Here is a 130327-nt window from a genome sequence, read left to right as displayed (position 1 = left end):
CCCCTGGCTACACTCCCCCCTCCCCCCACCCTGCCGGGAATGCTTGGAGTCCAGAGGGGACATGGAGTCCCCGGGAGCAGTGAGTGTCACAAGCAGGCACGGAACCAGGGCCGAAGAAGAGGAAGGAAACGGGGCTCTGACAGGGGTGCAGGGAGAAGAGCAATAGGGGGGGTTGGGGGCTGCAGCAAAGGATGTGGGAGGGGGAGGTTCGGGCAGAGGGAGAGGCCAGGGCCCAAAGCAGGTTCAGCTTGCACCCGGGAAGAACAGGTCACCCGAACTGACCCCAGAACAGGGTCTTAGGGCATGTCAGGGAGTAGGTAGCAGCAGCGGCTGGGAAATTGGGTCCCCTGCAGCCTCGGAACGCCAGCGAGGGCTGCCGTCCTTCTCTGGGAGCCAACTGGGAGTCACAGAAGGTTTTTGAAGAAAAAAAATGTTTGGCGGGGGGCGCCTGGGTGGCTCCGTGGGTTGAGCGTCCGACTTCGGCTCAGGTCATGATCCCGCGGTCCGTGAGTTCGAGCCCCGCGTCGGGCTCTGTGCCGACAGCTCAGAGCCTGGCGCCTGCTTCGGATTCTGTGTCTCCTTCTCTCTCTGCCCCTCTCCTGCTCATGCTCTCTCTGTCTGTCAAAATAAATAAATGTTAAAAAAAAAAAAATTTTTTTTTAAAAATGTTTGATGTCTGCAGAGCAGCCTTGGCTTTGAATCCAGAAGGGCTGCCTGCCCGCCAAAGAGAGACAGAGGGGAGACGAAAGGGCAGAGCTAGTGTTTCCACGGTGGGCGGGGCCGGCTGGTGTTACTGGGGATGGAGAAAGAGGCAAAGGAGGGAGAGAGGGGGAGGGCGGCGGGGGAGGGGAAGGGAGGCAGAGCCGCCTCCGTGGGACCCCCTGGGTGTGGGCCCAGAGAGAAGCACGACGCAGAAATGAATTTGAAACTCCCTGTCCACATACAGAAAGGAAAGCCTGTGGATGTCAAAATCCTCACAGGTGCTCGTGTCTTCATTTCCTCTGCGAATCCACCATCTGTCATCTTCCTGTGCCCTTCCAGACACCCTTCCAGAGGGAGCCTGCCCTGGGAAAGTCAGAGGCAGAAAGCAGCTGGGCGGAACTTCGGAAAGCCCCTCGCGAGAGGACAGACACACTGGCTCGGGCTTCCCCCCCCCCCCCCCCCCCCCCCGTCTGTTCCTCAGGAAAGATGCTGTCTGCTAGAAACAGAAGGAGGGGCTGAGGGTCCGGAAGACTGAGTCTGCCTGTCACAGGAACACTTAAGGACACCCATCCCTTGGGGGGGGCGGGGGGAAGGGAGATGTTGGTGGCCAGGGTCTCTTAGGGTCATCGGCGGGTGTGCATTTGGGCCGCAGCAGCCCAGGGCACTCCAGAACCAGCCTGCCTGGGGGGGGGGTGGGGGGTGGGGGGAAATCCCAGCTCTGCTAATTACCGGTCGTGGCTACGCGATCTCAGCTAGTGATGCAAAGCTTCTTTGACTCCGTTTCCCCATCTGTAAAATGCGGATCCCGATCGTAGCTCTCCCACAGGGGTGTTGTGGGTATTCAGTGAAAGAAGGGTACGAGGGCCCGGCGCCTCGGAGGCACCCAGTAGAGGTGGGGTACTCTCCTTGGCCATGTCTGTGGCACCCCAGGGAGACCTGGCAAAGCCCAGGGGCCCGAGAACAAGATGGAGGTCGTGCAGCAGGCCTGGGCCCCAACGTGTGGAATGAGGGCACCTTCGACCTCTCCGGGGTAGATTGAACTGGGAAAGAGCGCTTTGGTTTCCGATAGAGTCCAGGTTCCGAGAGAGACCTGAGTACGTCGGAGGGTCAAAGGGACCTGCTGGCCAAGAACGGACGAGGTGTCCCACCAGGTCACGGGGACTGGGGTGCGGGGAGGGGGGATGCTACTTAGTGTGGGTAATGCAGAAGTGATTCTGCGTCCTCCGTCCCTGTGTGCAAAGGGGCGGAGCCAGGTTGGGAGGGCCACAGCCAGGGGACCACGATGGAGGAAGAAAACTTCAGGGTTGGGAGAACAAGCTTTCCTACCATCTAGCTACTCCCTGTCTCTCGTGTCTTCACCCACAGACATTCATATCACGCCCACAGGGGGATTTGCAATGCAGCGTGACGGTTATGTATTGACTTTGGGACTTGGGGCTGGACTGTTGGGTTCGAATCCCACCGCTGACTTCCTAGTTCTTAATGCCTCTCCCCCCAGCCCCGGGTTCTCACCTCGACCCCGGGGACTATATCCCAGTACCTCCCTCAGGGCATTGTCAGGAAGGTGAAGTGAGCTGTCTTTAAAACACTTAAAATACTGCCTGGCTTGGGGCGCCTGGGTGGCTCAGTCGGTTAAGTGTCCCACTTGGGCTCAGGTCCTGATCTTGTGGTTAGTGGGTTCGAGCCCTGCATTGGGCTCTGTGCTGTCAGCACAGAGCCCGCTTCAGAGCCTCCCCCCCCCCCCCACTCTTTCTCTCTTTCTCTCTCAAAATAAATAAACATTAAAAAAAGAAAAAGAAAAAAAAAAGGAAGCAAAAGCCCCTGCCCTCATGGGGCTGACAGTCCAGTTAGGAAGCCAGACAGACAACGCAGAGAGGATCACATAATTAGCAACCATCTCCTAGCATGTGTCAGAATTTTCTTCCCTTTGAAGGCTGAATAATACTCCGTTGTATGCGTTTACCGATTTTTATCTATCTATTCATCCATCAATGGACACTTGGGTTGTTTCTACCTTTGGATTATTGTGAACAAAGCTGCTATGAACGTGGGGGTATAAATCCAACCTTTTCCTTTAACAGGTGAAACAAAACAAAGTATAGTTAAGGAACTTGGACCCAGAAAAGGCATAAGGGAAAGACCTACACCAGCTGGGGGAGGGAGGAGTCGGGATGGTTTTTGCCTCAGGAAGTGATTTATTGGCTGGAACCTAGAGAATGAGGAGCTAGTCAGGTAAAAGGTAACTGAAGAAGAGTCTTGACCACATGTGACAGCCCTGGAGCAGAGAGAGCCTTGGGTTTTCCAGAAATGGAAAGGGGGCCGGTGTGGCAGGGGCACAGAGGTGAAGAGACAGAGAGGCACATGGGATGGGCCCTGGGGTCACATAGGACTAGGACTTAGGCTTCTTCCTAAGAGCTTCGGTATACAACGGATCCCCTCAAAGCAGAAGGGGGAAATGTCCAAATATAGAGTTTGGGGGGAAAAAATCACTCTGGTCACCCTGAGAGGAGAGAATTGGAAGCTGGAAGCAGGTGTGGGGCAGGAATGAATGGGGCCAATCAGGCACCAGTGTAGTTGCCCAAGCAGAAGATGCTGGTACCTTGGACTTAGCCGGTGGCAGGTGAAATAATAGTAGATTTTTAAAAATTTTTTATTTTTTCACGTCTATTTATTTATGGAGAGAGAGAGAGAGAGCACACATGCACATGCGCTCAAGTGGAGGAGGGGCAGAGAGAGAGAATCCCCAAGCAGGCTCTAGGCTCTGAGCTATCAGCATGGAGCCCCACGTGGGGCTCGAACTCACAAACCACAACATCGTGACCTGAGCTGAAGTCGGACACTTTGTCCACTGAGCCACCCAGGCGCCCCTGCCTTTGACATTTTCTAGCAAGTGTTTCTGGGACATTTTCTCCCTGGACCCATTGCAAGAACTCTGCTCTTTTTTTTTTTTTTTTTAATTTTTTTTTTTTACGTTTATTTTTGAGACAGAGAGAGACAGAGCATGAGCGGGGGAGGGGCAGAGAGAGAGGGAGACACAGAATCGGAAGCAGGCTCCAGACTCTGAGCCATCAGACCAGAGCCCGACGCAGGGCTCGAACCCACGGTCTGTGAGATCATGACCTGAGCTGAAGTCGGATGCTTAACCGACCAAGCCACCCAGGAGCCCCAAGAACTCTGCTCTTTAAGGTGGAAAGGATGGGGGCACCTGGGTGGCTCAGTCGGTTAAGCATCGACTTTGGCTCAGGTCATGACCTCACGGTTCATGAGTTCGAGTCCCGCGTCGGGCTCTGTGCTGTCAGATCGGAGCCTGGAGCCTGCTTTGTATTCTCTCTCTCTCTCTCTCTCTCTCTCTCTCTCTGCCCTTCCCCCACTCGCACTCTGTCTCTCTCTCTCAAAAATAAATAAAACATTAAAAAAATATGGAAAGGATGGGCCAGAGACAGTTCTGATTATAGGATGGCGTACTGGGGATGACTAGGAGGGCGTACTTAGGTCAGGTTATTCTGAGATCCCTTAAGTCCTGGCACCCACCCACGCCCCTCCCCCCCTCCGCCCCTCCCCACCTCACTTCCTCACCCACGTCACCTGGAAATGATGGAGGTGCAGGGAGGAGAGAGGAGATCCAGGCTTGCAGAATGAGACATCCTTTTATATGCAAGCTGAGCTGATCAATTCAGATGATCAGAAGTACTCCGATCAATTGTCTTGAAAGGAGGGTATGACCGAAGATATTTCACCACGCTGTTCTCCCTCTAGCAGGGATTGTGGACTAAAATAAAACATCGGTTCAAAATATCCCTTCAGGGGCGCCCGGGGGGCTCAGTCGGTTGACTGTCCAACTTCCGTTCAGGTCATGATCTCGCAGTTGGTGGGTTCGAGCCCCGCATCAGGCTCTGTGCTGACAGCTCGGAACCTGGAGCCTGCTTCGGATTCTGGGTCTTCCTCTCTCTGCCCCTCCCCTGCTCACACTGTCTCTCTCTGTCTCTCAAAACATGAATAAACGTTAAAAAATACATTTCGAACTATCACTTCAATAGAGTTACCTATCTTGAACACTGTTCAGATTGCTCATTTTTTCCTTTCTCCCCTCCTTTGTGCAGTTCATCAAGCCACCTCCTACTCACCATTCATATATTTTATTTATATCCCAAGTCATTTCAAAAACGGAGTTGTTGTGGCTTACCAAAAGAAAAAAGTCCAGACAATGAAACCAATAGCATACGAACTCAAATAGGAAAACAGAGGGGTGGGGGTGGGGGGGAATTAAAAAGTAAATGTTAATTCCTGTTGTCCCAAGGGAGGGTAATGCCAGATTGAGAGGCTTCTGCTGGCCAGGACCTCTCTTTTGATCAGGGAAAAGGAAACGTTGTGGATTTTTTGTTTGGGGGAGTTTTGGAGGGGGGGAAGACTACATTTTTTTGGTACTAAACTTTAAAAGAAATTTCTCCTCTGGTGCATGGTAGAGGGCATAGAAAGGACAATGTCTCGATACCAGTTTGGGGATCAAACTGTAATTTTTTTCAAAAAGAAATTCATGTGGCTAGCTCTTATGACTGAGGACAGGAGTTAGATGTCCTGACACTGATGTTTAGCCCCGAGATGCTGATTCAGCACGGGCATTTGATCACTTCTCGAAAGCATCCTGGATTAAGCTCAGACTGGTGAGAACTTCTGGATGCAGACGCTATTTTCTAATGTATTAGTCATTCTTTTGTATCTTTGTGTGAAAATGTAAACACATCAACGCTGTCATCGATCCAATCATTCTGACTTTTAAAACATTTTTTAGTGTTTATTTATTTTTGAGTCAGGGGTGGGGTGGGGGCAGAGCACAAGCAGGGGAAGGGGAGAGAGAGAGAGAGAGAGAGGGAGACACAGAATCTGAAGCAGGCTCCAGGCTCCGTGTTGTCTGCACAGAGTCCGACACGGGGCTCGAACTCACGAGCCGTGAGATCATGACCTGAGCTGAAGTCGGAGGCTTAACCCACTGAGCCACCCAGGGGCCCCTAAAGCTTTTATTTTTAAGTAATCTCTACACCCAATATGGGGCTCGAACTGAGGACCCGGAGATCAAGAATCGCACACTCTGCTGACTGGGCCACCCAGATGCCCCCGGTCATGCTGAGTTTTAAGGGGATGCACTGCTGTGTGACTCCTATGCCATGCCACTCGACAACTTAACCTCTATGGATTAAGGGGGATTTGGGGACATGGTCATTCAGACATGAATCCACTTGAGTTTGCCCTCTTCAATCTGTTTGTCTATTTATACCCTGTCTCTTTCCACACTTTGGTCGAAGCAGCATGTAGAAGATTCATATTATAAAATGGGTAAATTATAAATTAAAAATCAGGACAAAGAAAACAGATCGAATACGGAGCCGAGCCCAGGGTGCGTATAGGGTGAGGTTGGCCAGAATGAAGATATGATGGCAATAAAGTCCTACCATTGCCACCAATTGGCTGCACATTTGCTTTGCGCTTCCTGGAAGAGAGGAAGCAAAGTCCGCTTTTTCCCCTCTGGTCCACAAATGTCGGGCTGAAACACCACGACACCATGTCTACCTCCCTCTTGATCTGTAGCCGTTACCTCCGCTGAAAACTAAGGACTGATATCATTTGCTCTTTGTGACGCAAGAGTAGCCACCAGTGACCTCTGCTTCTGGTTCTAAGAGCTCTTGGGGCATCTCTGCACCTGCTCTGTGCTGCTTCTCTGTTCTCATCTCTATCCCAGGCTCCCACTCCCCGCCCCAAGTTTGTCTCCTTCATAACTTCAGCTCACCTGTAGCTTTCTGTTTGCCATGGGCCTGATTCTACCTTGGGGCTTCTCTTCAGATTTGGCCATGTCTACTAGCTGGCTCCCATGGCCATTGCCAAGAGTGAAAATCTGGTTTCCCAGGTAATCATCTTATATCTGGCCATGTTACAGGTGGTTGGGCAGTCTGTGGACTCGTGGCCTGGGTCAGGTACTCCAGGGTCGCTGGTCAGTGACCTATGGGTCAGATAACAAGGTCCAAAATACCAGCCAGGGATGGGGTGGGGGTATGGAGGGGCTGTGGGTGAAACCATTTTCCCTGCAGTGAGGATTAAGTACGACAAGCAATCCAAGACTTCATCTACTCATCTGGGAGAGGGATTGAACACAAGCATGGAAACACGGGTCGCCCTCTTAGCTCTGTTGCATCAGTTTATGAAATAAAGACCTTTGTCTTTATGAAAAATCTTTTCTTCCGAGTTGCTAAGGTCATTCTCTTTGGAAGTACGTTAAAGGCACTGCAGTAAACAATCCTTGAAAAATATATCGGGCAGATGGATTTCTGAACGTGTGTCACTATCATCCCTTCCTTGCTATTTTCAAAAAAGTCATGTTGATTTCCAGTCTGTGGAACACGTCTTTTTCGACCCTTGCTACCAGATGGGGGGCATGAACTGGAAGCCTGTTAGAAATGCAGAACTTCAACTTCACAGGAACCTACTGAATAAGAATCTACATTTAAACAAGATCCCCAGAGGACTGGCGTGTGCGTTGACATCTAAGAAGCACCTTGTAGAGCAAACTTTGGGAAGCGCTGAACGGACTCTGACTAGGAATTGAGGCTTGGAGAGATCATGTGCCTTGCCGGAAGTCCCCCAACGAGTCAGGAATAGATTTGTGATCAGAATACAGGTCCTGAGCTCTGGTCATATTCTCTTTCTGATGTCCCACGATGTCTCCCGCAGCTAGGAAATGAGGTGGCTTGATGAGATTATTGTTAGAGGAGTAAATTACCATGTGGTTAGGGTGACCATGTATTTTATCATCCAAACGTGGTCACTTTGAGGCCTCAAGAGGAACTATTTCAGGACAAGAGATGCCAAGTGACACAGGTGGTCATTCTATATACGTAATGGTTTTTTCTAGTTTACTGAGCCCGCTCATGTCTGTTAACTAACCTAAACAACATACATATCCATAAACTAGATGACCTTAAAGTTCTAACTTTTCAATAAAACCTGGTTGTCAAGTAAACACACACACACACACACACACACACACACAATCTCACTATAATAGACAAATCATGATATAAACTGACCAAGAAAAAAAGGGGCCCAAATCGACAGGAGAAACCATCACAGACATACACATATTTAAAATGATTCTGAAATCACTTCGCTTAACCCATTCCAATAAACTTGAAAACCTGGATGAAATGAGCTCTTTCCCTGCCGTTTGCCGGTGCAGCCCCACCGGTGCAGTGGCCTCGCCGGGCCTGGGAGCCGTAGCTCATGGCTTTTTGTCAAGTCGTGTCCCTGTGAGTCAACCAGACTTCAGAATTTGGTCTCTGAAAGCGTTTGTTTTCCAGCGCTCTGAGTCAGAGCTCAGATACGTGAGCAGCTTGGGAGGAACTTGGTTCTTCCGCCAGGATGAGAAGCAGATTATCCGAAGAGGTGTTTGCCGAGTGCCTTCTGGCTAATGCCCTCCTCCCGGCTTCTGACACCAGATTCATCTGCCACGCTCCGGCTGCCTAGCTCCAGAAATGAAACACGGGCATGTCCTTGGTCCTAAGAATCCCGAGTCTTAGACCTGGAAGGTGTCATGCTGTCAGAGTTTGGTTAGTTCTAGGCCCCTCCCTTCACAGATGAAGAAATTGAGAGCAAGAGGAAGGGAGTAACTGTCGACCTCGAGCCTATTTTCATTTCAAGTTTTGTGTTTTCTTTTTTTAATTTTTTTTATTTTTGGGACAGAGAGAGACAGAGCACGAACGGGGTGGGTCAGAGAGAGAGGGAGACACAGAATCGGAAACAGGCTCCAGGCTCTGAGCCATCAGCCCAGAGCCCGACGCGGGGCTCGAACTCACGGACCGCGAGATCGTGACCTGGCTGAAGTCGGACGCCTAACCGACTGCGCCACCCAGGCGCCCCAAGTTTTGTGTTTTCTATTACACTCTCTTTAATGACATAATGTTAATAGTAGTAACACCTGACATCGATTCGTCTGTTTACTTTGTTATCTCCCCTTAACAAGCCTGTGAGGGAGGCAATCATTGCACCATCCCCATTTTACAGAAACGGAAACACAGAGGGGTCAAGTAACTTGCCCAAAGACACACAGCTAGTTAGTAAATATCAGAGTTGAGATTTGACCCCAAGTAATCTGGTTCCAGAGTCTACATATACTTCTTACTTCCAGTTACTACTACAAGAGTTCTCACATTATTCTGGGATGATATTTATATCCCTGACTATATATATAAGGGAGACACTAGGCATGATAATTTTTAAGAAAGTGTTTCAAGAGACACGAGAGAAACTATGGTTTTACCTGATATTCACCATGTGTCAGTCACTGTTCTAAGTGCTTTTACATGCATTAGTTCGGTAAACTTAAAACCAAACTGCTCCCCACCCCCCCCACCTTCCCCCCCAAAAAAAACCGAGGAGGAGGGTGCACTGTCCTTGCTCATCAGAAGGGGAAAATGAAGTCCAGAAAGTTTCCATAACTTGCTTGAGATTCTAAAGCTCGGGGAAATCCAGCGTTCACAGCCAGCCCACCTGGCAGGTGGGCATCACACTTCTCCGCCAACCATATTCCGCTGCCAGTTAACTTCGCTATTCATTCCGTCCCCACAGCACTTGACACACAGGTGTCAGTTCTCACCACCCAGTCGCTTTTCTCCCGTTAGATGAGGAAACTGACGCTCAGGCAGTTGAAGCACCTCGCTAAGGGCCATACGGCGGGTCAGTGGCAGGCTAGCCAGGGATCCAAGACCCACGGGTATACTGTCATCACTTCCCCCCCAGGTTTCAGTGATGCGGTCCAAGGCGCACTCTCTGCGACAGATCCTCCCGGTGGCGGGTCCCGGACGCGCGGGTCTCACCTGAGGCTCCTCGGCGTCCCGCGGGGGCCGGACGCCGCCCCCTGGCGGCAGGTGGGCGCCGGCGCGGCGCATGCTAATGAGCCCGCGGCGCGGCGCGCTGATTGGCCGGCGCGCGTTCCAGCCGCTTTCCCGGGGCGGGAGCCGAGGCCGAGGAGAGGGGCGCCGCCGGCAGCAGCCGCCCCCGGCCCGCGCTCCGGGCCGCCCTCCTCCCCCCGGACGCCGCGGCGGGTGCGGGGCGCGCGGGCGCCTGCGCCGGGGGCTCTCCCCCTCACTCCCTGCGGGCCGCCGGTGTTCCGGTTCCGAATCCCCCCGGGGGCCAGGATGACGATCCGACACCAAGGCCAACAGTACAGGCCGAGGATGGCATTTCTCCAGAAGGTGAGCGCGGTCCGGTGCCCTGGGCCCCGGGAGGTGCGCAGGCTCCCAACTCTGGGAAGTGAGCGCGGGGATGCTGGGGAGGCTCGGAGCGTGTGGCCGGGAGCGGAGGGCACGCCTGCGGTCTTAGATGACTGGGATGTATTGTAATGACATTATCTGTTTAGGTGTCCCAGCCGCCCCCTGGGCCTGAAGCATCAGCCCTGCTTGGGCAGAATGTTGGAGGGTGGGGAGCTTCCTACCCGCCCAGGAAAAGCTGTGCTGAGAGTGTTCTTTCTACACCTTTTCTCCCAGCGGTTCCCGGCAGCTCGGGTGATCCACGGGGTAACCTGCCGGCGAATACCCCCTGTCTTGATGTCCTTCCTTTCCCTGGCTCACTTCCCCAGCCACCTAGGGCAGCTTCCCCGACGCTGCGAGACAGGTTCCATCATTGTCCCCATTTTGCAGGTAAGGACAGGGGCGGGTAAGGACCAAGACTGAAGAACTGGGGTGATTCAGCGACACAGTGACACAGTGAAGCTGGTCTCGCTACAACAGTAGAAGCATAAAGCACAGTCCGCAGTGGGTCCTAGCTCCCAAATCTGTGTGAGGAGTAGGGGCAGGAACCCCGAGGGCAGAGCCTTGAGGCTGAGATTGAAGGGGCTTCTGCTGTGGTGGGGGCGGCGTGTGCCAGGGCAGAGGCGTGCGCCAGCCTGGTGAGTACGGGGGGGACAGGCAGGCAAGGACGGGTCAGAAAGATCTCCTGTGCCTTTCAGAGGTGGTCTGATTTCCTCCCAAAAGAAGCCACTGAGGAATTTGGAGCAGGTGAGTGATGCGGTCAGATTCAAGCTCAAAATCAAGTTCAAAAGACCATTCCGATGCGAACGAGAGGAAGGTTGGGATGTCGTCTTCTCCCTGAGCTGAGAGACTTCACACTCGAGTCCTCCTGTGTTCACTGCAGCTGTCACCTAGGAAGTGACAGGCTTATCAAGGACTGGGAGAAAGGGACGGGTCAGAAGTTCCCTTCTTTCTCCTGGGGCGGCTTGGCCTCCGGCTCAGGCCCAGTGCCACTCTTGGGTAGACAGGCCCACTGGCCACACGGCTGCCACCTCTGATTTCTGTTGCCAGGCCTGGTGACTGGCACCCCACCAGGGAGGGGTCCGGGCTTGCTTAAGATGTGGCAAGAAGCGGTGGAAAGTCTACTATCCAAGAGGTTTGCCCCAGGGGGGAGTTGGCTGATGACACACAGCGGACACGAGAGCGTGGCTGGGCCGCCTTCCGTGTCCCACACACAGGGCGCTGCTCCCGTTCCAGCCTATCTCTGTGTCCGGGCAACTCTGACCAGCTAGGGGGTGAGGTGGACAAAACGTTCCTTCGGGCCTCTAAAATGTTTTTCTTTAAGACTTAGGGAGATCGTTGGGCCTGGTTGAGCACTGCAAGGAGTAGGAATCTTCAGAAGGCTCGGGCGGATTCAGAATTGCTTATGTCAGGGGCGCCTGGGCGGCTCAGTCCGTGAAGTGTGCAAGTCTTGACTCTGATGTCGGCTCAGGTCATGATCGCACGGTTTGGGCGCTGTGCTGACCGTGCGGAGCCTGCTTGGGATTCTCTCTCTGCCTCTTCTCAGCTCGCTCACGTGAGTGTGTGCGCTCGTGCGCGCGTGCTCTCTCTCTCAAAATAAGTAAATAAACCTAAACAAATAGAATTGCTTGTGTCATTTATACATTCATCCATGTCACAAACATGTGCTGAGCATCTGTTGTGTTTCAGACATCGTTAGATGCTGGGATAGCAGACAGTCGAGGCATGGTCCCTATCTGCAAGCAGCTTTTAGTCTAGAAGCCACATACGCCAATCACGGGTGCCACGACAGACACCTGCAGGGTAGAGGAAGTGCGTAAGTTCCAGCATTCGCTTTATCCTTGCTCAAGGTCACACGGGTGGAATCTCAGGAAAGGACTTTGGAAGACTGCGCGGTGGGTGGGCTGGATCTTGAAGGATGGGAAGGTGTTGTTGAGGCAGCTGGGGTGTTGGCGGAGTAGGAGAACTTGCATTTAGCTGCAGATCTAGTGCGTGTCCCTTGCTGACCAGAGCCAGGTGGTGAGGGCCAATAGTCAGTCCTATTTCTGAAGGGAGGTTCTGGAATACTTGAGAGAAGTTCTCGGTAGTTGTTGAGAATGTAACAAAAACGAGGACTTTCTGAGGCCGGACACAGCTAACAAGGCATGTGGGACGTGGGCATTTGGACTGCGACTGGCAGCCGTGTAGCTGGGACAAGAGTCTCCCTACTAGGGAAGAGAGTGCAGTGGCTTGGGATCCTATTCCACCTTTGAACAACAAAGGATATGATGCGGGTGTTCCCCAGGGAGCCCTCTCTGGCGGACAGGAACACTCTGCTCCCACAAATCTTAAGGACAGTGACAGCCACTTCACGTGAGAAGAAGCCAGAAGCATGGGTGGATGGATGAATGAGGCTGTTGCTTTTCGATGCCTTGTAGGGATGGTCTGGATTCTTTGAAATGGCTTGATGTCATACTTCAGTCAGCTGGACTCTGAGAGGGGGAAAATGCTAGGCCTGTTGTGGGGTCAGATAGGCCCAGGATGATCTCTTTGTTGTTTGTGGCCTCAGGAATTAGTTGTGGAGAGAAGTCAGGATTCTAGAGAGCCAGGGAACTGTGGTCTGGTCAACTGTGTGTGTGTGTGTGTGTGTGTGTGTGTGTGTGTGTGTGTGTGTGTTGGGGGTGACAGTGTGGGGAAGGGATAGGGGGTCTTCAATGTGTCTAATGAAAAAAGATAGCTCCGGAGGGCTGCACCCAGAACACGAAGATGAGGGGGGCCCAGAGATGCCCCAGCAACACCCCTTCTAGAGGGTTTTAAGAATCAACATGGACTGTCTCTTGTTGGTGTGCAGTGTTCATTTAAGACAGGGAGACGGCCAGGCTCCCCTCTCTGAGACCTTAGGAGTCAGTCCTACGTTTTGCACTTCATTCTTTTTCAGGGAACCCCTTCAGTGAACTTACATGGGAAAAGGTCAGAGGAAAATTATTCTGTACCCTAATGGGAAGTCTTAGCCCGTCCAGGCTGGTATCGCAAAATACCGCAGAGGGGCTGGCTTACAAACAACAGAAATTGATTGCTGACGGTTCTGGAGGCTGGGAGTCGGAGATGTCAGCATGGCCGGGGCTGGTGAGAACCCTCTTCCCAGCCACAGACTTCGCGCCGTGTCCTTGCAGGGCGGAAGGGGCGGGGAAGCTCTCTGGGGTCTCTGTGGTCAGGGTGGGAATCTCATTGACGGAGACTTTCAGGAGTAAAACTAACGAATCACCGAGGTAGTACTTAGTACAAGTTTATTACGCCTGCACCAAAAAGACAGTTTGCAAACTGGGAGCCCTCAAACCGAAGCACGAGAGGGAGGCTCAGGCGTGCATTGTTATAAAGCAGCTTAGACAGCGTGGAGGCAGTGACTGCTTATTCTTTACAGTGATGGGTTATAATACTAGAAGTTTCTTAAGTGACAAGGAAATGGGCAGTGCTTACCTCACATTATCCTGGGGAAACAGGTCACATGTTGCTTATAATTTCCAGAGGCAGAAGCAAGAAATGACCCAGGTCAAGCTAGCCTTGCAAAATAAGCTAAATCAGGCTTTATTGTATGACTAAACTGGGTTTTTTTTGTTTGTTTGTTTTTTGTTTTTTTTCCTGCTTGGGGAATTTTCAAGGCTGGTCTTGATGTGGTTTTTATTTTAACAGTTTCAACTTACAGGGGCACCTGGGGGGCTCAGGCAGTGAAGCGTCCGACTTCGGCTTGGGCCATGATCTCATGGTGTGTGGGTTTGAGCCCCGCGTCGGGCTCTGTGCTGACAGCTCGGAGCCTGGAGCCTGCTTCGGATTCCATGTCTCCCTCTCTCTCTGCCCCTCTCCCCTTCATGCTCTCTCTCTCAAAAATAATCACTAAAGGGGCGCCTGGGTGGCTCAGTCGGTTGGGCGGCCGACTTCAGCTCAGGTCACGATCTCACGGTCCGTGAGTTCGAGCCCCGCGTCGGGCTCTGGGCTGATGGCTCAGAGCCTGGAGCCTGCTTCCGATTCTGTGTCTCCCTCTCTCTCTGCCCCTCCCCCATTCATGCTCTGTCTCTCTCTGTCTCAAAAATAAATAAAACGTTAAAAAAAATTAAAAAAAAATAATCACTAAAAAACGTTTTTAACAGTTTCAACTTATAAATTTTGGGGAGACACAGATATTCAGACCACAGCAACTCCCTAAAAGTATACATGGCACACACACGTTCCCCTCTCCCCAGCAGAACCTCCCACTGTACGAAGTGGGACCTTCCTGCTGGCAAGAAATCTACCTCTTTTTCTTGGGTTTTTAAAAATCATTCTTCTTGATCCCTTTTGAAGGTGAGTTTCAAACTCTTCATAGATTTTTTTTTTTAAACACAAAGGGAAATAAAGGAGCCTGCTTATATTTTTATCAGAGAGGTTTATAACTTATTTTAATGTTTGCTTATTTATTTTGAGGGGGGGGGGAGAGGGGGAGAGAGAGAGAGAGAGAGAGAGAGAGAGAGAGAGAGAGAGAATCCCAAGCAGGCTCCGCACTATCAGCACAGAGCCCAATTAAGGGCTCCAACTCTTGAACCGGGAGATCATGACCTGAACTGAAATCAAGAGTTGGATGCTTAAGGGACTAAGCCACCCAGGCGCCCCTTTATCAGAGAAGTTTAAATATGTAATTGGTCAAGTGGATGAAACCCCTCCATCCAGTGCTTAGCACCACTAAGATGAGGGTTGTTCATCCAGTGAAATACAGTGTTTTCAGTAAGTTATACTCTGAAAAGTTAAGAGTGAAAAGAGGAAGTCTTAAGCTGTCATTAGCAACGAATGCTAGTTTAACAGGGTGTGTGTGTGTGTGTGTGTGTGTGTGTGTGTGTGTGTGTGTGTTGGGGCGGAAGGGACCTCTGGCTGCGTCTTCAAGGAGCGACCCCCGCAGCCCATGGCCCCTCGGTCCCGGTGTCCAGGAGAAGCGGCCTCCTCCAGCCCTTCCAACACCCTGCTGGGCTCGCCCCTTCGCTCCCCTGCTGCTGCGGGTGCCTGGCCGACCCAGTGACCCAGTGCTGCCACTGTTCCAGAGCAATCTGTGAGCCAAGGAAGTGTCCGTGCCGATGAAGCGTGCAGTCAGTCTTGCACGAGGAGCCCTGCGTGCCGCCTGGGCCCCAGCCGTCCTCGCAGGCTGGCTGAGTGGCGGGCACTGTGTCTGGAACGGTTTCGACTGGCCGTGCACCTGATCCCTGCCGTTGCGAGGGATGGTGATTTGACTTCAAGTACTGGTTTAGCGACAGAATGAACTAGGAATCCCAGCCCCACCGCATTGACTTAGGACACTGTCCCACACTCTTTTCGTCTCCAGGAAGGTGGGGCCTCCCAGCGTCAGGAGCAGGCTGGCTTCCAATTCAGGGCTCCCCTGCACGATTCTTTTCCTCCAATGCAGTCGGGTCGGTGTGCACCTCTTCCCTCTCTACCTGGCCACATCACAGGTTCCCTTCAAAGTCCACTTCCTCCAGGAAGCATTCCCGGATCATCCTATGTCTGCTCCCCTTGACATCCTGTGCAGCTTGGGTCTGACCCACGTGGGGACAGGCGCGCTTTATCCTGTGCTTTGTGTTGATCTCTGTCTGCATGCTGACATCCAGCTCCCAGAGGACAAAGATTACGTTGTTTATTTGTAGCAATCGTAGAGTCAGATCCATAAAGAAGCAATCAATTAAATGTCTCTCTGGATTAGGTCATCTAGCTAAGTTTTATTGACTGGTCCCTAAAGGGCATATTGTGACCATAACTTCCATCACTGTCACCCCCACCCCAGCTGCTACGGTTTCTTTATTGCCTTAGAGAGTATCTGTTTCACATTCAGTCTTTTCATTTGCTTTTCACGACTACCCTTTTTAAACAGGTGGGGACAGGTATTACATTTTTTTCCTCGGTGGAAAATACTGCGGTTCAGAGAGGTTAAATGCCTGGCCCAGTGTCACACAGCTGACAGTGAGACCAGGCAGGGAAGACCAGGGACAGGCACGTACAGGACTTTGTGAACTGAGGGCTCATGCAGTGTGGCACAGAGTTGGGATGAATCGCAGGAAAGCAGCTACTGCGGGATTGAAACCATTGAATAAAGAGGGAGCAGTGAGTGGCAGTGGAGAGCCAGCTGGCGGGGCCCAGGGTGTATGGGGAGGGTGAGGAGGGCCGTGTTAACGGCAAGGAGAGACCTTTGGTCTCACTGCAGGTATCCGCACAAACGCTGTTATTTGCTCCCTCGGTCCCTCTGCCTTGCCTCGCCCTCCCCCTGGGAAGCGTCCTCACGTCCCCCCCCCCCCCCCCCCGCCCTCCCCCCCCCCCCCAGGCTTGAGGCTGCATTTCCAGTTGTCTCCTGGACGCTTCTGTGTGTATGTTCCAGCAACACTGCACAAAACGAGGTCTGTCTTTGCCCAAACGGACTGCTGCTTTTGGGGATCCCGTTTTGGACACTGATACCCCCATCTGCTTGGCAGGGAGGCTGGAAACCCTGGAATCCTGTTCTCTTTCCCTCACTGAGTCGGACCCAGTCTCCAAGGGCAAGGTCCACACCTGCAGATCCTCCAGTCTCCATTCTGTCGTGTCCTCACTGCTTCCGTCCTGACCTCGGCCTGCACCTGCTCGCCGGGCCCCCACCTCTGCGCGCCCCGCCCCCGCCCCTGTTTCGTTACTGTATGTAAAACAAGGCAAACGTTGATGTTCCTCTGTGAGAGCTTCCACTTGTCTGTTGTTGTGGGCTGAATTGAGTCCCCCTGGCCCAGATTCACATGTTGAAGTCCTAACCACAATGACAGAATGTGACCGTATTCACAGGTTATCTTCGTCTGCTCAGGCTGCTGAAATAAAATCCCACAGACTGGGTGGTTTAAACAGCAGAGATTTATTGTCTCACAGTTCTTGAGGCTGGAGACCAAGGTGCTGGCAAAGTGGGTTTCATTCTGACGCATCTCTCCTTGGCTCTTTCGCAGCCGCCTCCTGGCTGTGTCCTCAGGAGACCCCTCTGTGCAAGCCCAGAGAGAGAGCGGGAGAGCTGACTTCCAGGTCTCTTTTTTTTTTTTTTTATTAAAAAAATATTTTTAAATGTTTATTTACTTTTGGGAGAGAGGCAGAGTGAAGGCAGGGGAGGGGCAGAGAGAGAGGGAGACACAGAATCCAAAGCAGGCCCCAGGCTGAGCTGGCAGCACAGATCCCGACACGGGACTCGAACTCACAAACTGTGAGATCGTGACCTGAGCCGAGATCAAGAGTCGGATGCTTAACCGACTGAGCCACCTAGGCACCCACTCCAGATCTCTTTTTTTTTTTTTTTTTTTTTCAACGTTTATTTATTTTGGGGACAGAGAGAGACAGAGCATGAACGGGGGAGGGGCAGAGAGAGAGGGAGACACAGAATCGGAAACAGGCTCCAGGCTCTGAGCCATCAGCCCAGAGCCTGATGCGGGGCTCGAACTCCCGGACCGCGAGATCCTGACCTGGCTGAAGTCGGACGCTTAACCGACTGCGACTGCGCCACCCAGGCGCCCCAAGATCTCTTAAGCACTAATCCTATTTGATCAAGGTCCCATCCTTATGATCTCATTTACCCTTAATTACTTCCTGAAAGGTCTCCTCTCTGAATACAGTCATACTGGGGATTATAGCTTCAATATATGAATGGGGAGGGGGGCATCACAAACATTTAGTTCAGAGACTAAACCTTTAAAGAGATGATGAAATTGAAATGAGGCTATTAGGGTGGGGTGTAATCCAATTTGACTGCTGTCCCTGCAAGAAGAGATCAAGACACAGAGAGAGAGAGAGAGAGAGAGACAGAGATTGAGAGAGAGAGACATCAGGGGACACTATGCAGAAGGACCACCATCTGCAAGCCAAGGACAGAGGCTTGAGAAGAAACCCACCTGCTGGCACCCTGATCTCGGACTTTCCAGCCTCCAGAACTGTGAGAAAATAAGTATCTGTTGTGTAAGCCACCCAATCTCTGGCATTTTGTAACGGCGGCCCCGGCAGACTTCCACACTTATGAAATGACATTCGTGGTCTTTTGGGTCCTGAATTCATTTACTCTTCCCTACGCATACCGTGCACTTTTATCCTCTCGCGCCTTTGTACATGTTCCCTCCTCGGGCTGGAATGCCCCTGTTCTCGTCTCTGTGGCGAGGCAATAGATTCTTACCGAACAGTCCATGTGCTTTCTCAGTTAGAACCAATGAAGTGATGATGTGCGTGGCTTCCGGGCTGAAAGCGTTGACAGGCAGGTGTGTGTTCTCCACATTTTTGTCTCTTTCCCTGCATTGGGATCAGGAAAGCAGGTGTTTGGAATGCACGACCATGAGTTGGGGGTGGGAGCAGCCTGGATCTCTGAGTCGTGACCCTGAGGGAATGCCCTAGATATTTGTTCACTTGAATTAACATTTGGTTAAGAGAAAGAAATCTTGGTTGGGTTAAACTTTCGATTCCACGGCATAGTCCAGTCTGTCTTGACCAATACACTCTCATTTTCTGCCAAAACCTGCATCTTTTAAGTCCTAGCTTAAATGTTCCCTTTTTCTTTGAAAGCCTTCCAGAACCAACTCACGCCCAGTCAGAATTAATCACTTTCCTTTGTACTTTGACGTCTATCTGACAGTGCTTAGTGTTCCGGTTGGTTTATGTACATGTAGAGTTAGGGACACAGAAGGATTAAGAGTGTGAATTCTGGGGGCACCTGGGTGGCTCGGTCAGTGAGCGTCTGACTTTGGCTCAGGTCGTGGTCTCACGGTTCATGAGTTCAAGCCCCGCGTCGGGCTCTGCACTGTCAGCTCAGAGCCTGGAGCCCGCTTCGGATTCTGTGACTCCCCTCTCTCTCTGCCCCTCCCCTGCTTGTATTCTGTCTCTCTCTGTCTCTCAAAAATGAATAAACATTAAAAAAAAAAAAAAGAGTGTGAATTGTGGAACCAGACTAACTGGGTTCACATCTCAGCCCTGCCCGGCCATTTATCAGCAGAGGGACCTTTGTTGAGTGACTTACTCCTCCAGGACCTCGGTTCATATTCGTCCCTCTGGTACCTACTGGAGTACCTGCTACAATAATTAATCATCCAATAGTATCTGCTTGCCAGCTTTCTTCTGTTCTGTCTTGCAGATTGAGGAATCGGCCAAAGACACACGGAACCAGAGATGGGGACCAGAGTGTAAAGCCAGAGGATCCTGTGATCACAGGATCAGGGGCCCTAGCGACACAACAGGTAGTATAGCCTATGGCTCAGGCCGGGACTACAAGAGACTACGGTTTTCAACTAATTCATTCACACTGAAGGGACAGAACTCAGAGGGAGGGAGGAAGGAAAGAGCTCACTTAAAAAACTTTTTAAAATGTTTATTTATTTTGAAAGAGCATGACAGAGAGAGCAGAGGAGGGACAGAGAGAAAGAGAGAGAGAGAGAGAGAGAGAGAGAGGAGAGAGAAAGGGAATCCTAAGCAGGCTCTGTGCTATATCTCACCAACTGTGAGATGATGACCTGAGCCGAAATCAAGAGTCGGATGCTTAACTGGCTGAAACACCCAGGCGACCCTCAGTGTCACTTTTTCAAATCACCTTCTCTGATGCCATCATTTTATGTATCTATCAGGAGACATGTTGGGGCTCCTGGGTGGTTCAGTCAGTTGAGCGTCCGACTCTTGGTTTTGGCTCACGTCATGACCTCACACTTTGTGAGATCGAGCCCCACATTGGGCTCCGTGCTGACAGTGTAGATCCTGCTTGGGATTCTCTCTCTCCCTACCTCTGCTTCTCCCCGGCTTGTGTGCTCGCTCGCTCTCTCTCTCTCTCTCAAAATAAATAAATAAAGAAAGAAAATTTCTCTCTCTTTTTTTAAGTGTATTTATTTGGAGGGAGAGAGAGTGTGGAGGAGGAGCAGAGAGAGAAAGGGAGAGAGAGAACCCCAAGCAGGCTCCGAGCTGTCAGTGCAGAGTCCGACGAGGGGTTCGAACTCACGAACTGGAAGATCATAACCTGACATGAAACCAAGAGTCAGATGCTTAACTGACTGAGCTACCCAGGTGCCCCAACAAATAAACATTAAAAAAAAAAAGACACGCATATCTGGGAGATATTGTAGGCTTGGTTCCTGACCACTGAGATAAAGCAAACATTGCAATAAAGCAGGTCAAATGAATTTTTGGTTTCCTAGTGCGTGTAAAAGTTATGTTTACTCTCTACTGTGGTCTATTAAATGTGCGATAACATTACGCCTGAAAATACAATGTACATACCTTAATTAAAAATACTTTACTTTAAAAAAGATTTTCTTGCCACAACATGCTGTCATCTGAGCTTGTGACGAGTGGTAATCATGATCGCGGATCACTGCAACAAATAGAATAATGAAGCTTGAAATACTGTGAGAATTATTACACAATGTGCTGCAAAGACACGAAGTGAGCAAATGCTGTTGGAAAAATGGTGCCCATAGGCTTGCTCGACCCGGGATTGCCAAAAACCTTCAGTTTGTAAAAAACATAGTATCTGTGCCCTGCAGTAAACTGAAGCACAATAAAACGAGGTACGTCTGCGATGTTATGGATTTTTTTCTACTGTGATGAATTACCTTTTTTTTTTTTTTCTTTTTTTTTTCAACGTTTATTTATTTTTGGGACAGAGAGAGACAGAGCATGAACGGGGGTGGAGCAGAGAGAGAGGGAGACACAGAATCGGAAACAGGCTCCAGGCTCTCAGCCATCAGCCCAGAGCCCGACGCGGGGCTCGAACTCACGGACCGCGAGATCGTGACCTGGCTGAAGTCGGACGCTTAACCGACTGCGCCACCCAGGCGCCCCTGTGATGAATTACCTTGATTGACTTTTTAGAATATTGAAATATTGAGTCACCCTCGCATTCCTGGATAAACCCTAGTTGGATGCCTGATTTTACTGGCTAATATTTTATTTAAGATTCCACATCTACATTCATGAATGAGGGTTTTGTTTTGTTTTGTTTCGTTTCCTGACACCAATCATTTCCCCAGGCTTCTGACACCAAGTGGGTGTCCAACAATTCCATTCAGTTCCGACATTACCTGGAGTTAGCGTCAGACTCCACACGTTTAAAGCTTCAGTCCCACAAGACCGTCCCCACTTTAGATGCCAGACAAAATCCCAGATCACCAGTGCTCCCGGTGACTGGCTATAAATCCGTAGCACCCCCTGGCCCCGGCTCTGATAATTCACTAGACCGACTCACAGGACTCACACAAGCACGTTGCTTACTGTTACCGGTTGACTTTAATGGGTCCGATTTAGGAACAGCCAAATGGCAGAGATGCACCGGGGCCCAGGACAGGACAGGAGGGTGGGTGCACCTGGAACTTCCAAGCTTTCTCAGGGCAAGGCACCTGCCCGGAACCTGGCTGTGCTCACCAACCCTGATGCCTTCTGAACCCATCGTGTAGGGGTTCTATGGATGTTTCGCTCTGTAGGCATGACTGATGAGATCAGTGGACGTTAGTAATTAACTCCAGGCCCTCTCGCCTCCTTAGAGGTCAGGGGAAAGGGCTGAAACATCCAGCCCTACGGGCAAGCCTTGGTCTTTCTGGGTATCAGCCCTAAGGGCCTCCAGCCACCAGCCATCTCTGCAGCATCCAAAAGACACTCTTATCACTCCTAAAACTCCAAGGGTTTAGGAACTGTGTGGCAGGAGCCTGGACAAAGCCAGGTCTTGACTAATTTCTGAAGGTGGTGAGTTGTAGGGCAAGTTCTGAGGGAGTCAGATCAGAGAGACCAGCATTCTCAGTCCAGCCTGGCAGAGACCTTTTCAGCCTCTCTTTCTCCCCCTCTAGGGACTGTTCACCTTGCTCTGGCTTGGTGGTCCCAGCCCTCTGCGTCCCCTTTCCCCAACTCTCCACGTGCTCACACCTCCTGCCTCTTACCCGCTATCCCGAACCTCCCCCAGAGCTTCCACAACAATGCCAGCTCTCTGCACTGGGTGGGTGACGTCCCCACAGGGGTCTGGCATCCTCTGGCAGAATCACCAGGAGCTGTGGTGGTGTGAGCGCCTCCTATCTGTCCCTTTCGCGTAAATGTCTGGGCTCCGCCTTTCGTGACACAGCTCTTGGAGTCTGCTCAAAGTCTCACAGGTGGTTGGCACCCCCTGGTATCAGCATTTTCTAGAGCACTGACACGAGATCTCTTTCCTGGCGGTCTTTTCTTGGCTGTGTTTCGGGGTCTTTCATTATTACTTCGTCCCAGATGGGTGCTGCTGAGCTCAAACTCCGAGAGCTAGCTCTCCAAATTCTTGGGAGGTTCCTCTTTAGGGCCCCTCTTCAAGCACAATAAATTAGTCCCAATGTAGATAAATGACAGCTGTTGTTGGGAGCACGTATAAAATATACGTACAGTGGGGTGCCTGGGTGCTCAGTCTGTTGGGCGTCCGACTTCGGCTCAGGTCACGATCTCGCAGTCTGTGAGCTTGAGCCCCATGTCAGGCTCTGTGCTGACAGCTCGGAGCCCGGAGCCTGTGTCGGATTCTGTGTCTCCGTCTCTCTCTGCCCCTCCCCCACTTGTGCTGTGTCTCTATCAAAAATAAATAAATGCAAAAATATATATATATATTTGTGAAGTCAGTCACTACCAGAATTTATAATTAGACATGGAGAAAATATCTAAGAGCTATCTAAATAATGATAGCTATACTGTCTCAACAGTGGGCAAATGCAATTTTGACTATGTGTCCTATGGAACAGACGGGTCCTCTTTGATTAGAAAATCACGGGCCGTTAGTCTTAACATCAAGTACAGTGTCAAAGAGGAAAGGAGCTCATTACATAGATTCATACAGGTTTCAGGGACGCCTGGGTGGCTCAGTCACTTAAGCATCTGACTTTGGCTCAGATCATGATCTTATGGTTTGTGAGTCTGAGCCCCGCGTCGGGCTCTGCACTGTCGGCGTGGAGCCTGCTTGGGATTCTCTCTCTCCTCTCTCTAGCCCTCCTCCCCCTCAAAATAAATAAATAGACTTAAAAAAAAACCAATTTAATACATGTTTCGGTTCTTGGATGGGTTAAGTGGGTGGTGGAGGAAGTCATCAAGAGGACACTGATTACCAGGTGACCCTCAGGCTGGACTGGAGAATCAGAGGCTTCTCATCCTCTTCCACCCTTGGCGTGTCTACTCTGCCTGCTGTTCCCGTGCTAGGATCCATTTTCAAGAAATAGCCTGGAGAGAGCAACGTGTGTTGAGGTAATCTGGACAGTACCCATGACTGACCCTGTCCAGGCTTCTACGTAAACTCTTAAGATTCTGGTGGGTGCGTGCGATTTACGACTTACGGCTACCCGTGACAAGCCTTGCTTATTAAACCCCCTACCTACCAATCTGGGGGTGTTTATCCTTTTCTTCAGTCTCTACTCACCCTCTTTGTATGGAGAACAATTTCAGATTTCACCCGCGAAGCTCCCAAGGTTTCAAACCAACAACGGGGCCAATGGATACTTAAATTTCAGAAAGAGAGCAAATATATAGAATGAAATCGGTCATCAACAGAAAGGACAAAGAGACCATCTAGAAAGCCCCCAAATCCAAATTTGGTGACCTGGGTGCACTTGCAGGGAGGCACAGCTGGTGACACGCTGGAAACAGAAAAACTTAAACCAAGTTCACCGTGTTGGATTGTAGCTTGAGAAAGAATGTGGTGGGGAGAGCATCTCTGAAAGTGATGTTCAAAAAGGCAAAATGATTTGTCTTGCCTCTAGCACCGTGGGACAGAGTGCCTTTTATTCATGAAAACATTTAGTCAATCCAACAGGTATTATCTGTAGAATTGAAAACGCCTGGTGCCTTTAAACTTGGGTATCATTCTCTCGGTTAATTCCATGCTATCTGTGTTCAATACGACCTACCATAGCGTAAGAATCTGGTCTCCCACGCAGATCTTCCTTCATGAAGGAACACCTTGTTGGCAAATAAAATTATCCAGATGGCTGAAAATTAAGTTTTTCACTAGAAAGTAGTTAATTCACATTCTAGGTTTATATATCAATCCCTTTTGAGTTTGGCTAGCATTAGTGTGTCCTCTGGAGCCTACTCACCTCTGGGCAAACTAACGAAACCAGGTTTCTGGCTCTATGCAACGGAACAAGGGCCCTCCGACGTATTCTTACCTCATCTTTAGGGAGGTTTTGCTTGAAGCTGCAAATTTAGTAACATACTAGGAAGTCACTTCAAAGCTCTCCAGGACAGAGGTTTGTGTCAGACATGTGAAACCACCTCATTAAGAGCTGCTGGTTGGGGCACCTGGGGGGGTTCAATTGGTTAAGCGTCATGATCCCGTGGTTCGTGAGTTCAAGCCTGCATCCATCTCTCTGTTGTCAGCGCAGAGGCTGCTTTGGATCCTCTGTCTCCCTTCCTCTCTGCCCTTCCCCGCTCTCTCAAAAATAAATAAACATTAAAAAAAATAATATAGATCTTTCTTGGAGTCTGTGAACAAATTTCCTAGGTTTGTCATTAAGAAGCCCTTAACTGTAGGGGTGCCTGGGTGGCTCGGTGGCTTTGGCTCAGGTCCTGATCTCTCGGTTTGTGAGTTCGAGCCCCGTGTCGGGCTCTGTGCTGACAGCTCAGAGCCTGGAACCTGCTTCAGATTCTGTGTCTCCCTTTTTCTGCCCCATCCCTGCTCACGCTGTCTCTCTCTGTCTCTCAAAAATAAACATTAAAAAAAGTAACAAAAATAAAAGAAACCCTTAACTGTAGTATTTTCACTTGGAACAATTCATGTCCCCCCCCCCCCCGTAATTTTTTCCACTGTTTTATAATTATACATTGAGAGCATTTGCTCAATAATATTGAGACATTATCTACTGTCCATGACGTACGTAGGAGGAAAGGCAAGGAGGGTTCGCTTCCTTTTCCAAACGTTACATGGCTTGTAGTACTTTGTTAACTTTGGACCATTTTCCTGAACACAACTATCCTTACTGAAATCCGGTCAGTTGCTTTTCAAAAAGGACTTCTGACATGTCTTTTGAGATGGGACAGTGTCGGCGCCCAGGTGAATGACTTCTCTGTCAGCATTTCCCAAAATGTGTTCTGGGAAAAACCGCACTGGAGAGATATTAATAGGGTGTTACTCAAACGTTTCTGTGGTCAAAATGCTTGAGAAACACCAGGCTAAACAGAGTGAGACAAGTTCCATTACTGCAGGGCTTCTCAGAACACTTTGGTGTTCTATTATTAGCTGTGCTAAGAGATCATAGTTCAAACCCAAAACTTATTTTTGTTCATTATGGTAAACACATTATGGTAAAAGCTTCGTATGAAATACTCCCTAACACAGTCTTGTAACACAGTGTCAGAGAAGGTAAATCCGGTTCACCAAAGAACCCTTGCTCCTGTACAATCACACACAGTAGAAGAGGGGACAGCAGACGTTGTCCTCACTTGAAAATCCCGAACTGAACAATCGAGTCGAAATGTGTAGGCAGTCAGAGCCTGTGGCAAGAACAGTCAAGAAGCCAGGCCAGTATTCTGCAGTTGGTTTGCAATGGCGAGCATCCCATTTACCCTTGGTAAGAGGACTTTCTTTATTCTAAGCCTTCACCCTCCTCTCCCACAGGCAAGGTATTGGGACTCCTTACACCTGGTACCTCCCGACCTCCTTCTAAATTACCTCTGCGCACTCCCCCCTTTACTCCATTCTTCCCCGGCCACAGTTCCTCATAGTTTGACCTGACACCTCTCTCCTGTATCCGGCCACAATAGATACTATGGCATATATTTTTGTTTCAGTTACTGGACTGTTTCTTACGTCATTAAAAAAATACATATGTATATTTATTTTGAGAGAGAGGGAAGGAATCCCAAGCAGGCCCCAAGCTGCCAGCGCAGAGCCTGAGGAGAAGCTCCAACCCGCAGTGAGATCTTGGCCTGAGCCGAAATCAAGTCGGAGGCTGTAACCCACTGGGCCACCCAGATGCCCCTGGGCTGTTTTTAAAATGGGTACGTAGACCGTCCTCTCAGATCTAAGGGAACGGACCCTAAACTACGCATTCTTAAGTGGGGGTACGGCCATTATTTTCTACACGCCAGTGGCCTCCGGAATTTATAAAAAGGAAACGAGTCCAAAGCGCTGGGGATTCAAGGAGTGAAGCCGGAGGCATCACTTCGGGGACAGGGGCCCCGGCTACAGGGTGGTCCCTCCAGGCAATCTCCCTGACCGTCCCCCCGACTCCGCAGCGTGCGGGTCCCTCCGAGCGGGCGCCCCGCCGGCTGGGACTGGCGCCCACCCCTGAGGCCCCTCGAGGGCTCCGGCCCGCACCCAGGCCCCAGGCCCCAGGCCCCAGCCCACGCCCTCCAACCCGTCGCCCTCGGCCGGGCAGGGCAGAACCGGAAGTGGCCCCGAGCGGAAGCCCGCCTCCCGGAGTCGCGTTTCCCTCTAGGAGTTTGGAGGTATCCTCGCCTCTATGGTCTGGGCCCTGGGGGCCGGGTGGTTGGGAGGAGAGGGCGCGCGGGGACCCTGGGGTGGAGAGCGGATCTGTCTTCAGCACACGCCACACGCGTGCCTCTGGCAGCACTGCTGGCAGAGAGCTGGGGGTTGCCCTCCTCATGATTTAGAAAAATGGAGATATAGGCTCACAAAGAGCCACCCCGCAATGTCTCAAGTTTTCTAGCTGCTTTTTTTTTTTTTTTTGAAAGAGAGCACTTTATTTTTATTTGCAGGATGTATGTATGTATGTAAGCTCTCCGTCCAATATGGGGCTTGAACTCACAACCCCGAGACCAAGAATCGCTCGTTCTTTTTTATTTTTATTTATTTATTTTTTTAATTTTTTTTTCAACGTTTTTATTTATTTTTGGGACAGAGCATGAACGGGGGAGGGGCAGAGAGAGAGGGAGACACAGAATCGGAAACAGGCTCCAGGCTCTCAGCCATCAGCCCAGAGCCCGACGCGGGGCTCGAACTCACGGACCGCAAGATCGTGACCTGGCTGAAGTCGGACGCTTAACCGACTGCGCCACCCAGGCGCCCCAAGAATCGCTCGTTCTACTGACTGAGCCAGCCAGGCACCCCCGTTAGCTGTTTTTTATTAGTGTCGGCACGCATTTTTTTTTTTTATTGGCATGAAGTCTAACTTTACTATAATAACACAACTGAAGTGACCATAAAGAAAAGAATTTTTAAAGGTGTACATTGGAAGCACCTTTTGAACTTGAACCCCAGGCTGCGGCTGGACCTGTTGCTTGTCTCTTCAGACCCAGACTTTTGGTCCCCAACGCTGCAGGGATGAATGGGCACACCTGTCCTTCCCCTCCCCCCAGGGCCCCAACTGGCTCATCCGTTGTTTCAGAGGCTAACCAACTTTTATATAGTCTCTTCTTTGGACTTTCCACTCTAAAAAGAGAAAGGGAAAACTATGCAACTAAAAATACAGAATCTAGTAAAATCAGAATTGTCTAGGTTTAAACCTAACAGCATCTCACACAGAGAAGAGTGTGGCAAAACTAGTTCATTCGGGGCAAACAATGTAAATACGCAATCCTGTTGAAAAACTGCTCGGCGTTCTCTATCAAGAGTCATTTAACGCGTTTTAGGTTCCGACCAATGAGATACCATCCGCGGAAAATTTATCCCAAGCACATAACTCAAGGGAAGAGAACAGCTGCAGTCCCGAATGGATTCTGCAGCGGACAACTGTTGATTTTGCTTGCCCCACCACCAGCTTGCTTTTTTTTTTTTGTTTGTTTGTTTCTGATTTTAACGCTACGATTTTTCTGTGGGAAACCACCTAACTCGCACTCTGCTTCCGGGGCGGGCACATGACCCAGGTACGGCCAATCAGGAGGCCCCGGCATGGCCCGCAGGTAAGATGTCCAGTGAAAATGTGGCTGCCAGGTTCCCAGCCCTGGTTCTGCAACTTAGTAGGTGCGTGGACTTCAGCCCCTTACTTATCTTCGCTGAGTCTCAGTTTACTCATTCGTTGAACGGGGTTGTTAATAGACGTCTGCATTACAGGGTTGTGGTGGGGACTAATGAATGGAGCAACTATTCTCATGCTTCTTATGTACTACCGTGATCATTTTCTACCTCCATGCCTCTGAGCAAGCTCTTACCACAGTTCCTTTTTTAATTTTCTTTTTGCCTTCCGCATACTGCAATATCATCTACTGCATGATCCCAGAATTATGTTAGGTCTTTCTTTCTCACTGGAAATACTCAAAGGGCAGGGCTGTATCTTATTCACTTTTGTATCACAGGCGCTTAAAGCAGTTCCCACCCTAGAAATGGTGGTCAATAAAGGCTTAGTTGGACAAAACTGAATATCCTCTACCACAGAGCAGAGAAAGTAGGAACAGTTAATGAAAATGTAATTAATCCTAGATGATGAAAAGAGAAGTGGAGAAAACCACATGAAGCTAGAAAAGTTTTCTCACAAAAAAAGGACCTGAGGGCACCTGGGTGGCTCAGTCTCTTGATTTCGGCTCAGGTCACAGATCCCAGGGTCATGGAATCAAGCCCCACGTCGGGCTCGTGCTGAGTGTGGAGGCTTGGGATTCTCTCTCCCTCTCTCTCTGCCCCTTCCCCGCTTGTGCTCCCTGGCTCTCTCTCAAAAATAAATAAATAAACATTTCAAACAATTGGCCTGATTCTTGAGGATTACAGATTCCATTTTTTTCTTGGCCAGGGACTTCTCATATAGTGGGCTGATGAGTTCCAGCAATAGACTGGTACCTAAGGCAGCCTTTGTGAATTATTGCTTCCTTTTCCTGATTTAGAACTCAGCTCTTCCCTTGGGAACCGGCAGGAAAAATGACCGTTGCCTTCTGAGAGATCAAATCCACCCTCAGGATATCAGATGCGGCCTGGCAAAACCCATATTCACGTGCAAAACTCACACATACAATGCAAAGTAGAGAGGGAGCTTAAGTGGGGAAGGCTATATTAGGTGCAGGGAGGGGTTGGATCAGGCCAGCCAGGAGACCTTGCTAGTGGGTGATTGCCTAACCTCTCATGGGGACACTGGGTGATTGACAGCAGCATCCGTTTCTCTGCCCTATGCCCTTGGAGCCATACCCAGTTGAGACTCCAAATTTCTTAGAGTTGGGAGAGATGGACAGGTTTATATAGTTTACCCCAGAGTGTAGCGTAGATCTCACCTTCAACATTTAGACCATGGCCACTTAAACTACGAACACTCCCCTGACCCCCGGTTCTCTGGTCCAGGAGACAACCCCTTTGGTTTATGGAACGTTCTAGTTGCTAGAAAGTTTCCCCACTCCGTCATAATGTTGTTGAAAAGTGACCTCTGGGTACCTGAGCTGAAATATAACATGAAGACTGAGCTGGGGGATCAAGAGAAACAATAGTGTTACTACTTTGCCAGACAAAGGAACCTTGGTACCACCATTCGAGTTTCATTACCAAGTATATACACTGAGGTCGGCGGAACATCCATATTGACACCGAGTTCTTGGAAGAACGGATTCTACGGAAAAAACAAATGAAGGGGTGCAGGATCCTTTAAGGACGAGGAAGAGAAAAATTTGTTCAGTTTCAAGTCAAGGCTTGCTGAAACATTAGCGTGCCCATCTTAATTTCCATCCACCTCTATGCTTCTATAGCAGTTTCACTAATCGCTCTTTAGGTAACTATGTCCCAATTCAGGTTTTGCTAATCCTTAGCAATCTCTGCGGCTACACCACGGATCTAACAGAGAAGGACTTCCAACTCCCAGCTAGTATCTCTGGGGTCACTGATGTCACCTTAGTGGGAGAATTTATACCACAGACACTGGCAAGGGCACATATCAGATCTACCTCTCGCCCAAAGCAAAGTCAGCCCAACCCAGAAACTGCTACTTACAAGCCCCTGGCTGCCCTTATCCTTGGTGAAATTCATTGGTTAGGAGGGGCCGTAAGCTACATACCAATTATCTACAACCCAAAGTTGTGAGTGGAAAGCGTGGACACAGACTCAGTGGAAGGAGTGGGGGAGGGAGGAAGGTAGTCCATGGCGCCCCCAGATAGTGCAACTCGATCTGGGTTCTGAAGCCGGGGCCAACGGGGAGCATTTCATTTGCCAAATATACACACGAGGGGATTATCAGCAAAACAACCGGCAAGAAAAGACATAAAGGTGAAGAAGTCCACCATGTGCTGGAGAAAGAGCAAATCTCGGGCCCGGCTGGAGAAGGAGCCTCGTGTTGACGAGCAATGAAACCAAGGCTGAAAAATCAGATTGGGCTCGACCCCGAAAGAATGAACTTTATGAGGGAGGAAGATGGGAGCCACTGGAAACTGTTTGATAAAGCGAGGGGCATTCTAAATGTCTGTCTGAAAGCAATCCTTTGGGGGGAATTAATTCTCTGAGTTTGCACTTTTGAAAACTGAGGGGTAATTCACATACCCTACAGGTCTCCCTCGTAGTGTGCCGTGCTCAGTGGTTTTAGTGGTGGTAGTATATTCACAGGGTCATACAACCATCACCGTTGTCCAGTTCCAGAACATTTTCATTACCCGAGAAGAAACTCTATACTTACTAGCAGCCACTCCCCACTCCCTCTTCTGAAGATTTGTACTTTTTACAAAACACCAAATCTCGGGGCGCCTGGGTGGCTCAGTTGGTTCATCGATCGACTTCAGCTCAGGTCATGATCTCACGGTTCGTGGGTTTGAGCCCCGCGTCGGGCTCTGTGCTGACAGCTCTGAGCCTGGAGCCTGTTTCGGATTCTGTCTCCATCTCTCCGCCCCTCTCCTGCTCAAGCTCTGTCTCTCTGACTCTAAAAAATAAATAAACATTAAACCAAATGAAAAAAACAAAACACCAGATCTTGTGTCTGTAAAGTGGCCCGAGGTCTGAACCCAGAAGGACTGGCTACCAAAGATAAACAGAAGAAGGGAAGCAGAATTGGCTTTTCCAAGGTTCAGGTGATGTATCCACACGTCTCTCTTATCTCTTCTCTCTTGCTTTCTAACTAGGGGGAAAGAAAGAAAGAAAGGAAGGAAGGAAGAAAGAAAGAAGGAAAGAAAGAAAGAAAGAAAGAAAGAAAGAAAGAAAGAAAAAAAGAAAGAGAAAGAAAGAGAAAGAAAAAGAGAAAGAAAGAGAAAGAAAGAAAGAAAGAAAGAAAGAAAGGAAAAGAAAGAAAGGAAGAAAGAAAGAAAGAAAAAAGAGAAAGCATTATTGGATGCACACATGGAAGTAAAGAGACATGAGCAGGGGTGAAGTAGGTCTTCAAATGCAACTTCTGAAAAAAGTGTAAGCTATAGATGTTAAAAAATATTCTTGCAGCGGTTAATGTTTTTTATTTTCTTTGCATCTCCTTTATGGGTCATCGTTTTATGCCCTTTCAGACATGGTCATTTCTGGGGAAACCAAGGGAAAAGAAGAAGGGGCAGGGACTTCCAGAAAATCCCTTGTTTTGTAAAGCATTAAGAAAGACCTTTGCTCGGGGGCCTGGGTGGCTCAGTCTGTTGAGCATAGGACTTCGGCTCAGGTCATGATCTCACGGTTCGTGAGTTTGAGCCCCGTGTGGGGCTCTGTCCTGACAGCTTGGAACCTGGAGCCTGCTTTGGATTTTGTGTCTCCCTCTCTCTCTGCTCTCCCCACACCCCCACTCTGTCTCTCTCAAAAGTAAATAAACCTTAAAAAAAAAAAAAAAAAAAGGAAGAAAAACCTTGGCTCTCTGCTGCCCTCTGGGCTCTTCACAAAAGGCAGCAATGGCTTCGGGAAGCAGGAAGATGGGCCTGGGACTCCACTGTGGTGCCTGAGCCACCCACACAAGCAGGGGGGCAGAGTCTGCGTGTCAGTAGAGGGCCCCAAGCTGGCGTGCATTTGTTTTTAGCATCCTCACAGGATAGGCATGGCATGTCTGACAAAAGAAGGGGACGTCAGGGGCGCCTGGGTGGCTCAGCGTCTGACTCTTGATGTCGTGACATGGAGCTGGGCAGAGGCTGCTTGGGACTCTCTCTCCCCCTCTCTCTCTGCCCCTCCCCCACACGCTCTCTCTCAAAATAAATAAATAAACTTAAAAAAAAAAGAAGGGGACTTCAGTGAGGCTCATACAGACTAGTACAACTGGGGTGCACCGAGTGGTACATTTTCCTGGGGTCTCTTCTCCTAAGGTGGGTCTTTCTTACCTGTCCCCACCCCCCCACCCCCCATCTTGATCACTTGCAGCAGGAAGGCTCGGGGTATGTAGGTAGATGGTTAGTACCCAGCACTTTTCGATGTCTGTCACGTGGAACCCCATTTTGGGGGCGGCTGGTTTAAGTTCAGAGGGGCCTCGCTTTTCAGGAAACACTAGATTGCACGCTCCTGCTTGTAGGCAGGTGGAGCTTTTTAGCTTTTTATTCCACTTAGAACACTGAAGTCATATGATGTGAAAATAGGAGAGGACTTTTGAGTTCATCAAGTCTGATACTCTCTTATTACGAATAAGAAACTAGTGACTCAGAGAGATCAGGTGACTTGATCCAACTAATCCATAGTGACAGTCAAGGGACCAGTGGTTGCCTAGGAACAGCAGGGGGAGGGATCACAAAGGAAACTTCTGGGGGTTATGGATATGTTCCCTATCTTGTTCATGGGTGTAGTCTCACATTTGACGTACGTATACGTACAACAAAACTTATCAAGTTGTACACCTTAAATGCGGTGTTTTTTGGTGGATGTCAATTACACCTCAATAAAGCTGTTTTAAAAAAGTCACACATCCTGTGAGAAGGTGAGGGAGGCCTAGGACACACATCTTGAGGCCTTCACACCCCTCCCCCCAGCCGCAGCGCTGTCTTAAAACCAAAGCCTACTTCGAGTTGTGAAAAATGCCTTTTCTCATAATGTCATTTTTAAAGACTCCAGAGTTCCAAATTGTCTGTGATGTGAAATAATAACACCCTTCACCACAAAGCAGCCGATGTCGTTCAACAGGTCCGGTGTGACCTAGTCCGTAAACAGACAGCACTGTACCCCACAGAGGGTGGGAGGAAGGTGGGGACAGAGCAAGACCTCATTTTGTTCTGTTTACCTATGATTATCTCTGGTGGTGCTTGTGGAGGGTATGACCTCTGGGATGCATGCCAAGGGTTTAATTTAGGGGGGAGAAAAGATAAGGATGGGCTTGTCCTAGGACTGTCCTTTGTGACATAGTTGATGGCCTCTAATGGGCCAAGGTAATTTCTGAGCAATCCCTGGTTGAGGAAGAGGCGGGGAACCTTCTGGAAAAACTCCGAGTCCTCTTTTTCTTCCGCTCTTCCTGATCAAACAGCCAGGGCCGCCAGGTGTGGCCAGCTTCCTGAGGTCTAGAATAGCTTCTTTGTGGAGAAGGAGACAGTAAGTGAGAAGGGAGTGGGTGCCTCACCCACACTTCCCTTTATTACTGACTGAGCCAGAGCGGGCCAATGGTGCATGGAGAGATTCTGTCCGGCCGCCCTGCTGTGCTGACTGTGGAGCAGGGGGTGGGGGGTGGGGGGGGTGGGGGGAACAAGGCCCTCTGGTTTCCCTACCAGAATCGATTTTCATGAGCTATTGCCTCTCTCTCCAGCAGGTGCTAGGAAGAAGAAACATTCATCGAAGGTGTTCCTTCTCTATATGATCTTGGTAGAATTGCAAAGGCAATACGCACTCGTAACACATTCAAACAAGACAGAATTCTGTGAAATGCAGACAAGGGATGGAATACGGCAGCGGTCCAGGAAGTCAGATAAGCTCAGTGTGATTTCTGTCCGAGTCAGGGAGATGTCCGCGCAGGTATGGGAGGCGCTGTTACCGAGCTGTTCAAAATGCCTGGCGACACAGGATCAACTCTGAGAAGGGCCCTCGGGGCTTCTGCGCCGTCGAAGACATTTAAGCCACCGTGCAGCTTCTTCATGGCTTACCTACCCCGCGTTCCTTCCCACCTCTGAATCCTTCACCTTCCTCTGTGTGGCTCTGTGCTCCAGGGAGCCGGCGCTAACAGGCTGCATCATTCAGGCTCCGCTGCCCTCTGGCTTCTGGTCCCACTGAGCAGTGGGAGAGCCCAGGAGGAGAGTGAGTCAGACTACTTCTTCCCCTGGTGTCCTATCTAGCAATGGCTCTGTCCCTCCAAGAGGACAGCTCTGCCAGGTACCTCTCCACCAGGGCCCTGGTCCCCCAGCCCTTTATGTCTGGATGATAGCAGCGGTTTCCATGGTTGCCATTCTCTGGGCGCTTCGACATCCCTTAGAGGTTCCCTTAACCCAGCCCCACCTCTAAGAAGTCCCTTCAGGAAGTCTCTCTGCCTGGAAGTGGCTTAAGGCATCCATCATGTGGGAATGAGCTGTTTAAGATGCTGTCTCCCTTCCAGTGTCTCCCGTCCCGCGTGTCCTTCTAAAGTTTTATCTCCTCGGCACTTAGCACAGTGGGCTCAACTAAACTGGGGAGTGGACCAGGGACATTTGACCCTAGACCTGGGTGTTAAAGGACACTGCCGTATGGATGACCACATCATTGCACCTGGGTGAGGTTTATCCTACAGGGGACAAGGGTCAGGCCCAGGTGGATCACGCTGGATAGTATCCAGGGCAACATGACCCCAATTTAGAGTCTGAAGGACACCCTTTTGTTAATGAAGAGGAGGACACTGAATGACAGCAGTGACAGTGATGACAATTGCTTACCTGCCTGAATCATGGAGGATGTCATTTTTGTCGCATGTCCCTCTGCCATGTTGCAGGATAATATTTTCTTCTGGGGGTCAGTCCTTTTATTTTGAGGTATAGTTTACAGACAACGTCAGGCTGCAATTTTAAGAGTGCAGTTGGATGAGTTTTGACAAGTTCATTTACCTGCGTAACCATCCTTCCTATCAAGATATAGACATTTCTATCACTCTAGCAAGTTCCCTCATACCCCTCTGCATTTAATCCCTGAGCCAAACTCTCTAGCTGCCCCCACTACCACCAAAGCCAATCACTGTCCCATTCCAGCCCACCATCCTCTTCCCAGTCTCCTGTCATCTTGCTTCCGGTAAATTCTTTGCCACTGCCCTCAGATTATGCTGAGCCTTGCCTCGGCACCTATCTTTCCCTGTTGTCTGATGTACCTGCGAGTGATCCCTTTTTCAACCCGGTTAACTCGGGGCGCCTGGGTGGCTCAGTCCGTTAAGCATCCGACTCTTGATTTCGGCTCAGGTCATGATCTCGCGGTTTGTGGGTTTGGGCCCCACGTTGGGCTCTGCACTGGCAATGCAGAGCCTGCTTGGGATTCTCTCTCTCCCTCTCTCTCTCTGCTCCTCCCCTGCTTTCTCTCTTTCTCTCTCAAAATAAAGAAATAAACTTAAAAAATTAAAAAAAAATTAAAAAAAAAACCTGGTTAACTCCCCATTTTCCTTTAAGACACCTCCTCCAGAAAGTCTCCCTGAATTTCTCTTCCACTCTGGCTGGATAGGGTATTGTTCTACAAAGTCTGTGTTGCACGGACTGGATCTTCATTATATATACATTCTGTTTATAACACATTTTTGTTCAAGTATTTTTCTCCCCCATTAACCTTTGATCCCCTTGAGACAGGGACTGGGTCACATTCTGCTTTGAATTCCTGACTCTAACACAATGCCTGGCATGCAATAGTTTGTTGTTTAAATGAATAGGTGAATTAAATCAATTATATTTTTCAGGACACTGTCATTAAACTTTGGACACCACCTTATGTGTTGAGCCCCTTTGTTTGCAAAAGAAACAGAGATTTGAGGTGCCCGGCTGGCTCAGTTAGTAGAGTATGTGACTCTCAATCTTGGGGTTGTGAGTTTGAGCCCCCCCTTGGGTGTAGAGATTACTTAAAAGAAAATCTTTTTTTTTTTTTTTTTAATTTTTTTTTTTCAATGTTTATTTATTTTTGGGACAGAGAGAGACAGAGCATGAACGGGGGAGGGGCAGAGAGAGAGGGAGACACAGAATCGGAAACAGGCTCCAGGCTCTGAGCCATCAGCCCAGAGCCTGACGCGGGGCTCGAACTCACGGACGGCGAGATCGTGACCTGGCTGAAGTCGGACGCTTAACCGACTGCACCACCCAGGCGCCCCTAAAATCTTTTTTTTAAAAACTTATTTTATTACTTTTTTTTTTTGAGATAGAGAGTGTGTGCACAGGGGGAAGGGGCAGAGGGGGAGAGAGAGAGAGAGAGAGAGAGAGAGAGAGAGACAGGATCTGCTTGATCCCATGACTCTGGGATCGTGACCTGAGCTGAAATCAAGATTTGGACACTCCACTGACTGAGCCACTCAGGTGCCCCTAAAATAAAATCTTTAAAAGAAAAAAAAAAGAAAGAAACAAAGACTTAACATATGTGAGAGGATTTGTGAAGATACATGTGCCCTTGGACAGAAACCCAGGGGCTTCTCTGTCGGCCTCACGCCCCTCCTGTGCATTTGCTGCATTTAGTTTCTTTGCTTCTCTTTTCCCACGAGCTGCCTCTGCGCACCTTTCATTTCTGTTTCCCTGTAACTTCACCTTGCCCTTGGCCTCAGATTCCTCTGGCCCTGACTTTGCCTCTGTTTGCCTCGAGTTGACGTTCGCGAAGGTGATAATCTAATAAGCTCATCTGAGCTTTTCAGATCCGTATCACGGCCACAGCCTGAGCAGGAGCTGATTGGCAGGTCCCATCCTCAGCATCCCTGGGCTGATGAGCTGAGGGCGCGTCCCACAGAGCAAGGTTGCTCAGCGAGCAGTGTGTGATAGAAGGGGTGCAGAAGAGCGTGGCAGGCATTCCGTAGTCTCTCCTGCCCTATCACTGAGCAAAATCCCTTGTATTTTTCCTGTTTTTGCTCCTGAATAATTTATGTTTTCTCATTCTCGATTGTAGGAAAACCACTTTTCTCCTTTTTGCTTAGGGTTTATAGAATTAAGGAACGTTCGGGGCGCCTGGGTGGCGCAGTCGGTTAAGCGTCCGACTTCAGCCAGGTCACGATCTCGCGGTCCGTGAGTTCGAGCCCCGCGTCAGGCTCTGGGCTGATGGCTCAGAGCCTGGAGCCTGTTTCCGATTCTGTGTCTCCCTCTCTCTCTGCCCCTCCCCCGTTCACGCTCTGTCTCTCTCTGTCCCAAAAATAAATAAAAAATAAACATTAAAAAAAAGAAAAAAAAAAGAATTAAGGAACGTTCAAGCTGGAAGGAACCTCACAGCTCGTCTGCTCCAGTATATCCTAGTGTGTGTTCCATACAAGTCCAGGCCCAAAAGACGCTCCATTAAAAAAAAAGTCATATTTGGGACGCCTGGGTGGTGTAGTCGGTGAAGCGTCTGACTTGGGACTCTCTCTCTCTCTGCCCCTCCCCTGCTCTCTTGCTCTCTCTCAAAATAAACAAACTTTTTTAAAAGGTCATATTTGGATATGAATATTCCAGCACTTTTCTTGGGTCCTTGTTCACACCAGGAACATACTTCCCAGTGGCCTAGTTTACTTAGTAGGATCTCTGGTCTTTTGGTGTAGATGGACCCCGGTTGGTTCCTGGATTCTCTAAAGCAAAAGGGAGCGGTGGACCAGCCATGAACCCCTTGAAATTGTTTGCAAAGTGGAGTCAGTGTTGTGTGAAGGTGTGTGCATGTGTGTGCACATGAACATGTTTCCAGAGAGAATGCCCACAGCTTGTATCTTATAGGTATGACCAAAGATATGGATAAGAACCAGAGCTTTAAAGGGATAGTCATTGATGTGCCTGCCTGAACCAAGCCCCTTATTGTTCTCTTCCAACTCAAACATTTTTTTTTTAATGTGTATTTATTTTTGAGACACAGAGAGAGAAACAGAGCAGGAGCAGGGGAGGAGTAGAGAGACAGGGAGACACAGAATCTAAAAGCAGGCTCCAGGCTCTGAGCTGTCAGCACAGAGCCGGACGCAGGGCTCGAACTCACGAACCATGAGATCACGACCTGAGCCGAAGTCAGACGCTTAACCGACTGAGCCACCACCCAGGTGCCCCTTACAACTCAAACATTTTATCTGCCCCAATCTGTCGCCATCCAGCTAATATGAAAATAATGATGCTTTATAGACTTGAAGACTCTTGCTGACTACATAGGAGGCTCATTTTTAATTTTCTAGATACGAAAACACTGAGGACCAGAGAAGGAAATTAGAACTTGCTTGGATCAGGCAGCTGACCCAGCAGCAACCACAGCTTTCCTGTTTTTCTCTGTTCTCCTTTCTTCCTCCCTCCCTCCCTTCCTACCTTCCTTTTATTACCCCCCCCCCCTTACCAATCCCCTTATGATTTGTTTTCCTAAACACTGCTAAACATACTGCTAAAACAGTGCTGAGGGCCAACCACCGTGTTACACATTTCCCCATTAAAGGATCCAACAACCGTCTGTTGGATACGACTATCCCATCACTCATTTTTCCTTTTCAGGTAAGGAAATTGAGGCTTAGAGTTTAAGAAACTTGCCCAACGTTGCTCCGGCCAGCGGCAAAACGGGGAGGCGAAAGACCGTTTATTCCACCGCGCTCATTAGTGAGGCTGCTTGCTCTCACTTCTGCACATACCTCACTTCTGCCCCGGGTGGAAAGGCGCACTCTCTGCGACAGATCCTCCCGGTGGCGGGTCCCGGACGCGCGGGTCTCACCTGAGGCTCCTCGGCGTCCCGCGGGGGCCGGACGCCGCCCCCTGGCGGCAGGTGGGCGCCGGCGCGGCGCATGCTAATGAGCCCGCGGCGCGGCGCGCTGATTGGCCGGCGCGCGTTCCAGCCGCTTTCCCGGGGCGGGAGCCGAGGCCGAGGAGAGGGGCGCCGCCGGCAGCAGCCGCCCCCGGCCCGCGCTCCGGGCCGCCCTCCTCCCCCCGGACGCCGCGGCGGGTGCGGGGCGCGCGGGCGCCTGGGCCGGGGGCTCTCCCACCCACCCCCTGCGGGCCGCCGGTGTTCCGGTTCCGAATCCCCCCGGGGGCCAGGATGACGATCCGACACCAAGGCCAACAGTACAGGCCGAGGATGGCATTTCTCCAGAAGGTGAGCGCGGTCCGGTGCCCTGGGCCCCGGGAGGTGCGCAGGCTCCCAACTCTGGGAAGTGAGCGCGGGGATGCTGGGGAGGCTCGGAGCGTGTGGCCGGGAGCGGAGGGCACGCCTGCGGTCCGTTAGTGCCGCTTGATGATATTAAATGACTTATTTGCTCTGTGTGGGTGTGTGTGCACGCTTGTGTTTTAATTAAGACTATAATGATTAGGTTTACGTATGACCTGTTTGTAGCGGAGAATCTGAAGCCAGGGCCGACGGTCGGTTGGAGGCTAGACAACAACCTGTTACTCTGGAGAGAAGGGTGCCAGAAGGCAGTCTAGCGGAGGCTGTGTCAGATTTGAGACAGAATCCCGATACTGTCCTAAGGTTCCTCACCCGAGTACGTGTATTTGTGGATCTTGGGTCTGTCTGTGCTGGCGGTGGAAGTCAGAACCTTTCCCCCTTCCTCTTCAAAGGCTTTCTCAGACCAAGTGGCCAGGCACAGGGGACCCGTCCTGAGGACACTTGGGATGTGGCATGTACCCCGTAGGGGGATGTGTTGGGGTGGAACTGGCTCCTTTTGCTCTGGGCTTTTGAGATAGCCAGTGTCAGAAGAGATAGGCAAAGGATTGGGTCCCAGGTCCCTTGCCCACCCTTCATCCCCACGTACAGCCATTTTTCGCAGTGCGTGTACGCCCTCTTAGGCTTATCTTGTTGAGTAGAATTAGCTCAATGCTTTGTGACAATGAGAACTCTGCCTTGAGCCCTTGGAGCTCAGCAGACTGGTGTAGGCAGGGACCAACTGTCCTGATTGGACCAGGACTTTCAACGCTAAAACCTGGATGGTCCCGGGCACACCGGGGACAGTTGGTCACACGTGGTCCACCTACTTCAAGAAGCGTGTGTGCATATTCCAGGAATTAGAGGTGCGAGGACCATCCATGAAACAGACAGACGCCAGTTTCTCAAAGCGTAAATTCCTAAGTCTGATCTCTGAGAGCCAGAAATCATCTTCCGGGATTTTCCCGAGACTGTCTTCTTCTTCCAGAAAGTAATTGTCTGGAGACATTCTGTTTTCTGAATCTCGGACACTCTTTTCCATCATGACTGTTATCTGGTAGATTTTCCTCTCTCTACCTGGCCTTCCGTCTGGTGTCTTGGTTTCCAGCTCCCCTGCTCCCCCTCAGTCTGTCTACCTCCACCCTGTGCTTCATAAGCACACTGATTTTCTTTCCTAAATCAACGCTGATCCCCTCAGCCCAAAACCCTCCGTTGGCTTCCCATGCACACAGGGTAAAGTACAATCTGCTCAGCCCAGCCCCTCGGGATCCTGCTCTGACCCACCTCTCTTTACCTCCCAGCCACCTTCTGCACCTGCCCTCCAGGGAAACAAAACAGAGTGGCCACGGTACTCAGTGGGGCTCCGGCGTCAATGACCCCCCGCCCCCCACCTTTCTAGGAACCCTGTGCCCTTTCAGACACGAGGCTCCTCTCCTGGGAAAGCCCTTTCTCCCCTTCTCACCTGCCAAATTCCCAGCCTTCCTCGGTGAAGGCCAGTTCTCCCCACCCCCCCTGGAGCAGAGGGACTTCCTTCTCTGTCCCCTAGACTCTGCCCACACCTCCAGTACCGATCTTTCCCTTTGCTTCGTGGAAGGGACCCTGTCTGTCTGTGTATCCTGAGGTCCTCAGTCAGGTCACAGAGCTCCTTAGAGCCAATTTCAAGAGCCCTGCCAGGGAGTCCCTAATGAGCCAGCTGAACTAGATGCCCAGTCTTCTGGAGAAAGACCCGGACCAAAGGAATGTGGACGTGGGCGTGGTGTCATTCACCCCTCAGTGAATATTCAATGAGATAGTCAATGAATATTTATGAAGGATGCTGTGTCCCATTATCCCATCTGGTCCACAAGACAGATGTTATCACCATTTGCAGAGAAGGAAACTGAAGGTCAGAGAGGTTTCTTGCCCCAGCCATACAGCCACTGGGTGGAGGAACCAGGAAAAATACGGGACTGACCATCATCTGTTCCCAAATGTGATATGATGCTATGAACTTTGGGCGGAGTGGAGGCTATGGGAAGGCCTGACCTAAGTGCATGGGGGACGTGGAGCTGAGAGCCAGAGGATAAATGGGAGTTCTAGAAAGAGAGAAAGACAAGGAAGGGTGTTCCAGGCAGAGGGAATGGCATATGCTAAGTGTGTGTGTGTGTGTGTGTGTGAGACACAGTGCACTGCTCCCCATGGTTGCAACACCCATGGGCTCCTGTTGTAATGTTGGCTCGTCCCCTCTGTGATCGCCGGATCGCCATCCCAAGCGAGTACCCGTGCTGCTGTCCTTGGGATAGACCATGGGATTGACTCTCCTGGTGCCACGTGGGAAGCCTCCTGTTAGACGCTATGCTTTCTGGTGTGGCTTCTGGCACTTGCTTTTGCTTGTGAAGGGAGTGAAGACACAGAAATATTAGAGGAGGTGTGGGTGGAACATGGTATGTTTTGCTTGTATCACTCTTTCACTCCACACACGCACACATAATCCTGTACTTATGTGCTACACTGTGCCAGGTGCTCGGGACTCTTGGGGGGATTAAGACTTGGCCCCTTCCTCCCGGAGCTTAGAGTCTCCCAGAGAAAGCCGGATGCGTAAATAAGAAGAGAAGTGCTCTCAAGGTCGTGGTAGACTTTGTTAGAGGAGATGTATCTCTATATCTGTCTACACAAAGAGAGGCACACACACACACACACACACACACACACACACACACACATCTCACACAATGTGAGGGATGGTCAGTTCTGCCCGGGGTGAGGGGAATCAGGCCAGGTTTCACAAAGGGGGTTGCAACCGAGCTGAGGTACAAGAAGTTAGTTTTCTTTGCCAGGAGGATGGGAAGATGAGTGAGTTTTTAGGCAGATACAAAACACGGATGTGTGAAGTGTCACATTGGCATGGGGGGGTCATCAGGGGTCGGGACAGCGGGAGGTCGACGGACGGTAAGGCTGGCAGGTAAGGAGGGCCCAGAACTGGGGGCTTTGTACTTGGCGTGAGGAGTTTGATGCTTTCTGCATTCAGCGAGAAGCTGTTTGCTGTTTTAAAACCACTCGGTTTATGTCTAGAAAGACGATTCTGATTTGAGGGTCTGAGTGCTTTTCTACTCCGGTTGCACTTAAAATATATTGATATTGGGGCGCTAAGGTGGCTCAGTTGGTTAAATGTTGACTCTTTTTTTTTTTATTTTTTTTTTATTAAAAAAAATTTTTTTTTCAACATTTATTTATTTTTGGGACAGAGAGAGACAGAGCATGAACGGGGGAGGGGCAGAGAGAGAGGGAGACACAGAATCGGAAACAGGCTCCAGGCTCTGAGCCATCAGCCCAGAGCCCGACGTGGGGCTTGAACTCACGGACGGCAAGATCGTGACCTGGCTGAAGTCGGACGCTTAACCGACTGCGCCACCCAGGCGCCCCGACTCTTTTTTTTTTAAATGTTTATTTATTTTTGAGACAGAGACAGAGCATGAATGGGGGAGGGGCAGAGAGAGAGAGGGAGACACAGAATCGGAAACAGGCTCCAGGCTCTGAGCCATCAGCCCAGAGCCCGACGTGGGGCTTGAACTCACGGACGGCGAGATCGTGACCTGGCTGAAGTCGGACGCTTAACCGACTGCGCCACCCAGGCGCCCCGACTCTTTTTTTTTTAAATGTTTATTTATTTTTGAGACAGAGACAGAGCATGAATGGGGGAGGGGCAGAGAGAGAGGGAGACACAGAATCCGAAACAGGCTCCGGGCTCTGAGCCATCAGCACAGAGCCTGATGCGGGGCTCGAACCCACGGACCGCGAGATCATGACCTGAGCCGAAGTCGGACACTTAACTGACTGAGCCCCCCAGGCGCCCCGCTTCCTGGGCTGTTGACCAGCGTGGGCAGAGCAGGATTTGAGTACCGATGAGGGTGTGGCGCTCGCAAGGGTGTGCGGGACCCCGCGTGAGAAGGCGGGGGTCAGCAGGCCTCTGTGTGGCCAGGCGTGTGAGCAGGAGCCCCTTCTTGTCTGTTAGCACAACAACCCCGTGGTTCTGGCTCATTTTGCCCGTCTTTGTAGAGACAAGGACTGATTATTATCATCCCCCTGGGAGCCTTCTCCGGCTTCAAGGAAAATTCCAGCCCCGGAGATCTTGCACAGTGAGTGACAGCTCCTTAATGTGAGGAGTGGCGTGGGCGTGCAGGGTGGGATGTCGGGGCGTCAAAGCCGTCGTGTCTGCTCCTCTGTGATGTCGGGGTTCCCTGGCACGCTGGCAGTCACAGTGCAGCACGACGGCTCCTGAGAGAAGAAACGTGGGGCCCACGCCCTCACCTCCCGCCCCCGACACTGTCCCCCGACATGGGGTCACGGGGCGGGGGGTGCCAGCGCGGCCTGGCTGTGCCGCCTTTGTCTGTGCCCGGGAACGGGATGTGGCGGAGTCTGGCTGGGCGTTGGCCTTGACATTTGCAGGTGGGGAGGGCTGGCCTGTGCCTCAGCCCCGGGGGACGCCCACGGGACACCAGGGGGAGGTGTGAGAGTTGGCAGCCGTTTGGAGCTGAAAGGCAAGGGCTTCTCGCCTGCTCTCTGGAGAACCTGGAAACGACTGGGATTCTCTCTCCTCCGCGATGCGCAAAGGGGTTTTTCTCTCGGGGTGGATGCTAGATCCCAGGGTCTGCTAGTTTGCTCGGGCTGCCGTGACAAAGTGCCATGGCTCTGTGGCAACGGAGATTTATTTCCTCACGGCTCTGGGGGCTAGAAATCCCAGACCAGGAGCGGACATGGTTGGTTTTCCTCTGAGGCCTCGCTCCTTGGCTTGCAGACGGCCGCCTTCTCCCCGTGTCCTCCCGTGGTCTTCCCTCCGGACGTGTCTGTGTCCTAATCTCCTCCTCTTCTTGTTTTTATTTATTTATTTAAAAAAAAATTTTTTTTTCAACGTTTATTTATTTTTGGGACAGAGAGAGACAGAGCACGAACGGGGGAGGGGCAGAGAGAGAGGGAGACACAGAATCGGAAACAGGCTCCAGGCTCTGAGCCATCAGCCCAGAGCCTGACGCGGGGCTCGAACTCACGGACTGCGAGATCGTGACCTGGCTGAAGTCGGACGCTTAACCGACTGCGCCACCCAGGCGCCCCTCTTCTTGTTTTTAAAAAAATTTTTTTTTTTTTTTTTGACAGAGAGTAGGGGGAGGGGGGCAGAGAGAGGAAGACAGAGCATCTGAAGCAGGCTCTGCCGTAACAGCAAGACAGCCTGATACGGGGCTGGAACTCACGAACCGCGAGATCGTGACCTGAGCCGAAGTCAGACACTTTACCGACTGAGCCACCCAGGTGCCCCTAAAGTTTAAATTTTAAAACATATTTAAAAAAAAAATTTTTTTTAATGTTTTACTTATTTTTGAGACAGAGACAGAGCATGAGCAGGGGAGGGGCAGAGAGAGAGGGAGACACAGAATCCGAAGCAGGCTCCAGGCTCTGAGCTGTCAGCACAGAGCCCGACGCGGGGCTTGAACTCATGAACTGCGAGATCATGACCTGAGCCGAAGTCGGCCGCTCAACCGACTGAGCCACCCAGGCGCCCCTGATTCCTCTTCTCATAAGGACACAGCCCTCTTGGATTAGGGCCTCCCTAACCACCTCATTTTACCTCACTTACCACTTCAAGACCCTGCCCCCCAAGGACACTCCCCTTCTGAGGTCCTCGGAGTCAGGGCTTCAACACGCAAATTTCGGGGTTCACAAATCAGCCCATAGCAGAGTCTCTCAAGAGTTTCCTTGGAGGACTGGGGAGACCCCTTGGAGGAATTTATATGAGGAAAAGTCTGAGGCAAATCGAGTGGAGTTTCAGCGGCCTGAACTCCCTCAGAATGTTCTCGAGGTTCACGTGCTGTGCCCTCCTCCCCCCAGCCCTTCTTTTCTGTGACGGGTGACATGCCTGCCTGAAAGAAATGTGACTCTCCTCATTGTGTTTTTAAAATAACTCTCATTATTCCTCCTCTGAAGATTATTTTCAAGCTCTTTATAACTAGCCTTTTTTTTTTTTAATGCGAAGAGAAGGAATCCAATCTGCTGACTTTCTATCCGATTTCTAACTCATAAGGCAATTTCTATTTCTTCTCCAATATCTCGACCCCCTGTTCCTATGAAACATTGTTGTCTCATACAAGAGTTTATTTTTATTTATTTATTTATTTATTTATATTAAAAAAAATTTTTTTTCAACGTTTATTTATTTTTGGGACAGAGCATGAACAGGGGAGGGGCAGAGAGAGAGGGAGACACAGAATCGGAAACAGGCTCCAGGCTCTGAGCCATCAGCCCAGAGCCTGACGCGGGGCTCGAACTCACGGACCACGAGATCGTGACCTGGCTGAAGTCGGACGCTTAACCGACTGTGCCACCCAGGCGCCCCAAGAGTTTTTTTTTTTTTTAAAAGTTTACTTATTTTCAGGGGCACCTGGATGGCTCAGTTGGTTAAGAGTGAGGTCTTAAGAGGTCTTAAGAGTTGGTTTTGGCTGAGGTCGTGAGCTCACGGTTCATGGGATCGGGCCCCATGTTGATCTGCACGGAGCCTGCTGGGGATTCTCTCTCTTCCTCTCTCTCTGCCCTTACCCCCCCTCAGGGCAAATAAATAAACTTAAAAAAAAGTTTATTTATTTTGCGAGAGAGAGAGAGAGAGAGAGAGAGAGAGAGAGAGAGTGCGCACACGCAGGAGTGAGAGACGAGCAGAGAAAGAGAGAATCCTGACGAGACTCTGTGGTGATGGTGCAGACATGGGCTCCAGCCCAGGAACCGTGAGATCGTGACCTGAGCTGAGATCAAGAGTTGGGACGCTTAACCAACTGTGCCACCCAGGTGCCCCGTCTAAGACTTTTTGTGAATAAATATGGGGTTTCATCTGGCAGTTAATGTGAGAGAGGGGAGGCCTGAGCCCTCACACCAGAAAATCAGGCATTTCTTGGAGTAGCATATAAATCTGAGGCTCACAGTGGGTTGAGAACTGCAGGAGTGACCCCCGCAGCGCACGGCTCCTGGGTCCCCCAAGTCCAGAAGAAGCGGCCTCGTCTCGGCCCCTCCAACACCCTGCTGGGTTCACCCCTTTGCTCCCTCACGACTGCAGGCTCTAGGCAGTGGCCAAGAGCCTGATGCTGCAGAAGGCCAAGGATGGAAGCTCAGACTGGAGTGGAAACGGATCGTTTCTGTTCTGGAACAATCCGTGAGCCGAGAAAGTGTCTGGGCAGATGGAGCTCGTACTCAGTCCTGCGTGTGACCCTTCACCTCCGATGCAGCTGGGTGCAATCTCTGTCTATCACTCTCCCTTTAAAATTTTTATTCTATTGTGGGAGCGCCTGGGGGGCTCAGTCGGCTAAGCGTCCGACCCTTGATCTCGGCTCAGGTCATGATCTCACGGGCGGTGAGTTCGAGCCCTGCGTTGGGCTCTGTGCTGACAGCGCGGAGCCTGCTTGGGATTCTCTCTCTCTCCGTCTTTTTCTACCCCTTCCCTCCCCCCACTAGATAAAGAAATAAACTTAAAAAAAATAAAAGTTTTACTTTATTATGGTAAGAACACTTACCGGGAGTACTCCCCTCTTAAAATTTGAGTGCACAAACAGCATAGTTAACAACCGTCTATTGTTAATAGACACGATACGGCAGAGCAGATCTCCAGAGCTTATGCACCTTGCTTGACTGAAACTTGATGGTTGTCGGCTGGCAACCCAGCTCCCATCTCCCTTCCCCCAGCCCCTGGCACCACCATTCCACTCTTTGATTCTATGAACTTGCCTGTTGGGTACCCCACGTAAGTGGGACCATGCCGTCTTTCTGTGACTGGCTCTTACTTCGCCTAGCGACGTGTTCTCCGGGCGCATCCTTATCGTGGGATACTGCGGGATGTCCTTCTTTGTCAAGGCTGACTAATGTCCCATTGTATGTCTGTGGCACCCTTTGCCTTGTTCACTTGCTGATGGACATTTAGGCCGTTGGCCCATCTTGGCCGTCGGGAACGATGCTGCAGCGAACCCGGCAGTGCTAATCTCTCTTCGAGATCCTGGCTTCGAGTCTTTTCAATGTGTACCGGGAAGCGGGGTTGCTGGGAATTCTAGTTTTAATTTTTGGAGGAACCTTCCTACTGTTTTCCACTGCAGCGGCACCATGTTGCATTCCCGCCAACTGTGCAAGAGGAGGCCAAGTTCAATCTCTTCGCTTCCCTGTGTAGAGAACCCTGGGGCCTTCTCAGGCCATCCCTCCCTTCCTATACGCCCTCTATGGTTTTTGTGTGTGTGTGTGTGGGGGGGGGGGATCTTCTCAGTTATCCTTTTCTTTTCCTGGCTATTTCTTTTCCTATTCCAGTTAGCACCTTGCCTTTTTTTTTGGTGCCTAATTCAGCCTCCAACTGCTGTCTACTGAACACTCTCTGCATAGCATGATACCAAGTGCTTTAAGCGCTTAATCTCATGTAATCTTTGCAACCTCCCTCTGATGATATAGGTACTTTTGTCGTCTCTGTATTATTGTCATCTCTAGGTTACAGAAAAATGAGTCTTAGTGAAATTTAGCAGTTGACCTGGCTTGTATATTGAGCAGGGATTTGCACCCAGATCTCTAGCATTTATCTTAGTTACCCTTTTATTTTTATACACGTGTCTTCCCAATCCTCCGCGGACTTGGAGTATGTTTTCTGCCTCGTTTTACCCCCCACAGTGCCGGGCGCTTAGTAATGCTCGATAAATACCAGCATTTGCGCGGTAAGTAGAGCAGGGTTTTTATTCCCAGGCATCTGAACACGGCCCTGCGTGCCGAGTTTCAAAGATCCATTAATTCTATGAAAGCTGCTGCTGTTACCGATTCAAACCATACCCACCAACACACACGTCTCCTGGTAAAGTATATATCTTCATGCTTATTGTACATCTTTACGAGTCTATAACATTTGTCTGGCCTCGTAAAGCATTTTTTGCATGGTTACTTAATGAGATGCTAAGAGATTACAAAACTGTGTCAATTACTGGGGCACATACTATCAGTGTCCCCATTTATGGTCCAGGAGGGACGTTCAGAGAGGTTAAGTGAAATCCTGCAGTTGGTAGAGAAATGAAACCCCACGAAGCTGCCAGAATCACGGGTTTCCCTTTGCCCTCACTGCAAGCACTGAGCAGAGTCTAAAAGGTAATTGTGAAGGGCTGCACAGAGTGGGGGAGTGTTATTTTATTGAAAAGCGGGAGGACGATGATGTAACCAAGTTAGTGAAATGGAGGGGAAGCGGGTGGACCAGTGACCTGTTTCGGTTTGGGTAGCGGTTGGGATGCAGACAGGTTGGGTTTGAGATGCAGCCCTTCATGAGGATACAGCAGGCTATATGCGGGGGGGAAGGCTTCTGGCCAGAGAAGGACAGGAAAGGTCTGTGTTCCCACCTTTGTTCCTTCCTTCGTATTTCATGCCCCTGTTCCTGCTGCTCCCGGAGCCTGGAATGCCGTGGCCCCCCATTTCCCCCACCCTCTCTGATCCTTGGTTCCTATCGTCTTTTGAAGACTCACTCCTAAAGTCCCCGCTGCTGATCCCTCCTGGCACTACTGTGTCCTCGTGATCCCAGGAACTCACCTTTGCCATCACACTTCCCATGTTGTCCTATGATCTCCTTGTGCCAGACAGTGCACTCCGTGGGCTCAGGGGCCACGTCGCCTTATCTTTGGTTTTCCTGAGTCCACCATGGCTGGTTGTTGAGCGACTGATGGACCCTTGCAGGCACCTGGCAGGCTTGGGGATACATGGTTTCTTCATGAGTAAGCGGTTTCCTGGGGGAACATGGAGCTCGAAACCTCTGCATGGGCTTCGTCAATTCCCATCGTAAACATTGACAAGAGAAACACCTGGGTTGTCTTTTTTTTTTTTCCTATAGCTCCACTTTATTCTTTTTTAATTTAAAAATTTTTCTAAATTTGCATCCAAGTTAGTTAGCACATAGTGCGATAATGATTTCAGGAGTAGAATTTAGTGATTCATTTACATATAACACCCAGTGCTCATCCCAGCAGGTGTCCTCTTTAATGCCCCTTGCCCAGTTAACCCATCCCTCCAGGTTGCCTTTTCTAAACTGTGCCAACCCATCCGGTTTGTTTTAAAATATCCTTCAGTTGACTTTACTTCCGTTTAATTTTTTCAAGTGGAAGACTATTTTTTTTTTTTTTTAATAACAGTTTAAAAAGTACTCTAAAGACCACCAGGGGTGTCCTTGTGTCTGTCTTCCTGCGGTTCACTCTTCCTCGGACAGTTCACTGTTTCTGTTTGTTTCAATCTCTCTTCGATAGTCACGACTGATTCTTATCTCTGACCTTTATCTCTTTCGAACTTGAGGTATTCATTTCCCATCCCCTGCCTGCACTCTGGCTAGCTCGGTCAGCGTTCCGAAGCAGAAGCGTTTGCTTCCAGAAGGTGCTCCTTCCTTTCCATTTTCTCCATTTTCTATTTAGGTAACTGGCAACTCTGATCACAGGAGTTACAGACTGTGCCCCCCTCACTGAACAAGTCAATCACTTGCAAGTACGGTTCATTCGAGTTAACTAGGGCTCTAAAAGCCACACCTTCCTATTATCTTTCCTGCCGCTGTCTTCATTTATTTATTAACTCATGCATCAGTCGCTTATGGAGTATCACCTATGTGTCAGGCTCTATGCCATGCAGTCATAATACAGCCTCAGACAGAAGACTGCCCTTGAAGAACTTACTTTCTAGGATCAAGGGAATCATGCAATAAACAATGTAATCACTAGGTAGATAGTTTCCTCGGTTAGAAGCTGAGTGCTATAGAAAAAGCGAGTAGGGGGTCAGGAATGCCAGGGGTGGAGTTCAAAGTCGTAGCATTAAGTAGGATGTTCTCAGGCCTCCCGAGAATGTTAGCTGAAGAAGGTGGTGAGCGAGTGAGCTACGTAGGTTCTTGGGAAGAGTGGTGTAAGCACAGGGACTAGCCAGAGCAAAGGCCCCGGGGCAGGAGGCTGGTATATTCTTGGCATGGCCAGAAAGCAGCAAGGTGGCCATTGTGGCTGGATGGGAGGCAGCCAGGTGGGAGGAGAAAAGTCAGGGGGGAAGGGGTCCCGGCCGCTAGAGCAGTAGGGGAACTTGGCCATTGCCTCTGAGTGGAATAGCCTTTGCAGGGTTTTGAGTGGAGGAGGGACATCTTCCAGAATAACTGATAGACTCACCCTGGCTGCTCTCCTGAGAGGAGACCACGGGGCGGAAGTGGCAAGCATGGGAGCCCCACCATTTCTTGCCTGGACCGTTGCAGTAGCTTCAAACGGATGTCCCCACTTGCGTCCACCCTGGCAAACTTCTTCATGCTTCAGTGTTCTTCTGTCCGCCGTGGACCACACTTCGCAAACGTGGGCTGGATGATGCTCCTCTCCAGCAGTCGCTGCTGGAGCAAAATGCACGCTCCGGGAATGGCATTCGAGGCCCGTTGTGATCTGGCTCCCACCTGTCGTTCCGGCTTCGTCTGCCCCTGTTTTCTGTCCCTCTCTCACCCCGGGCACGGTCGTCCTCCTGTGCCTCGGCTCCTCTTGTCCTGTCACTCTCTGTCCGTCACAATCCTCTTCTGCTAAGTGCCACCTTCTCTCTTAGGCCTGCGCAGCGTCTCCAGTCAGAACGCATTTCTCTGGGCTCCCCAACCCGGCGAGGGTGCTTGTGTCTGTGAGAAAAACGGTTCCGGTCAGCCAGCTTTTTGGGTTCTGTTTTGCAGATTGAAGCGCTGGTGAAGGACATGCAGAACCCAGAGACGGGGGTCAGGGTGCAGAACCAGAAGGTCCTGGTCACCAGTGTCCCTCACGCCATGACAGGTAATGTATCCTGTGACTTAGTCTTGGCCTCGAACCATCCACACGCAGGGAATGGTGGCCTAGAGCTCAAGGTCCCAGTTCAGCCCGTGGCCTGTGTTTACGCATAAAGTTTTATTGGGACGCAACCACGTCCCCACTTGTGTTTTACCTTTGGCTGTTTTTATGCCACAGTGACAGTTGCATAGTTGTGCAGAGACTGAATTATGGCCCCCCGAAGTGAAGCTATGTACAGCCCTTTAGAGGAAGTTTGCTGATTCCTGGACCACAGGCTCCTTCTGAGGAAGGGGTCGGAAAGGAAAGGAGAAAAAGAACCAATGGGGCACTTTGTGAAGCCGTCCCTCCCGGGAGGTCATTTAAAAAGCTTTTACTGTCGCTTTCTGTTTGCCTTGTTTTGATGAAATCAGGTCGCATGAGGAAGAAAAATACTATCTGGCAGAAATAAATTGGTCTTTGCTCCACCCTGGTCTGATTCACGCTGACACCTTTCTGTTTTTATTAATTAATTAATTTTTAAAAATTGGGCTCCAAATGAGTTAGCATACAGTGTAATAATGGTTTCAGCAGTGGAATTCAGTGACTCATATAACACCCAGTGCTCGGCCCAAGAAGTGTCCTCCTTTAATGCCCATCAGCCATTTAGCCCGTCCCCCCAGCCCCTCCCCTCCCGCACCCCTCAGTTTGTTCTCTGTAGTTAAGAGTCTCTTATGGTTGGCCTCTCTCTCTCTCTTTTTATCTTATTTTTCCTTCCCTTTCCCTATGTTCGTCTGTTTTGTTTCTTAAATTCCACACGTGAGTGAAATCATGTGATATTTATCTTTCTCTGACTTATTTCGCTTAGCATAATACACTCTAGTTCCATCCACATTGTTGCAAATGGCAAGATTTCATTCTTCTTGATTGCCAAGTAATATTCCATTGTGTGTGTGTGTGTGTGTGTGTGTGTGTGTGTGTGTGTGTGTGTATACATACCACATCTTCTTTATCCATTCAGCAGGCGATGGGCATTTGAGCTCCTTCCATAATCTGGCTATTGTTGATATCACTGCTATAAACATTGGGGGTGCACTTGCCCCTTCGAATCAACATCTTTGTACCCTTTAGATAAAGGATATAATAGTGCTATTGCTGGGTAGGGTAGTTCTATTTTTAATTTTTTGGGGAACCTCCATACTGTTTTCCAGAGTGGCCGCACCAGCCTGCACCCACCAGCAGTGTAAGAGGGTTCCCCTTTCTCCACATCCTTGCCAACATCTGTTGTTTCCTGAGTTTTTTTTTTAAAGTTTATTTATTTCTGACACAGAGAGAGAGAGAGAGAGAGTGAGTGAGCGTGAGCTAGGGAGGGGCAGAGAGAGAGGGAGACCCAGAATCCGAAGCAGGCTCCAGGCTCTGAGCTGTCAGCACAGAGCCCGACGCGGGGCTCGAACCCACGGACTGTGAGATCATGACCTGGGCTGAAGTCGGATGCTTAACCGACTGAGCCACCCAGGCGCCCCCTGAGTTGTTAATGTTCGCCACTCTGGTGTGAGGTGATACCTCATTGTGGTTTTGATTTGTATTTCCCTGATGATGAGTGATGATTCAGCATCTTTTCATGCACCCGTTAGCCATCTGAATATACTGGTGCCCTCCTTAACCACCCCACAGGATGCCGCCAGTGTCTCCTTTCTCTGGATGTGGGATAAAGGAGCATCATCTGCGGACATTGGCAGAAGGGACCGAACCGCAAAAGAGGAATGAATTTTGATTAATGGGTCGCATATGTCGTATGATTTTGGTTTTTCGGTCAAGAGCATGTTTCCTACCGAGACATAGTGTCTGCAGAAACAGATAGCTTCTCAAAGCACAAGCCTGGGACTCACCCCTCTGTTCTGCTCCTTGTGAACCCTCACTCTCTCCCCCCCACCACGACCTCACTGTTTTTCACTCAAGGTGCCCTGGTCTTGGCAGAGAGAAGCAGGCTGACACTGTCCTGTTTCCCTTTCTAGCTGCTTGGAAGAAAGAGTGCCCCCACCATCAGTGTATCATGCAGGATTCTGTGAGTGCAAGCCACAGAAGACCAACCTGGCTGGTTGGAGCAAAAGGGCAGTTGATGGGAACGGAACAGGGTAGCTCACAAAAGAAAAGGAAACTGACGAGCCACCCCTGGGAGAGGCTAGGAACCAGTGTAGCACAGGCGCCCAAAGAGCAGGAATAAATGGGCAGACTCCTCAGGGTGGTCCTGCTTCCTCCCAGCCTTTAAGACGTACGGGGGGGGGGGGGGGGTGAGGTGGGGGGGGGACCGGGACCATTCTTCCCGAAGGCATCCCTGCCCCGCCCCCCTCCGCTCCTGGTTGTCATTAATTGTGGCCTGGATTCTCCACTGGATTGGGAAGCCTTCACATCGCATCTTTCTCACCTGGGTAACCCCAGTGCTTAGCAGAGCTGCTGGTCAGGCAGGGGGGGAGGTTTAACAGAAGTTTGCTGAATGCGTGAGCCGGTGCTGGCCTAGTGTTGTGCAGAGAGCACTGGACGGCGAGGGGCACCTGGGATTGAATCTTTCAGGTGCCTTTTTCAAGCCGTGTAGCCCTTGCCTCAGTGTTTTTATTTTAAAAGCAGGAATAGTGGGGGGGCGCCTGGGTGGCTCAGTCGGTTAAGCATCTGACTTCGGCTCAGGTCATGATCTCAAAGCTCGTGAGTTTGAGCCCTGCGTCGGGCTCTCCGTTGACGGTGCAGCGTCTGCTTTGGATCATCTCTCTCCCTCTCTCTCTGCCCCTCACCCGCTTGTGCACTCTCTCTCTTTCTCTCTCTTAAAAATCAATAAATGAACATTAAAAAAACAGGATTCGCAATCCCTGTCTACGAGAATGATGGCGGGTGTTAGGTGAGATAGTACTGTGCATGTGGTCAGCAAGCATGGATGCTTGATGTGTGGTGACAGCAGGCGATTCCCCACACTGTGTCACTTAACACCCACAACAAAGTTAGGGATAGACACGACCATCCGCATTTTGCAGGTGGGGCCATGGAGAAGCAGAGAGGCTCAGCAACGTGTCCCCGTGTCACTACACTCACACACGTGGCTGAGCTTGGATCTGATCCCAGCTGTGTGACTCAAGCGTCCATACCCTTACCCACTGTCAGTGCGCATAAGCTGCTCTTTTTCCTTGCACACGGGGCGCCCGTGGTTCCTGGATTTGGCCGAGGCGGCCGACCCTGCCATGTGTTCTCTTGTTCCTCCTGTGTGGGTGAATTTCAGCTGCCGCTGGAACGGGTCTCAGGGAGAAGCCTTGGGTCCTGCATCAGCACGAATAAAAGCAAACCGGGTAATCAGTCTCTAACTCCTCAGATGGCAGGTGACCCAGGGCTTCTGGGGATGACGGTGGCTGACGCGGAGCCTGCCACGCCATTAGCACAGACCACGTGGTGCCGATGCCGGTGGCTCTGTAATCCCATTTGGTCTATTTCGGGAAGCAGTCAAGTGGATGAGAAAACCCTTGGCTCCTTGGTGGAGAGTGCTAATCAAACTGCTGTCTGTTTGGGTCTCTCTCTCTCTCTCTCTCTCTCTCTCTCTCGGTCTACATGCCTCCCGAGTAGCATTCAAGGAAACCTGGGGTGGAAAGTCTAAAACATCCAGTCCTAGGATTTTCAGGAGGAATTTAGATGAAGGCTTTTGCTTGAGAACAGCCAACCAGGGGTGAATAAAACTAAGAACAATAGACGAGAACCCACTGGAAGCGAGAACGGTGGGCATGTTACAAGGACAGAGATAATGTCTGAACGTTTGTGCCCCAGGGCATGGACAGGAAGGTAAGAATTACAGGTTGTCCATCCTAAGTCATGCTGCGGGCAAGTAATTAAGCCCAGAGAGTGTGTGAGTGGGTGTTAAGGGCCTTCCCTGGAAGGCCCCAGAAGAAATGCCCCTTCACTAGCTCTGAAGAGGCAAGTATCTATCACGTGCAACACTCCAGCCACAAGGACACGGGCAGTGGGGTCTCAGACCCGGATCCTCCTTCTTGGTGTGTGCTGTGGGCCAGTTCTCATGCAGGCAGGGGTCCAGGGTTGGCCTGTGAAGTTGCTGGAAAATGTGGTTATTGCTGTTTGCCAGATGGTGTCTGGTGAAGGGTGGTTCCTTCCAGGACATCTCATCTTTCTTTAGGGGAACTATTGCCTTCCTTGTACAAGGAGTCTGTTCCACTAAGGGGGTGCAGGGCCCAGGTTGAGGAGGAACCACACAGCTCCTTGGGGTCCTGCAACAGTTCTGGATTGCTTTTGGAACTTGGCTCGCTTTGGCCCTTAGATAAATCTGAATCCTTGGGAGAGGGGCGGGAGGGGGCGCTTCTTCTCTCCTGATCTCGCCTGATCTCATCCCTGTCTGCCTCACCTGCTTTTTTTTTTTTTTTTTCCCACACCAGTTTTCACTCTGCATTATTGTTCCCAGGCTGGCCCCTAAGACCTGCCGAGCCCAGGGCGTGACTGCAAGTGGTGCTCCCATTCCATTGTCTGAAGTTATAAATCAATCCACAGAGTGTTACTAGAATATGTCCCACCCTCCTGCTTCGACCAGAGTACTTTCACAATGACCTGAGAGGCCGGGTCTGAATTTCGAATTTTCGGACTCCTCAGAGTTCTGCCTGGGAACTTGGGAGCCGGGGAGAACCATCCCCTACCCTTAGCTCCTTCCCACTTTTCCTCCCATTCCTGGCTCTGATGTCCCTTCATGTGACCAGGCTCCATCTGGAGCCCCACAGGCAGCATGCCTTGGGTCTGCTTTTTTTCAGGGCTCAGACTTAGGCTCTTTACTTCCTACTTGACAAATACTAGTCCATGCACAAATTATTGTAAGGTAAGGAAATAAACACCACAAGAGAGGTGAAGAATTGCGGGTGTGGGGGGATGTTAAGCTGGAAATCTGGCCGGAGTCAGATCATGGATGACCCTGAATTATGGGTTGTGGGGTTTTGGGTTGAACATAGTGACAGGGGTGCGGTGGAGGGGAGGCCCTGAAAGTTTTGAGCCGATGAGGGATGAGATCACAGCTGAGCCTGGAGGAGACCCTGTGGGGTGACAGCGTGGAGGAGGGTGTGGAGGTCGGGGGCTGGGCTGGGAAACTGATGATGGCCAAATACCTCTGGTTTGCAGGCAGTGATATTCTCCAGTGGATCGCCCAGCGGCTTTGGATCTCCAATCTGGGTGAGAGCTCCTCAGGCACTCCGTTGACAAGGACCAAAGAATCTCTGGAGGCCAGAGACTAAATGGAGGCTTAGCCTCTGTCTCTGAGAAATTGACATTGGAGAGACAAGGCATTCATGTGAAAAACAACCAGAATCAAAAGCGAAGGCGTGACAGATAATTGGGGAAGAAAAATGGTTGTTTCATTCAAAATATTGGGAGCACATAAATAACAGGCAACCGGGGAAGAATCAGTCAAGACAGAAGTCTTGGAGGGGTGATGCACGCATACAGTTGGTCTCGAAAGAAGGGCCGCTAGCGGACTGTGGAGGGGAGTTCCGAGGGTCTGTCTTCCCAGAGGGGAAACTAGCAAGAGCAGTGGTGTAGAAATGGGCTGAATGAGACAGAGAGGGGGACGAGGGGGAAATTGGGAGAAATGACTTCAGCTGGGTATGGAGGGCAGGGGAGGGACAGGCGTGTAGCTGGCATATTTGCAGATTCCAAGTTTCGTCTGGGAGGCAGCCAATAGGAGGTCATGGGGGAGTTTTGAGCCATATGTGTGATAATCATATGTAAGCTAGGATGTTTGCAGCACTTTGAGGGATGGGTTGGAACAGAAGGAATCTGAGGCACAGACTTCCCACTAGGAAAAAAGGCTCTTGGTATCACACGGCATAGAAAATGAGACTTGTCTACGATGGCGGGGGGGGGAGTGAGACATGAAGAAGGAGGGATGGGGAGAAAGTCTCTCGAAGCGTTGGAGGCTGAGATACAGGAGGGGTTGTGGGTTGGGTCCTTGGGCCCGAGGACGGCAGGGGTAGAAAATTCTCTGGATGATGGCAAGACACCTGCTTCCTTGGTGACTCTGAGAAAGAGCCAGGAAGGTTTTCCTTTAATTGATGCAAATCCAGAAACAAGGCTATGTTTCCAAGCACATTGGAGGTGGGCTAGGTAATAAAGTGAGGTGGGGAGGAGCCGGGGGATCCATACCTAGGATGTGGGTAGAATGGAGCTAGGGGATAGAAGTTGACAGTAAACGTGGCCTCCTATTTCCTTTCCTTTTTGAAGGAGGAACTCACTGGTGGTCAGAGACATTCTCTCCCTGCTCCTGGGGACTTCTCCAGACCCAAAGGGCCCAAAGAAGCTTCTTCAAACATCTTCAGTGGACCACCTGTGATACCCATGAACATTTGGGTTCTCTGGTTCCCCCCAGACTTATGAGTTGTCATTCTTGGGGGTCGAGCTGGGGAAGTCTTCCTCTTACCATGCTCCCCAGCTGAAATTTGCCCATAGCCAAGTTCAGGAACCACTGTCCTCTCTCCTTAGATGAAGTGCTGTTTGGATGGGGCGCCTCTCCTGGAGTTTGGGGTGCTGTGTGGGGGATGGGCAATGAGCTTCTGCCTTCAGTGTCTGCTGTTAACTTCCATGTCTTAACTGTTTCTTCCCAGAGGCACAGAACTTGGGCAACTTTATTGTCAAATATGGCTACATTTACCCTCTGCAGGATCCCAGGAATCTTGTACTCAAGCCTGACAACAGCCTCTACCGGTTTCAGGTGGGTCTTGGCCTTGACCTTGACCTTGGTGTTAATATGGGATTAATCTTATCTGAGAAGGGAATTGCATGGCTTCATGTCCTCACAGATCAGAACTTTAGAAATGGTGGGGGAGGGGGCTGAGGTCGTTTCATCTCAAGCCGCAGGGCTGGGGGCCCAGGGGGACAGTCAACAGCGTGGGTTGTAAGCCCACGCTTACATGCTTTCCTGGTTTCTTTTATAGACGCCGTATTTCTGGCCCACCCAGCAGTGGCCGGCTGAAGATACAGACTATGGTAAAACTCCATCCCCCTATGCCTTTGGTAGTGCTCAACGTGCTGCTTATTTACTCGCTGCACCTTGGTGACATTTGTCTTACTGTCATCACGACCTTTATGTCCGTTCACATCTGTATTGGGTGTGTTCCCAGGGAAGGGAGCAAGGATCTGCTGAAACTTCTCCCTACCAAGCCAACCACAGCAGCCTCGTGCATATAATGGCGCAGATGCCGTTTTAAAATATGGTGATGATGGAAAATGTCATTGCTTTCTTTTGCAGCCATCTATCTAGCCAAGCGAAATATAAAGAAGAAAGGGATTTTAGAAGAATATGAAAAGGTACAGACATGCTTTCAAGTATAAGTTATTATAATTGGAATAAAGTCTTGAGCTGTTTTTTTTCCTCTTCCCCCTTGGTTATATCATGTGTACCCTCATCATCCATCCATCCATCCATCTATCATTCATCCATCCATCCACCCACCCATCATTTATTCATCTATCATCCATTCATCCATCCACAATCTAACCATCCGTCCATCCACCATCTATCCATTCATCCATTCACCGTCCATCCATGCACCATACATGTATCATCTGTCACCTGTCCATCCACCCACCCACCGTCTATCTGTCCATTACCCATCCATCCAACATCTATCACCCATCCATCCACCATCCATCCATCCACCATCCATCCATCCATCCACCCACCCACCCATCCATCATCCATCTATCCATCCATCCACCATCCATCCATCCACCCACCCACCCACCCACCCATCCATCATCCATCCATCCATCCATCCACCATCCATCCATCCACCCACCCACCCACCCATCCACCCATCCGTCATCCATCCATCCATCCATCCACCATCCATCCATCCACCCACCCACCCACCCATCCACCCATCCATCATCCATCCATCCATCCATCCATCCATCCATCATCCATCCATCATCCATCCATCCACCCATTCACCCACCATCCATCCATCCATCCATCCATCCATCACCCATCCATCTACCATCCACCATCCATCCATCCATCCACCCACCCACCCACCCATCCATCATCCATCCACCATCCATCCATCCACCCACCCATCCATCATCCATCCATCCATCATCCATCCATCCATCCATCCATCCATCCATCATCAATCCATCCACCCACCCACCCATCCATCATCCATCCATCATCCATCCATCCACCATCCATCCATCCATCCATCATCCATCCACCATCCATCCATCCATCCATCCATCCATCCATCACCCATCCATCCACCATCCACCATCCATCCATCCACCCACCCACCCACCCATCCATCATCCATCCATCCATCCATCCATCCATCCATCATCCATCCATCATCCATCCATCATCCATCCATCCACCCACCCACCCATCCACCCACCCATCCATCATCCATCCATCCATCCATCCATCCATCCATCCATCATCCATCCATCATCCATCCATCCACCCATCCACCATCCATCCATCCATCCATCCACCATCCATCTATCCATCCATCCATCCATCCATCCATCACCCATCCATCCACCATCCACCATCCATCCGTCCACCCACCCACCCACCCATCCATCATCCATCCATCCATCCATCCATCATCCATCCATCCATCCATCCATCATCCATCCATCCACCCATCATCCATCCATCTATGCATCCATCCATCATCCATCCATCATCCATCCATCTACCCATCCACCATCCATCCATCCATCCATCCACCATCCATCCACCATCCATTCATCCATCCATCCATCACCCATCCATCCACCATCCACCATCCATCCATCCACCCACCATCCATCATCCATCCATCACCCATCCATCCATCCATCCATCCACCCACCATCCATCCATCTACTATTCATCCGTCCATCTATTTGGAAGCAGCTTGCTGAAATAAATTCTTCCCCATGTCAAGCTTCAGTTTCTCCTGCTGTAATTTAAGCCCTTGCCTCAGTGCCTACTGGACACAAAGTAGCTACTCCCTTCCGTTCGCTGTCCTATTAATGAGACAATTAATATGCACGATAATGGACATTATGTGATAAACAGATGTGAACTTGAGTTTGTGATGGGAAAACAATAGTGTAGCTTTGGTTTCAGGCCGGATGAGTCAGATTTCTCAAAGAACACATGCATCCCTCAAAAGGCTAGATTCCTGTGCAGACAGCAACAATCTTGCCGTGTTTTTATTCTTTACAAATATGTATTTCGAAGGGCCCACATCATACCAATGTTAGGATTTGTCTTTGTGCATTTGTGATGCTCTGTTGTTGAATACTGAGTTTCTACATTTCCCCTCACACGGTTCCCCTCTTCCTAATCAGATTTGGGATACATTTATTAAAAAAAAAATCCAAGCCAGGGTGTGGCTTTTGTTGTGAAGGCTTTTTGAGAATTCAGTGCTACCTTTTGAGTGAATGCCTTCGCAAAGCTGGGATGGGAGATCATCTGGCTGCGTCTAAAGCCAGGGCACACCCTCATTGACTTAGAGCTTGCTTCCGTCTGCACACAGCCTGTGTTGTGGGGCTTAGTGTTCTTTTTGTTCTCCATTTCTAGGAAAATTACAACTTCTTGAACAAAAAAATTAACTACAAGTGGGACTTTGTCATTATGCAGGCCAAAGAACAGTACAAGTGAGTGGAAGATCACGTTTGTCTGTTGGTCCTTCCTCCCTCCTTTCCTTCTTTGTTTCCTTTTATCGTAACAAACCTTTATTGGGCTTTTACTGTCAAACGCTGGGCTCGGCATGGGGAATATGAAGGCACAGTCTGGGGTCAGGCGGACGAGCAAACAGGCTGTGATGCTACACTGAGGTGGGGTCTCACACAGGTGTCTGCAGGAGAGCTGGAGAAACAGCATTGAACCTGAAGCTGCCTAGGAGGTTGCCGGGGGGAAGGGTGGTGCTGGCGGATGGAGAAGAAGGGTGAGGTGAGAGGAAGGATCTTCAAAGTAGAGAGAACCAGAGTCTGGAATCGGGGGAATGCCCACTTGGTGCAGTTTTGTGTAGCTGGAGCAGAGAGCACAGAGCCTGGAACCAAGAGAAGTGAGACCCGACATGTTAGCAGGAGCAGATCGGGAGAGGGTTTAGCGCTAAGGGCCATGGGGAGCCATAAAAAGATCTAAAGCAGATTTGCACAGTAGAACCACCCACGACTGGTCTCATTTGCCTGCCGTCCACTTCAGAACTGGAGCCCGAAGTCCCCGTGAAGGCTCTGCCTTGTCTACGAGAGCCAGATGTCAATGTTGCAGAGAGTGAATCCGTCAGGACGATGTTAGGCTGTCGTAACAAACATCCCCCCAAGCCTCAGGAGCACGAAACCACGGGTTCATTTCTTGCCTGCGCTTCATGTCCACTGTGGCTTAGCTGGGGCCCTGACATGCTTTGTGCCCACTCCGGGACCCGTGCTGAAGAAGTGGCACCATCCAGACTTCGCCTGTTGCTGGAGTAGAGGGAGGCAGAGCCTGTATGGGTCACGAGCGATGCATGTCACTTGTGTTCACAATTCATTAGCCCAACAAAGCGGCTCCTATGGTTGTGCCCAACTTTAAACTCCTTTGGGTGGGGATGTACAATCCTACTGTGTGCCTGTGATGTGGGGAAGTCAAGAATACCTGGGGACCAATACCAGATATTACCAAAATGGGTGAGTCCAGTCAGCCTCACTTGCCCAGGCAGGTCCAGTTTCTGGAAGGTCTACCCTTGCTGGTGCGTGGCTGGGCTGAACAGTGGAATCTCATCCAAGAGCCTTGGGATCTGAGTAGTGGTGGATTGGTTAGGGCTCTCTACAGAAACAGAAATACTAGGATATGTATGTATGTATATCAGAGGTTTATGATAAGGAATTGGCCCATACAACTACAGAGGCTGCGAAGTGACATGACCTACGGCTGGCAGGCTGGGGATCCAGAAGCCCTGGTGTGATAGGTTCGTCTGGAGGCTAAGCAGCTGGAGGCCCGGACGCTGACGTTTCAGTTGAGCCTGAAGGCAAGGAAAGACTGATGTCCCAGCTCAAGGCCACCAGGCAGGAGGGATCCCCTCTCATTTAGGGGAGATCAGTCTTTTTGTTCCATTCAGGCCTTCAACTTTAAAATACCCTCAGCTGAAAACATCCTCAGGAATACATCCAGAATAAATTTGACCAACTCTCTGGGCACCCCATGGCCCAATCAAGTTGACACATAAAATTAACCGTCATGAGAGGGTGAGCGCTATTATGCAGAAGGGCCTGTTAGGGGCGGGGTGGCAGCGGGGGGGACATAAAAGTTCTAATGGCAGATGGCTTTATTGCTTCGGAGAGGGACTGTCTGCTCTGAGGCTTTAAATTCAGGTAGAGGAGCATTACTGAGAGACCTGGAGCGGGGTCTTTCTCCGCTGACATGTTTCTGCCTGGGTGTGCCTGAGGCAGAACAGCTGCGGGGAGTGCTCTAACCTCCCATCACTTGTGTTTGTTCATAAGGTTTCATTTGGTGAGTTCCCTGTACCGCCTCCGTTTATGATGGTGAGAGCAAGTGCTCACAGCAGGAACTCTTGTCACCCCTCACATCCACAAATGGGGAAATAGAGGCTTAGAGAGGTTAAAAAGTCCTTGGCAAAGTCGCTCTTGAGGTAATGGTCAAGGCTGGGCTAGTGTTACTTAGGTCTAGTCGATGCACCAGTTTTGAGTTTCTACTGGGTTCCACACTGGGCTGGAACCCCCTCATCCTCCTCCACCTCTCTGCTCTGAGCAGGATAGCCCAGCGACCCTGACATGCCTTCCAGGACGCCCTAGCTGTGTGTGCAACTCAGGGCTATTCTCAGTGGCTCCCCCAGGCCCTACCACTCAGACTTGGCCTTAGCCTGGACAGAGCTCTGCGTTGCCATGTCTTAGGGCATCCCCTCCTCCGTCGTTTCTAGCTGCTTTGGGATGAGCGATTCCGGAAAGACTCCATCCTTCTGAGATACTGGCTTTTCCCTACTAATTCCATTGCTTAACTCAAAGGCTGCCTCTGATTTCAGCTCTAGGATGTGCAGCGGCGAATTTTATGTGTTAACTTGGCTAGGCTGTGGTACCTAGACAGCAGGGCCACCACCAGTCTATGATGACACTGTGAAGGTATTTTTTAGATGAGGTTAACATTCACATCAGTAGACTTGGAGTAAAGCAGATTACCTCTGTAGTGTGGGTGGGCCTGATCTAATCAATTGAAGGCTTTAACTAAAAAGGCTGAGGGTTTTTTTTTTTAATTTTTATTTTTTATTTTTTTTACAATATTTAAAAAAAAATTTAACATTTGTTATTGAGAGACAGAGAGACACAGAGTGTGAGTAGGGGAGGAGCAGAGAGAGGGGGAGACACAGCATCTGAATTAGGCTCCAGGCTCTGAGCCGTTGGTACAGAGCCCACCGCGGGGCTCGAACTCAGATGGTGGGATCATGACCTGAGCCGAAGTCGGACGCTCAACCGACTGAGCCACCCAGGTGCCCCTTTAATCTTTCTTTTTAATTTTTATTTTTGAGAGAGAGTGAGAGACAGAGTGTGGGTGGGGAGGGGCAGAGAGAGAGAGAGAGAGAGAGAGAGACATAGAATCTGAAGCAGGCTCCAGGCTCCCAGCGGTTAGCGTAGAGCCCGACACGGGGCTCGAACCCACAAACCGTGAGATCGTGAGATTGGGAGCCGAAGTCGAACGCTTAACCGACTGAGCCACCCACGTGCCCCAAAGACTGAGGCTTTCTGAGGCAGAAGTAGTTCTGCCTTCAGATTGCCTTTGGACTCAAGTTTCAACATCAGTCATTTCCTGGGTCTCCAGCCTGCTGGCACGTCTTGTGGAATTTAGACTTGCCAGCTTCCTCAGTTGTGTGTTACTCAACAAATAAACTCTGCCTCTATCTATCTATCTATCTATCTATCTATCTATCTATCTAATCTCCTACCAGTTCTGTTTCTCTGCAGACCCCGATTAATACAAACACAGGGTCTCACCACAAAGTTAGGTTGGCTGTGTATGTGTCGGTGGCTCATGAGGTAGCCATTTGGTTATACTGAGCCTCTCAACACAAACCTCTATTCCGAATCCCAGACTCATTGCATGTTGATGTCGTATCTCAAACATAACTTGTTCATATTTGAATGTTTCGCTCCCTCGCACCCCAAACCTCTTCCTCTAGTGTTACCCCCATCAGTACAGGGAACCCCGTTTACCTCCTGCCCACAAGCCCTCACGCCCCCTGTGTAGTCATCCAGTCCTGTTGCCACTTCTGGCAAAATTCCTGCCACCCCACCTCCTCCCTTCTGTGTGCCCCCCTCTTCCCCTGAGTTGGTTGAACCAACCTCGCTGTCACCCAGGCCATGGCAGTATCCCCCCAGTTGGCCTCTTTGCTCCCATGTGCCCCTATTTTTAAAATATATTTATTTATTTTTGAGAGAGACATAGAGATGCACAGAGCGTGAGTGGGAGAGGGGCAGAGAGAGGGGGAGGCCCAGAATCCGAAGCAGGCTCCAGGCTCCGAGCTGTCAACACAGAGCCCGACGCGAGACTCGAACTCACGAGCCGCGAGATCATGACCTGAGCTGAAGTCGGACGCTTCGATGACTGAGCCCCCCAGGTGCCCCTGCCGCCATTTTTGAAACAAAAATAGAGCCCTGTCACCCTTCAGAGTGAGAGATCTCTCAGTTCAAATGCCACATGCTCAAAGAGGCTTTTCTGATTAGTCATTGTTATTGCACATAGATCATCCTAAAAGTGGTTCAAAACAGCAACAGTCACTTTATTATCTTTCAAGGTTTCTGTTGGTCTGGAATTTGGGAAGGGCTTGGCTGGGCAGTTCTGGATCTGAGTCTCTCACATGGTTGTGGTGGGAGGGCTGGAGCTGGGGGCCCTCAGCACCTGGCTGGGTATTTCCTGCCCTCGTCTTGTAGCCTCTGGACTGCTTGGGCTCCCTCACAACATGGTGGCATTGGGGCAGTCACATCGCTTGCAGGTGGTTGGAAGCTTCAAGGGCAGATATTCCAGTGAGGAGGATGGCAGCTGCCCCACCTTTTAGGGCCCAACCTCAAACATCGCAGTGTGCCATTTCTGACATATTAGATTGGGTTGAAAGAGCCACAAGAAACCCACCTGGGTCCCAGGAGGGGAGGACATAGACCCTCCTCTCGATGGGAGGAATGCCAAGGAATTGTAGACAGATTAACAAGCTCCACAGGGGCCGTCTGAGATTGTGCATTAGAGCACCTGATCTTTTCCTTAGAGCTCATAAAGCAGTATGTAATTGTATTTCTTTTTTTATTTTCTCTTTTTAATATCTTAAAATTTATTTATTTACTTCGCGATAGAGAGCACAAGAGGGGAAGGGGCCAACAGAGGGAAGAGAAATCCCAATCAGGCTCCGTGCTGTCAATGCAGAGCCTGATGCGGGCTTTGAACTCGTGAACCATGAGATCATGACCTGAGCTGAAATCAAGAGTCAGACGCTTAACTGACAGAGTCACTCATGTGCCCCTTTCTTCTTCTTCTTTTTTTTAATATTTATTTTATTTTATTTTTTTTTAAATTTTTTTTTTGAACATTTATTTATTTTTGGGACAGAGAGAGACAGAGCATGAATGGGGGAGGGGCAGAGAGAGAGGGAGACACAGAATCGGAAACAGGCTCCAGGCTCTGAGCAGTCAGCCCAGAGCCCGACGCGGGGCTCGAACTCACGGACCGCAAGATCGTGACCTGGCTGATGTCGGACGCTTAACCGACTGCGCCACCCAGGCGCCCCTTTAATATTTATTTTTGAGAGAGAGAGCAAGAGAGCACAAGCAGGGAAGGGGCAGAGAGAGGGACAGAGGATCCGAAGCGGGCTCTGCGCTGACAGCAGCCAGTCTGATGCTGGTCACAGAAGAGCCAGAGAAGAAGCCAGAAAGGACCATTACTGTAAATTAGCAATCGGCTGTATTCGTAAGACTCTCCAGCATTGTGGAAACTCCACAGTGCCTCGGGCCGCCTGTGGCCCATCCTCCTGAGGACGCGGGGTAGTTAACCTGGTGGAAAATCCAGTTAGGCCGGCACGGGGAAGGAGAAGGGATGGTGTTTATATTTAATTTCCAGAGGAAGTTGGCAAAACACCCTACTGGAATGGCACTCTCCACCCACCTGGCCCTCTAGATGAGATGATGTTATTGACGATGCATTCGCTGGCGGATAAGTCTGCTGTCTCTGTCTTCTGGAGGGCATGTACGTCATCCCACGTTGCCTGGAAAACCAGCATAGCCACGTGGGTGCAGGTCGCCGTGGAAATAGTGGCAAATGGGGCCCCTGGCACCGTAATTAATGTCGCCCGGCTTCCGTAGGAGGAGAGCACAGCATCATTTCCTATCCATAATGGGAGAAGAGGGAGAGAGAGATAAGAGGGAAGATAAATAGCCTTTCACCATAATCAGTTGGGTTTGGAAAAAACCCCGACTTGGCACGAACTCTGTGAAGTGACAGAGCGGGAATGACCGGGAGGGAGACACACACGACCCCCCCCCCCCCCGCCCCCACTCCCACCCGAGGCCAGCATCGTCCCTGGTAGCAAGCTCTGGCATTGCCTGCTGCCACTTGTCCGGGTGTTGACCACGGTGTTTATCGAAGCAGGGAAATGTTAACCCAGGTGGTCCGATGTCATCAACCCCGAATGTCGTCCACACTCGCTGTGGTGGTGAAGGTGGAGGGGATTCGATTCTGGGGCTGAGTCACGGTGGCGTGGCTGCGTCGCAGCGCAGGGCTGTCGGGTAGAGACGTGCTCTGCCCCTTGCTGCCACCGTGACCCTCCGCGGGGCGTTCAGTCTGTCTTTACTTCAGTCCGCCGAGCTGCGAGGTGAGACGAGGTCACTGGGGGGGATTACGTGAGTTCACACGCGTGAGAGGACCTAGCACGAGAGGGTGATATTAGTGTTTGCTGTCACTATTACGATTATGGGCAAACACAGATGACTTGGAGAGGCGGGGGGAGTGGTCTGGGGCTTTGGGGACGGGCTGCATCACTGAGCAAACGGAGCAAAATCTCACTGGCCTTGATGTGGCTTTTGGTTTTTCAGGACTGGGAAGGAAAGGAATAAAGCAGACAGGTATGCGTTGGATTGCCAGGAGAAGGCGTACTGGCTGGTCCACCGATGCCCTGTGAGTATTACCCTTCCTGGTCCCACCCATCTGTCACCCCGTCCTCACCATCCCTTTTGCTGGCTCATCTCCCTCTGGGGCTGGAACTGAATCAGCAAGAGCGGTGGCTTAGTGTTGGGTTAACATCCAGGTGCCTCTCGGTGGAAGAGGAAAGAGACGGCTTGGAAGGAATGAGCTTGTGGCTCATCTGTTGGTCTGTTGGTGTTGGGTCTAAGTGAAGCCAGCCGTGGGAGGAACCTGAATGAGCTTGCCTTTTATAAGAGGTGGAATTGTGTGTGTGTGTGTGTGTGTGTGTGTGTGTGTGTGTGCCATGATACCTTGGAAAAGGAACACGGGAAGAAAAAACTAGAACCCAGGCTCCATGTAAAATGCTGCAGGGAACTGGAAGCCATGCCTCGTGTCTCTTGCTCCCTCTCCGTTTGCTTTTCTAGATCCTTCCCCAGCAGCTGAGGCGGGAGGGGGCTAGAGGGAAGGAGTGTGTGCTGTGCCTCCCTGCTCAGAGCTCGGGGACTTTAAGTGGCCCAGAGAGACAAGCTGCGTATAAGTGACGTCACTTGTTACCGCTGGTTACCGGGAAGTGGTAGTCCCGCCCCCCCGGCAGAGAAGCGTGCTGTCACGGTCACCCACTGGGGTTAACTCTGCTGCCTCAGTTTACTCCAGTGTCAGACCCAGGTGCTGCCCACAGGTCGCTACAGGGATTCTGAAAAGCGAACGCAAATGTCATTCCCCTTCTTCCTCCACTTTTCCTGCCCGCCAGGTGGCCGAATTCTCAGAACCAGCACGTGAGCTGGGTCGGTCACAGTGCCAAAGCTTCTGGGGTTTTGAACTTGGAGCTCGTCAGATTTGGGCCATTTGGGCCATTTTCTTTCTACATTGAGAACCAGATATCGCATGCGGTGTGCCATCTGTGGGGGCATCGATTTGCACGCCTCGCTGCTGAGGTCAAGGTCCTGGGGTTGGTCCCCAAGAAGCTTGTTGGGTGTTGCTTTGTTTCAGGCTTCCTCCCCCTAGACAAACCAGTTAGCTGACGTCCGACACAGGTCCCCTGGGTGAAGGAGTGCCGACTGGGATGACAGGGTCCTGGAGAGACAGCCAAGCACGCCTTCCCCGCCCCTCCCCTTCGTAGCTCAGGAGTGACATCTTTGTTCAGCCTGCCTCCTGTCATCTGTTCCTAACCGGGGAGCCTTGGTGAGGATAAGGGCAAATGGCAGGTAAGCCACTCATCTGGCAAGATGTCCTGGTGCCCGTGGCACTCGTGATGGAGGGGACCCTGCTCCTTGCACGGTGGAGAATGGCTTCCGTGGTACATGCAGAGACTCCGTGGTGGGGAAATAGCCGGGTGACTGCATCGCTTGCAACGTGACATCGACGGGCTGTGCACAGGATCCGCCCCGGGTCTCTCTCCTCCCCTCTGACCTCGCAGCCACGAGGCCTGTAGGGAACAGAGTGAAAACCAGATGATCTGAGTTCTCCCCATGTCTTGGGGAAAGCTCTCAGCCCCCGCCCCAGGCAACTGGCCGAGTGGCTCCTCACGGTGTGATGCACAAGTCGCTGAATTTGACAAGGCGACTCTGTGATTACTGCTCCTTCCACCGTCACCTGTGCCGCCGCCAACCCACCACCACTGCCCCCGCTTCCTCCGCCTCCACCGGCACCATTGTGACTGTCGCCGCCGATCACAGCAGACCCAACTGAGCACAGAAGTGTGTGCCGGGCACTGTGCTAGCACCCTTCTGCATTCGTTCCCTCATCTCATCTTTGCAGCCCCGTGTAGAAGGTGGTATTATCAGTCCCGTTCTGCTGATAAGGATGCTGAGGCTCAGGGATGTTGCCAAAGTTGCACAGCTAGTGAGTGTCAGAGGAGCTCTCTCTCCGTTCCGTCTGCTCTCATGCCGCCCACGACAGTGTCCCGTGATGTCTTAGCGCATCCGAAGGCCTTTTTGTAACCCCCCCGGGCATTAGCGCATCGCATGAATCGCTGCTGCTCCAACGAACATGATGCCAGGGTTCCAAGGTACCCAGTCTCTCTTTGATAGCGCCAGGGAGCCAAGTTCGCCGTGACGTTCTGGTGTACCCAGGGCAGTCGTGAAACCCCGTGGGCGCAAAAATGTTCTCGCATCCAGTCTCCGTCAGTGCTGCCCCCCAAGCCAAAGCTGGACCAGAAGTCAAAGATGAGGCTGGGGAGCATCTGGGTCCTGCTCTCCCCAACTTTTTTTTTTTTAACTTTTTAAAACGCTTATTTATTTTTGAGAGAGAGAGAGAGTGTGTGAGTGGGGCGAGGGGCAGAGAGAGAGAGAGAGAGAGGGAGACACAGAATCCGAAGCAGGCTCCAGGCTCTGAGCCATCAGCACAGAGCCCGATGCAGGGCTCGAACTCATAAGCCATGAGACCTGAGTCGAAGTTGGACCTTTAGCCAACTGAGCCACACCCAGGCGCCCCCATCTCCCCGACTTTCTTAAAACACAGTCCGCCTCCTGGTGGAATGTTCCGTTTGAGGGGCGTCCTGCTTGAAGTCTGTCTCAGCCTAGGTAGAAATCGAGCAGTTGGACTGACAGACCCACGAAGCCCAGGGGCTTAGGGACTGTCAGACTGTCCCCAGGAGACCCAAACAAACTGTCACCTCAGTGGGAGAAAAGGCAGCCAGGCAAACAAAGCTTTTGGCTCCGTGGAGTCTAGAACCAACTGTGTGTGGACTGTCTGGAACCAACTGTCATAGCGTGGGACATGGCTTGCTGTTACCCAGCCGTCCCCTTGTCTGTTCAGTGATTCGTGAAACCTTCATGGGCCCTGACTCCGGGCCAGCTGAGGTGGGTTCTGGGCATAAAACAACTGCTAAAAGTCCTCAAGCCCCTGCCCATATTAAGCCCTTGGCGAGGATGATCCCACTTACCCGATGACAATGCCGCCCAATAGGGAGTCTCCCCATCGCTGTTATCCCGACGGGGCCGGCGATCAAGGCTCAGAGATGGTCAGTAGGTTGCACGGCACTGGGATGTGAATCCACATCTGTCTGACGAGCTCCTGCTCTGGAAGGTGCGCCCGCACGTGGTCCCCTCTCCCAGCTCGAGGGGTGCAAAATCCAAATCGTGGTAACGGGCTAGCAGCACTGCTCGGGAGGTAAGGCTTAAGTGCTGAGGGGGCACAGCGCGGGGTGATCGGTTAAGGGGGTGGTGGGAATGTGGTGTCAGATGCTGTAGCAGGGATATCAGCACAGACGGAGGCCAAGCCCACCCTCGAGATGTGGGATGGGAGGTGGTGGCTGAGGGATCCGGCCCAACCCCCATCCTGAGCCCAAACACTGCCCGTGACTCAGCATGGATGTGCTGGGGACTGGGTCTAGAAGGGGAGAATGATGAAGGAAAGTGATGTTCCCCTCCCATTTTTTAACCTGCTGCATCCGGGCAGGATGCCAACAAGAGTTACTTGTGTAAGGCAGCAGAGGGAGAACGAGGGAGAACGGTTCCTTCAGAGAAGTCACCTGGGGGCTTTCCGTGCGTCTTTGCTGCACCGGCTGTGACTTCTGGGTCTCTCGAGGATCTGGTCGCTGACGTCTGGACCATGGATACATGAAGGATATGGTCCAGGGATGCAGGTGGTGTGTGCTTTAAATCACGCGGTCGCTTGTCTGAGTCTCAAGCTGAATGGCCTTCGTGTCAACCGTGAACTCTGCCCGGTCGCCAGAGAAGAGAGTGGCTGCCTTCCGTTTCCTGTCAAGGTTGGGCTGAATGTCCAACAACAGCGAGATGGGAAAATAAATTTAAATAAATAAATGGCTTTAAATCTTTTAAAAATTTTTAACGTTTTATTTACTTTTGAGAGACAGAGACAGAGATAGAGACAGCGCACGAGTGGGGGAGGGGCAGAGAGAGAGGGAGACAGAATCCCAAGCAGGCTCCAGGCTCTGAGCTGTCAGCACAGAGACCAACGTGGGACTCAAACTCAGGAACTACGAGAACATGACCTGAGCCCAAATCGGATGCTTGACCGACTGAGCCACCCAGGCGCCTCAATAGATTTAAATCCTTAAGGGGCACCTGAGTGGCTCAGTCGGTTAAGCATCCAGGTTTTGATTTTGGCTCAGGTCGTGAGCTCACAGTTGTGGGATCGAGCCCTGTGTTGGGCTCCCCACTGAGCCTGGAGCCTGCTTAGGATTCTCTCTCTCTCTCTCTCTCTCTCTCTCTCTCTCTCTCTCTCTCTCCTTCTCTTGCTCTCTCTCAAAAAAAAAAACAAAACCAAAACCAAAAAACCTGTAAATATAAGATTATATCCATATGAAGGACCATTGCAATTAAATCATTAAATTACTAAAATAACATTTTCAAAGGCCATTTGTTGACCTGGGAAAATGGTCTGACATAGAGCGTTATGTCATAAAAACTGATGGAAAACTCCACATACTCTGATCCAGATGATCAGAAATGCCCTCTCTGGGCCAAGTGCCCCCTAGGCAATGGGGGTATTTGAATTCTAAGCCAGGACAGCCCTCACGGGGCTTGCGGTCTGGCAGGGGGACGAAGAAGGACAGCTTTGCACCATGGGTGTGTACCATACAGCACGCCAGCACAGCGCGAAAGAGGCCGGGGTCTCGAGGCAGATCAGGACCCGGGAGCACCTCTCTGTAGAAGTGATATTCCAGTCAGGACTCGTCCCCTGGTGCAGCCTCCTCTCTGTCTTCCCCCTGCTTTATTTTGTTTATGGAACCGTGTGGCATTTTGTTGTTTTCTGTTCCATGCGCCGGAAGGGTCTGAACCGATACGTTAGGGGAAAGAGAGATGATGAGGGAGAGGAGGACAAGGCACGGGAGGGACGTGTGGCGTGTCACCAAGAAGTGTCCGTCAGCTCCCAGCCTGGCTCTGCTCTGGAACGCCGATTCTGGGGATGTCGCCTCCTCGCGGAGCAGTCTTTGGGGGTGCAAGGGTCCTTTCCTCACCCGAATTGTGAGGCATTTAGCAAATCGCCTCTTTGGCCGACGCCCAAGAGATGTTCTTGGGGCGTCACTGCTGGCACTCACCGCAGGGGGACTGTCTCTGCGCACTTCCCGCATGTGGCAGTGGCCCTGGGCACATCTGCGCATCTCCTTATCTGCCGGCCGCCCGCCCACTGCAGGGATGTCTTCGCCCTGTTTCCTGTGAGCTGGCGGTCAGCTCTGGGTTGTCTTCGTCGAGCACCCTCTTGTGCGCCAAAAACGGCATCCGCGGTGGTGACCCCCGTGGAGAACGAGCACTTGGTGCTACCCGACGAGTAAAGGAACGAATGAGCGGAGGCTGGGAGCCTTCCAAACCAGCAGAGGGAGAAAGGCAGTCCCCTGGGTCGGGGTGTGTGACTAATTGCCAAGGGGCTGCCTCGCCCACAAGACTGGAAGTGCCTTGAGATGCCATCTGGGGATGCCTCGAGGTGTCACGTTGGCCAGGGGCTCTCTGGGCTGAGCGCAATGTCAGCCATGGGAAGTGCCTGATAAATATTTGTTGATGGAAGCCCACATGTGACAATTAGAGTAACGATGGCCGCTCCCTTCCCCTCTCTCTCTCCCCACCCAGCTTCTACTTCGTTCTTTTTTCTCTTCCTTGCCTAGTCCGTGTGCCCAGTATCTGCCCCCGTGGTAGCCCGCTGAGCTAAGCTGGCACATTTAGCAAGTGAAATAGAAGATGCCCAGTTCAACTGGAATTTCAGATAAACAGCAAATGATTTATGTCGCAAAATTTTTATGCTTATTGTATATTTACGTTAAAAACACGTGGAACGTATTTTTATGTAAATAACGAATCAGAATTCTTTGTTGTTTATCTGACATTCACCCTTAACTGAGCACCATATATGTTATTGGGCAATCGTGCCTCTGAGCGAAAAATGTGGCGAATCCCATTGGGGTTGAATCTGATGGGGACAAAGTTCGGCAGGCTCTGGCATCTGCATCAGTGTGGAAGGCCTGGTTAAGCACACATATGGAGAATTTGATGGTTGCCTGCACCAAACTAACAGAGAAGGAAGTGAAAGACCCAACTTGTTGGCCAAGGAATTGGGAGAGACCAAGCAAGATTGGCTGGAGGGTTGGCTGCCTGATGGAGAAGGGAACTGGTAAAGACTGAGGCCATTTGGGGCCAGGCCTTTACATACATGATCCTAAAATGGGTCCAAGCCCTTGCTCAGTAATAGCTACTGTCTGGTGAGAGCTTCACATGTCATGTTGCTAAATCCTCAACAAGAACTTGACAGGTAGGAGAGATCATCTCCAGTTCTTGGGAGGGGTAGCAAGTGTAGAGAGGAGAAATAGTTTCCAAAATCTTCCTTACAGCTAGGAAGTGGCAGATCCAGGGTTGGAACCCAAATGTGCCTGACGGAAGCCTGGACTCTTCAAAGTACTGCACTGTAGGTTGGGGAAGGAGCACTCCCAGAGGAGTCAGAGTCCTATGGACAAATCCCAGTGAACTCTTACTGAGTTTGAGTTTTATCCCTCCCTCCCTCCCTCCCTCTCTCCCTCCCTCCCTCTCTCCATCCGCCTGTTCATCCATCCATCCATCCATCCATCCATATTGCCTTTCATTCATCCATCCATCCATCCAGCCAACCATCCATTCATCCATCCATCCATCCATCCATCCATCCATCCATCCATCCATCCAACCATCCATTCATCCATCCATCCATCCATCCATCCATCCATCCATCCATATTGCCTTTCATCCATCCAACCATCCATCCATCCATCCATCCATCCATCCATCCATCCATCCATAAATCTATCCATCCATTCACCCCCCCCTCCCCCCCCCGCCACCAAACATACACCTATCCACCCATCCATCCTACTCTGTTGGGTTCTGGGATGCTCTGGTAGTGGAACAAACCCATGAAGCTTAACAGCTCACCTAGAGCATCTTACGGTAGCTTGTAGCACCCTGTGGGGTAAGCCATAAGCCCTTCTTAGCTCACTCTCATAACTGGCAGCTTGGTGAAGACCCAAAGTGAATCATAATAAAGTAGAGGCTTTTCCAGTCGTGGTTCTTATGTTGTTTTTATTCCATTCAGCCGGGAATGAACAATGTGCTGGACTATGGCCTGGACCGAGTGACGAATCCGAATGAAGTTCAGGTAAACCAGGTAGGTCTCTGCTGCATACTTTGGGCAGGGCCAAGGTCAGGTTCTTAGGCTGGGAAGGTGTCCGTATGTCTATTGCCTATTTTTGTCTGTTGGGGCAATGATATCTCCCCTTTAAGGCTACCAAGAGATATCTTATGATACCAGTGTTGGGAAGGGGGGAGGCCATGGGTCTCGCATGATGGGAGATGAGAGAATGTAGAGTGCAGGTCAGTGCAAATAGGATCTAGGTGGTTGGTCTTCAGACTTTTACGAGGCAGTTCCTTTGAAAATCTGATGAAAGTGGGGTGCCTGGGTGGCTCGGTTAAGTGTCTGACTTCGGCTCAGGTCATGATCTCACAGTTCGTGGGTTCGAGCCCTGCGTGGGGCTCTGTGCTGACAGCTCGGAGCCTGGAGCCTGCTTCAGATTCTGTGCCTCCCTTTCTCTCTGCCCCTCCCTGGCTCACTCTCTCTCTCTCTCTCTCTCTCTCTCTGTCTCTCAAAAATAAACATTAAAAAATATTAAAGAAAATCTGATGAAAGTTATGAACCCATTCTGCCCAAAGATGCCCAGACAGACATTTTGCACACAACTTCAGCCAGGTCCCAGACCCCCTGGAGACTAGAGGCCCCAGGCTCAAAACCGTTGAATCAACTTTGAATTTAAACCTTAATCCATGTGACCTAGAATGTCACTCTTTCTTTTGCATCTCAGTAGTAGGGTGGGGGCCTTTGCAAAGATTCTCTTATGCTGTTAATTTTGCAAGGACCCTTTTCCCAGATAGGCCACCATTTATGATGGATGGCCATTTTTCTATGACAATTATCTATCTATCTTTAAATTTCATTCATTCATTCATTCATTCATTCATGAGAGAGAGAGAGAGAGAAACAGTGAGCATGAGCAGGGGAGGGGCAGAGAGAGAGGGAAATGGAATTCGAAGCAGGCTCCAGGCTGAGCTGTCAGCACAGAGCCCAACACGGGGCTTGAACCCACAAACTGTGAGATCGTGACCTGAGCTGAAGTTGGACGCTCAACTGACTGAGCCACCCAGGCGCCCTGGCCATTTTTTATTTAAAGAAACGCAGGGCATAAGCTGTTGAAAGAGTGAGCATGAAGCATGGCACTATCTTTGGGGCCAGATAATTCCTTGAGGGATTGCCTACGTGTTGTAGGATGTTGAGTAGCATCCCTGGGTTCCAGTAACTCCATGCGTTTCCCTGCCAGACTCCCAGTCCTGATAATCACACGTATCTTCAGACATTGTCCAGGGTGCCCTGAGGGACAAGATGGCCCCGGTTGAGATCCATGGAGCCTGAAACCCACTTAAGCTCGTCTTAGACAGTTTCATTGCTCTCCTTCTAATGTCCTTGGGCAGCAAGGGGTTGTTTTAGCCTCGTATGTCACCTGTAAGCCTTGGTGGTGCCTAAAGTCTTGAGTTGGGAGGTGGGGGGAATGTGCCAGAAAGGAGGAAGAAGGGACCTGGAACTCAAGATGGCTGTGGGGACCACCAGTGTGTGAGACCGAGGTTTGAGTTTAGGGATGGGGTCCACATGGAGAGGGGGCATTGAGTTCCCAGAGGGCGGTGTCCCCTGGAGCATTGCTAGGTCCCTTGGTCAACAACTTAAAGTGACCCTTCCTTTGACACGTATATGGCACTGTCAGCCTTTACGGCTTTTTCCACATTCCCCTCATCAGACGACAGATAATTGCTGAGGCCTAGTAGGCTGGGTTGCTATGGAAACAGAATTATCAAGGAGAATACTGAACTGAGGTGGAAGATGTGCTTTTTTTTTTTTTTCTTTTTTAAATGGATAACTGGCAGTTCTAGAAACCTCTGTGGTGTGGAGGAGGGGAGGGCATGGGTGGAAAGTGCATCACTGTTCTCTGACCCTGGGCTGTTGGAAATTGGTTCACCTGTGTGTGTGTGTGTGTGTGTGTGTGTGTGTGTGTGTGTGTGTGTCTGTGATGTGGGAGGCCTTTAATTCCAGCTCTGGGAGGACAACAGAGGAGCCGAGGTCCTCTGTCCTCTGTGCTCCTTGGGGGTAACTTCAAGGAGCCTGGTCAGACCCCTCCTCGCTGAGGAAGCATCTTTCGGCTCACGGGCAGTCAGGCCAGGAGGAGAGCCTGCCTTCTGGCATTCACCACCCACTTCTAGCCAGACGCTGGCAATACTCTCAGCTCAGAGTCAGAGAGCCAGACGGTGTGTGAGGCTGAGGGCTGTCTTCACCATGGGCATGTTTGACACGGGGGCTCTTTCACTTTGTTTTTCCTTCATCTTGTCTCTCTCTCTCTCTCTCTCTCTCTCTCCCACCAGCTCTCTTTGTCCTGTCTGCACTCTGGCTGCTCTGGAATATTCAGAAGAATAAAAAACCATAATTCTCATGCGAGCGGGGCCTCTCCTGCTCAGCCAGCCTCGGCGTGTGTGAGGCCCGGCTGTGGCGGGGAATGGAGGCTGGCGCCATGTTGGATCTGTTGGCGACATTTCCCACCGTCTAACTGAACGTCCCCTGTTTTTCTGGGCTGATCTGCCCTGAGGGGGGAGGGTCACAAGAACGTGAAGTGTCTCCATGAGGCCTTGGGCTTTCAGAGTTGTGTCTCATTTCAGAGAAGAGCTCTCGTTGCTGGTTTGAAGAGAGAGAGGCCATTTCTGAGAATTAGTGGATTCTAGAAAAGATACCTGTTTTCCTTAAATGGAGGCAAATAACCCAAAAGAAATGAACAGCATCAGGCACAAGAAAGAAAACCGTTAGGTTGGCAGGTGTCTAGGGCTCTGGGTGCCCCACCTCCTTAGGCTGGTGGCCTCTGATTGGTGTGGCTGCCCAGCCCTGGGGGGAACTGGTTGTGGGCCAAGGGCTGCACCCAGAGAGCGTGTCTTCTCTCGGTTCCCATACCTTGTGGCACACTCGGCCCCCATCTTCCCTTTATTTCAGTGAGGAGACATCATGGCGACCGGGCAGTAGCCAGGCCGTGAACAGTGGTGTGCCCGGGGCTGGCCCTTCCTCCCCTGACCCCGACAGGGTGACGATGGTCATGTAGTGATGAGGACCGGTGTGCCGTGCTGAAGAGAGCTTTGACATCAGGGTGAATCCCAGCCCTGCCTCTCCCTGGACATGTGATCTCGGATAAGCTTTTGAGCCACTCAGAGCCTCAGTTTCCTTACCTATAAAATGGGGGTAACAAGAGCCCCTTCCTCGGAGGATCACGTGAGATCACTTACGTGAAGTGTCTAGAATGGTATTACCACGTAGAGGTCGCTGCACAGACAGTAGCTGTCATTATGGTAGCTGCCGCCATGCTGTGAGTGGACTAATCTATGGGTCCTCTAGACCCTAGACCCTGTTTTCGGGGGCTGTACTTAGCCAATTTCCTCTTCCACCCTTAACACCGTCTTCTGTTTCTACCGGTGGGAAGGGGAGGCCTCTCTTGTCTAGGCCACTGAACAGCACTGTTCACACTGGCGTGCCCACCAGTCTTGGGGTGAAAGACAGAAATGTGGCTCCATAGGGTTAAATACTCTGCGCTTCAGAGCCCTCAGCTTGGAGCCCTCAGTGAGAGAAAGCCCCCATTTGCTCCCACCGACTGGGGACAAACGACTTTCTTCTCATGGCCAGTGCCGGCTGGAAGGGACTGCTCCGGTGGCCAATGTTGGCGGACAGCTCCCGGTGGGCCAGGCAGCCTTAAAGTTCTTCATGCTTTCTTTGGACAAGGGGCCCCGCGTGTGCATTTTGCACCCGACCCTGCAAATTGTGTAATCTGCGCCTGGTCAGGAAGTCCGAGGCAGGGCAGGTGGCAACCTGGGATTCTTGTCTCCTTGGCCTCCTATCTCTAGTCTCGTCTGCTCTGCATTAACTGCGTCAGTCCCCAGACTTCCTGGTTGCTGACTTTTGACCCTGTCCCTGCTCTTAATGCCTGTGTTCCCCGATTCCTCACGGTTGTCCCCATCTTGTGTTTCACCCTGTGGCTTGCCAGACCCTCGCCTCTGTTTCTTCGTGTGTTCCTGCCTGGCTGCCTGATCCCAGGGTCCCTGCCGGCCCCTCCTCCCCCCTTTCCACCTCCCCGGTCTGCAGCGGCCCCAGGGTCTCTTCAGGGCATGGCCTGATAATTGTCTGCAGCCAAAACCCGGGTTTTGAGGCCAGCAAGCCGGCCACAGAGCTGTGTAAACAGGCTATAGATGTGTCCCTATTTGGGTAGCTCCACAGGAGAAAAATAACAAGTTAGAATTCCAAGAATGCATAACATTTGAAGATTCCTTAGGCAGAGTATCTTCCTGTAGGCAAATGTGTCACTCGGATGGGGAATCAAGAAGTGACTTCCCACCAGGAGGGCCAACTGTTGAGAAAGCAGGGGGTTTGTGCATGAATTACAGGGAGAAAAAAATGTTTATGTCTTATGTTGCCAGGAAGTGGGTTTCTTTGAATGGTTTAGAAATGTGTGTGTGTGTGTGTGTGTGTGTGTGTGTGTGTGTGTGTGTATTTAATAACTTCATTTTAATGTGAAAAACATTTTTTAATGTTTTATTTATTTTTGAGAGAGAGAGAGAGAGACAGAGCGTGAGTGGGGGAGAGGCAGAGAGAGAGGGAGACACAGAATCTGAAGCAGGCTCCAGGCTCTGAGCTGTCAGCACAGAGCCCAGAGCAGGGCTCGAACTGACAGACTGAGAGATCATGACCTGAGCTGAAGTCAGACGCTTGACCGACTGAGCCACCCCCGTGCCCCTTTAATGTTTTTTTTTTTTAATGGCCTTTGGCTAAGTAATAATGATATTGACCAGTTTATGAGATTTAGCAAATAAAAATACAGGGTGTTCAGCTGAATCTGAATTTCAGATAAACAACAGATAGCTTCTTTAGCGTAAGTATGTCCCAGGTATTGATGGGCACCCTGTCCTTTACCTTGTGATTGGGGTAACCCCATACCATGCCTGCTGTCAGTAGTGTGTGAACCCCAGTCAGGAGCCCCTGGATGTTGAGCCTCTCCTATATGCCAGTCACCTGTGTGTATTATCTCATTTAATCCCCTCCCCCCCCCCTTTAGTTCCCTTTTACAAGGGAGGAAAGAGGCTTTGAAGTGCTAAATAACTCATGCGAAGTCATATGGCCAATAAGTGACAGAACCTGTAATTGGACCTGGGCCTGATCTGAAAGTCCATACCATTTCCTAAGACTTACCCCTCTCCCCGAACTCTCTCTCTCTGTCTGTTAGAAAAGTTCAGAACCCTCTCCTGTACCATCCCAATGTAGACAGACCCTTAACAGGACAGGGGTACTCTTATATCCATCAAGAGGAAGCTGTTATTTATTTTGAGAGAAAGAGAGAGAGAGTGTGGGACAGCGGCAGAGAGAGAAAGGGAGAGAGAATCCCAAGCACGCTCCACACGGTCCGTGCAAAGCCCGACGGGGGGCTCGATCTCATGAACCACCAGATCGTGACCTGAGCTGAAGTCAGATGCTTAACCGACTGCCACCCAGGCGCCCCCGGAAAGCTATTTTTAAAGCTAGAAATAACCAGTAAAATCCATGTGGGAAACCCAAGGTAGAGGTGGAGAAGCCCCAGGTTTTGTGCTATTCCCAGAGGGTGGCTGGTGGTCCTGGAAAGCAGAAAACAAACAGCAGACTGAACCACCGAGGCAGGAGCCCTAATGGGGTAATTAAAACCAAATAAAGTGAATTCAAATATGAAATATTTTTAACACACCGAAGACTGAGAAAATGGGCTCAGATTGAGAGTGTGTGTGAAAAGGATTGACTTGCAGGGACGGCTCCTTGGGGAGCGGGGAGAACGGAGAACATCAGGCGGACTGAGAATCCGGCTCATGGAGTTTTGGTTGCTGTGTGTTCAGGAGACCCGCGCTTGCAGGGAGTTTGACCTTGGGCCTGGGGCACTTTGCAGGAGGCCGTTTATGACGCTGGCTGTTGAACACAGGCCTCGTATGATCGCGATCCTTACCGTCATTAGTGGTTTTCTCCCCTTTAGCTTTCGTGGGCATATGACGTATATGAATTTAAGGTGTACGATGCGATGCTTAGAAACAGGTATGAATTGCAAAACTGTGACCCCCATGAGGTTACTTAATACCTCCGTGCCTTCACGTAAGTATGGTTTTTTTTGAGTGTGTGGTGATAACATTTAGGATCTACTCTCTTTGGGATCGTGGAAGTATAGACTACGGTATTGTTAATTATAGTCCCCGTGCTGTGTGTTAGCTCCCCAGAGTTTATTTATCTTGTAGCTGGGAGTTGGTTTTACTGTCATTAGTGTTGATTGAAGAGTGTTTCCTGTCTTTCTGTTTCATCTTGTGATGGGGGCTTTAGCTCTCTTTTTGTTTGGTTTTAACTTAAATGGCCGGCCAGAGTCATTCCGTTGTGTAGCACCTGTCGCTTGAAGGCAAAGAAGGAACTGGTGAAGAGAGTAGGCTATCTATTTTCTGGTTCTCCAAGATCACTCCTCAGCTTTGCAAAGGGAAGATCTAGGTTTGAATCCCGGCTCAACCAATTACCGACCAGGAGATATTGAGACAGTTGCCCTATAGCATCTCATAGCCTCGGTTTCCTCAGCTGAAACTCAGAATGATGGAACCTCCCTCCCTTAAACTTTGTAAGGGATCAGGAAGATGTAAATTGCCTTGCATGAATTGCTACTTGGTTGCTATTATGCAAACATCCAGCTTCCCCTTTGAACACAGGGTGTTGGTAGACCAGTAGCTGTTATTCTTAGTCTACTTTAGCACACTTCTAACAAGAGATTCTGATTGTATCATGTTTGGATGCCAAGCCACTCTGACCCCAGGGTCCTTTTCTACCTGAAATGAGAGTCTTCTAAAACAATGCCTCCTGTTAGGAGACAATGGGAACAGATAATAGGTGTGGTTACCAAAATAGGGACCATTTGGGGAGTGTCTCAAACATGTTAGGTGGAAAAATACTGTATTCTAATTTAAGCTTAGAATACATCTCCATTTTTTCTGGGCCGCCAAGAACATGGAAGCCATCATTTTTCTGATTGTTTTTTTTAAAGTTTATTTATTTGGAGAGAGAGAAAGACTCAGGGGAGGGACAGAGAGAGAGAGAGGGAGAGAGAGAGAATGCCAAGCAGGTCCTGTGCCGTCAGCAGAGTCCAACTCGGGGCTCATTCTCACAAACCCTGAGATCATGACCTGAGCCAAGATCAAGAGTTGGCTGTTCAACAGACTGAACCACCCAGGCATCCGTGTCTGATGTTTTTGTGAACATCTACCGTGCACCAGAAATTATGTTAGAGGCAGACATGGTCCCCCTGCTCTTAATGGTGCCTGGCGGGTGATACATATGTGAAATAGAATCACACAAATAAATATTTAATTACAGTTGTGGTAAGTGCTATGAAGGAAGAAGTCAGGGTGCATGTGAGTCCAAAACGGAGAGACCTACCTTTAATTTTCTGAGATAACTCTCCCTACTCCCCCACCCAGGAAAAAGGATGTCCTGGGAAAGCTCATTACATAAAAGCAATCTAATGAAGCAGAATGGAACCCAGCATGGATTAGAAAGGAGAGACAAGGATGTGACATTCCAGATTAGACCTTCCTTCATTCCTTGTCAATGGGCTCATGGGCCAGTACTTATTTTGCTAACTGGCTAGTGGAAATAGTGTCCTCCTTGGACTTCTGATTCTGTTTCCAGTGAAGATCTGGTTGTGTTAAGTTGCTTGGATGACAGCAGCAAGAAATTAAGATGACCAATTTAAAGTATGGGTGTCAGCACCAAGCAGCCCCTGGACACAACCAAATCTCAAAAAACTGAGACTGGAATCATCAACTGTGCCCAGCTCCCAGGGGTTGCACCGAGCAGAAAAGTGATACTAAGGAAGCATGTCAGATTGTAGAGCATTTCAGTAGGAGACAGAACTGAATGGTAACAGTTTCCAGGAGCTTCTAAGACTCTATACACGGAGTCCCTTTTGGGAGCCAGGCTTTCTCTGCTCCATCTCAAAAAATCCAGAGAGAGGATGCCCTGCTCACCCCAGGCATGAGCTTGCTTTGGCAGCTTCAGTGAGAGGATGGGGCCCGACATGATCTTCCACGTTACAGCTCAACTCTGGGACTCACCTTCGTTGGATGCTGGTCTCAGGTTTTGTTACGTACTTTACGTTTGGCCATGTGGCTTGTTTCTTTTCCAATTTGTATTGGTCAGGTTGTTATGAATACCTGAGGAATGGAGGTCACCATTCATTCAGAGCAGTCTCCTGTGAGAAAAGAAATAAACATTCAAGCCACATACTTGCTTCACCGTCTTTGCGTCGCATTCTATTTAAGATGGCCCTGTAGGCGCTATGGTAGATTGGGTCGAATCCCTGAACTTAGTCTTGAATTCATCTTGGCTTTTGGGAGAACGGCGTACAGTTATAGTAGTATATCGGGCACCTGCATGGCTCAGTCGGTTGGGTGTCTGGCTCTTGACTTTAGCTCAGGTCATGATCTCAGAGTTTGTGGGTTCGAGCCCCATGTTGGGCTTTTGTGCCGATAGCGTGGAGCCTGCTTGGGACTCTCTCTCTCCCTCTCTCTCTCTGCCCCCCACCCCACCTCAAAATAAATAAACTTAAAAAAGAAAGTTATGGTAGTAAATCATACCTGTTCCCCCACCAAAGCCTTAGTTGAATGAATTCTCCAGTGGCTGTATAGAATAGGGTGGAGGTGTCAGTGATGGGGAAATTCTATCTTTTAAGGAAGGAGAGGTGAAACAATTTTCTCATGGGCAAGGATTTTTATTTTTCAAATGGGCGTTTGAACTATAATGACTTACTGGCAGCTGTTTAATGGTTTTTGCCTTTGTTTTACAGAAACAAACAATCACTGCTGTCAGAAAAGAGGTAATTAGTTTCCCAGTCCCGGGGAAGTTTGGTTTTTAAATCCTCTCACAAATTGTATGTACTTTGGCTTTATGTTCTGCCCTCAGTAATGAAATGAAAAACCATGTGTAATGTTCAAACAGTTGTCTCCAAATTAATGGGCAGCACAGAATGACAAAGATTCTTTTGTAAGATCTACATGGATTGGTGCTGACGCTTGGGATATGAGACACCCTCAGAAGGCACAGATCTGAGGGACGTGGGAGTGAATGCCACAGTGTCTGCCCCCCCACCCCGGCCCCTGCTCCTACAGTTAGGGGGACATTCAGAATCTGAACAGGCACACTACCCATTTTGGCAAATTTCATGACCAGGGCACAAGACAGAGCCCTGGGAAGCGTTGGCTGTTGAGGTTAGACCTGCTCTGTCAGCCAGGAGCACCTGAGGGAAAAGCCAAGCATCTGTCCCCATGTCTCGATTTAATGTTCCTTAGAACTTTTTGCTTTTTCAATTGGTGCCTTTTCCCGGACTGATACATGATGGGCTGCAGAGGCCCCTAGTTTGGAGCTTGGGGTCACCTGTCTACTGTGAGCCTGTGTCCTGTTAGTACCAAGGTGGGTGGCTTGAGGGGATGGAATCGGGGGCTGTGACAGATAAGTGGCTCCTGGTTCTGGAGGCCACATGGAAGTGCCAGTGTTAGTGACACTCAAGGTGGGGAAGTTGGACGTCTTCTAACCACTGTGTCTTTTCCAGATCATGTATTACCAACAGGCCTTAATGAGGTCCACGGTGAAGTCTTCGGTGTCCCTTGGAGGGTATGTCCCTAATTAGTTGGTCTTGCTGAGGTTTGAACAAGAGGTGGGCAAGAGGAGAACTTTCCACTTTCAGGCAAACTTGAGCAGTCATGGGTTGACATAAGAGCCTAAGGAACTCTGAGGGACAAAACCAGTCCCTTGAGGATTAAGTTCCTGGTTCCTCAGTGTGTGTAAGTGTCCAGGTCTCATCTTGGGTTAGGCAAGATCAGGGATGGGGTTTTTATACAAGTCTCGTCTTTCTTGGGATCCACTAAAGTGAGGATTTGAGAAGGAGGGAAGAGTTGAAAGTTCATGAACTGTTCCGTGGGGCTCCATAGTGGCCTGCATTCCTATCATTATTCACTCGAACTTATTAGAGATATTTGAGTTATGTTTACTGATTCAACGCACTATCAAATGTCCATTGTTAATCTTTGATTTAAAATCCAATGATGATAAATTGGAAATTTACATTTTATTTATTGAACATTCAGGGTACCTTGATCCAGTCCCTCATAGGATATTATTTGGGAGACACAAAAGGGTTTAGTGCCCCCCAGATGTAAGCACTTGTCCTTTTAAGATGTGGAATTCATTATAGGCCCACCTTGCTAACTCTAAGATTTTCCTGCACACATGAAAATGGACTTGGCTTACTTCTGGGGGGCGGGGGCACAGTGTGACTAATCATTTATTTTGGCCGTGTAAGATTTCAGTAACGGTACTATTCAAGATGGAAGGCGTTGTGTTTTGTCCAGTGCCTTCCTTCCAGTACTGTTAGGGGTTAGTCTCTTCGAAAAATCTTCAAATATCTTTTTTACTCCTTCCCCAAGTTTGCAAACATACCACCTGCCTGATAAAATGTGCCCTGACCTCACCCACATTTTCCAATGACTTCTGACTGCAGCTCCGTCACAGATGGGAGTGGGCCCCTATACTCAGTGGACATTCACCTTGGGGTATAATGATCATCTCTGTTTCATGACAAAGTAAAAACCATCTCCTCCGATGTTCCGGAGACCCGATCGAATGAAACCAAGCAGAAAGAACATTGAAGGAGACTCGAAGGCTGTTGGATACTTTAACCCCCACTTTCTAATTTTTATTTGTTTTAGTGCCTCGTTACCGTTGTACGACGTCATTTGTGTTTGGACCTGTGACATAGTTTTCTTTTTTCTTCCCTTGAGTGGCTCCACTGTAGGGGTCTTGCTGAGAAATAGGAGGGTCTGGGGAGAAATGAAAGCAAGGGGCTCGAGTTCTGCACAGAACTCTACACCTCATGCTTGGGTGTATCTCTAGGGCATGGATTCTGTTCTATCAAAATCTCGTGGCTGGGGGCAGACTTCACGGCAGGTGTCTCATGTACACCGTGGATACGATTCCCCGCCTAAGGGGTAGAGGCACAGCAGGCTTTCCCAGACTGCCCGAACACCGGGAAATGTGCTGGCTAAGAAGGTCTAACTCACATAGAAGGAATTAGTTCTTTTTTTTTTTTTTTTTTTTTTTTTAAACGTTTTTTATTTATTTTTGAGACAGAGAGAGACAGAGCATGAACGGGGGAGGGGCAGAGAGAGGGGGAGACACAGAATGGAAGCAGGCTCCAGGCTCTGAGCCATCAGCCCAGAGCCCGACGCGGGGCTCGAACTCACGGACCGCGAGATCGTGACCTGAGCTGAAGTCGGACGCTCAACCGACTGAGCCACCCAGGCGCCCCAGAAGGAATTAGTTCGTGCTCACATTTGCAAAATTGGGCTTCACACCTCAGTGAGCCCACAAGTTTTGGAGGATGAATGCATTATCCCGATAAAGGATAGAACCTGACGTGGCAGCAGAATCTCAGAGAGACCACGGCTGCCTCATGCTTCCAAGCAGGTGTCGAGACGCTGGTTCGAACACGGGCACACGGCGTCGGCTTTGAATACTGAAAACGCACGATAAAAGATAAAGAGCCTTTATTTTAATGAAATAGGTACAGGAGAGAGACTGCAAAGGGATTGGATGGGGAGACAGTGTTTCATCTCCCAAGTAGAGCCGGGACCAGATCCCGTCGAATACCTGCCATTCCCGAGGGCTATTAGAGCGTTTTTCTAAGAAGACAGTAATAAGTATGTAACTAAATCGATAAAGAGGAAGGAGGGCAGGCTGGTCAATCAACCTGAATATTGATTTTGTCTCTTGGGTGTTGAACTTCTAGGAAATCCTTTTCCGTTTGCTTTTCAGGATCGTCAAATACAGCGAGCAATTTCTGTCCAATGATGCCATCATGTCAGGCTGCCTCCCTAGCAATCCTTGGATAACAGATGACACCCAGTTCTGGGACTTGAATGCCAAATTGTATGTATTTGATACATTGGTGGTTTTTTTTTTTTAAATAGGTTTTTGAGTTACAATTCACATGCCATACAATTCACCCAATTAAAGCGTGCAGTTCGGTGGTTTCTACTGTATTCCTAGAGTCATGCAACCATCACCACAGTTAATTTTAAAACATTTTCATCACCCAAATAAGAACCCTTCCCCCCCTACCCCTCCCGCCCTAGGCAACCACAAAAGTATCTTCTGTCCCAGCGCAGATGCCCGCTTTGGACATTTCGTGTGAATGGAATCATATAACATGTGGTCTTTTTTTGCGTGATTAGCTTCTTTTCTACGGAGCATAATGCTTTCAGGTTTTATCTGTATTGTATAGTGTATAATACATCCTTATTTATGGATGAATATCATCCATCCAGGGATGATATTCACTGGAAAGACACACACTTTTGTATCCATTCATCGGTTGATGGACATTGGGTTATTTTGGTCTTTCAGCTATTATGAGTAATGCTGCTGTGAACACGCACGTACAGGGTTTTGTGTGGACGTATGTTTTCATTTCTCTTGGGTATGTACCTAGGAGTAGAATGGCCGGGTCAAATGGTAACTCTATATTAACAAGATACTGTTTTTGAAAAGAAAACGACCATCTCTATGGCTTTGCCTTTTCGACGTCTAATTAGAGAACAAGTTCCTGGAGGGCGGGGCCCTGCACCTGCCTTGGCAATGGTACCACTCACTCCGTGGCTCTGTTTGTGAGTTTTGAGCAGTTGTCGCTGCTGATTGTGCCCATGTGAGCCTGTTGTTTGCCAGACGGACAAAGGCAGAAATGCAGGAGAGCATCGGCCAATGAAGGAAGAAGAGAAGGTGTAACGGTCACGTCAGAGGGAGAGGTAGAGGAAGAGGGGAGGAAGGAAGGGGCTGTAGGAGTGGATGAGGCAGGTGGGGTGATGGGGAAGACAGACAGCATCAGGTGCGTACCACAGTTTAGGTCACCACCGAGGCCATTGCCACGTAAGGCATGAGGAACATTCAGGTAGCACAGATCCAGCCAGGGAAGCAGACATAGCTGGGAAATCCTTCCACCTCCTCCTCCTGGCCCTGCTGTGGGGGCCTGATGGGTTAAGGGGGGCACTCATCTGGAGTTCGGGGTGACTTGTTTACCAATATCAACCGCAGACCCGAAGACTCTAGAACCACCTTCCGGAGAGGCTTCCCTCCTCCTCTGGGGGCTCTAGTTTGTAGGGTGGTTTTCCGGAGCCTCCGCCCATCAACGGTGCCCGTTGAAAACAGGAAGCCTTGTTCTGAATGGTCTAGATCAGAAAGCCGTGTTAAAATCATCTTGGGAGGCTTGACAACCAAAAGGTAAACAAAGCCCGATGTCCAGCCCTTACCCCCCGCAGCCTCTTAATTGGCCGGGGCTACCCTCGTATCCTCACCGGTGGTTTTGAAAAGCTCCCACTCTTTTTCATGAACAGCCGGGATTCGTGATACTGGTCTAGAGCAGTGTGGCTCCCGGTGTGGTCCCGAGACCCGCAGCTGCAACACTAGCGGGGAGCTGGTTAGAAGTGCGAACTCTTGGGCCGGGTTCGTGGACTTGGAAGCCTTTGTTTCCAAGGGGCTGTGCCGGGTTCTGGAGAATTTCATAAGGAATGGGAAGAAAAGCCAACTCTTCCTGATTTTCTGGAATGTTAGGCCTCAGCCAGCTGTGCTCAGATGTCCCACCTGGGAGCTGGGAGACCCTTCCAAACACGGAGGGGGCGTGGGACTTGCATGTTGGAGGATGCTTTGGGAGAGGGCCCATCGGTGACCACAGGGTCTACCTGGGGCTCGGGGCCTGAGGGCAGGTAAAGGAGGAACCACAGACTCCGTCCCACCAGATGCCGGTGGTGAAGGGGTGTGGGGAGGGGTGGCAGTGACCACAGCTCGCGTCACCAGTGCTGCTCTGGAAATCCTTCCTCTCTGGTCTGGTGTGACAGCCTGACCGGCCCTCTGCTGGCCAGTCTCCACAAGCCTTGGAGGGCGCATCCGTGTTCCTTTGCCGGACTGTAAGGCTGTTGAATGTGGGCGTCCTTCTCGCCTCTGGGCCACCCACTCTCCATAAGAGCCCCAGGGGACTTGTCCGAGGCTGCATTTTCCTAGCGAGGGATCACTTGTATTGTACGTTCGTGCAGGGATTGAGGGGGGAGGATCAGGTTGAGCCCTGGGCGGAGGGACTCGTGAACTTAGGGGGGGCTAAAGCCCCTCTCCCCCAGCCGGGCCACCCCCTGGCACGGCCCCTGTCTTGCATTGTGTCTGGTGCATTTACAGATCGTCATCTTTGCAGGGTGGAAATCCCAACCAAGATGCGGGTGGAGCGATGGGCTTTCAACTTCAGTGAACTGATCCGAGACCCTAAGGGCCGACAGAGCTTCCAGTACTTTCTCAAGAAAGAATTCAGTGGTGGGTCTTTTGATTTCTTTCACACATTTTTTGTTTTACAATTTTTTACTTTCAGCAACACACCTGTTAGAACTGTCTGGCAAAGCTTTCGAGGCTTTCTCGGTAGGTGTCTTCACAGCTCTGCGCCCGCGCGCTCTTCAACAGGCTCTTCTTGGACGTGTCCTTTCCATCCCTTCCAAGGGGCTCCATAGTGGGGGGTAGGGATGAGGGGTGTTGAATCTGCTAATGAAATCCGTCCGCCTTAGCATTACTCTTCTCCAGAGGCTCCTTTTGTTTTGTTTTGTTTTGTTTTTGGTTTGGGGTGGGTTCTCTGCAGGTCTGAAAACCCCCCAGGTGATTCTAAGACATGGCTGAGCTCTAGAACCATCTCAGCTCCTGCCCTACTTCCTTCAGGGCCTTGGGAGTGTGCCGATTTTAGTGGGACGGGCGGGGCCCCGTTTTCTACTCCTGGTGTCTCAGAGACACACACGCTGGGTGTCCCCGCATGGTGGTAGGGAGGCACTGGTGACTTTTTCAAACACACTGCCCCGAGAAACACCTGGGAAAACGAAAGGCCAGATTAAAACCGGTTTCATCAGGCCAAACATTCAATTGGCTTCACCAGCTTTGGCTGAGATGTGTGCTTTTGTGGGATTCGTCATCTGCTTACTGAATCCCCCCAGCCCTGCAAAGCATCCCATTTGAACCTCGCTTCTCAGCTGCTGGCTCCCAGGACCCATTTGTCCAGGGGGGGGGGGGTTGCTCCTGAACTAATCCCAGGGGACAGGCCATTAGCCTCTTTGACCGCCTGATGCAGCGCATCACATTATAATGTGGATCCCTGACAATCGTCTCTAATCAAGCCTAATTGCCATGATGACGGTAAAACCCAGAACAGATGATGGGAAAGGCAAGTGCCTTTAGCTGGGGCCCCTGGAGCAACCGGAGAATAAGAGGATAGGCTGCCATCTAGTGGCAAAACGACAAACCACACCCCCGGGCTGATCCTGTCCATTACTTAGTGACAGCGAGATCACGTTGAAAAGACTTCCCTGTTAATTCTGATGGGGTACGTGGGTGGCTCAGTCAGTGAAGCATCCCTCCTGATTTCAGATCAGGTCATGATATCACTCTCATAGCTCATGGGTTCGACCCCCGTAGGACTCTCTCTACCCCCCCCACCCTGCAAACTAAAGAAATGTAAAAAAAAAAACCAACACAAACTTTGGTGATCCCTCATGAGATTCCCAAGGCTTCAGATATAAACAGGGAAGATGAATCATCGGTTTTCTTATTTAATTAAAATTAAAAAAAAATTGAGATAGACTTCACATACCATAAATACACAGACCGTGTAATTCACATGCCATAATCCTTTCAAAGTGTACAAAGCAGTGATTTTTAGTACATTTACAAAGTCGCACAACCATCAACACTATAGAATTATAGAATGTTTTCGCCACCTCCAAAACAAACCCCTTACTCGTTAAAAGTCGAGCCCTATTCCTCTCTCCTCCTCTGCCCCCCATTACTTTCTCCTCCACCCCCGTCCCCCCTCCCCCAGTCCTAGGCGACCACTCATTTATTTTCTATCTTCATGGGTCTGCCTGTTCTGGACATTTCCTATAAATGGAATTATACACTGTGTGGCTTTTTGTCTTTCACGCAGCAAAGCGTTTTCAGGGTTCATCTCTGCTATGGCGTTGGGCAGTGGTTCAGTTCTTTTCACGACCAAATAATACTCCACGGTGTGGATATACCGCATTTTGTCTATCCACTCATCACTGGGTGGCGCTTGGGGTGGTTAAGACTTTTTGGCTATCGCGAATAATGCTGCTCTGCACATTCATGTACACATTTTCGTGTGCTTGTTTAGTGTTTTATGGCCGTAAAATATTCATGACATGAAATGTATCATTTTAACCATCTTTACAGGTACAGTTTGGTTCAGTATCTCCAACGCTGCTGTTCCACCGTCTCCACCATCCGACTCCAGAACTTTTTTATCTTCCCCAATGGAAACTCTGTCCCCGTTAAACACTAACTCCCCAGCCTCCCTTCCCCCAGCTCCCAGCGACCGCCATTTTCCTTTCTCTGTGAATGTGACTGTTTTAGGTACCTCGTATAAGTAGAATCATATGTGTTTTTTTTGTCCATTTGAACTGGCTTATTTCAAGGTGCATCCCTGTTGTAGTCCATGTTAGAATTTTGTTCCTTGTGAAGGCTGAATCAGGCACCTGGGTGGCTCAGTCAGTTGAGCGTCTGACTTCAGCTCAGGTCATGATCTCAGGTTGGTGGGTCTGAGCCCCACGTGGGGCTCGCGGCTTTCAGTGCAGAGCTCGCTTCCGCTCCTCTGTTTCCCTCTCTCTCCGTCCATCTCCCATTCACACACACTCTCTCTCAAAACTCAATAAACATTAAGCAAAAGAGGCTGAAGGCGGAATCATATCCCATTGTAGGTATAGACCATGTTCTGGGTATCCATTCACCTGCTGGTGGACATTTTTGTTTCGCACCTTCGGCTGTTGTGAATAACCGCTCATTTAACCTAAAGCAATCAGCTATCTTGTGCCCTGGGTGAGGTGGTCTGCGTTGCACCCGATGTGAAACCGACGGCTGTCCCTTAAAAGCGTCGCTGGCCTGTTTATTCGTGCCTGTGATCTCAGTCCTCAGAACACCCTGAAGTTCATGCCGAAGAGGAGGGACCTGTATAGGGTTATGGGACAGACGTCAACTAGCTTAGGATTGTGCGGCTTTTTCCATTCCGAAGCACCTGGGAGCTTTCCAGAAAATGCTATGAAAGGAGACGAGGGAGAGTTCTTGTCTATTTCCCCACACCACGGTGTGCCGTGATTTACAAGCACGTGCGTGCGTGTGCACACACACAGGCACTTGCTGTCCCCCTGGTGTGATCATCTTTATTTTCTCAGGCAAAAATGGCCACCTGGGACGATGGCGCCAGAGTATTGACCTTCCTTGTGGGTGCCGTGGAGACGGATTAGAGAGTTTTACGTTGAAAGGAAGGGAAGGCTCGGGAGGAGACTGGCTTTTCCTTCTGGAGTCTGTCTGGCTCGGGCGATCCTCTGTTATGTCCCCCGCTGGCCAGGCCTTCCCTGAGAGTGAGTCTGTCGGCTTCGCTGCCTGTGTAGCCTCTCTGGAAGCACCTTTGGCTGGAGGGGCTATCAAAGGGGGGGGGCGGGGCTATACACGCCAAGGAGGCAGAAGTCACGTGCAGTCACTGAACATGAGCAAAGCAAACGGGGACCTTTATGGAGAAAGCCTGTCGTGTAGCAGTAGATGTTCACAAGCCTAATCAGATGCCGACTTGCTCGAGCAATATTTGCTACAGCTAAATTCCAGACAGGCAAGCCTGGGACAGTCCTATCTTTGTCTAGCCTCACAGGGTGCCCTGGTTTGTTCTGCAGAGGGAAGGAAGGTGTTCACTGGGCTGGGGACCGAATCCACCCCAGCTGACCTGTCTCCTTTCTTTCTTCTTTTCTTCGCCCGCCTTCGTTCCTGCTTGGCTTTCATCTGCGTGGACCCCTCCTCCTCGTGCAGGGGAGAATCTGGGATTCTGGGAAGCCTGTGAAGATCTGAAGTACGGAGATCAGTCCAAGGTCAAGGAGAAAGCGGAGGAGATTTACAAGTGAGGACCAGCCAGATTGTTGGGAGAGCTGCCCGGGGGGCCTCTGCTGGCCACCCCCTTGCGTTTGAGGTTGAGATCGAATGGGAGGGACCGCATTCCTGGTGTGGGCCTTAGTCACTGCACCTGCCGTGCTATGGATAGCTATCTCCTCGCTAAGGCTTGGGGCTCCCTCGGAAGAAAGTCTGGGAAGGCGCATGATGTCACCACCCTGCACCAAGGGGGATGTGCTCAGGAGTTAAAGCAGGCTTCCCCGAGTTATAGTGCAAAGTGCTTTGTCTTTGACCAACCCCCCCCTTAAATGTCCCGAGAGGGGTGTGTGCACATGCGTGTTTGAGAGGAGAGAGACAGCAGGTGGTGTGGGAAAACTTCCTCTCCCCAGTCATCTTGCAGAAGTCAGGACCACGAAGAGAGGGAGATCCCCCAAGCCTCTGGGACCGTGCACCCCGCTTGGGCGTACAAATGTGCGTACATCTCTAATCTTGCACCTAATGGCTGTAGGCCCCACTTGCTCGTTCTAGCAGTGAGTCTGTTCTGCTCCAGCCCTGCCTTTCCCCTAAGCCACCCTCTGTGTTACCCAGGAAGCAGGGGTTCCAGTTCAGAGGGCCTCAGAGGGCCAGGCCTCCCTCTCATGGCCCGGTAGAGAGAGAGAGAGAGAGAGAGACAGCCGGTGCTGCCGGGTGCCGAGCGGTTGAGATCTGCACCCTCCCTCCCCCGAGCACTGGACGTAGAGGACACCAGTATTGGGCTCTGAGTGCCCAGCACGTTCGGGTCGTACTCACATGCGTAGCCATGGTTGTCAAAGCCCTGCTGCTGTGCTGGGCTGGGACCAGTCCCCGGCAGCCAGCGGACTGTGGCGCTGAGCTTGGGGCAGCAGGCCAGGCGGCCCCTCCCCTCTGTGCACTCGTCCGTCTCAACCTCTGGTGTCCCTCCAGCGGACTCAGAGTGGACCACTGCAACTTTGGGAAAGGCACCAATAACACCGAAGGCAAGAGCTGGAGGTCTCGGGCCTCACGCTTGGAGGCTTCTGCACTTTCTCAACAACGTGTCCACCTCCTCCCACGCAAGGACTGTGCACCGAGAGAGACAGGGGTGACGGAGGGATTGTGGTTCCAGGAAGGTCCTGTGACATCCTTCCCGGGAACAGTGGCACCTGACTGCCCGCCCCCCCCCCCCCCCCACTAACTCCAAAAATCCACTGTAAGAAAACTAGCTGTCTTCACCTTTATAGCAGCTTCTTTTCTCTCCAGGGTCCCCGGGTATGTAATGTTAGTCTGAATCCCCAAATTAAATTTTTTTTAATGTTTATTTGTTTTGGAGAGAGAGAGAGAGAGAGAGAGAGAGAGAGAGATAGAGCGTGAGTAGGGGAGGGTCAGAGAGAGGGAGACACAGAATCTGAAGCAGGCTCCAGGCTTCAAGCTGTCAGCACAGAGCCCGAGGTGGGGCTCGAACTCATGAGCCGCGAGATCATGACCTGAGCCGAAGTTGGACACTTAACCGACTGAGCCACCCAGGCGCCCCTAAATCTCCAAATTTTAACGTACAGCTGCATAGTGTGGCAAAACATTCACGCATCTCTAACCCTGAAACAACTCAGAAGGGGGAACAGTGGGGAGCCATGTGGCTGGGTTTGGGTTCTCTCTGGGACCATTAGCAAGGATGCCCTCGTCATCCACCCTCTGGGCGCTGGGACTATAGGTTGCTTCCCGACCCAGCATTTGAGATTCATTTCTAAATGCATCTAGAGCTCCTGGCTGGCTCCGTCAGTGGAGCAGATGACTCTTGATCTCGGGGCAGTGGGTTTGAGCCTCATGTTGGGGATAGAGATTACTTGAAAAATATTTTTTTTTCTAAATACATCTAGGCTGGGCCAAAGGAGAGCAGGGGCCCTGGGACACCTGTTTGGAGGTTCCGGGTGGGCCCCAAATCCTGGTGAATGAGGCAGAAGGCATTACGTTGGAAATTGGATTCTTTATTCTAACGCCTGGTGTTGCCCACCAACATTTTGTTTTCTCTCTTAGGGGTGGGGGACGCTAAAGTTAAATATTCCCCTTCTGAAGACTGGCGTGACTGTTTTCTTGCGTCTGAGAAATGTCACGTGACAACCTGTTCAGGGCTCTTTCCTGTCTCCTGAAAAAAAAGGACCGCTTTCATTCCCGGTGACCTGAGTCATGTCAGTCCCTCCCTCCCAAGCGGCTGTGAACTTTCATTCACGGACTTGGGTTAGCTACTCGCTAACATTTCCCTCCCTGCTCCAGGCTATTCTTGGCCCCCGGGGCGAGGCGGTGGATAAACATAGATGGCAAAACCATGGACATCACGGTCAAGGGGCTGAGGCACCCTCACCGCTACGTGCTGGATGCCGCGCAAACCCACATCTACATGCTCATGAAGAAGGTAGGTGGGGCCAGTGCTGATGGCGCGTCGGGGCCAGGGAGCCCTTCCCTTCCCAGGCACCAGGGAAATACGGGAACAAAGGGAGATGCCGGGTGGCTTCCTTTGCTGGTGTTGAGATGCAGGATGGTCAACTTGCACCTGTCCGCTGGTCTGGAACCTTGCCGAGCCCCCAGTCTTGGTGGCTGGGAAGGACCACTTACAGGTGCTGTGTGTGTCCTTAGGGGCTGTCGCTCTGTGGTGGCCGTACAGGCAGTCATGACGCTGGTGATGAAAGCATTGCTATAACAGCTGTTCTTTACCGAGCAGCTTGGGAGGCGTGGTCACGATGCAGAGCATGGAACTTTGTACCAAGGACAACCCATGGGACAGGACTTGCTTCTTCAGGGTCCAGTGGTTTGTCCAGGGTCTCCCGGAGGTAGAGTCGAGAGTCCAGCTGTGTCTGCCTGCACCCAGAGGCTGAGCTCTTAGTCTCTTCTCGAGAGTGGTGGCAGTTAAGGTGGCCCTGGCCCTAAGCAAATATCTCATTCGCTGGAGGAGGGGGAGGTTAGTACCCGAAAGAGACAAATGTGGTGTGATTCTGGTAAAACCCTGTGTGAATTCAGGTAGCTTTCTGGGTTATGTTGTTTTTTTTTTTTAATTTTTTTTAACGTTTTATTTATTTTTGAGACAGGGAGAGACAGAGCATGAACAGGGGAGGGGCAGAGAGAGAAAGAGGGAGACGCAGAATCCGAAACAGGCTCCAGGCTCCGAGCGGTCAGCACAGAGCCCGACGTGGGGCTCGAACTCACGGACCGCGAGATCGTGACCTGGGCCGAAGTCGGCCGCTCAACCGACTGAGCCACCCAGGCGCCCCTGGGTTATGTTTTTTAAAATGTTTATTTATTTATTTTGAGAGAGAGAGGGAGAAGGGCAGAGAGAGAGAGAGAATCCCAAGCAAGCTCTGCACTGTCAGCTCAGAGCCCAAGTCAGGTTTTGATCCCACAACCCTGGGATCATGACCTGAGCCAAAATCAAGAGTCAGACGCTTAACCGACTGAGCCACCCAGGCACCCCACATTTTGATTCTTAAAAATGTGCTTTTTTTAATGAAAAAAAGGGGGGTGCCTGGGTGGCTCCGTCGGTTGAGTGTCCGACTTTGGCTCAGGTCATGATCTCACGGTTCATGACTTAGAGCCCCGTGTTGGGCTCTGTGCGGACAGCTCAGAGCCTGGAGCCTGCTTCAGGTTCCGTGTCTCCCTCTCTCTGTGACCCTCCCCCGCTCACACTTGGTCTCTGTCTCTCAAAAATAAATAAACATTAAAAAAATTTTTTTTAATGTGATTTTTTATACAGCCTTTTACAGAGATACCCAGGAAAGCCAGATAGTAGCCAGAAAAAAACAGAGCCGTGGGTAACTTAAGGACAGTGTATACGCTTAGTAGATTGTGTGTCACGAGAGGCTGTGTCCTATGACAATAAAGTCAACATGACCCACCAATCCATAGTCCCCACTCCCAACCTCTGTCCTAGTTCTTGTAACTTTCACCGCTACCGCTCAGTCTTTAGAATGGAACTGTTTTGATAAATTTAAAAAACCCTAGGTCCCTACGTCGTTGCTGTGGGCTTTGTCCCGTATTTGTTAGAGCGAGAGTTTTGAGTTGAACCTGCACGTAATGAGCATTTGTGAAGCGAGTTCTCTGAACCTGGAAATACCCGCATAAGAGGAATCTGAGTCTTGGTTTTTCTTTTTCTTTTTATTCACTTATTTTGAGAGAGAGCATGTGTGAGAGGGGCAGAGAAAGAGAGAGAGAGAGAGAGAGAGAGAGAGAGGGAGAGGAGAGAGAATCCCAAGCAGGCTCCGCAATGTCAGTGCGGAGCCCGATGTGGGTCTCAAACTCATGAATTGTGAGCTCATGACCTGAGCTGAAATCGAGTCGGATGCTTAACTGACGGAGCCACCCAGGTGCCCCCTTGTTTTGTTTTGTTTTGTCTCGCTTTTATATCTAAGTTCAGGGCAGAAAGGGATGTTCATGGGCATCAAGGTGGACTCCATGCTCATGGCTGTTCATTTTCCTTGGAGGCAGATACTGGGCAGGAGAGGTGGGATACAGATGTCCTCTCATGCTTACTTGGCTAAAGCCCCCCCAGGTGGATTTTAGTGGGGGGGGGGTTATAGACAGTTCTCTAAACCAAAGTGTAACAGAATCAATGGGATGCTTCTTAAGACTCCAACTGTCCCATCCTGGGCATTTCTGACTTAGTGGGACTGGGGAGGGGGCCTGAAGATGTGCATTCGTAGCAAGTTGCCAAGTGAAATTGACTCTGCGGGTCCAGGGGCCGTACTTGACCACAGTTGCTTTAGCCGCACACCTGAGTGCCTTTCCCGCAAGGGTACAGGTTCTCTTAACTTTGCCATCTGACTGCCCAGGGAGGGCTTGAAAACAGCAAGTGTATGTGTTTGATTTGACACCTCCCCTCTCGTAATTACTGTTTTTCTCTTGTTCCCCCTAGGATTCTTATGCTCGCTATTTAAAATCTCCAATCTATAAGGAAATGCTGGCCAAAGCCATTGAACCTCAGGAAACCACCAAGAGAAGGCAAGTGGCATGGACTGTAATTGCTGGTTGCCTGCTGTTTTGTTTACAGAGAAGTGAGGGTCTTTTTCAGCCAAATGGTCATGATTGAGATACTTGCTTGATGAAAATATTGGGAACTGGGAAGGATTTCTTAGGGGTATGATTGCCTCATTGGCTTCATAATGCCCTGAATTAACCCCGGCAAGACTTCCTTAGTAATTACTGCCACTAAGTTTTGTTTCCCTTACTCTGGTTTGGAAAAGTTCTGATTATCAGACCGATAATTACCCTATGGCAAATGGAAGCATCTCATTGGTTTTTTAATTTGCTAGCCTGCTTGGGGCACCTGGGTGGCTCAGTCGGCTAAGCGTCCGATTTCGGCTCGGGTCATGATCTCACGGTTCGTGGGTTCGAGCCCCGAGTCAGGCTCTGTGCTGACGGCTCAGAGCCTGGAGCCTGCTTCGGATTCTGTGTCTCCCTCGCTCTCTGCCCCTCCCCTGCTCGTGTTCTGTCTCTCTCTCAAAAAGAAATAAACATTAAAAAATTGAAAATTTAAAATTTTTTTAAAAAGTTGCTATACTTCTTCACCTTGAAACTGGAATTAAATTAGCTACATCCTTGTATCCTTGGAATGTCCTAAGACCTTAGAGAGCACAGCAGACTATGCCTCAAGAAAAATGGTGGACTGATGCGGAAAAACGACAGTGACATTCTAAGTGTTCTTGTTGACTCCAGGGACTGCCTGTCAGCCAGTCCCCCGTTAACTGGTTCCTGCTCACTTCCTCCTTGGAGATGTGGATCATCTCAACTGGCAGAACCCTTGGGCAAAGGATGCAGTGTCCTGAAGGGCAGTAACTGGGCAGTTCTGGAGGGGTAAACGAACACTCTATAGGGAGGGACTGAAGATTCAAAAGAGTAACCAAATGACAGCATGAACGAAGTTGTGGGACTTTGGTGGGGGTTTTCTCAGTGACGGCACGTGGTCTGTTCATCCCTCTCCCCCCCCCTCCCCGCCCCCGCACCCCCCATGGTTCGTAAATGTTCCCCTGTTTGCAGGCTCAGCCCATGCTGGGCTCTTTTCCAGCGTCTCCAGTCAATTCAAAAGAGGGGTGGTTGGACGGGAGCCTTTATCAAAGGAGCTTAAAAAAAAAAAACCCAACTTAGTTTCATTCTTGAGGATAATGGCCCTGTTATAAAAAGGAGAGAAAAGAGGGCTTTGTGGTGCTATTCTTCTAGGTTTGCCCGGTAAGGAAGGGAGTCCAGTGTCCCTGGGGGCTTGAAAGCTTCTCCTTTAAGTCACAAGAAAGGAGCGTAATGGCTCCGGAAGTTCTGCCAGAGAGTAGTGGGGAAGGAAAGGAAGTCTTGTATACCTCTCTCCAGATGTTTTATAAGCAGGCAGCAGACCTGAGAAATCAGCTGGCATCTTTTCTGGAGCATCCAGGGGGCCCTGGGTGCCGGGTGCCCTGAGGCTCCCGGTGCAGTACTTATCTGGTAATGGCCCTGTGAGCGAGGACACACGGGTGATGCTTTTGTAATGAGGGAAACCCGGCCCGTGAGTGTGTGCGGGTTGCAGGGCGTGTGGGCTCGTCCCAGGGCTCGTGAGTGTCAGCCAATGTGTGAAACTTAATTTCTCTAGAATCCGTTAAATCGAGCTCCAAACTCCCCCCTGGGCTGGGCTGGTGGGCGACCCAAGTTCAACCACGACTCACTGGTAAGGGAGCCGTCTTCTTCCCTCGAGTGGATGCCAGAGTTCTCCGGGCTTTTGTAGTCCAGAGGTTTGGGGAGGTCCTAGGTTTGGAGTCTACCATTGCTGCTGAAGTGCTTGTTTTCCAGGCATGGGGGTGGTTCAGCTGCTCGCCACTGCCTGCATCTGTCAGACGCCTGGAGCTTTGTCCTGGTCCCCAAGGCCATGGGAGACAGACTTGGGTCCCAAGAACCCATGTTTGACTTCTGGAGAGGTTCTGACTCACGTGGTGCATGCACAAAGTACCACCAGCCCACCAACCCTCTCCAGGCCTCCCCCCGCGTTCTCTGCTGGTCTTGCCTGGCCCCCTTGGACAGCCCGGCTCTTTCCCTCCTTCCCAGAGCCTTGGCTTTTTGAAAACAAATGCTCCCTCCCCCCCCCCCCCCAAGGCAAGAACCATTGGTCTTCCAGTATCAAACTCTCCTTGCCCCCTTCTTTCAGAGAGAGCCCATGGGAAGTTAAGTTGACACATTGATTTCTAAACATTGTAGGAGGTATGTCATCACCACGACAGGCAGTGTTCCACGCGCCTAGCCTAGAATCCGATGGCGGCTGGTCCTCACTCTGGTCCATCCTCCAAAGGGGGAGAAAGAGCTCAGGTAGAACACGGCTCTGAGGGCGCCCCCTTGGCGCTCACGAGGAGAATGAGGGAACGAGCCCAGATTTGGGTCCTGCAGCCCCGTCTCCCACCAGGTGCCACAGTGGCACAGCTGGGCGAGCTGTGTGGTTTTCCACCAACCACAGCCTTGTCCTTCCTTCCAGCTCCGGTCTCCCATTTATGCGACGCCACCTGCGTTCCAGCCCGAGCCCCGTCATCCTGAGGCAGCTGGAAGAAGAAGCCAAGGCTCGAGAAGCAGCCAACACGGTGGACATCACCCAGGTCATGAGCAAGCTGGACCGTAGGAGCCAACTCAAAAGAGAGCTGCCTCCTAAATAGATCTAGAATCCTTGGGGGGCGGGGGCGTACGTGCGGGAGAGGCACGCAAAGAAAGGCAGAGTCAGAGTCTAGAGAATTCTATGCCCCGTTGGGGGGGGGGCAGCGGGGTCGCCAGGTGCATGCCATAGCCCCCTGACCTCCTTCGGGGTGGACTTCACAGTGTCACCGCAACTAGAGCTCCAGTTCGTGGGGGGACAGGGGCAGCAGTGGGGGGCGGGGAGGTCCCTTGACTCAGGTGCTGTGTGACTTACTTAGCGCTAACTTAGTACTTAACCTCTTACCGAGGGGGTTCTTGGAGTGGGAAGCACAAAGAAAACAGGCTGTTTTGTGTAGCACCGTTTGCTTTGGAAAATGAACAGGAAGACCGCCTTGCCCCCCAAGACATAGTTCTTCTTAATGGAGCTCCTCACCCTACCTCTCCGATTCAGACTCCGCTTCTAAAGCAGTCTGAGATGCCTCTGAGGCACTAGATGCAGGGTCCCCCCTAGATGCACTTCCCCTGGGCTTCTCTGTTACACCTTCTGGAAGGGTCCTGCTGAGACATTCCTGTTGAGCTTGTTCTTAGTCACGGTCGGTGAGGGCTGGTGAGCTCCCTCCTTCCCTGTTGTCTCCCCACTGCCTGACACCTGCTGGGGGAATTAGTATGAAGGGCTAGTTAGATTAATTAGACGAAGGGCTCAGTCGGAAGCCTCCCGGGCAGTCAAGGTGAAATGGCCTCATGACGAAGGCCATATCGTTTTGGATAAAGGAAAGGTGATGGTGACTTCATTCGTGGGAAGAGGGATGGTAGACGGCTGGACATTTCCAAGACGAGTTAGGGTCAGAGATAATACTCTTTGGGATATTTTCTTTTATTTTTTTGTGGCGGGACAGGGGAGAGGGAGAGGGAGAGAGAAAGAATCCTAAGTAGGCTCCATACCTGGCTCAGAGCCTGATGTAGGGCTTGGTCTCAAGACTGTGAGATCATGACCTGAGCCGAAATCAAGAACTGGGTGCTTAACCGAATGAGCCACCCAGGCGCCCCTCCTTTGGATATTTTCTCGATGTTCGTGCTTCTCTCCTCTGTAGCTGTAGGCTAGGCCAGCCCTGTGGTCAGGGAGCAGGGAGAGGACAGTTCACACTCTGACCTTGGGAGGCCTACAAGGTAATTCTGGAAGCTAGCCTCACCTCATACACCTGTGTGAGAACGCAAAGGCGACAGGGCAAGGCCGCGAGCAAGGGACCGACGTTACGCAGCAAAGGGACTCACTCCTTCAACATGTTTACTGAGTACCTACTACGTGCCAGGCAGTGGCGAATACAACGGCCTGGCCTCTGTCTCAGGAAGTTTATAGTCTAGGACTGACCAAAAATAACGAAGCCAATGGTATCGGCAGCCGTTGCCGTGTGACAAACAAGATTAGAGCGTCACACGATAATCAGTGTTTATTGCTCCTGGGTATAGGGTCGTCTGTGTGGCTCTGTTGATCTTGGTGGAGCTCACTCCCATGCCTGGGGCCTTGATCTGTGGTGGCCTAAGCTGGGACGAGCGGAACGATTCTTCTCTGCTTCTCGTGCCTCTTGTCCACCAACAGCCTGGCCGCGGCATGATCTGTGGTGATGGCGGATTGCAAGGGAGTCAGTGGAAACACGTCAGAGTCTTGAGGTGTAGGCTGAGACCTGGTTTTCCACCTCATTTCCTTGGCCAAATCAAGTTACAAAGCCAGCCTAGAATCAAGGGATGAGGAAATAAACTCTAGCTCTTTAGCGAGAGAAATGTTAAAGTCTTATCGCCACAGACGTGGAGACAGGGAGGGACGAATTGGAGCCGTCACTGCGACCAACAGCCCCCATAGATGATAAAACCTGTAGAGAGTGTTACAAAGGGGGGACCTTTTAGGCCATTGGAAGGAGTCTACAGCTCTTGGTTTCATGTCACTGAAATGATTCCATTACTCTCTCCATTTTCCCTAGTCGTAGACTAGTTTAAACTCCGAAAGAACAGCCTGAGGTGTGCTTTGGTCGTCTCTCTTTTGGAGAATGTTGGAAGTTTTCCGATGCAGGGAGGGCACCCCCAGAAGGAATTTCAGGTGATGGCCGTTGTAAATGGAATGACACAGGACAGGGGCTGTGTTTGCCCAGGATCACTCTGAATCCTGATGGGTTCTGCAGAAACGTGTCTTACCTGAGTGGATGAATGAAAGGAGGAAGGAAGGAAGGGAAAGAGCCCTGGATTTGGAGAAGGCCTCTTGGTCTCTGGTTCTGCCACCAGCCATGTGGTCTTGAACAAGTCACTTATGATCTCTGCTTCCCGATTTGTGAAGTGAGGGGTTAGGACCGGATCCACGCTTCTTGAAACAGACTCTGTGAGTTCCCGGAGGGTACCCCGCCTGGGGCCTCGATTTTGCTTGAAGATTTGGAATGGGAGGACACTTAGGTAATTTTAGATATTTTTTTTTGCATTAAAATCATCATGAATATAGTATGAATTAGAATGCAAAACGTACATGAATTTTTTAAGATAAAAATTGAGACATCAAAGACATTTCATGCTTGGCTGTGGCAGGTTTAGGCTTTACCCTCAGACTCCTGGGAGAGGATGTTTACCCGGCTCTCCTGCTGTTTGTCCTACTTTCCTGGGAAAGTTTGAGAAGCACAAAACCAGAGAGATGCGCTGTCCCTTCTGGTTACCCCCTGTGAGCTGGGACCGCGTACCCGGCACAGTGGCGGTGACGATGGCGGGCCGTCCAACACATCGGGAGTTCCGCAGGCTACAAAGTGTATCGTGTTTGTCTGTGACTCAGCCATCCACCTCCCACAAGTGAGATGTCTCCCACCCTCCAGCAGACTCCCAGGGGCTCCGTATCAGGCACAGAGTAGATACGCCACACGTATTAATGGAAACCTTCTCAACGTCAGGCACACGGGGACCCCGCAATCTAATGAGAGGCACAGGGATGTAAACAGGGTCAGTTATCACTCTTTAACGGATAAATGCATAAATAAGGAAGCCGGAGAAATGCATCTGAAGGAGGGTAGGAGATAAATGGCTTCGCTCCTGGATAGCAGCAGCCACGTCCCACACGTTTCTAAACACCTTTTCTATGTAAGAACCGGTGATGGCTGCTGGGACAGGTACAGAAATGGGCAACAGGTTCTCTGCCCTCCAGGGGCTGGCATCGATGCCTAGATGCAAATGGCTGCAACGTGAGACGGAACGGGATCGATGGGGAGAGGATTGTCTGGCCTGGAGGACTGGCGGGGTGGGGGGTGGGGGGCTCCACCAGGAGATTCGCGTGTTTGGTAGCAAAGGGAGCCCAGGTCCCTATCCGGTTTTGCGGTTTTGTAAGAGCGTCGGCCGCTGGGCCCCAGCAGGTGACAGCTGTTCCTGGGGGCTTTGTTTCTGTGTGTCAAACATAACAGTGGCCCCCGCAGGGTCTGTCTCGATCTCAGATAGCATCAAAAACAGTATTTACTTGGACAGCATTATCGATATATTTAAACGATTGTGATAGTTTCTGTGTTCTGTGTACTTAGGCACCCTCTTGATTCCTCAACGCCATGCTTTAAACAGCTTGAGTTTCTCCACCTATGGTGGTGCGTCTCTTATGCTAGAATATAAATCATGCTGGGAAGTGCCAGGCTTTCCTTTGTAGAATGTCGTTTTCAAGCTTGGCTTTTAGAGAAAGGACTGCTCTTCTTGTGAGGGTTGTGTTAATACGAGGGCTAGGGACAAGAAAATACAAGAAGAGTACATAAGATAATGCCTGGCATATAATAAACGCTCAATAGATGCTAGCTGCTGTCACCTTGGTCACAACCATCGTCACTGTCGCCATCACCGCCATTTATCACCAACCCCGTCAATGTCGTCATCTTCATCATCGCCACCATCATCACCACCATCCTTAGTCGCGTACGGTCTTAGAGTAACCTTGGGCTTCCTTGCACCTGTCGGTGTTCGTCCAGTACGGTGATCCATTACTCTTTACTATTCCGGGCATTCCCTCGGGTGCATTTTTAGCTTTGTTGACTTAAACTGTCTCACTTCTCTGCTCTCTCGGAGTCTTGCAGTGTGGGCCGCCCAGCTCTCCGGGGACCATCAGGATATATTTGAAGGGATGAGGGTGGGCCATTGATGTCACGTGCTCTATGAGTCTGTCCAAGTTTTGTGGCTAAAGCAAGGGTCCGTTCAAGATGGTAAGGCTGTGCCACACACGAGATGGTGGGTAGGAGAAATGATGTGTCCACCCTTGTGGATTTGTTTCCACGGAGCCAACTTTGCTTATTTGCTTTTGGAGGCAGTGGGCGAGGGGAAAGCAAGGAGGGACCGGAGAGGGTGCTGTGCACACTGCATGCTGAACCTGAATGTGGCTTAGGAAGCAGGAGTTCAGGGGGCCACAAGGACTCCTTCAGATTCTCAGCCAGTTTCTAGACAGAAGACGAATCGCACCTCTTTGCACTTACCTGCCTTGCCTGCCATTAAAAAGCCTACGATTGTGACGTCATGTCAATGTACCCACTCCATTCCACGCTCTTTCCCCCTGTGTCACTCCCTTGCCTAATAAAACAGAGCTCTCAGAGCTTCACCGTGTCTCCGTGTGTCACATTTCTTTGCCACGTGCCTTGCATGCCGCTGCTTTGCTGTGTCACACCAGGGGTGGGCGTGGCGTGGGCTGGAGGGGCCAGGTCTCTGTGGGAGGGGCCAGAGTCCTGGTGGGAAGGGGGTAAAAAAGGCCTTCCTGCTTTGGGTGTCCGGGGCCGATGGGGTCAATGGCTATTTTCCCAGAAGAAAGGACCTTCTCAGGCCAGGTGAGTAAAGCAGGACGGTGGCCACTCCTCACCTGTCTTGTCATTCATCCTGGAAAAGAAAGTGATGGGGGAGAAGAGTGGGGTGGGGAGGAGGGCACAGAATTAAGGAGGGCAGTCCTGTCCTGTCATAAGCTGTACGATCTTGGTCGAGTTGTCATCTCCACGAGGCTCAGTTTCCTAATCTGTAAAGTGGGGATTATAATGACTTTATCACAGATTCTGAGTAAGTGGGATTCAAGAGAATGAACCGGAGGTAGGGTGTCCTCAGTCAGTTTATTCTCTCACCAAAGCCTATTGCCTAGTTTTGGTGTCTCAGCCCGCTCTCCAGGACCCCAGGTCCCATCTGAACCCCACAGGCAACGGGATGGCCTTATGGATCAGTAGACAAAGCAGGGGGCTCTGGGGTTTCACACTCCTCGGATGGGATTCTCATTCTGTGTTAGTTATCTACTGGTGTGCAACGCAACAGCGCACACACAGCTGTTTGTTCGCGCACCGATGGCCAGGTGAGGCTGGGCCGGGCCCCCTGCTCACGGTCTCACACCCAAGGTCACACCAGCCTGTCGTGTTCCTATCTGGAGGCTCTTACGAAGAACCTGCTTCCAATCTCTTTGAGGTTGTTGTGGAGACTCAGTTTGTCACTGTAGGACTCAAGGCCCCAGCGTTTTTGTTGGCCGTTAAGCTGATGGCTGCACCCAGCTCCTAGAAGCTGCGCTATCCCTCGTCTTGTGTCCCCTCTGTCCCACCTTCAAAGCCAATCCTGGAGAATTTCTCCTTTGTTGAGTCCCTGTCGTGCCTCAAACCCTGTCTGACGTCTGTCCCTGGTCTGTGACTCAGATCTGAAGGGTTCGTGTGATGAGGTCAGGCTCACCCAGGTAATCCTTTGTTGATGTCACCTATGCCATATCACGTCACCTGAGCACGGAGTGGCTGTCGTGTGCTATTTCTAGTTCACATCCACACTGGAAGACGGGGGCAGGAGTGTTAGCGGCCACCTTCGTGTTGTACATATCACTGTCCCCGTTGGCTGTGAGAGCCTTGGGATGGCAATGAGCCCGTCTAGACCTCAATTTTCTGGATACTAGATAATACGCTAGATTACCTACCGTATAGCAGACGCTTAAGAAGTTACAGGGCCAGACCCTTTGACCTAATCGTTGTCTCCCAAACCCTTAATGAGGGCCCAGCTTTCTCCTTTATTGCTCTTCTGGTCAGCAGACTGTGTCCTAAGTGGAGACCCCTTGCCCTATAGGACGGTGTTAGAAGCATGGCGTGGGGCTCCTCAAACGGGACATAACAAAACCGTGACCTCGGGTGTTTGTTAGAAGATGCTTTCCCTGGGTTGCGTCCCCCCGAGATTCTCCTTCAGCGGGTCTGGTGGGGCTGGGATCCACACTTGCAGCAGCACCCGGGGTGATCCCGGGGTGCGCTGATGGGCAGGCCGTCCTGAGACGGCCAGCCAGCTGTTACACGTGCAGACTCGGCCGTCCACGGGCCCGGCTTCAAAGCCGGCCCTGTCCCCGGTGGCCTGTCCTTGGGGCTCGGTTTTCGAAGCATTCGTTCCCTCGTCTGTCTAATGGGCATAGTAAGAGCTGGTGGCCTTACTGAGCGGCTTTGGGAAGTAAGTGCGATGATTCACAAAATGTGCTCAGCCTCGACCCTCACGTTTCCTGAGTTCTCGCTGCGTGTTAAGGCCAGGGGTTTTGATTTCGTATGTTAACCCTGGGGCCCCAGGTCCGGGCCTTGGCTCTGGTTTGTGGGCCTGTGGAGACCTGAGCAGAGGCACAGTACCAGTGGCTCTCAGCTGCTGTTTCAGAATGGAATCGAACTTGAACTTCAGGGAGCTGGTGGGGGAGAATGGAGGCCGTCCCCCCTCGGTCCCCCACGGCAAAGACTTCTGTGGCCTCCTGGCCTTTCTTTTCCTCTAAAAGCTGTCCTTGGATGTGCCTGCCCCTTTCTCTTCCGGCTGGGACCGGCACACTCAGGGGACCTGGAAACCAGGCCATACCCCACAGAAGCCAGCAGCCTCCAGCTCAGCGCCCGGAGCTGCCCTCCCTCGGCCCCGGGGCAGTGCCCAGGCCCCCGGGGCAGGCAGGTTTCTCTAAGCTGGGCGTCGTGTGGCTGTGCCAGTTTCAAAGAGGGTTTGTTCTTCACGGAAGTCCTTTCCAGTTCTCTCTTGGAGGCAGTGATGGCCCAGCTGTCCCAGAGGGTCCCCCTTCCCTGCCAGGACTGGGCTTTGACACGGTGAGAGGCCACAGCAGGCCTTTAGGACGGGGCATGACGAACCGGGCCGATGGGCCCTCGGAGGCCCATCTGTGGAGGGAAGAGCGGTGACAACAGAGGGGTGACAGCAGAGAGCCTCCCTGAAAATTCCAACTTTAACTTTGTCAGCTCAGACCAAGCTCTCCTGAGCTTCTTTGCTGAACACCTGCTGGTCCAGTACTCCTGCCCCTCCCCCCTCCCGCTCCTTGACTCTGGGGCCACGGGAGCCCAGGGAGGTCGGGATGCTCCCCTTCTCCAGCGATGAGCCCACGATGCCCACTCTGCCTCCCCTCCCGGCCACCCTGTTCTGCCGCGGGAGGCATGGCCAGTGCAGGGGCTTGGCGACCCCCGAGGCGTGGCCAGTTGGACACGGGGTCGGGGCTCAGGACGAGGTGGGGTGGTCTCAAGCCTGGAGGAGTGAGCAGGGTCCGGGCTGGGGCTTCTCGTATAACCACTGCTCTGTTAAAAGTGTCCTCGGGCTGGGAACTAAGGACAGAGAAAGGATGCATGGCATCTAGTGGGTCCTAAGCATTGTTTGCTGGGGGACGGGGGTTCAGGGCAGTTGGAAAGCCAGCCTGGCCTCACCCCAGCATCCCAGGCCCAGCAAAGGTCAGCCTGGATGCAAATGTCCAGCTCCAGGCACCGTGGCCAGGGCTCGGGGACCGGCGGGCCCCTTGATGGGAGGCCCGTGTGTGGCTGGGCTGTCATCACAGGGGGCTCCGGGCCCCTTTCCCAGCTCCCCAATGGGCCCGCCACACCAGGCCGTGCTCCGGGCGCAGGAAGGGGCTAAGTCAGCAGAGGGCTGTGTCCCTGAGCCCCCACGACTCACCCTGAACTCTCTCTTTCCTTGTCTGCAGCCGGGCCAGCACACCGCTCCCAGCCCCCACCTGGCCGTGTACACAGGGACCTGCGTGCCCCCGTCTCCTTCGGGTCCCTTCTCCCCCTCCTGCCGCTCCCCCAGGATGCCTTTCCCCTCGCCGGGCCGCTTCATCCGGAGGCCCAGCAGCACCATCTGCCCCACGCCTATGAGGGTGGCCTCGGAGAGCTCGGAGCAGACGGGGGCCGCTGGTGCCTCCGGGGCCTGCCCGGGGCCCTCCGACACCGCCGGGGGTGAGGCCTCGGCCGAACACCCCTGGGTCCGGCCCAAGGCCCGCGTGGCTCTGTCCTTCAGCAGGTTTCTGAGACGGGGCTGTTCGGCTTCCCCGGTCTTTGCCAGGCTCTCGCCCAAGTGCCCGCCCGTGTCCCATGGGAAGGTGCAGCCCCTGGGGGACGCGGGCCAGCAGGTGTCACGGCTGAAATCCAGGAGAGTAGCCAAGTAAGAACCGGAAGGGATTGTGCTGTGTGTGAGCGCAGGGGCACATTTGTCCCTGTGCGAGCATACGTGTTTGCACATTTGCCTGCATGTGAGCATGCGCGTGTGCATATGTCTCCGCATGAGTGCGCGTGCACGCATGTCTGTGTGTGTGCGTGTATGTCTGTGCTGGGTACCGAGGCCATGGGCTTGAGCACGGTCTAGAACTGGGGGTGGGGGGTGAGTAATGAGGATTCTGGGTTAGCAGACACGAGAAGAGGGCTGTTTGGCCGCTGGATAGTTTCCAGAAACAGCGTTGCCCTCGCCTGCTTCCTAAGAAAGAAAAAGGAATGGGAGTCTTTCTTTTCCACCTTTTCCCCCTTCTGTGCTCCACCCAGCCTGCCCCATCCCCAGAAAGTCAGTCTAATGAATCCATTGTACTTTTTTTTTTTAAAGTTATTTATATACTTTGAGAGAAACACAGAGAGAGGAGAGGGAGTAAGCGGGGGAGGGGCAGAGGGAGTCCCAGGCAGGCTCCACACTGCCAGCTGGGAGCCCACGCGGGGCTCGAACCCACGAACCGTGAGATGGTGACTTGAGCCGAAACCGAGTCAGATGCTTAACCGACCGAGCAGGCTCTCAGAGGGGCCTGCGGGGATTCCTGCTTCTACAGGTGTTCCTGTGAAAAGGACCGTGCCCAGTCTCCCCCGAGAGGTGGCCCCTCTCAGCTCCATTTTGGGTGTAAGCCTGAGTTCTGAGAACCCCAAGCGCCCGGAGGCAGGTCACCGGGGGCAGCACAAAGGCTCTGAGGGGGTGCACGCCAGCTGCTGGACCAACGGCAGAAAGGAAAGTTGTAGACGGTGCAAAACTGGGAATCAGCCCCCTGCCTCTATTTGGTTTTGGGGAGACAGTCAGGGGTATCCCTGCACCAGCCAACACGCTCCTGTTGGTTGCTCCAACCCTAACAATTCGAGCCCCTCCAACATGAAAATAAAGCATCTTTTGAAGGAGCCTGCGTCCAGCAGAGAAACAGGAGTCCCCTTCTACCCCCAGTGAAAGAGACCCGCGGAGCCGGTGGCGGCACACGAAACTTTTGGCAGACACACCTGGGTGTCACTCTCCTCCAGGGACGTCAGGGTGAGCTGAGGATTTGGTGTCCCTTCTGTCCCTATGCACTTGCCTGTCTTTTGTGCCTGAAGCTTTTTCCAGATCAAAATGGACGTGCCTACGCAGAGTGGGACCTGCCTGATGGACTCGGAGGACACCGGGACAGGAGACTCGGGTGACCGGGCCGAGGAGAAGGAGGTCATCTGTCCCTGGGAGAGCGTGGCCGAGGGGAAAGCTAGCTGAGCCGGGGGCGCTGGACCAAGAAGACGCTCCCAGCAGACCCTGCCAGATGGGGCCACGGGCTCTCGAACCCAAGTGCGTTTCGATCACATTTGGGGCCTGGAGAGATAAGACGGGATGGATTGTGGGGAAGCGTGCACTGGCTGGGGTCCCGATGGCCGATTCCCACCCTCCCTCCTGACCTTCCCTTCCTTGGGCAGAAGAAAGGCATGTGGACCAGAGGACTTTACTTGCTGCCTTAAAACCAATAAGAGGTTAACTTGTGAGAGTCTCTTGGCCTGGGATGTTAGTGTGCGTCTGGTTTTATTAGTTAGCTATGAGCTACTGTTTATCAGTTTATGAGTTCAATTCATCTCTCCTTTGGTTTTAGAGACAAAGGGACACTGAGTCGTTTTTAAGAACTCTCTCCCTGGCTAAATTGGTTTGTGCGTGTTACTTCTATCAACGGAGCTCCCCAGAGCGCGGCATCGTGCACGAAGGGGGTGTCGGGGAAAGGCATCTTTCTAGAATGATCAGGTGTGTTGTTCGCATCCACCAAGAAGTAGAAACAAGATGGGATTAGCTGGGCAAGGGGTTTATTGGGGGAAACACCTGTGAAGGATAAAGAGTGCGATCTGGAGAAGGAGGTAGGGGCCTTCAGACCAAGTGCCTGGCTGGCCTCTGGGGAAGGAAGGGCAGGCTTGGAGAGTCTCATATGGCAGTGCAGTTCCAAGTGAGTTTTGGCCTTGCCATTGGGGTGTCCTTGACGCAGAGTGACTAGGTCTGGCAAGAACGGTTCTGCCTTCTCACCTCCGCCATGCAAGGTCATTGGCTGGGAGCGCCTGAGGGGGAAGCCCGGCCCCAGCAGGGACACGCTGCTGGCCATCGGTCCATCCACTCCCTGCAGCAGGGGCTCTGAGCACGCACGTTCATGTCTGCTGCATGCAACCCGGTAGGCGCTTCTGGAGGCTTAGGCCTCGGTGCACCCCCACCTCTTCTCATAGTCATCTACTCAACTGGTATGTGTTGAGCCCTTGCTATGTGCCAGGCACTGTGCTAGGCCCTGGGGATGCAGTGGTGGGTGAGCCTCCTTGCCTCCTTGAATTCATCTAGAGCCGTGGCTCTCAACCCGGGACAACTTTGCCCCTGGGGGACACTGAGCGGCGTCTCAAAACATTTTTGGGGTGTCAGGACTAATGCGGGGAACGCTGCTGGCCTCTAGCGGGTGGAGGGCAGGCAGTGACACCAAACATTCTACAAACGGGATAGTCTTCTACCCCTCCACAACGAAAAATTCTCTTGTCCAAATCAGCAAGTGCTGCTGTTGGGAAATCCCCGAAGAGAGGGTGCAGGTGATTCCCTGGGCTGCTGGACACGGGCCCCTTGTCATTGGTTTCTGCCCCCAAGCCCTGAACTGTTGCCTGAGAGTGTTCTTCTGGGATTATAATTGGATTCAGGGGTGGGTTGATATTAAGGACTACATCGTCAAAAACGTTTCTTCGAAGTTGCATGGCAAGCTCTCACGGGAAAAAGATTTTTCGAGTGGGTTGCCAAACCATTCATTATCCCCCTCCCCTGAATTCTCAGCTTCATCAGATTCTGATTAGTAGATAAGAGCCCCTCACTTGCTTTTAACGTGCGACAATTTACCTTATTCAGTCCATAAATAAGCCCCCCGGGGGCTACTGAGTCATCTGTCTTGACGCTTCTAGAAATGAACGGTGGCTAGGGGCATGGCCAAAACCTGGACTTGCTGACCACGCAAGGAAGCGCAGGTGATTTAATTCTGAAAGAGCGTGTCATTTTACATTCTGTGGGATCCACTCCTTTGGGCTCACAAGAGTTCCTCATGTGGGGATGAGGAAACTTGTCTCCTAGAGAGCACACAACGCGGGCTGGCTCTCTCTCGGAAGGCGAGTGGGTCAATGAACTTGATGCCTTTGTTTGCGAAGCTGGTCTAAAACGAGATTACAGGCACGACCCATACCTTTAATGTACCAGCAACCATTGTGCCCAGACCGTAAACTGGGGTTATGGGGCTCCACTCCGAAGCCCCCAGGGTCCTCGACCAAGACCGTATGGACCTTCAGCATCAACTATCCAAGGCTGCGGGATTCCCTGATGGGATTAGGTGAGGTCCCGGCTAAAGTGCTGTAACAAAGAGACCCCAGGAGGAAGGAAGTGGTTCAAACATGAAGGAGTTTGACTCTGCCATGTAATTGCCCAAAGGCAGGAGGCATTTCATGGTGACTGGATTCCAGGGAAGAGAGGAAATCCAGGGGCCAAGGTGAATATTTTTAACCTTGTTGCCTCACCCGTCCCCTAGTGATTGGCATGATTATTCTCCGCCTTGTCTGGACCGAAACTATTACCCAGTCTTGGTGGAGGGAGTGGAAAGTATAGTAGAAAAGGGGGAGAATGTGGGAGGTGGGGCAAGAGGAGCTGGGAGTGGCTGATCAGTTTGTATTTGGCCAAACGTTTGGTCAATATCTGTAAAATGCATCTGCTCTATTCTACGGTTGGGTGGCTTTTCCTTCATTGAGAATGCAAACCTCCTAGGCGCCCAACACCAGGTGCAGTAGAGTAAAACCACGGTGTGCAAGATAATTCGTTCTGGAAACATGCTTGTCATCCAAAGTACTTGGATATCAAAGCGAATTTCCCCGTGAGAAATAATGGACACTCAGATGATTCGTTCCACAGCCCCAAAATATTCATATGCAAATGACTACAGCACTGTCATATAATGCAAAATAATAAAGACAATCCAAAATAAAGAAAAATAAATTAACTTGCACTTGCCTTTGAAAACCTTCGTGGCTGGTGTGAGGGAGACAAGAGAGAGGAGGGTTATTGTGCAGGACGACTTCCGCTATCACTAGTGGAATCACTGCTATCTATTGGCTCCATGGAATCTTCTTCTGAATGGGGACCATTGCATACACTGGCACGGATGTTGACCAGATTACAGTATTAAGAAACTCTTGTCCTATACTGTATTTAAGGTAACTGGCAATCAGGCAGCGGAGGAAAGGGTCTCTATCTGCAGGCAGCCTGACCTAGGATGAACCAAAGTATTCCTCAGCTTACTCTTGTCCGGAAAATCAGAGGACTGTCCGTAGGTGCTGTGAAGTGACAAAAAATACACGAGTGCCAGTCGTGGGCACCTTCCAACGTCCTGAAAAACCACTGATTTCTGCCAAACACCACGGCCTGAGACCGAGCATCCAAGCATGGGAGACGATCACCCACAATCCCTCAGTGAGTGAGAGAGAGAGAGAGAGAGAGAGAGAACCACTGGCTCAGTTGTGATCGCGTGACGTTCGGCTACTTGTATTGCAAGACCTCACTCGTTGATCAAGTTAAAATTTATTAGAAATGTTTGCTGTCTTGCAGAACACTCACAGAACAAGTTACTTGCAATCCAAGGTTTTATTGAATTAAGAGTGAAGCTGATGCTCTCAGGGACCTCTGTTATTTGTTCAGAAGCAAGTGGGGGGAAGTCAGATCTCTGGGTCACTGGTGGACACGGGACTACGGGATACGTGAGTCCTGCCCCAGCCCTGTCCAGCATGGGACGGCTCCTTGATTCCTTCACCTGTGAGCTGGCAGCTGATAATTGGACCTCTGTCATAGGGTTATTTGAAGATATGTAAAATGCACATACAAATGTCTGCCTGTGCAGAACTTGGTAGGGTGCAAGAAGGAAACATCTTTATCCATCACCCCCTCCCCATCCACTTCTCCCTGTAAACCCCCACTGTGAGTTATTTTTGTTTTCCAACCCCGGATGAAAGCTCTGGCGAGCCCCGTAACTTCTCTGGTCCCTTTCAGATAATAAATTCTCCGAGCACGATCAGAGACAAGGGCCATCTCAATTTAGCTCTGTCCGCACGCCATTCAGACTCTTGTGTGCTGAGCAAAACTCAGAAGTTCATCCAAAGGCAAAACTTCTCTCCTCCAGTTTGAGCTGAGCCGGGTTGGGGAAAGGGGTCAACTCCTTCTCTCTTGCCTTCCTTGCTTTGCTTTTCTTCTTCTCCACCCAACGTGTAGCCTGTGGCTCCCGGAGGCATGGGTTGGAGAGCCAGGAAGTTCTTAGCTGACTCACACAAAAAGCACCGGTCATGGTGCATGCTGGGATTCCCCCACTGGCTCTCACTCAGGTGGGGTTTTCCTAGATTCTTGGGCCCTTCTGGCCTCAGCCTCCTTGGTCAGAAGGAACCCTGAGTGTCCTCCAGCCGGCTGCACGGGGAACTCATCCCACGGCCCACATCTCAGCTGTGGTCACGTCCTCAGTTGCCTGGGGCGAGATTCAAATGACTGTGCACCCATCTCGCTTCCGTGTAGACTCTTCAGATCCTGGCAGCCTTGCCCCAATGGGGCAGCCCTGTCCTTTTTCTCTCCTCTCTGTTGCATGGCTTTACCTGATCTCAGCTTTCCTCTGGTTCTTCCCCTCTCACTGGCTGCGCAAATCAAGCCCTCCGAGTGACTCATCAAACCCCTTTCTCAGCTTAAGAGAGAGCAAAGCACCCCCTTCCCCAGCGAGCGGGTTTGCAAGAATGACTTCTGGACCATCGCCTTTGCTAGTCGTGCCCACGTGTCCAGCTCTTCATTTGGACAGGCTGGCCAGCGGTTGGCATCTACTGTTTTATTTTTGGCCTTTGGGGCTACCGCAGAAAGGGAGACAGAGAGAACATTCCATCATACTTAACATTTCATCATATTTGTCAAACGTCAGGAGTGTGCTTATTTTCTTTCTCTTGAAAATCTACGAGCAGAGGCTTGTCTTTGGGACTCCTAGGGTGGCTGTCCCTTTGCCTTCTGGGGAGGGGACGCTTGGTGGCCCACTCGGGGCTGAAATTCATTGAACCTGAGAGGATGAGGTTCAATGTGCTGCCCCTTGCTTTCTTGCTAGGAAAGAGAAGAAGACATATCTTTAAGGAGTCTGTACCGGCCGACTACTGCAGGGTTGCTGGGTGCAGAGGTGAGCAGGGGAGGGTGAGGGGGCATGGGATCTCCACTCACCTCAGCCCCGGGAGGCCCAGCCCTCTGCTCCGGGCACCATGTTCTCAGACTTCGCCATTAGAGGGAGTCCACGGCTCACAGATCCCCAAAGAGAGGCGGCTGCGCTTTCCCCTTAGGAATTCAGAGACCAGCACCGGAGAAGAAGTCAGAGGGACTTGGAGAGAAGTCCAGATTGGGGTGGGGCTGGGGGCGGCGGGAGGGGCTGCGCGTCCTTTGTCTTCCTGTGCCCAGTCCCAGAGCCCCTGGAACCGGCGGGGGTGGGGACCCTGCCAGAGAAGCCTCTTGCTCCCTGCTCTTGGCCGTGGGCCCCCCTCCCCCACAGGGTTCTCCTGGCTGCTGTGCCCGGGTGGGGGTGGGGAGGGGCTGGTGCTCTGTTCCTGCTGGCTTTGGGTGAGGCTGAGACTCTGCAGGAAAAGTCCCAGAAGAAGAAACTGCCTCCCCCGCCTGCCTGCAGACAGTGATAGAATTCCCCTTTCGAGGGCCTTCTCTGTGTGGAGCTCTGCCCCCTAGGACTGGCTGCCGAAAACGGAGCCTCATTCAGTGTCCACTTCCTAGCCCCAGGGCTCTGTCAGCTGCTCTGTTAAGCAGGTGAGACTGGAGGCCTGGGGCAGCCAGAGGGGCTGGAGCACAGTGATGTTTAGGGCAAATATATGGCATCAGAAAACGGGCTTTTCTACTCCGCTGATGGGAGGGACCTGTGTGTGGCCATATGACAGGAGACTGAAGGCGGGCAAGGTCATTTGTTTCCCAGGCAGTAGAACAAGGGTATTCAAAGGCCCCTGTGAATAGGAGGGGGTATTTGGGGCAGCCGGCTTTGGGTACAGGTGCGGGTCCCTCGGCACCAACCACGTCCGAGGAAGCGAGGAATCCTGCCATGCACAGAGAGGTGTGTGTGTTCACACCTGTGCCAACACAAGCACCGGGGGCCGCCTGTGACACCCTGGGCTGTGTGTGCACGGGAGGCTGTGGACGTGGGGCTGGCACAGCCCGCAGTCACCGCCCTCCGCCCACCCCAACGCAACAGTCTCCGCGGTGAGCTTGGAGACCGTGGTACGTGCGGGAGGCACTCCAGGAATGTCCTTGAGAAGCTGGATGTTTATAAGGAAGGCCTCCACATCCCTGAGCCACACATTCAGGGAGAGGTGGGCACAGTGTGTTAGAGGAAGGTGCTAGGGCGCAGCGAATTTGGGTCGACGAAACCCAGGCCATGCTCCGGACGGGTCCCGGCACGTTTACGGCGGGTCCCTTCTCAGAGCCTTTCGGAGGAAATCCTTTTTCATCGTCCGAGTCAGCCTTGGCCTCCCGTGTTCCTCGTCCTCAGCCCGCAGGAAGCCCCAGCCTGTCCTGTCCTGGAGTTCTCCGTCTAAGGGACCTGGGGATCTGGATAGCGCCCCCCCCCCCCCCCCGTGGACACACTCTGTTTCTCCCTCTCTCAAAAATAAATAAACACTAAAAAAATATTTTAGATTTTACAGGTTACACTTGATTTCTGGCACGTAGTCTTCTTTAAAAAAAAACACATAAAAATGTAAAATCTTCATATACCCGATGAGGGATTAGTATCCATAATATATAAAGAACTCCTACAGCTCAACCACAAAAATACCAACAACCCAATTAAAAAAATAGATGAAAGATTTAAATAGACATTTCTCTGAAGAAGATACATACACAGATAATAGATATACGAGAAGATGCTCAGTGTCACTCATATTTAGGGAAACGCATATTCAGACGCATATTCAAAGAACTCAAAACACAGCAGGTGTTGGCGAGGCTGTGGAGAAACGGTATCACTGGTGGGAACGTAAAATGGTGCAGCCACTATGGAAAACGGTATGGCGGTTCCTCAAAAAGTTACAACCAGAATTCCCTTACCATATGATCCGGAATCCCACTTCTGGGTACACACCCCAAAGAACTGAAAGCAGGGACTCCAACAGATATTTGCCCGCTCACGTTCATAGCGGCGTTATTCACAGTCACCAAAAGGTGGAAGCAAGTGTCCCTCAATAGACAAATGGATAAACAAACTGTGACGTAGCCACACAATGAAATATTATTCCGTCTCACAAAAGAAGGCATTCCGACACGTGCTACGACACGAACGGACCTTGAAGACATTATGCTGAGTGAAGTAAGCCAGACACAGAAGAAAAAAATATCATGTGATTCCACTTCTATGAGGTCCGTAGAGTAGTCAAGCTGGAGGAAGAGATGATGGGAAGTTATTGTTTAATCACCCCCTTACCCCCCATCATTAAACAATCATTGTTTAATAGAGTTTCAGTTCGGGACGCTGAGAAAGTTGTGGAGATGGATGGTGGTAACAGGTACCTAACAATGTGCATGTATTTCCTGCCGCTGAACCGCACATTTAAGAATAAAGGGGTAATGTTTACATCACATGTATTTTACCACAATAAAAACAAAATGTCAACAGTGTTCTTACCACGAGGGCCATGTAAAAACAGGCTCCTGATTGGATTTAGCTCAAGGGTCAAAGTTTGCCGGGGAGGCTGGATGGCTCAGTCGGTTGGGCATCCGACTTCAGCTCAGGTCATGATCTCACGGTGCGTGAGTTCGAGGCCCGCGTCGGGCTCTGTGCTGACAGCTCGGAGCCTGGAGCCCGCTTCGGATTCTGTGTCTCCCTCTCTCTCTGCCCCTCCCCTGCTCATGCTCTGTCTCTGTCTCAAAAATGAATAAAAACATTAAAAAAAAAAGGGTCAAAGTTTGCCAACCTTTGTTCTTCATTATGAGTTTCATCATTATTGTCAGTATTGTGTGTTATAGTCAACGCTTATTTAACTTTAGCTCCATGTTTTACCCGGTTCTCTGCTCACCTCTCTCCCTAGTATCCTACTTCTTTCCAGGTCCAGTTTTCTTTGTACTGAAGTGCATCCCTTAGTAATTCTTTGACTCATGGCTTTGAGAAGTAAATAGTTTTTTTGCTTGACAATGTCTTTATTTTACCCCCATTACTGTTGTGCCCCATTGCTATCTTCCTCATTACTGTTAAATGATTGTTTACCTGAATAAAGAAGGATAGGTTGGGGTGCCTGGGTGGCTCAGTTGGTAAAGCACGCAACTTCTTGTCTCCAGGTTGTGGGCTTGAGCCCCACGCTGGGTGGAGAGCTTGCTTTAACAACAACAACAAAAAAGAATGACAGATTGAAAGTAACTTCCCTCTGCCCTTCAGATATCATTTCATCATCTGCGGTCCTTTCTTGCTGCCGATGAGATGTCATTTAATAGATGTGCTTTTCTACTTGGCTTCCAAGATTGGTCTTTGTCTTGAGTCTTTTGCAGCTTTCTGGCAGCAAGTCTGGGCACGGATGTGCTTGTGCATATCTTGGTCTGGTGGTGCTTCCTCAGCCCTGAGGACTCAGGTCTTGATTTCACTCTCAAAACTCCCAACCACTGTCTGTTCGAGTGTTTCTCCCTCCTCCCCATTCTCTCTGTTTCGCTTTTGGCAGCTCCTATTATATGCTTTTTATACCTTGGAGAGAGGTCCCTCCTTTTTTTTTTTTTTCTGAGTCCCCTTTTTCTGTCCTGAGCAGCCCTTCTGCTTTTCCAGCTTCATGGAGGGGTCTCAGGTCAGGCCCTCCAAGTCTCTGTTGCTCTTTCCGGGTCTTGGTAACTTCCACCTTCGTTCAGTATGATCTCTGCATCTTGTAACAGAAGGGAGTCTGTGTTAGCTCTGTTGTCATGTTGCTGGAACTAGACGTCCATCCAGGACCTGATTTTTATCACAACACAGATGTCTGTCTCTCTTTCTCTTTCTCCTTCTCCTATTATTATGCATATATATTTCATATATGAAATTTTCTGTATATATGTGTATATATAGAAATACTATATATATTAAAAAAAAAATATATATGTATATATATATAAATACTCTTCCAGTTGTCCAATTATTCTATTTCTCTCTTCATTGTAGCTCCATTTTTTTTTTAAATTTTTTTTTCAACGTTTATTTATTTTTGGGACAGAGAGAGACAGAGCATGAACGGGGGAGGGGCAGAGAGAGAGGGAGACACAGAATCGGAAACAGGCTCCAGGCTCCGAGCCATCAGCCCAGAGCCCGACGCGGGGCTCGAACTCACGGACCGCGAGATCGTGACCCTGCTGAAGTCAGACGCTTAACCGACTGCACCACCCAGGCGCCCCTGTAGCTCCATTTTAATAGGGACGTCTGGTTCAAGGAAATGCATCTCCAAACTTAGAATGGTTGGCACCAAACAAGCTGTGGATATAATTTGGGGGCAGCGAGATTTGTACTCAGGGAATGCCTTATGAGGCTGATTCTGGCTGTGGCCCTGCCATGAAATGTTCCTTCCCTTTCCATCACAAACACTCAAATGAGTCTATACCATCTGCCTTCACCATTCCATCCATCCATCCATCCATCCCTCCATCTGGTGGGATCCCCTCAGGCTGCTGATGTGATATAAAGCTTAATTTAAGCTGAAAGCATCTAAACAAACAGCGGCCACCGGGGTGGGGGGATGCCTTATCTAAGCTTTTTTTTTCCCCCTGACTTAAATAAAGCCTCTCAAAAATACACCCTCCGTAAATCCCCTCTCGGAGGTTTACGGTTAGAGAGGAGATTGGTCGTCTTGCACCTGGATGAGAAGTCACGTAAACAAAACCTCCTGAAAGCTTTCCTTTTGCTTGTTTTCCCTACTTATTTCTCATTACTTCCCACCATTTGCTTTCCCTTGAATTCCTAACCCCTCTTCCTAAGATGATATATGAACCCTCTACTCTTGCTGTTCGAGGAGCCATTTGCGTGCTCTCATGAATGCGAATAAACCTTGTCTTTTCTCTGTTAATCTGAGGATTAATCTCTGCTAATTAATCTGTTGCTTTGTCTTTTGTCAGTTAATTCGCACCCCCCATCCCTGAACATAAGTTGGTAGAGAGAAAATTTTTTTCTTCTCCTAACATTGTCATCCATCCATCGACTCATCCATCCATCCATCCATCCCTCCATTCACCCAAGTTTCACAGAGTGCCTGCTAGATCCTTGCTAGGCTGTCAGGAATAAAAATAGGCCCTGCTCTCAAGAGTTCATAGTTTCGTTGGAGAGCATACTTTTCTTTATTAAATTTTTTTAAAAGTTTATTTATTTGAGAGAGACAGAGACAGGGCGAGTGGGGGAGGGGCAGCGAGAGAAAGAGAATCCCAGGCAGGCTCCGTGCTGCCAGTGCAGAGCCCCATGCGGGGCTTGAACTCACGAAACCACGAGATCATGACCTGAGCCAAGACCGAGAGTTGGACGCTTAACCGAGTGAGCCACCCAGGCGCCCCGGAAGGAATACTTTTAAACTAAGGATTCGAATACACTGCATTGGCAGGGGTGCCGGGCATGACAGCAAGAAGGATGCTGCTGTGAGAGACGAGGTGCCGTCTCTCGTCTGTCTCAGTCGCACCCAGGCTCCACCCTCTCCTAGCTGAGTAACCTTAAGCATTTTATTAAAGCTCTCCAAACCTCAGTTCTCTCCTCCATAAAACTGAAATCGGGAGAATCCTTGCTTCGTACAAGGGTGCGAAGATTATGAGCTAATGTGCGTAAAACGCTCCAATCAGTGCTGGATGACCGTTTGCTATTTTTACACACAAGGTGGTACTGAAGCGAAAAAGAGCCTCTAGAAAGTCTTCTTGGCCTCAGAATGCGGCTCTGTTGTATGTGTTGGGCCAATGTATGGAAAGTTTTAGTTCCCATGAGGGACATGTGGTAGGGAAGGCCAGGAACGTACAAAAATAATCTCCGTGCACTCACCTTCAATAACTTGCAACAGAAGGTGGGGAGATATTACCCATATGAAGCGAGAAGGCCCAGAATGAAAGAGGCATTGAAGCTGACGTCAAATGTCTTTTGGGGGCCAGTTCCTGGAGTCCCGAGGGCTGAGGAAAGAGCAGAGCACAGGTCAGTCAGCAGGGAAACATAGCTTCCCATCCCGAGAGAACCGCCAGCTATGTAGCCAGTGGGGCCTGAGGGCTCGACCCACATCGGTAGCTTCTATTGTGTGTGTGAATTAGACACTGGAACGGCCTAGATTAGGGAGTTCTCTGCTTTCCTGGAGAGCCCTGGCTCGGGTCCTTCCCTGTGCCATCATCCTCAACGTTCTCTCTCTCCTTTGGCTCCAAGGCAAGGAGAATCTGAAGCATTGTAGTAACATGGCACTCCCGGGAGTTTCGGCCAAGCCTCGGGACTCCTGGAGGCAATAAATGCCAACAATGGGAACGTTAAAAGGCAGGAGTCATGACCACAGGCTCATCTTTGTCCAGAGCCCAAGGCAACGCCGCACTCAGTTCGAGGTTTGGGGTATTGGGGATGTTGGATCATCTGTTAGGATAAAGATCTCCCGATTAATCAGCAAATGCCCACCAAGATCACTTTGTAAATTAAGGCTAATATTGTGAATCAGTGGCCCTTTTAGTACTTTTTTTTTTTTTTTTTTACGTCTGTAGTATTTTTGTTGAAACAGGATGAAAAGCCAATGACTTCATAGGAGTTGCTGGCCTGAGGTTTTTAGTGTCTTCCCCCCCCCACCCCCCAAAAAAAAATCCCTACTGGTAATTTTATTGAAATGTTAGTCATACTGGATTAGGGTGGGCCCTGAGTCCAATGACTGGAATCTTTCTAATAAGGGGAGGTGACGCATAGGGACACGGTATACCATGTGAACACGGAGGCAGAGATTGGAACGACGTGACTACAAGTCCAGGATTGCAGAGGGTTCCTGGGGCTCCCAGAAGCTGGGAGGGGCCGGGAAGGAGCCTCCCGTAGATCCCCCAGAGGGGGCTCGGCCCTGCCGACACCTTGGACTTCTGGCCCCCCAGAACTCTGAGAGCACAAATTTCTGTTCTTTTAAGCCACCGTTTGTGGCACTTTGTTATAGGAGCTCTAGGAGATGAATACATTATGCTTGGAACCTGGCTCGATTGTTCTGTAAACGAGTATCAAGTTGAGTATCAAGTTGTTTCCCAGTTTTCATGACAACAGCGTTGAAGGCCTGGTGGATTCCTGTCTGTGCGTGTCTATAGGTACCTCCCCGGGACAGAAAAGAAAGGGAGGAGTTTGTTGGGCTGAAAGGTGTGCCTATTTCATAGACCAAGACACCACGCCAGATTGGCATTTTATTTAGTTTTAGTTTCTTTTTTTAATTTTTATTTTTGAGAGAGTGGGGGAGGAGTAGAGAGGGAGGGGGGACAGAAGATCCAAAGCCCCATGGGGGGCTCGAACTCACCAACCGCGAGATCATGACCTGAGCTGCCGTCGGACGCTCAACCGACTGAGCCACCCCGGCGCCCCAACCAGATTGCCATTTTAGCGGACTATACTAATTTAGATTTCTACCAACACGAAGGTACAAGGGCAATCATTTCCTTACGTCCCCGCCAGACCTGATATTGACATTGTTACACTGTCTGTGCTGGTGTTTGCTCAGCAGTGAGGCCACCGGGAGTCGAGCACATTCTTCTAGAGGCAGGGCGGGAGGCTGAGTACATGGGGCCACGGTCCCCTTGCACCCTCCTAACCCTGGAAGGATGGGACAGTGGGGACAACCACAGAGACCTGGGGCGTGTGCCTCCCTGCCTGTCCTCTGGGGCTCCCCAGCCTTGCTGGGGCTTTGGGTGTTTGTTTGGTGTCCCCGTCATCGGCGTCTGGTGTGCAGCTTAACGGAAGTGAGAGAATCTTTATCATGACCTCAGTTGCAATACACTTTGTGTTGTTTCAATACGTGATTTATCTCCCCGAGAGATGGTGACGTCCTCAAGATTGCCTTCTGCTTCGGTCATCTTTGTGTGTGGAAGCAAGAGACAGAGAGGAGCCTGGGTTCCTGGAGGGGACAGAAGTAAGGAGCTGTCTCCAGCTTCCCTGTTGGGGTTGGGTCCTAGAGGATGCTGGTCCCCCTATGTCTTCACCAGCAACGCACTCCATCTCTGGAGACGTACGTGTGGCCTCTCCCTCCCCTCCCTGTATCAGGCAGGTCTCAGGATGTCAGCCACGGGGCGGAGCTGTCCTGATCCCCCCCAAATGACTCAGGTCCCTCAGGCGCACCCTGGACCCTCATTGTGGGGAGTCCCATCCTGGAGAGCCTGGCTCCAGGGTTGTTGGAATAGAAGAGGCAGGTTCCGCAGATGACTGCTTAAAATTCACGTTGCCATAGCAGCGTGGCATTAGGCCACGGGTGATCCGGCACAGAGCTTTGATCTCAGGGAAGGCAGAGGGGTTTTTTTTTGTTTTTTGTTTTTTGTTTTTGCTCTTATGCTGGTTCTGAGGGGACACTGCCTTGAGGTCAAGCTTTGGCTTCGCTCCTGGGCCTGGGGATTGTCCCAGAAGCAGAAAGCTGGGGACAGGAAGACAGAGACCGAGGCTCTCAGAAGTCAACTCAGTTCTGAGACTGAGACTGAGATCCCAGTCTGGGGGGGGGGGGGGGGGTTTGGCTCGAAACCCTCAGGGCAAGAGATCTCCGGTCTGAAGACAGGGCGGTTGGACGCGTCTGTACTGAGGAGAGGCGCACGCCTGCCGCACTTGAGAGGAAAGCACAAATGTGATGGTTTGCGTGTGGTTTGCGTAGCAGAGCTGAGGAAGAGAATGACGTATCAACAGATGTGGCCTGGCTCAGGGAGTCTCGGTGACGTGAGTATTTTAAGGAGTCACTCAACGCTGGTCGTGAGGACTTACTGTGTGGTTGTTGCTTGGCAATACAAGGACAGCTCACGTGGCCTCCACCCTCAACTCTCCAAGTCGTCAGGGCACTAAATAGCACATCAAAATAGTACACAGTAGAATGTGATCAATTGCTTAGAGAACACAGGGTTTCGGAGTGGGGCGAATTACCCCACTGGCACCATCGGGGTTTTCATAGATGAGTTTAGGTTGAGCCTTACGCGACACGGAGAGGACGAGAAAAGCACTCCAGCTGGAGGGGACCAGTGAGGACAGTGGTGGCAAGAGGGGAGTGAGGGGATGTGTTCGAGAACAGGGAGGAGTCCAGTTTATTAAAGGGGTATAGGAGAGAGTGTTGTAAACATAGGTTGGTCCCAGGGCTGAGCTCAGGAGGAGAGACTTCAGTTGATCGGTAATGGGGAGCCATGGGAAGCTTTTGAGCCTGGTCGTGGCTGACTGGAGTTGCGCTTTGGAACAGTCAATCTGGGGGCAGGGATCGCATGGGCTGGGAAGTGAGGCCGCAGGGAGTTTTTGAGGCCTCCCCGGGACCGCAGCAGGAAAGGCACTGCGCTTGGGGGACAGCGATGGGGTCGGAAAGGAAAGGACAGTCCCAGGAGGTGAACAGAACTGGAGCACGACGTCGGGGAAAGGGCAGGGTGAGGTCAGAGAGGCTGAGATGTGGAACCCAGGGCGCTGGAGAGTGGAGCAGGGAAGGGACCAGGAAGGCAGGAGGGGAGATAAACTCATGATGTTTGCAAATGCTGAATGGGTTCCCGGGGAGAGGAGTTGGGAAGGGAGTGGTGGCTTTTGCGGACTCCGTGGACGTAACGAACATACCGAAGGCCTGGTGTTGAGGGACGGAGTCGAGGAAGAGAAAAGACGGAAAAGCAGAACCTGGAGGAGAGCGGAGGTGAGGACGGCAAGAGGAACGGGCAGGGTTGCCCCGCAGCGCTGAGGACCCAGTGTGGTTGGAGAACCGGAGTGTTGGCTGAGGGCGCCCGGGACTGTTGTGAGGGGCGTGTCTACTCCATGTGCCAAGATTTCCCCTAAGCAGGTGCCTCAACCCCACCACTAGCTTGTGCGTCCAAACACGTGTCCTTCAGTCCGTTCTCCCTGTCGCCTGACTTCACCTCTTCGACCTCGTAAATCACATTTTTGGTGACCTTCAACCCCTTCTCCTTTTTTTCCAAGACATAGTGGAAATTCCCTTGTAATATCACTCCTGTGTCGAATGTATGAAAACATGCTTTATCCTTGAGCAACTTTTTCTTGCTCATTATTCCCCTCCTCCTCCACCCATCCCAGGCAATAAGGGGCGTACAAGTAATAATATTATTTTTCCTTCCCTTGGACGTATCTGTGATCATTTATGTCCCATCCGTGTCTCAGCGGTTCCAAAATCGTTGCACCGCTGAAGACGTTTTCATTATTCCATTCTACCCACATGGACCAGATTTGAAAGGAATTAAGAAAGGGAGTTTCTGTAATGTTCATCTGTTTTCCCACCAAATTAGGTAGCTCCCAATCAGGCCTTCTGATCCTTAGTTCTTCTGGTATTTTCAGGATGCCGCAAGGATTCTCACACCGCAGGGAATGGGTGTGAGAGGTGGAAGGACCGGGGAGAAAGCTAGAGGGGTAAGCCAGGCGATGAGCACCGTTCTAAATAAGAGACTCCTCTGCGAACACAGTGGAGAGCCGTCAAAAGATTTCAAACCAGGAAGGATAGGGTACCATTCGCAAGTTTGAAATTTCTCTCCAGCAACAGTGTGGAGGGGAACACGATGAGGTGAACTAGGGACGTGGCAATGAGGATGGAGAGACACAGAAAGATCTGAGAGACGCGTCGGTGGTGGAGGTCAACAGGACTTGGGGGGAGGGGCGCACTGGGATACAAGAGAGTGAGGGTCAAGGGTAAGAAAACAGTGTTTGGTGGAATTGGATTCAGGTCAGGAGTGTGGCAAAGCAAGGCCCTAGGGGATCCCAAAGAAGCAGTCTACACAGAGGCGGGGCAGAGTTCGACAGAAGGAATGTACGTCTTCAGGGAAATTTATTAGCCAGGGTATAAATTCATTCATTCCAATATCAAGGCCAGAAACATTGATTGAACATTAGATACACAGGAAACTGTCTCTTCCCTTGAGAAACGGAATGTCTCCTTAGGAAGATAGACATATAAGTAAGTAAGTAAGTAAACAAGGAAGGAAGGAAATAAATAAATAAATAAATAAGTAAATAAATGCCATTACAATCTACCATATAACAAGAGATACAACGTTCATTTTGGTATATTTCCCTCAAGTTATGTGTGTTGCTTATATGACATTTCCTCAAAAAGTTTTACTAGATCTTTCCGCCGTCCCTACGTCCATATCGTGCTATTTTCCTCATGATAGTAATTTTATACCATCTTGATCATCTTATGCTCTTTCTTACTAATGCAGTAATAAGTAATAATAATATTAGAGATAATGAGAGTTGAGGCCGGAGTTGGAAGAGGAGGAGAAGAATGCTATTTGTAGGTAATATAATTGTAAATACGGAAAACTCAAAAGAATCACCGAAAACGATTTAAGTCAGTTACGAAGTTAGTAAGAGGATTAGATACAAGACAATAATTCTTTTTTTTTTTTTTCAACGTTTTTTATTTATTTTTGGGACAGAGAGAGACAGAGCATGAACGGGGGAGGGGCAGAGAGAGAGGGAGACACAGAATCGGAAACAGGCTCCAGGCTCTGAGCCATCAGCCCAGAGCCTGACGCGGGGCTCGAACTCACGGACCGCGAGATCGTGACCTGGCTGAAGTCGGACGCTTAACCGACTGCGCCACCCAGGCGCCCCAATAATTCTAAATTCAGTGACTTTCTGGTCTACTGGCGTGGCAGATTTATTATTTGTGTAGACTTTTTCTTTCCTTCCCCGTTCTGGCAGTGACTTCCCTGAAGTCAGGACATACTTCCCACCCTGTGAGCCATGTGACTTGCTTTGACCCAGGGGAGTGTGGGAAAAAAGTGACAACAAGCCAGCTCCTAGATGAGGTCGTAAGAAGCACAGCAAGTTCTCTCAGACCTTCTGTCCTCCAGTGTGAGAAGAGAGTGTCCCAGGTGACCCGGGCTCTTTTGGATTGTGTTCAGGAAAGAAGACCAGAACTCAAACGACGTCTGGAGTCCAGTCTAGCTTACCTAATTCTGGACAAGATCAGACACACGGCAGCTGACCTACAGAGTGTGAAATAGATGTTTGCAGGGGCAAGTATCTAAAATACAGTATTTACTAAAGCACTCCCCCAAACCCCATGCATGCTAAGTTATCAAACAAGGAGAAGGGTTAAGTGAGTCATGACACTTTAGTGATGCGGCCATTACAATTATTTTTATGAGTGGTATTTAATGATGTAAGAAAATGCTTATACTATGATAGGGGAAATAGCAGAATATAAAACCGACTGTATAATACACTTTTAGCAATAGAAAAATGCAGTTAAAAGCTAAATTGTGTCAGGGACTATTTTTGGTGGCTTATTTGAAGAGCATGCATTATTTTCCCATTTAGACAGTGGTTGCAAGTTGTTAGTCATGGGTTGAATTTGGTCCACAGTCATATCTGGCACAGTGTTTTAAAAATAAAAATTCATCTTCGAGATTTTTATTTTTTTATGTTTATTTTTGAGAGAGAGAGAGAGAGAGAGAGAGCAAGGCAGAGGCAGAGAGAAAGGGAAACACAGAATCCGAAGCAGGCTTCAGGCTCCGAGCTGTCAGCACAGAGCCTGATGCGGGGCTTGAACTTACGGACCATGAGATCATGATCTGGGCCGAAGTCAGACGCTTAACCGACTGAGCCACCCAGGCGCCCCCTTTGATATTTTTAAATTGGAATATTTTACATAGAAATTCTGATTTCCATGCCCTCTTGAAAATTCGAGGTCCTCTTGATGATCTGGCAGCAATGTTCTCCCATGGTCACTCCTAATTCAAGCTGACTAGCGGCTCCCTCAGATAGGAGATGTGCCCCCCTGTGATTTTTTTTTTTTTCTCACATGGTGCCTTATTTATATTACCCACTTTGCCCCTGTAGGCCTTTGCTTGTGCAGTCCCTCATTACACACTGAATTTAATCCTTGGATTTTGTCAGAGCATCAAAAGCTCTCTCCCTCAACCACACCACTTGGGCTCTTTGCCATCAGCTTATGGAACTTGTTACTATCGTCATTGCAGGAAGCCGTTGAGGATGTGGTTCCCTACAATCCCCAGGAAAAAAATGTTCTCTATACTTAATGCCAGAAAATTCTTCTTCTCCCTGGTCATGATTTTTTTTTTTTTTTTTAATCTCATAGATGCCATGAATCATATGATCAATCATGGCTCTCTCAGCACTGGCTTCTGGGAAGATCAGAGCCCAATCTTTCATAAAGTACAGTGTATCCTTTTGCACTACTGGTAGGGATGCAAACTGGTGTGGCCATTTGAAAAAACAAACAGTAGGGAGTTTTCTCAAAAAATGAAAAATAGAGCTACCCTATGACCCAGAAATCCCACTAGTAGGTATTTATCTGAAGGCTAGAAAATGCTGATTCGAAGGGGCACATGCACCCCAATGGTTAGAGCAGCCCTAGCAACAACAGCCAAATTAATGAAAGAGGCCAAATGTCCATCGACGGATGAATGGATAAAGAAGATGTATATGTATACAATGGAGTATTACTCGGCGATCAAAAAGAATGAAATCTTGCCATTTGCAATAATATGGATGGAACTAGAATGTATTATGCTAAGTGAAATAAGTCAGTCAAAGACAAATATGATTTCACTCGTATGTGGAACTTGAGAAACAAAGCAGATGAACACAGGGGAAGGGAAGGAAAAATAAGATAAGAAGAGAGAGGGAGGCAAACCATAAGAGGCTCTTAAATACAGAGAACAAACTGAGGGTTGCTGGCGGGGTGTTGGGTGGGGGGATGGGTGAAATGGGTGATGGGCGCTGAGGAGGACACGGGTTGGGACGAACACTGGGTGTTATATGTAAGTGACAAATCACTAAATTCTACTCCTGAAACCATTATTACACTATACATTAACTAACTTGGATTTAAATTAAATTAAATTAAGTAATTTAATAAATTAATTAAATTAAATTAAATAAACTAACTTGGATTAAATTAAAAAATAAACAAAATAAACTAAAATTGTCTCCAAGACAAAAAAAAAAATTAAAATTCTCAAAGGGTTAAAAAACGAAAGCACGGTGTATCAGAGCCATACGGCACGCACTGTATGTATAGAAAAGGAGTGGAAGGAAATGCGTTAAAGCACCAAGAGCAACGTTGCAGGTGGTTTTCCTAAAAAGCAGACCCTGAGATACGGACGGATTCACGTTCAAGTGATTTTATTATGGACCTGCTTCTAGAAGAAACCCGTCAGGCAGCGGGAAGAGCAGGACAGGGAAGGGGAGGAAGCCAAGTAAGGATGTGATTTCGGAACAAGGGAGAGTAACTTCAGCATCTCCTCCCAGGGGACTTCTGAAATGTAACCACGCCTCGTAGGGTTTCACGCCCCTTTCCATATCATCCGCCCAGTCAGCTCCACCTGTCTGTACGTTCGGTCAAGGTCCCCCAGTTTAAGTGTTATTTCATCTAAAAAACATCTGCACGGAAACATCGGGGCGAACTGAAAGTGGCCGACTCGGGTTGACCCGCAAAGCTAAACGTCACACAAGGACGAGGACAAGTCCTAGTTTCTGACTCGGTGGCTGGCTGCGTGTTGCTCTCTGGCTAGGGATTCTGCTTTGGTTTGTCTTCCAGTTGGAGCAGCAGCACCGGGAGGGCTGGGTTCCCCACCGCACCAAGCAAGGCGACTGCCATCCGTGATAAGAAACACGTTTTACATGACAACAGCAGACGCTGTTGAAGCTCCATCTAGATTCCCGAGGTCTATTCCGAGGTCGTCACAGAAAGTTCCTCTGCATTCTGACACACACCCCGTTGCTCTGTCAGAAGATGTCCTGTGGCACAGGGGCATACTTGGTCTTCGTGTGGGGCATTCCGGAAGTGCTAGGGAGCTAATGCCCAGGCGAGACCCTAACTGATGAAGGATGGGTGTCTGTGGACCCTCCAGCTTCCACGCCTCCAGGGGGATAACTCCGAGGCCTTTCCATAGGGTCTCCTAAAGGGAACCGGGAGGTTTCCAGTGGTCTCGTTAATTCAGGCTTCACTGCCTTTCCTCCTTTCTTGTCTCATTTACCTCACTACTCACAGTACTTTCTGGAATCACCCTCCCCCACCCCCAAATAAGCTACTTGTCCCAAACCCTTGTCTCAGGTTCTCTTTGGAGGCAAAAACGTGGTGATGATATATGGTGACCCAGTACACTCATATCTGAAACACAAGTTTCAAGAAACAATACTGGCTCTGTACATTGAATGACTCTGACATTTTCTTTTCCATTCTATTCTGCAGGACGTGATCCACTGAAGGGATTTGATGACCCTCTCGCGGGTCTCAGGCTGCAGTGTGCAAATCACCAGCCCCGGAGGGTGAGCGGATGGAGGAGAACCAGGTCTTGACGACAAGGGCCATTTTGCTGGTCGAACTCTGCCTTGGGGGACACGGTAAGCAGCTGACGTCAGCCTGGGGGGACTTCTCACCGCCCGTGGGCGTCCCCTTTTCAGCAGATTTCGAACCAGAGCTTCGGTCAAGGGGTTGCTTCATTGGCCTCTGCTGACCATCCTGGCACGAATCCAGACCCAAACAATGTCTCCCTTTTCTTGGAGTCGTCCTATGGGTCACCTCAGAGAAGACCGGGGCTGGGAGTGAGGGTGGGGACAGCAATCAGGAAGGAGGAGGAGGAGGAGGGGGAGGAGTGGATGTAGCTTTTCAAAGGTCAGCTCGACTATGGTTAGTGGACGCTTGGAGATTTATTCCAAGTGCCTTTCCTGGCTGGAAAAACAATAAGAGGAAAAAAAAAAACAACAACCCCAAACCCACAAGTGGGGTGGAAGTTGAAGAACACTTTAATTCATAAGAAAAAGGGCTTGAATAATTGATGTTGCCGCCGTGCCAAAGATAATTTCAGCCCTCTCTCTATCTCACAAAGACATTTAGCATTGATTGAGATCAAAGTATCTGGAACCCCTGCTGTTGGGCTGAAAGGCAAAACTCACAGCGGCCTTTCTCCGCTCTGATAATGTCGTCTTTATGTGGTTAATAAACTGCACACTTCAGTCAAACTATATCATTACAGAAGACTTAGGGAGCTAATAATTTAAAAGCAAAGAATTGCTTCTGTTCTTTGCTTTGAACTAAACAACATTCTGTTGAATGAGGAGGACATCAAAGTCTTGTCACTATTACCAGTGTGGATTGAGCAGAAGGCCTCACAGAGTGGGTACTTCAGTCATCAA

At 50.6% G+C, this 130327-nt stretch overlaps 1 protein-coding gene across 2 annotated transcripts; it reads left to right on the top strand.

Annotated features, from left to right (window-relative positions):
- Positions 1–38693: 38693 nt before the first annotated feature.
- On the top strand, positions 38694–109407 carry RGS9 (regulator of G protein signaling 9). Of its 2 annotated transcripts, none has more exons than XM_047834026.1 (19): positions 38694–38889; positions 50618–50714; positions 55833–55883; positions 57311–57417; positions 57641–57692; positions 57955–58013; positions 60280–60356; positions 66765–66846; positions 73873–73935; positions 82739–82768; positions 83501–83562; positions 85762–85875; positions 88184–88299; positions 91837–91924; positions 94180–94318; positions 96809–96894; positions 99380–99497; positions 107465–107922; positions 109098–109407. In XM_047834026.1, the coding sequence occupies exons 1-19, from the start codon at positions 38833–38835 to the stop codon at positions 109246–109248; spliced, it is 2007 nt and encodes a 668-aa protein (XP_047689982.1). In that variant the 5' UTR covers positions 38694–38832; the 3' UTR covers positions 109249–109407. The 2 variants fall into 2 exon arrangements, with proteins under 2 accessions (XP_047689982.1, XP_047689981.1); XM_047834025.1 differs by having other exon boundaries at positions 73873–73944.
- The last annotated feature ends 20920 nt before the right edge of the window (positions 109408–130327 follow it).

Source organism: Prionailurus viverrinus, chromosome E1, assembly GCF_022837055.1.
Source record: "Prionailurus viverrinus isolate Anna chromosome E1, UM_Priviv_1.0, whole genome shotgun sequence".
In the NCBI taxonomy this organism is placed as follows: domain Eukaryota; kingdom Metazoa; phylum Chordata; class Mammalia; order Carnivora; family Felidae; genus Prionailurus; species Prionailurus viverrinus.
Note: the sequence above shows the minus strand (reverse complement) of the source record. Positions and strands in the feature narration are given on the sequence as shown.

Bases quoted from the DNA above. Each gene is read 5' to 3' on its own strand.
- RGS9 (XM_047834025.1), top strand. From the start codon at position 38,833: ATGACGATCCGACACCAAGGCCAACAGTACAGGCCGAGGATGGCATTT. The intron at 57,418-57,640 runs GTGGGTCTTGGC...TTTCTTTTATAG, and splicing joins ACAGCCTCTACCGGTTTCAG to ACGCCGTATTTCTGGCCCAC. The intron at 99,498-107,464 runs GTCATGAGCAAG...CCTTGTCTGCAG, and splicing joins ACACGGTGGACATCACCCAG to CCGGGCCAGCACACCGCTCC.